This window comes from Panthera pardus, unplaced genomic scaffold, assembly GCF_024362965.1.
Source record: "Panthera pardus isolate Hobbes unplaced genomic scaffold, ASM2436296v1 HiC_scaffold_22, whole genome shotgun sequence".
Taxonomy (NCBI): Eukaryota; Metazoa; Chordata; class Mammalia; order Carnivora; family Felidae; genus Panthera; species Panthera pardus.
Window position 1 is genome coordinate 44,822,880 of NW_026526788.1, and position 121,896 is coordinate 44,944,775.

Sequence of the window (121,896 nt, forward strand, 5' to 3'; positions counted from 1 at the left end):
TGGGAGGTGTGTGTCATGTTATAGGAGAGTGGTCCATGTCCAAAATCTTGAAGCAGATCTGCTAATTCTCAGGAGATTCTCCAAGCACATACTTAATTTTACCCTGTGGCCTCCCTGGGAAAGAAAATTATAAGTTAGCGTATTTAAAACAAGAGCAACCCTTATAACAAATCCTGTTCCATTTTGGCCAAGCCTTGTGTCACCTGGGTTCTGACGGAAAAGCACTTTCTCTGTTCATTCTCGTTGCAACAACCTTGGAGGCTCTTCCAGGACCTAGAAGTCCCTCCCGACTGATCACCTGTGCCTCTCTGGAAGCCTCCTTGCTAACATTCTCCAGCCACACTGCCTCCTGTGGTCTCCAGGGGCCAAATGCCTGCAGCCTCAGGGCCTTTGCTCTTGCTGTGCCCTCTGCCCGGACCACCCATCTTGAGCTGACCTATTTCCCCACAGCATGTCACTCCACACTAACTCATTGACTTCGCCCTTGTTTGTCTTCCCTCTCAGGACTGGGAGCTCCAGGATGACCCAGGACAGGCACCCCGTCTTCTTCAGTTCTGTGTGCCCACCTGGAGAGTCAGGCTCATAGGAAGCCTGCAATTAATATTCGTGAAGGAGTTTATGAAAAGCAGGTCTTCTTAGGCCCATTTCATACATGAGGAAACTGAGGCCCAGGCAGGGAGAGAGCAGCGCAGTTCCAGTCTGTGCCGTGCAGAGCCGGGGTGGGCGTGGGGGAGAGCCGCGTGCAGGGAGGGCGGTGGGGCCCGAGGCGCGGCTCCCGCAGCGGGCGCCTGGGTCTCAGGGCGGCGGGAGCGTCCCCGTGGGCGGTCACCGGCGGCAGACTGGGCGGGCGCGGGAGCGCGGGGTGGCGGAGGAGGGAGCCCAGCTGGCCAGCGGCAGAGCGGCAGGGAGGCTCCGCTCCGCAGGCAGAGAGCGCCAGGGCCGCCGAGCGGGTAGGCGGGCTGGGCCCCGAGACGGGCCCCGCGGGTGCAGGGGCGGGGGCGCCCGGGGCCCAGTGCGAGGGGTCCTCTGGGAAGCCGTGCGCGCTGCTGCATCTGGGAGCCTGGGGAGGGGGCGTCGGTGGGGGGGGGGGGGGCTTCAAGGAGCCCAAGGCTCAGAGACACGCTATCACGGTCACGGGTGGAGGGCGGGGTGGGCAGGGGGGCATCCCCAGCTCCTCGTGTGGCCTTGGGCTCCCGTAGCCTCCGGGTCCTCCCCTGAAACGTTTGTGGCTCTCTGCCTCATCTTGTGGGCTGCGAGGAGGACGGTAAGGGGTGCATGGCAAGTGTCTGGGCGCCTGGGGCATTCGGAGACCAGGAGCTATTGGCTGAAATTTCAGGAAACAAAATAGATGTCCTTTCCATTCTTACTTCCTTAGGAGATTGATAGGATTTATATTAGTTCTTAATTTTTCTCTGAGTGGGGGGGGGGGGGGGACGCAGGCTGCAGGGGAGACCTCCCTCAGGGGTTCAGGTGTTCCCCCCATCCCTCTTGACTAGCCAGCTGCCTGGGAAATACATCTGAAGGCATCATGTTACTGCCATTGCACAATAATCCCCTCCTTCCTCCCAGACTGGCCACCCCCTGCGGCGTACCTGAAGGACATAAGATCTGGTCCTCACTGGGCATCTTTGAGGTACGCAGTGGGAAGTGAGGGACAATCTTTGTATGAGGTCCCATGTGGGGGGGCCCCAGTCTCTCAGAATGGTCTGAAGTGGTCCCTGTGGCCGCTGCTCGCTGCTCAGCAACCCCGGGGAGTGGATGTGATCACCCTGAGGGGGTCATTGCACTGCTGGAGGCTGCAAGGGACGGCATTGGACACCCGGTCACTCGGAAGGGACCGGTACCTGCCCAGTCGTGTCTCCTCCATGGGGAGCTGTTGCTCTCATGGTCTGCCACAGCGAGGTCTCTGAGCCTCCAAATTGTATCAGTAAGGCGGCAACTCTAAGAGAGTCATTGCATTAGAGATTCCAAACCCAGGTCAGCTTGGGGAGGACAAGGGCCTGAAGAGGCTGGGTGGTCTTTGGAGCTGCTGGGGAGGTGGGCGTTCTGAGCCAGCATGCTAGAACCAAAGTCCAAAGCTCTCAGTGTGACCAACGGAGGTCCCTGGGGTACCTTCTTATTTGGCTGAACCGCCGACCGGCACCCCTGGGCGCTCCCTGGGGCCCTGGGCTCCGTCAGGCTTTGTCAGGGATATTCGTCTGCTATGTTTGCAGGTCAACAATGGTTGGATACTGGCACTTTCACATGGTTCAGTCTAGGAATGCCTTCCTCCTCCTCCAGGGCTGTGGTGTGGATCAATGCTCAGTGGAGTATCAGGCACCCGAAGCTCAGTGAAAGCTGATGTCCTTCTGCCCTCTGTCTCCAGGAAAGCGTGTGATCTCCAGAGTGAGGCGAGCCCCCTCCCTCCTTGGGGTCTCTCCTCCAAGACTGGGTTCCCGCACGCCCTCTCCTGCCTGCCCTTCCAAGTCCTCTTCCTGCTCCCCTGGCTGCACCAGCCTCAGATCCTGCCCCTCCCCAGGTGCAGCCTCTTGGGCTGTTTGGGCATCTCCCAGGATGTCCAGGGACCAAACTTGTCCCTCAGCATCCTGGGGCCCTCATCTACAGACAGGTCAGTGCAGGTGAGGCACCGACTCACCTGCATGAGGCCTGTAGTGAGTGTCTCTCAGGCTAGTCACTGGCCTGTGGACAGGGTGGTCTTCTGCTTTGAAATGCACGTGGTGGGAGTGTGGCCCTTTCCAGCCCTGGATAGAGATGGGTACTCGGCTGTGGGGCAGGGTTCAGAGCAGGAGGGCGCTGAAGCAGGGCTCGTGCCCTTTTGAGGCCGGGCACTTGGCAGAGGACTGGAGTAGGGGATTTGTCCCAGCGGTGTGCCCTCCCGCAGGACTTTCTAAAGAGGCTTTGGGTCAGAGCTGGAGCCAGGTGCACTCAGGGGCCTGTGCCTGGGTTCGTAGGATCACTGTGGCCAGTTCTTCTGGTGGAAGGGAGCAGGGCCCCTCCGGTGGGGTTGGCGGGATGTGTGGGAAGAAAAGGCAACTAATGTTCGATGAGCACTGCTCATGCCAGGCTGGTCTTGTTGTAAAATGGGCAGCTCAGCTTCCCAGGAGGTGGCAGAGAGAGCTCCTGACCAGGACCTGGTCCATCGAATTATGTTCTTTGTCCAAGGGACGAGATGGGGACTGAACTGAAAGAGTCTAAGGGAAGGGGAGCTCCAGAGTCCTACCTTTCAGACCCCCCTCTTCCCTATTTCACCCCCTGACTTTGGGGAACCAGGCTGTCCTATAGGTATCACACCCTGCCTCATACAACTGAGGAAACTGAGGCTCAGAAAGGTTCAGCGACTCTCCCAAGGCCACTCTACAGATAGGTGGCAGGGCAAGGAATTTGAACCCAGGACAAGCCTGCAGCCTGCTGGCCTCCCTAGGTTCCTGATAGGTTTCTCTGCTGTTTTCCTAGATGCCTGTGGTGGCTCTATCTGTGCAACAAAGGACACTGTTCTTGGCCCCAGGGGCACTCAGACAACCCAAGAGACAGGGCTACTGCCTGCTCTTGGGTGAACCCCGCTCCCAGCAGCCAGGTGACCCACTGCCCGCAACCAGTGGTTTCACTCTGACCATTCCTAACCCTGAACCCTGAAGTCCCAGTTGGTGGAGCTGTGGCTGGATCTTGACCCCTTTGCACCAGGCCCTGGCGGCATCCAAGTTCAGTCTCCTTCCTTGATTCTGCTCAGGAGCACCTGTCCCGAGGGATCCTCTGTTCCGGGGGGTCCCCACCTCTCAGCAGGTTCTATAGAAGGAATCTGACCTTTCTGCTGACCCGGCTGTTGGATTTGAATTACTGCTACCTTGCCCCTGGAGTGGCTTCTGGAAATCCTCAGTCCGTGCGTGCAGAGGGCCCTTCTGGGGTGGAGGTTCATGGAGTCCTCCCGGCGGGCCCCTCCCAGCCTCTGCAGAAACATGCAAGGGCCTGCTGGCAATTTTGCTCCTTTCTGGGTCCCCCGGCCCCCTGGCCCCCCATGACACTTTCCTGCCTTGCTCTTCTCCCAGTGCCAGCACTTCCCTCCTTTGCCCGGTCCCACAAGCTGCTGGGAAAGGGCTGGTTTGGGTTCAGACATCCATGTGGTCTAGTCAGCAGGGGCTGGTATGGGGTGTCCTGGACCACTGTGACCATCCCTTGTGTTAGCTCTTCACTGGTTCTCTAAGAAGGGGTCTGCAAGCCTGGCAGACCCCCAGTGCCATCTTCTTAGGCCCTCCCTTTCCTCCTGCCCTGGCCCTCGTACTCAGTCTATTCTCTACATCCAAGTGATCTTTCTGGAACGGATTTGGCCTTGCTGGCCAGATTGCATGCCTCTCCCAGCATTCCTGCTCTGGCCCACCTCTCCGGCCTCATGGCTTACCATTGCCTTCCACCAACTTGGGAATCCAGTTGTTCTGAACTGCTCACTGTTCTCTGAGGAGGCTCTGCTCTTTCTTGCCCGCACCGCCCCCCATCTTTGCCCATGCTGTTCCCTGCACCTTGAATTCCCTCCTCTATCTTGCCCATTGGGTTGTTGACTCCTCTTCAACTTTGAGGCCGTGGATCAATGTAACTTTCTCTCTCATCTTCCCGCTTCTTCTCTGATCTCCCCACTCACAGGCATCCCATTCCTGCTGGTTTGGGCCATGGCAATATGGCCTTGAGGTTCACCTGTATTCCTGGTGGTCAGTTCCTGTGGCTGTATATCATCTTGGCCTTTGTTTCTAGCATGGGGCTTGGCACATGTTTATTGAGTGAATGAGTTGAGTGACAGTTTTCTGGAGTTTCCATGAACTCTTCTGTGATCGTGCTGCTTTTGGCCAGTTTGGAGCCGCTGGTATTGCCTCCCACCATTGACTCAGCCCTGGCTGGTGGTTATCCAGAGCCTCGGGTTTGCGTCACATTTGCTGTTTCTGAGCACAGTGTATCCACCACATTTCTATGCAGCTTTGGCTGCTTTTGGAGTTGAATACTGGGCCTTGCATTTGGCCTTGCTATGTTTCATTTTGTCAGGTTCTGTTCCAAATAGCCCTTTCTGCCAGAAGACTGTGGTGTCAGAATAATACTCCTGCCTCTGAGATTCAGTAGTCAAAATAACCAGACTGTAAACTGTTAGTTGAATTCACGACTTGGTCTTATAAATGGCCAAATGTACCTCATCTTTATGAGCCAAATTAAATGCACGGTGAGTGATGTTCGTGAGAGCTGACAAATAGAGTTTACTGCTCTCTGGTTAATTTTGGCCATACTCTATAAAAACTGCCTTTAAATTAGCACTTGATGATGAAGAACATATATATGTTCACAAATGGACATGACCATTATGTAGGACTTAAAGAATATCTGAAATAGGGTCTTCCTCTCTGAATAGTATTTATCAGAATGGGACTCAAGGACGAAGTGCACAAGAATTGCATGGGCCGTATGTTGAAATATATGGACCCCTGGGCGCTATCTTAGACTCACTTAACTGCCTGTCCTGGTGAAGGGCTCTGGAGTCTGCACTTTTGACATGACCCTGGAATGGGTCTGATGCTTTCTGAGGGCTGGGGACTGCCTGAGAGTTTAGTGACAGCCAGAGATCCCATGGAGAAGGTGTATCATGGTGGTGTGTGGAATGATCTGGTGGCTTTCCCTGTCAGAATATCTATCACTGGCATTACCACCTGGAGATTCTGGAGTTGAAATCCCAATGTGGTCTTGGCAGAGGGTCCCTTGTGTTGAGGAGACACCAGGGGAAAAGAGATGGGCTGTGCCAGGGCACAGAGATGTGGACCAGGCTGCTGAGTTTGGAAACTGCAAACTGTTTTGGGTGACTTAAGCATAGGCAGGTCAGTAGGCAACCATAACCTTGGCCCTACCCATGTGTAGCATGATGGGCGTGGGGAGAGAGCCAGTGTGCCGATGACCCAGTATTTTTGTACCTGGCAGTCATCAACTCTGTCATGTGTCACCTGAGAAACAGGGCTGACAGGGCAGGTAGGGGCTGAGACCTGGAGGGTGTACTGTGTTTCGAGCCCTGAGGTTTAGTTCTATTCTCAAGGGCGTGGGGTGCTGTAGAAGGACCTGAGTGCCAAGTGGCATTTACTGCGTTTCTATTTGGATAAGATGTGACAAGAGGATTTCTACCCATACTCCTTAAGCAGTTCTGTCTTTGAACTCTGCTTATGAAAATCTAGTTTCTCTACCATTAAAGCAGACTTGGAAGCCTGAGGTTAGAAGGAATTTGTATAACAACTTCTGGCATCAGACCCGGGTTCGTATCTGAGCCCTGTTACTGATTAGCTGTGTGACTGTGGGCAAGTTGCTTACATCTCTGAGTCTCAGGTCCTCGAGGTCCCAGCAGCCTTGGGTTGGAAGAAGCCATGACCCTCTCTACCTGACCCCCACTTCTCCCTGGGGTCCACGCAGGAGGCATGATCACTGAGTACCATTTGTCTGTTTGCTTTGTAGGCACTGTCACTGAATCTTCTGGAATCTTCTCACCTGCACCATGAACATCTCTCACTTCCTGGCCTTGCTGCTCCCGGGATCCCCACAGGGGCAAAACAGGAGCAGGTCAAGGAGCATTCCATACAACTTCTCTGACCACTGCCAGGATTCTCTGGACCCGATGGTCTTTATTGTTGTCTCTTATAGCATCGAGACTATTGTGGGGGTCCTGGGCAACCTCTGCTTGATATGTGTGACCATTAGGCAGAAAGAGAAGACCAATGTGACCAACCTGCTCATTGCCAACCTGGCTTTCTCTGACTTTCTCATGTGCCTCATCTGCCAACCACTCACGGCCATATACACTATTATGGACTACTGGGTCTTTGGGGAGGCCCTTTGCAAGATGTCAGCATTCATCCAGTGTATGTCAGTGACAGTCTCCATCCTTTCGCTTGTCCTTGTGGCCCTGGAGAGGCATCAGCTCATCATCAACCCAACAGGCTGGAAGCCCAGCATCTCCCAGGCCTACCTGGGGATTGTGGTCATCTGGCTCATCGCCTGCCTTCTCTCCCTGCCCTTCCTGGTCAACAGTGTCCTAGAGAATGTCTTTCACAAGAACCACTCCAAGGCTGTGGAGTTTCTGTTAGATAAGGTGGTCTGTACAGAGTCCTGGCCGCTGTACCACCACCGCATCATCTACACCACCTCCCTGCTGCTCTTCCAGTACTGCATGCCCCTGGCCTTCATCCTGGTCTGCTACGTCCGCATCTACCGGCACCTGCGGAAGAGGAAGCGGGTGTTCCGCAAGGGCACCTACAGCTCGCGGGCTTGGCAGATGAAGAGGATCAATGGCATCCTTGTGGCGATGGTGGTTGCCTTCGCCATGCTCTGGCTGCCGCTGCATGTGTTCAACAGTCTAGAGGACTGGTACCATGAGGCCATCCCCATCTGTTATGGCAACTTAATCTTCTTGGTGTGCCATCTGCTTGCCATGGCCTCTACCTGTGTCAACCCTTTCATTTATGGCTTTCTCAACACCAACTTCAAGAAGGAGATCAAGGCCTTGGTGCTGACATGTCAGCAGAGTGCCCCCGTGGAAGAGTATGAGCATCTGCCCCTATCCACAGTGCACACGGAAGTCTCCAAAGGGTCTCTGAGGCTCAGTGGCAGGTCCAACCCCATTTAGCCAGGTGTAGGCCTTCTCCCTGCCATGGTCATTGTCAAGTTCCTTTACTTAGCCAAGTGGGCCAACTGCATAATTACTGGCATCATTATTGGCATTCTGGTGGACACCATCCTTACGGGCTTTCTGGAGCCCAGAGAGGCTGGAAAGAACCCATTTTTGCAACCATTTGCATTGTGAAGACTGACATTCAGTTGGTTCAGCCATTTGTTCCTGGGAGAATTCTGAGCATGGATTCTGTGGGTCACAGTATGTCATGTAGCCTGAGCAGGTGCCAGAGCCAGAGATGGTCTGCTCGTTGCAGGCAGAGTTCATTCTGGTAATTCAGAAACAGATGCTCAGCCTGGGAGCCCAAGGGTTTCACCTCCTCCAGTGAGACCGTGAGGTCACTGTGGAGTCAGGGAGGGAGCACGGGGGTCAAAGCTCTGGACCTTGGTCAGGCTCTCACCTCTTGGAGAGATGATGTTGGTGGACAGGCTTTGTAAGTGGTAAAGAAGTCTATGAAGGCAAGTTAGCACATCCAGGTGCAGAGAATGGATCATGCTTACCTTGGGTCCTCATGCTCCAATGCAGGAGGAAAGTCAGTCCTGAGCAGCAGGAATCCCATGATTCATATCCTGCTCCGTATTCCTCTTTCACTGCCTCCGCCACCTCATGTGGAAGTGAGCCTGCAAGTATCTCCCCTTGATAAACACCTTGAGGGGGACATCTGCATCACCATAGAGCTTGTCCTCCATGCCTAGGACAGGACCTGGTGCAGTGAGAGGGCTCCAGCAAGGTTTGCCATGGTAGGCTGATGGTGTAAACATGCCCCTGCTGAGGTCCCGGCTGAGCACGGGCGCCCTGTGCCACGGTCCAGCATGGGAAGGGCCAGGTTGCTGCAGCTATGCTCTCTTACCTGCCTTTCCTAGCCTTTAGGACCTTTCTTGCCAGACAAGGAAGCAGGCCAGGGACTCTGTGACCTTCCCCCATGTTGACCCACTGCCAAGGCTGACAGCACTCAAGGTTTTGACTCCGGCCTCTGTTCCACACTCTGACCACTAAGCTGACTTGCTCTAGGTGATGTGCATTGTTGTTCCAAAGCCTCCCCAGGCCTTCAGTAGGGGCAGGGGCAGGGGGTTCGTGAATTTGGCTTAACAGGACACTGGCTGAAAGGAGTAGGAGTCCTCCTTCCTCCAGCCCACCAGGGAAAATGGAGAAATGGCTACAATGAATGTGAATATCTCACCCATGGAGGTCTTGCCCCAGTCTTCTGGCTGCTGAGCCAGATCCAAGGCTTTATCTCTGTGTGGACCAGACAAGTCAAGCTTACCTCTGGGCCACTTTCAATGGGACACCCAGGTCTGGCTCTGCCTGCTCAGTTTCACCTACCCTCTGGCAGAGTGGGCAGTGGCTAGACCCACCATGGCCTCCAGGGGCAGGGTATTCAGGTGCCCAGAGCCCTCAAGTATCTCACTGGGAGGCTGCTAGGACCGCTGTTCACAGGATATGTGGCAGAGGGCCAGGCAACAGAAGATTGAACAATCACGACTGACTGTCTCTCTGACCCTGATCGAGAACTTGTGCAGCTGACACCCAAGACAAGTAATCTGTGAGCCACCAGCCCCCTTCCTGGAGCTGTTTATTTCTTCCCAGGTTTTGGTCATATCTCTCATTCTGTTTCTTTATTGACTTTTACCCTGGCTTTTGGAATAGATTTTGAGCCACTGTATTGGGTGCAGCTTGTGCTTGTCCTCTGGTGCCATCTGCTGCTGGCTGCTCCCGGTAACCACCTGCCAGCAAAGCCCAGACCCTGGGGCCCATCCCAGCAAGATGTCATTGACCAAGCTTCCCAAAGAATGTGGGGGCCTCAGACGCCTCCAGAGCCCATGCAATTGCCTGGGGATTACGCCTCATCACTCGTATCAGTGGTGCCAAGATGCTTGGGGACAAGGATGCTTTAGGGTGCCCACATGACTGAGGACAGGGGGACTGGGTTGGGCATATGGCAGAGGTGCTTGGCATTAGGAATTGGGGTAGTGGGTGAAAGCTTTGTTGAGCATCTTCTATGCTGTCTTCACCTTGCTTGGGTTGACACAACTTACCTGGATGGCTGTCTCCTGCTCCCAGTTCCTAATGACCCTTGGAGTTGTCTGGTTCCCCAGTGTACCCTGGGACCTTGCTGCTCAAAGTATGTTCAGAAGACCAGCAGCCTTAGCAGCACTTAGAACTTGTTAGATATGTGGAATCCCTATTCCCACCTGAGACCTATTGAATCAGAATCTGCATTTGATCAGAACCTCTAAGTTAATGGTGTACATGTTCAAGTTGGAGAAGCTCTGCTCTAGGAAACAGAGTGCCTGGAGCCTGGAGCTGCTCAGTGAGCACCTGTGGACACCCACTCTGGGATCTCGACTAGAGTTCTAGGAATCCTTGTTCTGGAAATAAGGCTTTAAGATGGTATGGCTGAAAAGGTGGGTTATTCCACTGTGGTTGTTTGTCTCTTCTCTGACTGCATGTGGACATATTTCTTGTGAGACCTGCTCATTCCTTAAATAAATATTTGCAAAATGAACAGTTTGTGTAGTTAAATTCTCAGTGAATGTGCCCCTCTGTATTCTGCTCTGTTTCCCTTCAAGCTATATTGTCAACCGTTCTTTATGTTGCTATATATCATTTTTGACAGCTGATTAAGGATTTAGAAAATGTGCCAGTGAAAGCTGGTACCTCCGAGCGATATCTCTCTTTAGCTCCTGGAAGGGCCTTTCTCTGTCCCTGCTAATCGGCATGTCCCTGATTGTAGTGGGGGGACCCTTCTTCAAAGGAGCATCAGGGCTGGAATTGGAGACTCATACTCATGAATACCACCAGGGGACCCTTAGAGGGCACAAAGGATTACTGAACCCTGGTGGTGGGAATGTAGATCCTCCCTCACTCTAACATTTCCTTTTTCCAGAAATGACATTGGCTTGTTTTTTCCCATTATAAAAAGTGAATTATATAAATTCTCAAAAATATGCAAAATATGAAACAAAATGAAAAGGAGATCACATGCCACCACCCAAAATACTCAATGTTTTCATTTTGGGGAATCATTTCTTTAGTTTTTATATAGAGTGTTAGGCTTTTTTTGAAAAACATGGTAGAGATCGTACTGTAAGTATATGCATATTTATCTATAAAGATATTTTTTACAATCTTTTTTGCTTAACATTATAAGAATTTTTTTAAACATAATTTATTGTCAAATTGGCTTACATACAACATCCAGTGCTCATCCCAACAAGTGCCCTCCTCTGCCCATCACCCATTTTCCCCTCCCCCTTTCCTCCCAATAAGCCTCAGTTTGTTCTCTGTATTTAAGAGTCTCTTATGGTTTGCCTCCCTCCCTCTCTGTAACTATTTTTCCCCTCTTCCCTTCCTCCATGGATTCTGTTGGGTTTAAGAAGTTTTATTCATTCATTCAACAGATATGTCAGACACATGGTAGATGCTGGAGATACACCAGCAAGAATAGACATTTTCCCTATTCTTATGGAGTTTGTAGTCCAATGACAAGGTCCATCCTGCATCCTTAATCGTTATCTGTTGTGGCATATTTAGATGTTTCTAGACCTATTGGTTATAATTCTGTGATGAACTTCTATGCAGAGAACTTTTTCTGTATTTGGAATTATTTTCTTAGGAGAGATTTCCAGAAGTGGAATTAGTGGGTCAAAGGGCATGGACGTTTTTCAAGGCTTATGATGTGTACTGCTAAACTGGTTTCCAAAGAGTCTGAAATGGTCTGTGCTCTGTGACTAGTGCCTGTTTTACTGTATCCCGGCCACTGTTGGGGGGTTACCATTAATGAGCAAACCTCCATTGTTCACTAGATCCTGTCCCCACTCACCTCCTGAACGTGACTCCAGCATCCGTCATTTTCTGGGCTCTCCTTTACGTAGAACTCCTCCAAACGCTTGTCTGATCTTGAAGTCTCTGCTTCTTCTCCTTCCATGCTCTTTTGTTCTCACCTGTTCATCCAAATAGCTCTTGCCAGGGTCACTAGTGACCCCCATGTTGCCAGATCCCAGGGTCAATTCTCAGTTTTGTCTTTTGTGACCAATTAGCAGCATTTGGCAATTGATCAATCTCTTCTCCTTGAATCTCTTTCTGTGTGTGGCTTTTTTAGGACACCTCACTCACGGTTCTGCCCTGCCTCGCTGGGCACTCCTTCTCAGGCTCCTTCCTGGACTCTGTCTTCCTGCCCTCAGAGTATTGGTGTGTCCCCAAGGAGACATGGAGGCCCACTTCTGATTCCTTAGGTGGGCTCACTCAGTCTCCTGGCTTTCAACACCAGTGAATGTTTATATGTCTAATGCTCCCAAATGTGAATCTCCAGTCTGGACTTCTCTCTGCTCTTGGATTTGTATATCCAGCCACTGCTTTGTGTTTACTAGATCAAACTTGGCATGTTCAAAAGCAGACTTCCGATTTGCTGTCTTGCCTCTTCTCCCTCAGTTTCCCTCCCACCCTTCATTAAATGGCAACTCTCTCATTTCATTGGCTTGGGTCACCGTCCTGGGATCAACCTTCCGTTCACAGCCCACATCCAATCCACCAGTGAGTTCTGTAAGCTGTGCCTTCAAAATGTATTCAGAATGACCACTTCTCACCTCTGCTGGCTCTGCCACCTGGTCCAAGCCATCACCATCTCTACCAGGGGGACTGTGGTGGCCTTCTGTCTGCTCTCGCTTAGGCAGAGTGATGCTTTCAAGCCGAAGTCAAAACCCTTCCCTGGCTTTCTCTCACTCTCAGAGCCAAATTCAAAATCCATGACCTGTCTAAACTGGCCATCTGCTTGTCTCTGACCTCAATTGTTACGGCTCTTCCCCTCTCCCACCCCCTTCAGGAGTGCTGGCCTCCCTGCTGTCTCTTGAACACTCTAAAATCGCTCCTACCTCAGTCCCTTGTACTTCCTACTCTTGCTGCTGCCCTCTGATATCAACATTTTCACTCCCTTGCTTCCTTCACTTTAAGTGAACCTTTATCAGAAGATTACTTCCTCTACTATGCTAGGAAAATACAACCTCCTCACTCTGTATTCCTACTTTATGCCACAGGACTTAGCACCCTGTGATACGCTTACACACATTTATTGCTTCATTGTTGAATACCTCACTTTCCCTTTAGGATGTAAACCCCATGATGGCAGGGATATTATATATTACATATGATCACATATTATATATTACATATGATCACATATTATATATTACATATTATATATTAATTATATATTACAATAAAATTATATATTATATGTTATATATTATTATATATTATATATTATATATTATATATTCTACCTCTTAATGGTGGAATGCAGGCATTTGATTTTGTAGGATTTTGGTCTCAGGTGTGCTAGCTGACTATGTGACTCTGATAGACCCCCTCTGCATCTTGGTTTCTGATTCTTCACCTGTAATGACACTGGTTGCTGTACATTTAGTGTTCCAAAAGCTGTGCTAGACACTCTACAGGCATTGCTTCTGCTCAACCTTGAGATGGGGTAGATGAAGAAATGGGTATAGGGGTAAAAAACTTCATCCAAGTTTTCAAAAAGAGCCAGATTTGAAACCTGATCTTATGGATTCCAAAGTCCATGACTTGGACTGTTACAGTAGGGAAGAAGGTTGACCAGATGACCTCTGAGCTGCATTCCAGCTTTTAGCTAGAGAGTTTGAACTTTATGGGTAATGGAGAGATCATGAAGGGCTTTAAGCAGAGGAATGGCATGGTCAGGTTATAGTTAGAGAGATCAGTGAGGCCGAATTGGTCTGGGTTCTGCTAAAGCAGAAGCTGAGGCAGAGGCTTATGGGCTTTTCCTTTATTGGAGAATGTAATCCCAGGGAACAAAGTGAGGGACACAGGGAATGAGACAGGAAAGGAGAGAAAGCCAATTTGAAGATGTGTTATTGAATTGGCTATTTTTCAAAGGCAACTAAACACTCGATCTATTGTGTAACTCTCAGGACAATCTGTCTGGAAAGAGAAAAGTAAGAATTTTAACCACTGATCCCTGTTGATTCACTTGTCAGAAGTTTGCCCCATGAAGCTGTGCATTCGTAGACACTGAACACACTCCCATGTGAACAGAACAGCTCCAGGGAGAGGTGGGAGGATGTGCTGCGAGGGTATAAGGTGACGTGGCATCGGGTCACACCTACAGGAAGTCGGTCAGAGCCTTGCAGAGCTGGATGATGCAGTGGCCACTGGACCAAGCAGCAGGCGAAGATGAGAGGAACCGCATAAGCGGTTCCGATGCAGGGCAGAGCTAGAGGTGGGATGGCTGGTGTTATCAGTTGAGTTGTATCCCCCGCTCCCCAATTCACGTGTTGAAGTTTTAGCCCCCAGCACCTTAGAATGTGACCTTATTTGGAAGTGGGGGTATTGCAGACATTAGTTAAGATGAAGCCATGCTGGAGTAGGGTGAACCCCTAATCCAATATGACTGGTGTCCTTATAAAAGGAAGAAATTTGGATACAGAGACACACATACAGGAAGAATACCACGTGAGGATGAAGGCAGATGTCTGGGTGATGCTTCTACAAGACAAGGGAGGTCAGAGATTGCCAGCAAACCATCAGAGGCTAGGAGAGAGGCATGGACACATTATTCCTCACAGCCTTCAAAGGAACCAACTGACACCTTGATTTTGGACTCCCAGCCTCCAGAACATTGAGACAATACATTTCTGTTTTTTCAGTCACCAGTTTGTGATATATTGCTATGGCAACCTAGCAGGCTAATACAGGAGGGTAAGATTGAAGGCAGAGAGATCCATCCACGTGAACTGTTGTGTCAGCCTTGTGTTCAGTTGCTGGAGACAGACCCCAACTCAAGCTGGTTATGCTGAAATAGGGATTTATAGACCCATGTAATGGGGTGGAGTTCTTCCAAAGGAAGTTCTTTGGTTTTAGGCTGCATTCAGGGTTCAAACAATTATATCAGGGCTCTCCTTTCCTTGCCCCTTTGTCTCCACTGCTTTTTCTGATCCCTTAATTCTACTGGTCTCTTCATGGCCCCACACTCTCTACATGTGACAATAAGAGTCTCCATAGCTCCCACCCTTGGTACTCATGAGCCCAGAGAGAAGGAGCATAGCTTCCCCCGTGCCCAGTCAGAAGTCTGGGGAGGATTCCAATGGCTCAGTCCTGAACAGATGGCCATGGCCAAGTTTCTGCACACTTTCTTTAGCCAGGCCTGGGTCCCTTGACCACCCCTGGATCAGGGTGGTGGGGCCAGCCTCACTCGAATCACATGGATGTGATAGGATTACTATAGCAAGGGCTAGAAGTAGTCTCCTAAAGAAAGTGATGCCAGGCAGGCAAAACACACAAGCAGAAGTGGGCTTAGAGATGAGAGATGGAGTGGAAAGATATTTAGGTGTTGAATGGACAGGATGACTTGGGTGTGGGGGAGAGAAAGAAGAGTCCCAGGTTCCACACATGGGCAAGTAGGTGTAAGTTGGCGCATTTAGCAGAATTTGGGGGGGGGGGTAGGTGGGTAGTTTATTTTTGGATATATTGTTTGAGGCACACTTGGACAGGCAGATGGATGGTCAGATACTAGAGTCTGGAGCTCTAGGGAAAGCTTGGGTCAAGGCCTGACCAAGCCATGCAGATAGGCATGAGATTGGGGAGTGGGGCTGATTGGAAGCTGGGCATGGGCCAAAGGAATTCTATTACCTGGAACTGAATCTGGTTGGGGTCCTGGGACATGGAGTAAGGGAGTGCCCAGCAAGGAGGCCCTGGTAGACAGGACAGAGTAAGTCAGATGCAGGAGCTATTTCCCAGAGCTGAGCCCAGAGTTGACATCAGGCAAGTTGTCCTTACCAGGTTAAGTTTTTCTATGGCCTCCCTTTAGGGAATCAAGGACAGCTTCAAGGTCAAGTTTATTGGCTGGAAGTTGGGAATTGTTGCTGTTACTTAGTGCTTTGCAAAGATGCAATAATACCTGAAAAAATGCTGAGAAGATCTGGAAGTTTCTCATAGAAGAAATCTTTGACTTCTACAGCATGTTGAGGGATGGTCTGGTGGTCGAGGAATGAGCACAGCTGTTGTCTCTCTTCAACTGGGTCATGCTAACTTGGGACAGACATCCTTTGGTGACAAAGCTCTTGGTTTGGCCTTGTCTGGTGGTGAGGCTTCCTCCCAGAGTAACTCTTCAAGGTTCTGATACATTTTTACAAGACTGCTGCAAATACAGACATGGACCAGACTGGAGCTCCTGGGTCCTGAGAAGACACTGGAAGGGGTTTGCAGAGCATATTAGGACGCTCTCTTTGCTGAGGAGCAACCAAGTGCTTCCTACCCTGGGCAGCTGAGAAGGCATCAGCAGGGTGAACTTGCCAATGACCCACAGAGCAGGGAGGTTCTTATGAATGTGGCTATGTAATCATGGCCCTTGAGGTTTCTAGTTGTTTAAATGTCACCATTTATTTGAAATTGGTTCCCGTCAGACTTTGAAAAATTTATCAGTGCAATTGTGTGTCAGTACAAAGCTCCCTTAAAATATGTTTCCTTTCATTCATAAACCTGTGTAGGCATTTGATTAGTCTTTCTCTTGACTGCCAAGGAAACCATACTGAAAGTAGGGCACACATTCAGAACAAAGAACCTCAACTCACGGGCGAAAACCCTGTGATAGCCTATCTCCTTCCCCAGATAGTGTGCTTTGCAACAGCCAGCAGCCTGTTGCCACCTTGTAAATGTCGCTTGCAGCCCCTTTATGACTTCAAGGTGCAGGGCGGGGCTACAAAAGATTTACCAAATAGAGACCCCTTTTCCTACTTTTTCTTTTAGCTTCTTCAACACACAGAGCTGGGACATGTGGGAGACTTGTACCTTACCTGGGCAGGTGTGAGCATTGGTCTTTTCCCCAGGTTCCTAGGTACTGTCAGACTGTACTGCCAGTTGGTGGCAAGACGTCAGTCACATCCTGGCGGAAGGAACATTGAGGTCTCTTATCAGTACGTTTAAAAATTCAGAGGTAATGGCCTGCACCACCTCTCCCCCCGCAGTACACAACTTTAAAGCAGTTAAATATAGCATAGTTTATATAAGACGGTGGGTGTTTCACCATCTATGAAATCTGGGGTCTAGGGCTGTAGGCAGGGCAGAGAGGCCTGGAGCCAGAAGTTTGGGGAGAAGCATATGCAGCTGGTGCATTTCATCCCTCTTCATTGGCATCTTCTCTGCAGATGGCACGATTGAGACACTTTCAGACAGGCAGGTAGGAAAACAAGTACCATGTGCAATGATAAATGCATTCATAGAGTCAGGGCACAGGGGATGAGCCCGTCATTCTCCTCGAGGGCATTTGGGAGGATGTGCCTTTAAGTTCACAGTGTGGGCAAGGTGGGAAAAGGCTAACACTGGAGGGAGCAACAGCAGGAGGTAGCAGATCCATCGCATTTAAGGATGGGGGCGCTGGGTGCCAGGCTGGATGGAGAGGTGAGATCCAGTGCTGAAAGCTTGCATCCCAGGCCGAGCGGTTTGATACTATCAGGCTGGTGAGGAGAGGACACTTAGGTTTCTTAGCTGGGGGTACCATGATTAGGTTGAAGGTTGGGAAAGCTGCCTTTGACTGCAGTGAAAAGAAGAGCCGGGAGTGATAACTAATGTACTCAGCACCTTTCTGGTTTAGCATTTCCCGTGGGGCTGGCCTCACACAAAGCTCCAAGGAAGCTGGCTCCAGCTGCACCCTGAAAAAGGCCAATCTTGGTGGAACGCTGCTGTGTCCTAAGCTGGAACCCCACCCTCCCCCATGCAGGAGTGGGGCCGCTGCTCCCCAACCATGCATGCTGAGCTGGAAGAACAGGGCAGATGACCAGAGTTCTGCCATACCATGCTACGATCAGATCCCAAGCCCTGATCCCACCAGAAGAGGGGCTGGTGCTTCCCTAATCATGAAAGCGTAAGGTCTGGGGTCCCTTTCCTGGAGTCTGACATCGGCCAGCTGGATCCCTATGCACTGCCCTGGAAAGGGTCAACACATTTGTTCCTGAGCTTATCTCTGTGGGTTTCCCCCGACTGAACCCTGCTCGGCAGGCCGTGTGTGGGCCGCCAGGTAATTTTCCCTTGTTTGTATAAGGAGTTTGGGCCCTGAGGCCATTTACATAGCCTTTTGGTTCAGCCTGCTAAAGGGAGGCCACTCTCACAAGCGCGGAGTCCCTGATGAACGCAGGCACGGGGGAGGGTGATGCGGCTGTGTAGGGCCTCTTGAGGATGGGGGCGTGTACTTCTGTGATCCCCGACCTCCTCCTCGGCCCTTCTGCCCACTTCCCAGATCCCCTCCCACATCACACCCCCCCAGGCCTGCCCTCCCGCTTAGAAGATATGAGGGCTCTGTGTCCGGTTCCGAACTGCACAGGGTATGATTTGCTGTCCAGAAGTGGTGACTGGATGTCATAGAAGCCTTCTCACATCATGGTAGCCATCTTCTCATTGTGGATTCTGTGTCACCAACTCACTGAGAAAGTTCTGGAAATTGCTAACACTGAGTCTCAGTTTCCATATGAGTTAAACGAAGGGTTTGGACTAGAATATTTTCGGGATTCTGTGCTCTTTTAGAAGAGTCCATTATTTCTCCATCTGTAGCCCTCTGACATCTTCGTGGAATGAAGCAGGAGCCCTCGCCAGGGCCAGCATCAGGACCAATGAATAGAATTCCCAGTACATGGTGGGAGTTGCCCAAATCGTACTAAATTCGTGGTCTCATTTTCATGAGGACTGTCCTTATTTATTTATTTGGCCTGGCATCTGCAGGCCAGAGCTCGATTCCATGGCTCGGTTAGTTAATTTCGTCATTTAAATTAGCATTAGCCATGTCAGAGCTGTGCAGTTGGCCATTAAAAGCCAGACAACAGTATCATCAATCTGAATTATTACTGAGCACTGACTGACACATGGTGCTAGATAGCGAGCCATAAATGTCCAAAATGTTGAGAAAAAATGTGGGATGAGCGGGGTGGGAGACTCCCACATCACACTATTGCCAACTTGCCTTGCCAGTCTCCACACGCAGGCCTGTGTCCAGCATCGCATTCTGTGACACTCTTGGGACTCAGAATGTCAGCGCTTGAGCTTAGCCAGGAGGCTTCTCCATGGGGTCCCAAGCCTTCTCCTCCCCCCACTGCTTGGCCTGAACTGACACGAAGTCTGGCACTGGCAAGTGTCAAAGTATCGGAGCCTGTAAGAGGGTGACAGTTCCAAAGCATGTGAGGATTACTCCTTTTGGGAAAGTTTATTCCAGGATGAATGACATCATAGGTGTCTAGTCTTCCAGCTTAGCACCATCTAAGCCATCCTCATTCTCTTTCTCTATAAGCTCTGTCATTCTGACCTACAATCCTGTGAAGTGTCACATTGGAACAATTCCTCCCAACACTTTGCCAACCCTTTTTTGGACCTTCTTCCTTCCAAAGCCAAGTTCTTCTGAGAGTATTCTATACTCTTTAAAAAAATTTTTTTAATGTTTATTTATTTTGGAGAGAGAGAGAGAGAGAGAGGAGGGGCAGAGAGAGAGAGGGAGGTGCAGAATCTGAAGCAGGCCCCAGGCTCTGAGCTGTCAGCACAGAGCCCGACACGGGCTCGAACTCACAAACCGCGAGATCATGACCTGAGCCAAAGTCGGACGCCCAACCGACTGAGCCACCCAGGCGCCCCGAGTATTCTACACTCTTGACCACCACTTCCTCACCTCCTTGCTTTTCAGCTGATGGGTGTTTTATATCCACAGCTGCTGAAGTTGCTATCCATAAAATCCCAGATGGCATACTAATCGCCACACGTTTGGGTCCTCACCCTACTTGATCTTCGTAACATTTCATTCTTGATCTCACATCCCTGAAATCCCCTCTACTGTTTGCTTCCATGACAGGACTCCACCTCTGTTCTCTTAACTCTGGCTGTTCCTTCTCAGGTTCCTCTGCCCCTCAAATGTCAGGCTTTTTCTGGTTCTGCCTTGACTTTCTTGTCCCACCCAACATGCTTCCCATGAGCAATTGCCTTGTGTTCCTTTGGCTTCAGCTGCTACTTCGAAGATGACAATGCCCAAATTATACCCCCCCCCCCCCCAAACTTCATCTACTTGCTGCTCGACATCCCCCCCACACCTGAAGTGCACATCCAAAGCAAACAAACCCTACTCTTGCATTCCTGCTGGATTTCCCTTCACAGTTACTCCTAACACCAACCATCTGATTGCCTGAACCCCAGCATCGGATTCATTTCTGTTCTTTTGGACTATTGCAGGAACCTCCCTCTATGTATCTAGGAGGCACCTCTAGGTATCTCCATGTCCAGTCTTGCTATCCAGTGGATTAATCTTACTCTAGTCCTTGGAGTTTGACCTTGACTTTATCATGTGGCAGTTCCCACCATCTATAGGATGGAGTCCCAGTGCTTTTACGTGGCCTTTGGCCCATTTGTGGTCCACCTGTAGCTGGCCTTCTCATTTTCTGTTCTGACATCCACCCACCCACCCACCCTCTGCTGTGGTCCACCACACTGCTTCTTTTCTGTTCCTCAAACATGCCACACTTTGCCCAGATTGACATATGTTGAATCCCTACACGCTAAGTTTTCCTTCTTTGAAAACTTTTTCTGTCTCCTTTGTTTCAGTGTCTGTATGCCCAGAATACTTTGCAATGTCTCAGTTGGCCACTTAGTCTTAGAACTGGATGGAAGAAAGAATGTTTCTTTGTCTTTCCACCTGGCTGTAGCCTCCTGAAGCAAAAAAACTAAGCCTTTATCTCCTGGGTACCCAACATACTGCCTGGCCTTGAGTAAATGCCCCATGAAAGGGCAGTATGCTGTTGTCCATCACAAAGAATGGACAAATGAACTTTGAAGCTCGGAGGTGAGCTAGGCCTCAGGGAGGAGACCAGGAAGAAATGGGCTGGCAACCTCTTTTCCCATACAGCGCAGCTAATTGAGATTCGGTCACCTCCAGCTCCAGCATGCACAAGACAACTCTCCATACGGAGCATTTAAACTAGGCTTTGGGGCCCAGGGGCCTGCCTATTTTTTTTTCTTTTTGTATTTAAGTAATCAGGACAGTATAATATAAATTAAATGAGAGATAGATAAAGAGGGAGAAAGACAGAGAGAAGGGAGAGAGGAACCAAGGCAGAGCACTGTTTTCTGTAATTTCTTGGACATGATGGAAGCGGGTTCGGGATCTTGGACTCCGTATTTTATCACCTGATCCTACTTCTTCCACATTTCCTCAGGCACAGCTGTTGATACAGGAATCTACAACATTTGTATGTATCAACAGAGACCAATTCACAAATGCATGCGTTCCTGTGTAAACATGGAAACTTCCTTATGCTGACAGGGGTAAGCGGACATTTGGCCTGGAAATATTTGGTGTTTAGAAATATTTAACGAATTAGAGATTGGCGGATGAGATGTCTGCTGCCCCACTCTCCTCTGGGTGGCCAGGTGCCTAGACTCATTTGGGTTTTCTGGTAAGTGAACTTTTCTTGAAACAAATGCTATATGAATGATTTATATTCATTCATAAACAAAAACCAAATTTGCCTTTGTCTAATTTAAACAAAAATTAGGAAATACAGATAAACCAAAAGAAACCTAAACCACAGATAACGCCCGTTAACATTTTAGTTTATATACATAGTCCCTTTTAAATTCTATTTATTTATTCACACAGATTTTAAAATTAACTTATCCTAGACATTATCCTTTATAACATTCTTCTTTTATTTTATTTTTTAATGTATTTAATTAATTTAATTTTTTTTAAATGGACCTAGAACCTATTATGCTAAGTGAAATAAGACAGACAGAGAAAGACAAATCCCACATGATCTCACTTATATGTGGAATCTAAAAACCAAAACAAATGAACAAACAGCAATAGCAACAACAAAAAAAGAGGAACAATCTCATAAACATAAAGAACCAGTGGTTGCTGAAGGGAAGGCGGGGGGCGGGGGAAGAAGGGACGAAATAGGTGAAGGGGACCAAGAGGCACAAAACTCTAGTGATAAATAAGTCACGGGGATAAAAGTACAGCACAGAGAATATAGTCAATAGTATTGTGCTATCTTGGGTGACAGGTGGTAACTATACTTTATTGTGGTGAGCATTCCATAATGTACATACTTGCTGAATCACCATATTGTACACCTGAAACTAATGTTAAAAGTCAATTAAAAAAATAGACCCACCTGTTTTTATCAGTCTCCCCTTGTGTCGCTGTAAGCATTTCAATGGTCATTGTCAGCTTCCTTGAAGCTAGCACATTCTTTAGTGGGTGTGTCAGAGGCATGTACTCTCTCACTTAACAGTGGAAGGAATCGACTATGGGTGAGTCATCAATGAATGAGGGTCATTCAGCCAACATCGTCAAATGCCTAGGCACATGCCAGGCCCTGGGGCTGAGGAAGGCAGGACTGCAAAGGTGCATAAGGCGGCCTGGAGGAACTCAGAGCTCATAAGGGAAACCTATATTCATGGTAAGATTCATGGACAAAAAGGCCTTTCTGGGTACTGTATCATATATGGGGAACAAATAAATGTCCAACAATCAGAAAAGGCTTAATAACACAGTATGATGGGCTATGGGGCTGCTAGTGAAGACTTTTTTTTTTTTTATTTTTTTTTAATGTTTATTTTTGACAGAGAGAGAGAGAGACAGAGCATGAGCAGGGGGTGGGCAGAGAGAGAGGGAGACACAGAATCCAAAGCAGACTCTAGGCTCCGAGCAGTCATCACAGAGCCTGACGCGGGGCTCGAACTCACAGACCGTGAGATCATGACCTGAGCTGAAGTCGACACTCAACCGACTGAGCCACCCAGGCGCCCCAGTGAAGACTTTTTAGTAGGGTTGAGGATGCTTAAATATTTTATGTTTGTTTATTTTCAGAGAGAGAGAGAGAGAATATGAATGAGGGGCACAGAGAGAGGAAGAGAGGGAATCCCAAACAGGCCCAGCCAGCACTGACAGCACAGAGCCTGATGTGGGGCTCAATCTCATGAACCACAAGATCATGACCTGAGCTGAGATCAAGAGTCAGACGCTTAACCGACTGAGCCACCCAGGTGTCCTGATCTGTGAAATATTTTCAAATCGCGATGTTGATCCATGGAGTATACTCCCCACTATTTGTCAAGTGTGCTTACACGTTCATAGAAAAAACAAACAAACAAACAAACTGTAATCCTGGGGGGAAAGACTACAGTGATTATGACATTGTAGTGATATTTTTGTTTGTTCTCTTTATATTTTTCACATTTTCCAAATTTTCTACGATAAGCAGCCGTTGTATTTGTAATCAGAAAAAGCTATTTTTAAAAGACTTCATGCCTGGCTGTAAAAGACTGTTTATGAAACTTTTAGGGTCTTTCGGGTCTGCTCTTCTATCAGGAAAGCCGTGTTCTAATAATTCGCTTAGGAGAGTTACCTAAAAGTAAAATGAAGGGCAAAGGTTATGCCCATTTCCAAGCTTCTGATATGTCTGCAAAACTACTTTCTAGCAAGGCTGTGCTGATTCACCTTCTCCAACAGCCCCTGTGAGAACTACAAGGTTTTGGAGCAGACACCTTGGTCCTGCGGGGACAGGTGCTTTGTCTGATGACATTTGGTGGCAGGCTCACTTACCTCCCACAAGACACTTGCTGATCTAGCCACCAACACTCCTGCTTATATCCCATCTTGTCTCCAAACATCCAGGCCTGGTTAAGAGATCAGAAATACATGAGTTTTGACAAAAGGCTGGAGCACACTTCAGCTGGCTTCCAGCAGTACTATCTCCTGGAGCAAACTTGTCCTGCTGTTGCTATGGACTTTCCGCTGCCTCAGTCGGAAGTGTCAGGGTCTGCCTGAATGGTCTGTTACCTCTGGAGAGACAACATCAAGTTTGCAGGAGGCTGGATCTGCCAGCTGGGCTGTCTGTCGCTAAGACGGTGCTCAGAATACAGGAGGCAGGAAGCAAAGGGGCAGAGCAGAGACAGCCTGGAGTGGGCGTGAGGCAGCTGTTGACCCCGGGCAGGTGACTGTCCTGTCCTGGGCCACAGCTTCCTCACCTATGTCATGCATTCTAATGTTCTTCCTGCTTAAATATCCAGCCATTCTGCATGCTCTGGTATAAGGAGATGCCAGGTAAATTTTCCAGACAGTGCCCAGATAAGCTCCTCAGTGAGTTTGCTTCGTGTCATTTAAGGGTTCCACTCTGGACCTGAGATCAAGAATTGCTTGAACTCAGAGAGTTAGGGTTGAAATCTGGCTGAGTTAGGACTCTCCAGTTACAGATGAGGAAATTGAGACCTAGAAGGATGGAGAGGCTTGCCTGAAACTCCATGGTCATTTGGAGGCTAGCTGAGAGGACACCCTAGGCTCCCTTGACCGTATGGAGCCCCTCACATCACCTTGCTTCCCTGAAACATCTTGTCTGATCTTGCCCCTCAGGGAGGAGCAGAGCAAGCTAGGACTTTTGAGCATGATTTCCTTGCGCGTTTGCTGACCAGCATGCTGTTCATATGAGGCCGAGGTAGGCACAGTGAAGCAAAATGCTTTCTGTTTCAAAGTGTTTGTGTAGAGGCTGGGGGGTAAAAAGCCACTAAGGAGAAACCCAGGACTGTATCAGAAAGGAAAGAAGGGGACTGTCCCCTCTCAGGCCCTGCCAGACCCTTAGCGGAAGGCCAGGACTATTCACAGCGTGGGGGTTAGGGAGAGAGGGAGGGACAGGAATGGGCTGTGTTCCCTTTGAGCCTGGTTATGGAGGCCGATGACGCCACTATGACGCAGCTCCTGGGGGGGGGGGTGGGTCATAGTGGGGCTGTGGGTAGGGGGAATGGCAGTAGATTTCTCTCCTTAACTTTCTAGCAAGCTGGCCGCCTGAGTGGGAAGGCAGATCCCCCAGCCTTGCCGTCTGTTCTTGAATTGCACTTGAACCACAAAATGGGCTTGGGATGCAACTTGGTATAGTGGAAAGACAGGGCTTTGGACGTGGGCTGAAGGCCCTGCTCTGCTGTGTAACCAGCCCCAGCATCTGTACTTGTCTGCTGTGAAAATGGGGGTGCTCTTGCTTACCCTGAGGCAGTATACCAGACCACTTTGTACCCGTGAGTCTAGCTCTTTCAATACTGGCCAGGGCTGGAGACCTCCCGTGGGGGACAGTGCTGGGCCCCAAACCCCTGCTGTAGACAGTCCCTTTCTCCATGGGAACCCCATACATCACAGCTTGCTCCCAACCCCACCCTAGCCTCTGGACTCTGTTCCCATCTGAGTCCTGGAGAGGCTGGGCTGGAAGGTCCCACCAAATGTCTTGATAGCTTGGGACCCTCTTCTCCATCTCTTCTTGCCTGAGTTTCTGTCTCCCCCACCCCCATTCTGACTCCACGTGGGCCTCTTTCTTCCTTAAACACTCCCTGCTCCCTTCTGCCTCCAGAATTTTAGATACATGGCTCCCTCTGTGCAGAATGTTTTTCATCCCCCGCACCCTCCACATCCCCAACTAACCTGGAATGGTTAGCTTTCATGTCACTCCTTCTGGGACACCCAAGACTGCCTCAAGCCCTCTGTTCCACCCCCTGTGGCTCCTTGAATTTCCTGGCACAGCTATAACCATCTTTCCAGAGTCTCCACACCTTACCCTGCCCTGGTGTCTCAGTGACTGTCCCCAGAGAGGCACTTTATGGATGCAGAGCTTGGCGCCTCAGGCCATGGATATGCCCTTACTGTAGATTCATGGATTTTACATGCTTTAGGGTTGGGTGGTGGGCAGAGGAACAATGTCTTCAGTGATGGGCCATTGACATCAGCTTATGAATATTCATGAGTCTCTTTGTGCCCTGAACTTCTTGTTTTTTCACAAGAGAGGGATTTCAGGGCTGTCAGGCCAAGGATGGGCTAACATGCTTTGTCAACTGGGGCTCTGAGGATAAGACCTCAACTAGCTGCTGAATTCTGCCAGGTGCCTGAGGATTGCGTGACATATCCCTATATCCCCTCCCACCCATATTTTTTTTTATTGTGGTTCTATGTATACACACACACACACACACACACACAGGGAGTCAGGTGGTCTGTCAGTGCCTCATAACATCAGACATGCTTATTCTCTTGCGCATGGCATGTAACACAGCAGGGCCAGCCAGAGGCCATCTTTAGGAACTGAGAATGAATTCTGGAAAAGGGGAGTTCTCTATCCTTCTATATGCACCCTGTGGGCTATGTGAGCTTGGGGCTTCTGCTCACCATCTTGTTGGCTCATGGAGACAGCGTGTCTGAAACTGAAGCCGTGCAGAGGCCTGCAGAGTCTAGAAGTGAAGAATGAAAGTCTGAGGACCTTGCTTGAATTCCTGGGCCCAACCATACCTCAAAATCCTGGTTGTGGACTTCCCAGTTAGGCAAGCCAACAAGGTTGTTTTAAGTAGTGTGCTTTGTGGAAGATTAAGGATGGTCACAAAATCTTTGACAGAGCTCCTCTTGAGAGGTGGGGTGAATCCAGGGTGGTCACCTAAGTCAGAGGACTGTGTGCAAGAATCAGGTGCCCAGGTAGCCCATGGATGGTGCTCCTCCAGGCAACTTGGGAGGAGAGACCAGAGGTCAGAGTCTGAGGAACTGGAGGAGGAGATATTTACTACATCTTGACCTCATTTCATACGCAGGATTCAGAGGTAGGAGCTGATGCTCTTACCCTAAGGTGGAGGCAAAGCTGTGTCAGGTGAAGGCCAAGGCCATCTTGTAAGCAAGTAGACAGATCTAGAGTCCATGCTCACCCCCTCTCCAAGTCAATTTTCCTGATAATCAGTCAGTGACCACTGTGCCCTCATGACCTCCCATTCCTGCCCCCCCCCCCAACTGACTCTTCTATTTTTCTGCTGCACAGATCTCATTACCGCTGGGAGCAGGGAGCGTGGCTCCAGCCTCGCCCACCTCAGCCGCTAATGAGCGCCCTAATTTGATTGGCTCCAAATGAATGTGACCCAGAATTAAAAGATGCCAGAAGACACTGCCATAAATCGAATGAGTTTGCTTCAATTTATTATGTTTCGAATTCAATTAGATTTCTCCTCCAACCCTCTCCGAATATTAATCCAGCTGCTGGCTATAGAACAATAACTAGAAGGGCTATTGTTGAATCCCAGCCCCCACTGTTCAGCTTGGGCTCGGGCAACAGTGGTGGATGGAAAACCTCAGCCTGGGTGTGGGGAGGTCAAGGGAGTTCAAGGCCAGCTGCCAAGCATCCCACCAGCCAGCCAGCATATTTCCTGTTGGGGAAGGGATTCAAAGCAATGTACCCGATTAAAATGGTTTAAAAATTATTTTTAGTGCATAAACACTTCAAAAGACTACATAGAAGGAGTGCTGGAGTCATGGACTTTGTCATGTGACAGGCGACAGGGGACAGGATGACCCAAGGTCTGGGCTTAGCCTGGCCACAAACTGCAACTAGGACTCTGTACAACCGACTTTTCCCAGCCTCGGTTCTCTCATTTGTAAAACCAGGGGGCTGGACTCCAAGAACGGTTTCGATGACCCTGGTTTCTACTCTTCTCCTTTTGTTCCCAGCTGCCCACCCAGAACCTCTTGCTGGTCCATTTGGCTTGGGAACCACACCTCCTCAGGCCGCCTAGGACTCTCTTGCTGGGCATAGGTTGGACTCAGCCAATGGGAGACTTTGGTTGGAGGGTAAAAGGATAGGAAGAGAGAAGGGTCAAGGCTGTGTCTCTCCAACACCCCACTCCAGCCAGCAGCATCCTTTGCATCTCCAGCTTTCATGGCAGCCACGGCACTGTGGCCTCTTTGTCTCTTTAGTCCCATGGGTAGTCACAGTTGCTGCCATGTTCTCTATACCCTTTACTTTTTCTCTGTGCCCTGCCCATCTTTCTTTAGGGAGTATTGCCATTAAAGTCTCAGGATTTGAATCATCTGGGATGAATTCCACTTCATTCCATGACTCTAAATAATGCAGATGAGAAATCCACTTTTGATTGAGGTTTCCCATGGGGAAGGGTCCTCCAAACTGCTGCCCAGATGAAAGTGGGGGGTCCTGGTTTGGGAGTCTGGCATGAAGCCAGGGAAGCCCAGGAGCTTCCAGATGGAGCACAGGAGAGGCTGTCTCCATGGACAGTGTTCACCCTCGGGTGGAGAGCACAGGGTGACCTGGGAGGACCTAGGAGATGGTTGTTTGGGGAAGGTTGTCTCTCCCAGCCCTCGTAGAGCAGATGATGCCTCAGAAGGACAGAGGAAAGAGGGGAAGGCTCCAGGCCCCACTCCATCCCTGACCCAGTTGGATGTGGGGGAGTGAGAGCCCTGGCCTGAAGGCGAAGGGCATGTATCCCCGGGAGGGAGGGAGCTCTGCAAAAGGGCTGATGACAGAGGGTTTGTTTGCTCTGAAATGGGGTTCCCAAGGGCACAGTGACCAGGACTTGGAGTCAGTCATGAGGGAAGAGACTGATGGAGAGGAATCCCAGAGCAGGAGGGAGGGAGAGAGGGAGATGGTGAGTGGCCAGGGGCTTGCCTTTGGGATGGTGACCAAAGATTACAGAGGTAGGATCAACTAGGGTTCTATATGGTGCCCAGCATCAGTGTAAGTAAATGACCTGGGCCCTGGAGGAGGGTGGAGAGTGCCTCTCTGAATGTCTGGTCCAGGAGCCCTGCGTGAGTGAGCAGGGACCCAGAAGGGAGCTGCAAGTCAGTATCACACCTAAGTCATGGTGTATGAGCATCCTAGGGCTGTAGTCTGTCTGCCTCGGGGTCAGCAGGCAGGGCAGGCCAAGTTCTGCCTCAGTGGCTTTCACATCTTGGTCCTAGTGCTACCCTTTGTGTTGAAGGGAAGCTTGGCAGTGATTGTTGAGTTATTTGGAGAAGGAGCCACCACCCGGGAGGGATGGTGTCCTTGTCACTGAAGATACTCAAGACCATCTGGAAGCTTGGAGTTGATGAAGAAGGAATGCAGATAACCTTTGTGACTTAAATGAGCTTGGGGCTTCAGGGAGCTGTGATCTGTGAATCAATAGGAAATTCGGGTTCGAGGAAGCTAGACCTGGATTCTGGGCAAGTGGAGGTGGGGGTCTAGGCTAAGAGTCTGAGCGCCAGGTCAGGCCACAGAGAAACAAAGGCTGTTGGGAGCCTGGCCAGCTGCTCAGGTGGCTTCCGGCCATCCCCTAGGGCCAGAGCCAGTGGGGACTGAGGAATGTACAAGCACGATCAGTGTTCTGGACAGACACTGGAGGCAGATGAGCCACATGGCCTGGGAAGCAGATAAATGGGGAAGGGCAAATCTTCTTGTGAGAACAGAGACATCTTCCTATCTCCTGGAGAGAAGGTGTGGATAAGCAGTCCATTTACTCATCCATTTGTGATAGGTTTTTAAAAATTAAAGTAGGGGAAGGTTTCACACCCCCCTCCAGACTTGGAACATATTTTTTTTATTGACCTGTGATACAACAGGTCAAACTCCTAGAGCTTCAGCCTATTAGATACGAAATTAAGTAGTTTCCCCTCTTAAAAGGCATAAGTCAAATATTAATAAAGATAAGTCCAAATTATATATTTTTTCCTTATGATCTTAAAGTTTCATCTCAAATGGAGTCACCATACTTGATATTGATCAAATCCTTTTCAAAGCTTATGTTGTTGGTCCAAATATTTAAAAATATTTCACTATCACAGTGTGTCTGGTCATTGACGTGATACATACAAATAGGAACAAATCAAACAGGAGGGAAGGGTTTATGATGAGGGAAAGCAGATTCCACCCTCACTCTCCAGTAAACTTCTTTTAAACATTTCCATTTTTAGTACTTCTGGTGGGTACCTCCATAACTCTCAATAGCATGCATATGTACTCTTAGTTCTTGACTTATTCTCTGTAGAAAGTTTATGGATCCCTTATAGTTGAACATGAGAAATTGCTCCCTGTATATGCCTTTTTTTCCTCCCTTCATTATCCCAAGTTTCCTCACAATTATTTTTAGTTCTTCCATTAGTCTAATAACTTTACACTATGTAATTATACCTTAATTCTGTATTTTGTCAACCTCAGTTAGGGTAACGGACCATGGCAAGCGGTTTTGGCCTGTTCCCATATTTACCACCCCACTTTCTTTTGGGAAGGACTCTTCCTTTCCAGGGGTGCGTGGGAACACACTCCCCACTGGCCCATCAAGTGCACACCACCGCCCGTCACCCCCGCCCCGCCCCCGCAGCCATGGGTGGCAACTGCTTGAACCCTGGGCATGTTTCCCAATGCAGGCCATTAAGAATCAAGAATGTATAATGTTAAATGAAATAAGTCAATCAGAGAAAGACAAATACCGTATGATTTCACTAATTTGTGGAATTTAAGAAACAAAACAAACGAAGAAAAAAAGGGAGACAAACCGAGAAACAGACTCTTAACTACAGAGAACAAATTGATGGTTACCAGACGGGAGGTGGGTGGGGCTGTGGGTGAAAGAGGTAAAAGGGATTAAGAGGACATTTGTGACGAGCACTGAGTAATGTATGAAATTGTTGAATCACTATATTGTACATCTGAAAATAATATACCTGTGTATGTTAATTACATTGGAATTAAAAAAGTTAATTAGAAGAAAAGAATCCTCCCTCTTACTTTCATTACTAAAATCTTCTCTGGGATTACCTCCAGCAGGCAAATGGAACATTCTTGCTGGTAGTGTCCCTCTGGACCACTGTGTACAGAGATCCTGCCTGAGAGGACCAATCCAGAGGCCAACAGCAGTGAGAGAGGGAGCTACTGAGAGAGAGATGAGTTTCAATGATGACAAAGACTGGTAGTCCATCTGTCCTGGAGCCTCGTTCACCTCTTGACCTTCACAACTGCATGAGCCTGAACATTTCATTATTAGCTTCAACCAGTTGTATTTGCTTTCAGACTACTACAGCGCTAATCATGGCATAGCAAACACCCCATCGTGTATAAGATGAAATGAGAATCAGCAATTCTGCTTCTAGCATTATTTTCCTATGGCTGCTATAACAAATTACTGCGAACATAGTGGCTTACAACTTTATAAATCTTGCGGTTCTGGAGGTCAGAAATCCGAAATGGGTCTCCCTGGGCTAAAGTCAAGGTGTCTACAGGGCTGTGTTCCTTCTGGAGGCTCTTGGTGGAGAATCTGGTTTTTGCCAGCTTTGGGAGGCTGCCTGCTTCCTTGGTTTGTCGGCTTCTCCCTCCGTGTCCACCAATGGCAATAGTGAGTGGGGTCCTTCTGACCTGGCATCACTCTGACCTCCTCTTCTGCCTCCATCTTCCCCATTCAAAGGCCATCAGGATTACACTGGACCCACCTGGACAACCCAGGATGCTCTTTCTGTTTTAAAGTCAGTTCATTAGCAACCTAATTCCATCTGCTACCCTAATTTCCCTTTGCCGCTGTGATGTTCTTTCTGACACTGCTTCTGACATCCAATGTGTGGTGTATTTTCCAACACCAATCAATTCTCCAATTTTCCAATATCAACCCTAAATCTCTGGTTCTCTGACACCAACTTGGTGCCATTATTCTACCTACCAGACTTCATATTTTAAATGAAATTTCATAGCTCAGCTCCCATTTGGTACACATTTACCTTTCTTTTGTTTTTAAATTTAAACATCTCATGGGGGTATAAAATTGATATACAATAAATGGCACATATTTAATCTGATGAATGTTAGCATACACCCATAAAACCATTGCCACAATCACGAAAATGAACATCGTCCCCCAAAGTGTCCTTGTGCCCATCTGTAATCCATTTCTCCCCCCTTTCCCATCCCTATCGTCAGGGATTTTTTTTAGAAGTTCAAAGACATTTATAAATGGAATCATACCATATGCATGCCTGTTTTTCTGGTCTTTTTGTCTGTTAAGTAAGCATGATTATTTTGAGATTCATTCCATGTTGTTGCACATATTTTTTTTTTTTTTTTTTTTTTTTTTTTTTTTTTTTTTTTTTTTTTTTTTTTATGGCTCAGTAGTGTTCCAGTGTACGGATATAACACAATTTTAAAATTGAGAACGCTCTGAATAAGGTGAATGCTCTTGATAAATGTTGAATTGTTCCAGTTATGTGGACATGTAGTTTCATCTCTCTTGGGAAAATACCTAGGAACAAAATGATAAAATCATGTGATAGGTGTCTATTTGACTTTCTTTTCCTTCATAGATGTTGCCATGGATTTTGCATCGCATGGCATCAGAAGGCACATGATTAACCATTTATTTATTTATTTATTTAAGTTTGTTTTAGTTACAGTCAAATTCACTTTTGGGATGGTTATAGTTCTATGAGATTTAAAGCACCACCATCAGGATGTCGAACACTTTGATTACCCAGAGCTCCCTTGTGCTGCCTTTTTCTCTGCAGAACCTCCCCTGTGAAACTCTTGATCTACTTCCTGTCCCTAGAGTTTTGCCTTTTTAATTTTTATTAAAATTTTTTTTTAATGTTTACTTACTTTTGAAGGAGAGAGAGACAGAGCATGAATGGGAGAGGGGCAGAAAGAGAGGGAGACACGTGATCCAAAGCAGGCTCCAGGCTCTGAGCCGTCAGCACAGAGCCCGATGCGGGGCTTGAACTCACAAGCCTGTGAGATCGTCACCTGAGCCGAAGTCAGATACTTAACCGAGCTACCCAGGTGCCCCTTTATTTTTATTTTTTTAATTTTTTTTTTTTGAGTGGGGGGGAGTGCAGGGGAAGGCAGAGAGAGAGGGAGAGAGAGAATCTTAAGCAGGCTCTGTGCTGTCAATGCAGATCCTGACATGGGGCTGGAGCTCGTGAACTGTGAGATCATGACCTGAGCCGAAATCAAGAGTCAGTTGCTCAACTGACAGAGCCATCCAGGCACCCCAGTTTTGCCCTTTTTAGACTGTCATATAAATGAAAGTATACAGTATGTAACTTTTTGAGACTGGCTTCTTTCATAATGCCTTTGAAATTCATCCATGTCATAACATGTATCAATTTTTTGTTCCTTTTTAACCGGGTAGAATTGCATGTGTAGATGTGGTTCAGCTTATCCACTTCTCTGCTGAAGGACACTGGGCGGGGGGGTTTCCAGCTTTAGGCAATTATGGATCATCCATAATCGTCTTCTCTAATCATCTGTATACAGGGTTTGAATGAAAGAAAATTTTATTTCTCTATGGTGAATACCGAGGAAGGGAATTTCTGGGTATATGGAAGTATATGTTGAATTCTATAAGAAACTGACAAACCATTTTCCAGAATGACCGTACCATTTTGCATTCCTATGTTAGTTGTTAAACTCCTGTGTTAAACGTAGGAGAGCCCCAGTTGCCCTACATGCTTACCATCAACCACGTCAGATTTTTACTTTTTTAAATGTTTATTTATTTATTTTGAGAGGAGGGGGAGGGGCAGAGTAGAGAGAGAGAGAGAAAATCCCAAGCAGGCACCGTACTGGCAGTAAAGAGCCCATCGCGGGGCTCAGTCCCACAAACCGAGAGATCATAACCTGAGCTGAAATCAAGAGTTAGATGCTTAACGACTGAGCCCCTCAGGTGTCCCATAATGTCAGATTTTTAAATTTTAGACATGAAAACCGCATGGTTTTAACTTGCTTTTCCCTAATGACCAATGACATTGAGTATCTTCTCGTGTACTGATTTGCCATCCGTATGCCTTCTCTTCTGTCCAAATCTTTGGTCACTTTTAATTGAGTTGTTTTTTTATTGTTGAGTTTTGAGATTGGTTTTTTGTTGATCCTGTATCCTATAACCTTGCCAAATTTTTAAATTAGTTCTGGGAAGTTCTTTGTTTGTTTGTTTTTATTTGTTTCTTAGGTTCTTTGGTATTTTCTACATAGACAATCATGTCATCTGCAATAGAAACAGTTTTATTTCCTCTTACCAATGTGTATTTCTTTTCTTTCCTGAGTTGTTGCAGTCATAACATTTCTAGTTCTGCCTTGAATACAGTGCTGAGAGTGGACATCTTTGTTTTGTTCCCAGTCTTAGAGGAAAATATTCCATTGGGCCATTAAATATGATGTTAGTTGTAGCTTTTTTTGTAGATGATCTTGGTCAATTCGAGGTAGTACCCCTTCTATTCCTAACTTCCTGAGAGCTTTTATTATGAACGGGTGTTGGATTTTGCCAAATGCTGTTTCTGCATCAATTTGTAGGGTCATAGGGTTTTTCTTCTTAAGCCTGCTAATGTTGTCGATATCCTCGATGGATTTTCAAATGCTGAACTTGCTTGGCATATCTAGAATAAATCCTACCTGGCTGTGGTGTCTAATTCTTTTTCACATGGCTCGGTTGGATTTGCCGACACTTTGTGGAGGACTTTTGGGTGTAAGTTCACAAGAGATATTCATGTGTTGTTTCTTTTTCTGTCTTTGGTTTGTATCTGGGTAATACAGGCCTCACAAGACAAGTTAGGAAGTGTTATCTCTTCTTCTCTTTCTTGGAAAAGCTTGTGTAAAATTGGTGTTAATTCTTCCTTAAATGTTTGATAGAACACTCAAAGGAAACTGTCTCGGCCTGGAGATTTATTTTACTGGAGCTTTTTAATTATTAATAAAATGTCTTTAGTTGTTATAGGGTTAGTCAGATTGTTTCTTAACAAGTTGGCTTGGTTTTTGAAGTTTCTGATTTTTGAGGAATTGGTCTATTTGTTCTAAGTTTCAAATCTATGAATGTCATAAGTTGTTTATATCATTCTTTTATGTCTTTAAAGGGCTGAAGGATCTGTACTGACATCTCCTGTATCATTTTTATTTCCTTCTTTCTGCTTACTGTGGCTTTATTTTTCTCTTCGATGTTCATGAGGTGGGGACTTATGTTGATTTGAAAACTTTCTTCATTTGTAATAAAGTTTAGTGCTATACATTTCCCTCTCTTTACTGTTTAAGACATGTTGTAATCTATGTTTTTTGATATTTTGATATACTGTATTTTAATTTTCTTTCAGTTCTGTATATTTAAAAAATTTCTTTAGAGGCTTCCTCTTTCACTTATGGATTATTTAGAAGTGTGTCGTCCAATCACCAAGTGTTTAAAGATTTTCCTGTTGTCTTTGTTTTTGATTTCTTGTTTGAGTCCATTGCAGTTAAGAGAATACGCTCTAAGATTTTAATTCCTTGAAATTTGTTGAGGTTTGTTTTATATGGCCCAGGATATGGTCTATCTTGGCAAACAGTCCAGGGACACATGAAAAAATTATATTTTTCTATTGTTGGATGGATTGTTCTAGAAGGGCAATTAAATTCTTTTGGTTGGTTGTGGAGTTCTGATCTTCTACATCCTTGCTGATTTTCTGGGTAGCAGTTCTATGGGTTTCTGAGACAGATGTTGAAGTCCCCAAATACAATTTTGGATTTGTGTGCTTTTCCTTCGAGCTTCATCAGTTTTTCCTTCATTTTTTTTGAAGGATTTGTTGTTTGGTGTGTATACATATAGGGTCATTATGTCTTCCCCCTGAATGAATGAATCCTTTTATCATTTTGTAATGCTCCTCTTTGTTTCTGGTAATTTCTTTATTAATATTGATAAAGATATTAATATAGCTGCAACTAATTTTTAAGGTTCATGTGTGCATTGTGTATTTTTTCCCATCATTTTATTTGCAGTCTATCTCTGTCACGGAAGTTGAAGTGAGACTTTTTGTAAGCACGATAGAATTGTTGTTTAAATCCACCCTGCCAGGCTCTGTTCTGCTCGGTGCAGTTAGACCATTGATAGTAGGGCAATTATTGATACGTTAGGGCTTAAATCTGCCATTTTATTATTTGCTTTATGTTTGTTTAGTGTGACTCTTGTTCTTCTGTTGCTTTTTTTTTGGGTCTTCTTGTGGGTTACTTGAACACTGTTTAGGATTTCATCTTGATTTATTTATCATGCTTAAGAGTGTATCTCTTTGTACGGATTTCATGGTGGTTGCTTCGGACATCACAGTACACTTGTATGTCTTATCAAAGTCATACCCAAACTGGATTTTACCACTTTGAGTGAAGTGTTAAAACCCTGTCTGTTCGAAGCCACTGTCAGGCCTGTTGAGTGAAAAGAGCTTCTCCTGCCTCTCCTGGGATCCTTAACAATATATTTGGCACTGCAGACCCTGCCCCCCAATTCTTTCTCTCCACACTTCGTGAACCTTCTGTCTTCCAGAACCGTGTTGCACTCTGTCACTTATTAATGTCCCCCCTCTCCTTTCGCTTCTGCCTTATTTTTGTTATTATTATTATTCCATTTTAAATCTACAAGCTTCGATTTCAGTGATGTCTTCAGAAAAACAGGAGATGAAGGAACAAAGGAATGGAAAACTCCAAGGGCCCTTTTAAAGACATACTGTAGGAAGAGCCTGGACTTGGGCTCTGGGCAAAGCTGGTGAATCAAGAGCTAAGCGCTGCTCACTCACTCCAAGCGTGGCCCACGTGAGTGTGTGATCACACTGAGCCCGCGCGTCCTCCTGGGCGGCACACAGTGGTGCTGGAAGATGAGCGAGTGTGGGGAGTCTGGTTCAGGGCCTGGCACAGAGCAGCTCAGTAAAGGGCCCTTGCTATCTGTGTGCCTGCACGGTGGTCCAAAGCGGGGGGCTGGGAGGGTGCGGCTCGTCTCTGTGGGGCCACCACCGGCCTCTTTCCCTGGCTCCTGAAACGGGGCTGACTTAGCCACTTTTGGTATCAAGGAATGTCTCAGAAAAGGAGGAGTGTCCCCCTTGGAGGGGACAGCGGACTGGTGGCTGACCTGAGAGCAAAGGAGTGGGTTAGGGCCATTTTAAGAAAGTCACTGGCCACTACACACTGTCTGTGGGAGGCCCCCCCAACAAACCACCACATCCAACATCATTAAATGCAGTGTATATATAATGATATAAGTTATATATAACTACTATATATATAGTACACATATATTTTTCAGTAGGCTCCATGCCCAACATGGGGCTTGAACTCACCGCCCTGAGGCTGAGAGTTGTATGTTCTTCCAACTGTGCCAGCCAGGGGACCCAGTATTGAACTACTCTAAAACACGTTCACCAGGTGACATAATGCTGTATATCGTAAGACCTTTCATTAATGAGAAATTTTTTGCAGTTTTATTTGAGTATTTCAGAGGTCCCAATAGTTCCCCACGCCTGAAACATTTTTACAAGCCCTGGAAAAGCCCCAAAGGCTCTCATTCTCAGCTCACAATGAATGAAGCAGCCCTGCACAGTGTTCTCGGGAGGGTGGTGAGGGCCCGGTCCACTGACAGAAGCCTCGGCCGGGACGCTCACCGCACCAGAGGCAGAGCTTTGTGCCACCACGATCAGGTTGCGTAACGCACCTTCAGCAGGACTGATCCCACGGAACCTGCAGCAACTGGCTGGTGAGCAGGGCACAGTAGGAAAGACATCTGGGGGACGAGCAGGTGAAATCCTGGCTCTATTGCCTCCTGGCTGTGTGACTTCAGTCAACTTATTGCCCACTCTGAGCCTCAAATGCTCTAAAGTCCTTCTACCTCTAAAATCTCTAGGACAAGAATGGCCATGAGGTTCTGATTTGTTGGTCGCTGCCCCTTATTTACTCTTTTTCTCAAATATGGGTGGTTGAGTGTACTTAAAAGGGGTATTTCTGTGTACTGTCCTTACGCCGAGACCATGAGGAAACCCACCGTGCAGAAGGAATGGGGGTACTTGCACTCGAAATGCCTTTGTCTTTTTTTTTGTTTTTAATTTTTTAACGTTTATTTTTGAGAGAGACAGACAGAGTGTGAGTGAGAGAGAGGCGGAGAGAGAGGGAGACACAGAATCCAAAGCAGGTCCAGGCTCCGAGGTGTCAGCACAGAGCCTGATGCAGGGCTTGAACTCACAAACTGTGAGATCAGGACCGGAGTTGAAGTTGGACGCCTAACTGACTGAGCCACCCAGGCACCCCTGGAACTGCCTTTGTCTTATTGGCAAATGGAAGGGGAGAGAGGGGATAAGGTGCTGGATTTATAGAGAATGAGGGTCACACCCCTTTTCTTGGAGTAGAGATATCCCTGGCTTCTTTATCTCCCCTGTTGCAACTCCTGAATTGCTAAGGCCTGAAGCTTCCAGGTTGGCCTGACAAATGCTCTCCATGCTGATGGGAGTGAAGGAGACTGAGATATTTCTCGGGCGAAGGGAAAAGAAAGGCCAGTTGAAACGTACCCAGCATCCCACTGTGGGGCTTGAAAAGAGTAGGCACCATCAGCAGGTGCTTCATGAAACCCAGGTGGGCAGCTCAGGTGGGCCTGAAAGCTTCTGCTTGTGTTTGCTCTGGGCCGGCCAAGTCAGGGTTTGGGAGGAGGGCCATGCCCGAGAAGGTGGGGCTGTCTCTGGGAACATACCTAGGCTGCCATTACTCAGTCCAGGAGAAAGGCCAGGCTGGTGCAAGAGCCACAGGCCAGAATCTAGGGTCACAGGATGGCCATGGCCTGGTGCCCTTCCCAGCAAGGGTGGGTCCAAGCCAGGAATTATTTCTCTTCTGACAGTGAAGTCCAGGTATGGGGTCAGGATGGGAGAGGGCGAAACTATTTCAGCTCTTATTGCTGTTATATTATTGCTGGTGTTGGAAACACACGTTGAGCTTCCTTGTGGTGGGCATGGGACATTAAACACGAATGACAAAGTATCTCTCTGATGAGGCTCACATTCCAGGGGGAGACAGACATCCCCTCCCCTAATAATCAGGCAAGTGCAAAATGTAGTACTTCCTGGAGAGAAAAGCCAAGAGATGGAGAGAGAATAATGGTGGTAGGGTTAGGTTAGAGTTCAGAAAAGGAAAGGAGGAGTGGTCTCTGCTGAGGAGTGGGAAGGAGGAAGCTGAGGCTCAGAGAAGTGAAGTTACCCACGGCCACCTGCTGGTCATAGCAGGGCTAGTGGGCTTTCCCTCTCGCTTTGCCCTCCTCAGTATGTCTACCCACTGGGACAGGGTCTGAGCCAGGACAGAAACTATGGCACTAGGGTGTGGAGACGGTGAAGGGCTTCATGCAGGCCGTCAGGCTCAACCTTCAAAGGAATAACTCGGAGTCCAGTGTCCTGTCCCCTTTCCCATTACCCTTGACTTTTCCTGGCTCTGCTCCAGTGGGCTCAGGAGTGAGGCCCACCCTTTGCAACATGTGACTGAGGAGAAGTCAGATTGTAAAGGAGAAGTTGGAGAATTCTAGGATGGAGAAAACAGGTACAGAGGGGGTGAGTGATTTGCCTAAGGTCACACAGCTGACCTGGAGTAGTCTCCCCAGGAGTCCCCTAGTACTCTTCCCACTGCCATGGTTATCTTCCCTCCCAGTGAACTTATAGGGACCCCAAGGAATGCGTCACTAATGATGTAATTTCACGGAATGTGGGAGCGAGGGGTGTGTGTGGCACAGACACAGTGTACTAACAACGTAATGTGAAACTAGCATATGCCTGGCACATGGTAAGCCCTCCATGAGTGATTGCTTCCCTCTCTTTCATCACCTGGTTTGGGACGTGATGTCAGAGCTCAGAACCTTGCACGTGGTTGGCACTCTACTCAAGTTTGCTCATTGACGGCATGAATGCTGAGGTGTGGAGATGGGCTCCTTCCCACTTACTTATACTCAAAGGACGCTATTTATACACCTGCTGGGGGGAAGGTGTAGAGGGAATCAACTTTCATTTCCTCTCCCCCAATTATACGATCCTGCCTGCACCTGTGTACCTGTGCACATGTGTGCATACACACACACGTGCACACACACATACAAGCTTTGGGGATTAGTGAGGAACATAGCCAGGTCTAAGATTATATTTGTTGGCCTCTTTTTTTTTTCTCATGCTTTAGTAGAAAAAGACATTCCTCCAAGCCCACAGCTGCAATCTTCCTGAGCAGTGTTCAGTCTTTAATCATGTTGCAGAGGACAGGATGATCCGTGACTCAGGAATCTGCTTCGTTGATAACTCAATTCGGTGGCTGGGTCACATTTGTAAGCAGTGATAGCACATTCTACGGAAACCCGGAATCCAATTAGGGCTAAGGGCTGCATCATTTCTCATCCCTCACTGTCTTCCACAGCCCCCGGCCGTTCGTCTTTCATGGTTGAAGGCTCCCTGAGGTCTGCAGGGCCAACCTCTGACCCTCCCATCAGGGGCCTTGGCTGCTTTTCTCATCTTCACAGCAGCTGCGAGTATTGGAAGCAAAGCTTGAGGGGACAGGCTCTTCTTGTTCCCTGGGCCTGGGCCTCTCAGGACAATCCCAGGCTTTTGGTGGTTAAAGGTATTTCATTACCTCGATCCCACGTAGTCTTGGAGGTCCTGGGTATTTTCAAAGCCCACTCACCAGAGAGCCATTTGTTTGAGGCTGTGTGCATTAGTTATTGGCAACAAATGTTGAAGCAGAGACCGTTAGAAAATCAGACGTGAGGGTTTTAACAACACAGAAAGCAGACCCCAAATAGGTTTAATTGGTTGCACTCATATAAAAGTGCCAATAGATAAGGGTTACATGACTGGGCCACAGGCCATAACCAGAAGTTTCTGGATTTTTCTGAGATTCATACTCAGCTCCCAGATTCTAGGACTATTGAGGATTTTTTTCCCCCAGAAATTTCTGATGGACTACATTGATCCCATGGTCTCAACCTCCTCATTTTATGAGAACTTCACTTGTTCCACTACATTTCCCCCTCCCTCAGTGTTCATTCAGCCTCTTCATTTAATGAACTATTTAGATAAGTGACAGCAAATAACTTTCAACTTGCATGTCAGCTCCAATAGATCGGTAGTGGCTGCTCTAAAAACTGGGTCTAGAAGATTCTGACCTAACTGAGCACAGAGGGGAAGAATGCCATGTTCAATTAGCAAAGCCCTCCATGCCTGCCAGAGGGTGAGAAATGGCATTGTATGTCACATCATTTGCTATCTTTGCACTGAGCCATTCTAAGCTCTGAGAGGGGCCCTGTTAAATAAGATGAACAGACCTGGCCCTCACCTTGTTCCCAGTGTCTCTCATCTTAGGGATGATTAGCAAGCAAGTGTTCCCAGATCAATCGGTGGTGCCCTGGTCGAGGCAGATGTAAGTATCACTAAGCCATCTTGTCGAAGCACATGGACTTTGGAGTTGGATGTTCCTTAGTACAAATCCTGCTTCTGGCACTTCATGGGCAAGGGGAGGGCAGTGGGCTAGTTATCTAAGTGCTCTGAGCCACTCGCTGTATCTTCAAATGTAAAATGAATACCTATCTCACAAGAGAGTTGTCATTAAATGGCATCAGATTTTGAAGTATAAGGTGCTTACCTTATGTTAATGATTACTATTATAATTATCATTGGTTTGGAAACACAGATAGGTCTCTAAATTTTGTCTTGGGTACAGAGAAGTCTCCACAAAGATGCCTTCTTTTGAATTGCAAGCGGTACACAGGCATCCTTCAGTAGAAGACAGAGACCATTCAAACAGAGGAGGACATTCTGCTTCTTGGTTAGGGAAACCTGAACTATGGAATATAAAAAAACTTTTAGGGTTAAAATTCAAAGCAACTTTCCTGAAATAAAAGAAGACTTGAATTTATTGGCTGAAAGGAAAATTGATATAGAGTCGTCAACACTGAAACAGATGCTAAGAAATGAATGCTTGACTTCAAAGAAAAAAAATTCCAGTGAAAAACCATCCCTTCAAAAACCAGGTAAAAACCCCCACAAAACTCCAAAAGAACAATCACACAAAATCTCAGACCAAGAAAAGCACTTCCAGAGTGGCAGAATAATGACCTCTGAAAATATACATCTTCATAAAAGCAATGAGAACACTAGTGAAAGTTGTCCAAGTCAACTGTTTCAGAGCTCTGGAAATTAACCAAAGGCTTTCAACAATCTGGGTATTATTGAAGAAAAATGGATGAATTGTGGTAAGAATAGCAAGTTTTGTGGTGTTTTAACTTGCCTTACTCCCATCCTCCTTTCAAGGGCCATGGTGCATTTGAAAACCAAAATTCTCACAGCCGTGGTAAGGAGAGCCAGCAGCCTGGCAGCCACTGGAGAGGACAGAATGGGTTTGGAGCTTTCCAAAAAACCCCATTCTCAGAGAATTGTCACTATTTGATCTGACAGCTCCCTGGAAAAGCTCCCTTCTCAGGGATTATCTTTATTTGACATGGATCAGTGCTTACTCTATGCAAACAGCCCTATCCTGAGGGCATTTGTCAAAAACAATCAGCAGCTTGGGGTAGCAATACCAGTTGGGGCTAACAAGGGGCTGATCAAAGCACTAAAAAGGCAAAACTGGAGAATGAAATGTCCATAGGGACTTGGAAAAGCTCTGGCATGTTCCTGGAATTCTAGAAGGCCACATGTGTGTGCTGGTTTGTACATATACCCAAGAAAATCCTGTGTAAGGCTTAACCTATTATTGACCTTGAGGCTCTGAGAAGGCAGGAAATAAAGACTGAGAGTTGGAAGTTGCTTACTGGTGTGTTGAAGACATACCTCAACACACACACACACACACACACACACACACACACACACACACAGTTTCATAGCAAAAGTAGGGAGTCTTAGTGGTTCAGGTACTAGAGGAAATCTCTGTCCAGTCATTAGGTGACCATTAAATTAACCAGTGAGAGACATCAGTAGCCACGTGTGAGAAAGAATATAGAATTTAGATAATTAGTCCAGCAAAATCACGAAACAAACAAACAAACCAACAGAAGACACCAGCAGAACAACAAGAAGAACCCTGGAAGACTTTTGATTTCCAGACTGGCCACATTATATAATTAAAAATGTCCAATATTCAAGAAAAAATTATGAGAGATAAAAAAGAAACAAACAAACAAACCCAGAAACTAATGGTCTATTCACAGAAAAAAAAAAAAAGTAGTCTTTAGAAACTACCACTGGGGAAGCTCTGACATTGGAATTATTGTCAAAGACTTTTTGACCAACTGTTATAAACATCTTTAAAGAACTAAAAGAAACCGTGTCTAAAGAACTAAAAGAAAGTATGGTGATATCTCACCAAACAGAGAATATAATAAACTTTTCTATAGAAATTACAGAAAAGAGCCAAATAGAAATTCTGGAGTTGCAAAGTACAATTAGAAATGAAAAATTCACTAAATGGTCTCAAGACAGATTTAAGCATGAAGAGGAGAGAATTTAGCGAAGGTTAGTCACTTGAAGATAGGTCAATTGAGATTATACATTCTGAGGAACAGAAAAAAGAAAAATGAACCTCAGAGACCTGTGGTACATCGTCAAACATACCAACATATGCATAATGGGAGTCCTAGAAGGAGAAGAGAGACAGATTTAAAAAATGGCAGAGCAAATATTTGAAGAAATAATTGCCATTAGGTTTTCAAATTTGATGAAAAATGTTAATCAACACCCCTTGTACTCCATCTAAGATAAACCCAAAGAGATCCACACCTAGGTACATCAGAGTCAAACTATCAAAAGTTATGACCAAGCAATTCTACTCCTAGTATATACCCAATAATTTGAAAATGTATGTACATGCAAAATCTTTCATCGTATATTCGTAGCAGTTTTATTTATAACAGCCTCGAAGTAGAAACAATCCTAATGTCCATCAGCAGATAAATGGGCAGACAAATGTGGTATTTCCTTCCAGGAGTGGGGAAGGATTGATGAGGAAAACATGGCTGACTCTCTAAGCTCCACTAAAAGGAAGGATCTGAGCTGGCAATTCACAGAAAAACCAATACAAAGGGCTTTTAAATATATAAAAAGCACCATATGTTTAAAACCGTTTGTCATCATAGGAAGATTATGCTTTACCCATCAGATTGACAGTGATCAGATTGTGAAAATTTACTGTGTTAGTGAGAGGATTAGGAAACTGGTTCTTTTCTTTTCTTTTTTAGATGATGCAAATGTCATTTTGGGGGCAATTTGGCAAAATTCCTCTCAATTACAACTCCACATGACCTTTGATCCATGCACTATATTTTAGGAGTCTATTGCCTGACTGCAGGGTAACAAGCCTTACAAGAATATTCATTGGAGTATTATTTCCAATAGCAAAAGCCCCCAAACACCCTAAATAAATGTCCATTGAGCAAAGAATTGCATTTACTGGGTTATTCGGCAATCACATTTCTGGGCATTTCTCAGAGACATTAATGTAAGTCCACCCAAAAATCTGCACACAAGTATTCATAGCAGCTTCACCTATAATATTTGTATCGATGGCTACTTTACATACAATGACATGTACCATTCTTAAGGTTTACAATTCTATATGTTTTGGCAAATTCATACTTGCCTGTAGCCCACCCTTTATGGTATTTAAAACATTTCCAATACCCCCTAAAGTTCTTTTGTGCCCTTTCTATTTCATCTCTGTCCCCTCAACCCACCCTCAAATCTCAGGGCAAGTACTAGCCTGATTTCTTTCACTATAGATCAGTTTTCATATAAATGGAATCATACACTATATGTTCCTTTATGTTGGCTGTATTTGTTCAGGAACATGTATCTGAGATTCTTCTGTGCTGTAATGTGCGTTGATAGCTCACTTCCTTTTCTGAGCCACCCAGGCACCCAGTAAGGCATATGTTTACACTTACGAGAAACGACCACATTTTTTTTTCTAACGCATTGCATCATTTACTTTCTCACCAGCCAAATAGATGGGCCTATTTGAAATTTTTAATGAGCATGCAGTTTTCATGTGCGTGTTGGCCATTTGCATATATTCCTCTGTGGAAGTGTTTGCTCAAGTCTTTCGTCCATTTTTGAATTGGGCTTTTTATTATTGAGTTGTGAAATTTTTTTTTCCTCCAGCTTTATTGAGATGTAATTGGCATATAACACCGTGTAAGTTTAAGGTGAACAATGCGTTGATTTGATACCCTGATATATTGCAAAATGATTGCCACCATAGGACTAGCTAACACCTGCATCTCGCCACGTAGTTACCGTTTCTTTCTTGTGGTGAGAACATTTAACATCCACTATCTTAGCAACTTTCAGGTATATAACAAAGTAGGAATTCTTAAACATTCTGGCATGAAGTCCCTTAGTTGGTATGTTTTGTGAATACTTCCTCCAGTCTTTGACTTGTCTATTTATTTTCTTATCAGCAAAGTTTAAAATTTTTGATAAGGTCTGATTTATCAGTGTTTTTGCATTGTAGTTTCTGCTTTCTGTGTCTTGTCTAAGAAATATTTTCTTTCCCTAAGGTGGTTAAGATATTCTGTTTTATCCTTTAAACTTTTAAGTTTATGTCTTTGCTTTATTTCCGATGTTTGAAAAACCAGATGTGTACGTTACATTTAATATTTAAAAAATAACTAATTAAAGGGAAACATGTAAGAGAGTCAGTGGGAGCTGCACTTGGGTTTTGAAGCCCAAGATGTAACTTGGTTGTGTCCAGCCAGGTGGCCTTGGGCAGATCACTCCCCAGGGAACAAAATGGGCCAAAGAGTATAGCAATGGCCCACTGAGGGTCCGTATAGGTAAGTGGTTTTGAAACCTAATTGGAGAAGGGTGCGGCTCAGCGGTGAGGACACACAGCCCACTAGAGCTGGCGTCCAAGAAAACACAGAACGTCCCCCACATAGTGATGAAGAAGAGGGCCAGGTTTTCCCCTCCACAGTCCCTCAGCCTTCTCTGCTGGGCAGTGGGGGTCAGCTCCTGGCTGACAGTTAGCCTTTCAGCCACAAGAGGGCACTGTGCGAGCAGGTTTCTAGGCCAGCTGGGCGCTGCCTTGCAGCACGGATTCGGTGCTGGGTCCAGATAGCAAAGGTGGTGGTGTATTGGCTTTCCAGCGGCAGCGGGAGGCTTTATAAGTCATGTGTGGTCACACGGAGAGGTGGAGAGGAGGGCAGAGCAGTGCCTTCACCGGTGATGTAGAAGGCCCAGCCAGTGTGTTCCCTCCGAGCTGGAGGCCTCAAGATGGTGCCATATCACAGCCCAAGGGCCAGGAAGGGGCTGGTGGAGGAACGAAGGTAGAGGCCACTGGGCCATCATCAGACAGGGCCCACTTTGGCCCAATACCATGAGGAAACTTGGACACCAACATGGGGCCATGAAAGTCCCTGGACCCTCACTCTGATGCCGAGAGCCACCAAGCTATTTCAGCTGTTAATGTGCTGAAAGGGGAGCTGTGGAAGGTCAGCACTGCTCCTCACCACAGGGTCAAAGATGCAGTGGCCTGGGGCTACATCAACACCATGTAAAAGATTTTCCCACACCGGGACAGAAGGTGGCCAAGGCCAGTCTCCTCCTAAGGAGGTAGCTTCAGGACCACAGGGTACTAGGCTGGGAGGTTGGAGGGAATCACTGTTTGCAGTTGCAGTGGCCACAGCACTGGGCCCGTTCCAGACTCATGCAGGTGAACTCGTCATCTGTGGGGTTGCCAGAAATCGTACCCAAATCCATCCCAGATGCTCCCTTTCCCGATCCCTTAAAAGCTCCCATTGTCCTTTGAGCTTCTCAGTCTGATAGCTTGAGTCCTCCCTGACTTGACTCCTGAAAACACCTTTATCTTTTGACTCTCCCACCTTGGGAGGCCTGAACACACCGTTCCTATAATCTGATGGAGCCCAGATCTGCCCTGCTGTGTTTGCATTCCTCCCTCTGCCTGGAATGTCCTCCTCTATCTTGTCTACCTGATAAGCCTGAGTCATCCTTCAAGACTCTGCTCAAGGGGCACCTGGGTGTCTCAGTCAGTTGAGTGTCCTACTTCAGCCCAGGTCATGATCTCACGGTTCATGGGTTCGAGCCCCACATTGGGCTCTCTCCTGCCAGCACAGAGCCCGTTTCAGATCCTCTGTCCCCCTCTCTCTGCCCTTCCCCTGCATTCACTGTCTCAAAAATAAATACACATTTAAGGGAAAAAAAAAAGATTCTTCTCAGGCATCACCTTTCTTACAAAGCCTTACCTGGTCAGCTCCAACCTGGCTGCAAGTAGAAATCTTGGCCACGGAACAAAAGTACAGGGTGCTGAGCACAAATCTGTTCCCCCCTCTACTCCTTGCCAAGACAATCCTGATTTTGCCCAAGTATTCAGTCCTCAGCAAGGTGACCCTTCCCCTGGTCAAGGATAAACATGGAAGAGGCCAAGTCCAATATGGTTCTGGCCATGTGTGCATGGCCCACTGGACTGGTGGTTGGTGGGTGGGGAGGGCTGAGTGCTTCCAAAGGGACTCAGACAGGGACGGATCCTGCTGGGCTTGTTCGTCATTGCATGCTCAAAATCTGAAGCAGGGCCTGGTGCTAAGCAGGCGCCACAGGAGTTGAGAGAAGCTGTCTTCTCCATCAGATCTTTTAGGACTATTTTCATTAGGGCTGGTGAGTAGGTTTCCCTCCTCCCAGAGTCTAAGAGGCCCAGGGTGTCTTCTTAGACTCAGAGGTGATGAAGGATTAATTCAGGTCCCGTGGCTAATTGGGTCTTCTGTCCCCAAAGCCTGTACTCTTGTTTGTTTTTGTTCATTCAAAAACATTCATCAAATGCCTGCTATATGATAGCCATGGAATATTCAGGAATGGATAAAACCAAGTTCCTGCCCTGCTGGGGCTCCTAGCCTTTTTGAGGGACACACATAAACAGGTAATTATCCTCTGATGCCATAAGGGCATGGATTCTTCAGAACAGAGAGACTTATTAGTTGCTCATAAGAGCATCCACTCTGGACAGTTTAAGCAGAAAAGGAATTTATGAAAAGCCACAGGACAGCTCACGGAATCCTGTGCCAAATGAAAATGATGTCTCAAATCATGCCATGAGACAAACCCGAACTCAGTTTACTAGATCAGGTCCTCCTTCCCTACCAGCTGGTATTACAGAGGAAGAGACCAGGTCTAGCTTCTGAGGATAAGGAAGCTTGGATCTGAGGATTGAGAGGGAGTTTATTAACATATGATTTCCTGTAGAGAGGTACAGATAACAGTTTTCATTATAGAGTTATGGCAAGGCTACAATCAGGGAGTACCTTGCTTCTCCTTTTCCTCCTTTGCTGAACTCAAACCGATCAGACCCCAAAATATTATTTTTTACATTATTTTTTAATTTCAGTTTTTACATTTACATCCAAATTAGTTAGCATATAGTGCAACAATGATTTCAGGAGTAGATTCCTTAATGCCTCTTGCCCATTTAGCCCATCCCCTCCCCCTCAACCCATCCAGCAACCCTGTGTTTGTTCTCTATATTTGAGTCTCTTATGTTTTGTCCCCCTCCCTGTTTTTATATTATTTTTGCTTCTCTTTCCTTATGTTCATCTGTTCTGTGTCTTAAAGTCCTCGTATGAGTGAAGTCATATGGTATTTGTCTTTCTCTGACTGACAGATTTTGCTTAGCATAATACTCTCTAGTTCCATCCACGTAGCTGCAAATGGCAAGACTTCATTCTTTTTGATTGCCGAGTAATACTCCATTATAGATATATCCCACATCTTCTTTATCCATTCATCCATTGATGGACATTTGGGCTCTTTCCATCCTTTGGCTATTGTTGATAGTGCTGCTATAAACATTGGGGTGCATGTGTCTGTTTGAAACAGCACACCTGTATCCCTTGGATAAATGCCTAGTAGTGCAATTGCTGGGTCGTAGGGTGGTTCTATTTTTAATTTTTTGAGGAACCTCTATACTGTTTTTCCGAAGTGGCTTTGCCAGCTTGCATTCCCACCAGCAATGCAAAGAGATCCTCTTTCTCTGCATCCTCGCCAACATCTGTTGTTGCCTGAGTTGTTAATATTAGCCATTCTGACACCAAATTATTTTTAAGAATACAGATGCATTAAAAAGAAAAAGGACAAAAGAAAAAAATCCCAGAGCAACTGTAAAAGTACCTTAGGACTATGTCTGTTTTATCTGAAGTGCCCAAAAAGTTATTCTAGCAAAAATGATTTGGAGGTGCAGAGGACACTTTCAGTGCCCTGGCCATGTCCCCTTTCCCACCTGTGTGCTCAGGTTTGTTTCAGCGCCTCCCCACCCCCATGACAAGCTCTTAAAGATCACATTTCTTTTATGAACGCGGACAAATTAAGTTGGGCCTGGTCTGGCCACTGATAAAAATCCAAAGGCACTTAGATTTGAACGTACAAGTCTTTATTATTCTGAAAAGCACAACCCAGGCATCTCAGCTTTAGCTGCCATTGCCATTTGGTTGGAATGAGAGATGCTCCCTGCTCATGTCAGGGGAGGAAAGAACAGCTTCTTTGATCAAGGATTGGATAAGCCCGGGCCCCTCAGAACACAGCGTCCCTGGGGTGGGACATCGATTTGCAGCTTTCTCTATTAGTTAGACAGCAAGGGAATTTTTATTCTACCTACAGACTCAAGTTGTGAAGAGTTTTTAGAGGAGGCTCATGAATGAATGTGAGGGACCTCCCAGTGGGCCCGAATGTGTGTGTTTCTCTCTCAGCGGCTCACATGCATGGGCTCTGAAACACATGGGTTCCTCTGGCCTCCCTGGTGGCCTTTCAGAGAGGCGTATCAGCTGAGATGCTTATGCAAATTCCATATTCTCTGGTCTTCGCAGATCTTGATTTAGTACACGGGGTGGGGCTGTGTACCTGCGTGACCTGGGCACAGGTGACTCTGGCACAACTTGGGAAGCTCCTTGTGTGGAGGAAGAAACAACCCCTTCACACCAAGGTGTCTGTCAGGCCAGATTATACTCAGGTTGGCAATGTGCTCACATCCAGAACTGACTGGGGGAGGGGGCAGTGGAGGGAGGAGCCCCAGGCAGAGAAGCTGGCTGGAAAGCACTAGAAGCTGGGAGACAGAAAACTGAAAGGCAAGTTGTGCCCCCCCACCCCCACCCCCCCAATCCATGGCCAAGGTTGAGCAGGCAAGACCCTGTGGCTCCGGCTTCGGCCTTTGCCCCACTCTGAGCCTTCAGGAATCACTGCCCACCAGGTTCAGCAGGGCGTTCTTGTAGTCACCACTGGTGTCTCCCTGAGGACAGGAGGGACAAGAGAGTCACAGGGGTATCTGTCAGCTGCGGTTATTACTACAAGTCATGGTCTTCGGGAAGAGACCTGACACATCCCCTGTGGGTTCCCATGACACAGGCCCACGCTATGCCACCCACATTTTCTTGTTTTCCATTTCAGGCTATTTCTTTGTATCTCCTTTGATTCTCTTATGAGTACAGGGGAGCTTAATGTAGAAAATGAATCACAGACACAGTTCTGCTCTGGAGCAAGGAAGGCATTTGGATGGTCCCCTACCCCGTCAGCTGTCCCAGGACTCTTCCCCATGTCAGGACCTGGGCAGGCCCCACCACTCATTTATTTGACATGACCCATCATTTATTCAACACCTCCTACTGCAGATCAGGGAACCGAGGTTGGAAGTAGGGCCCCCAGGGCCGTATACCCATACCCACATACCTAGAGGCAGTGGGGGAGGTGGTGAGAGCCCCGGCTTTGGGTCCACGCAGAACCCAGACGAAAGCTCTGTCACTCACTGACCCTGTGGCTGAGGCAAGTCCTGTCTCCACCCTGAGACTCCCGCTCATCTGTCAGCTGACATTGATGCTGATAATACAAGCATTGCTAAGATGTGCTGAGGAGTGACTAGCAGGGGAAACGTGGGCTTGCCTGCATACCAGGTGGCTCACATAGGGGTGCAGCAGCTGTCTCCCAATAGGATAGACCCCACAAGGCCAATGGCTGAACCCCATATGTGTGGTCTACCAGTCCCCTTTAGCTATGAGGCGGGTCCTGATAGGTCTGGCTGGTCCAGGATCTGCACACAGAGCCAGGGAGAACAGGGGAGGGCATATCACCAACTCCCTTTTTATGCAGTTGAGGAAAAGGGGAGGGTGAGGATATAAGTGATAGGGGTGGGCCAGTTCCCCTTTCCTATGCGCTACAGCAGTTTATGCCTCATGAGAATCACCGAGTCCTTATCGGTTTAGTCAGCTTTGCTTGTGCAATCATTTGGGCGTGAAATTTTCTTGTAGATTTTTAACCACATTTAAAATTTCTTCCTTCCTTCCTTTCTCCCTCCCTCTTGTCCTCCCTCCCTCCCTCCCTCCCTCCGTTCCTTCCTTCCTCCCCCTCCCTCCCTCCCTCCCTCCTGTCCTCCCTCCCTCCCTCCTTCCTACCTTCCTTCCTTCCTTCCTCTTTTACTATTCACAAAACAATTTTTGTAATATAGCATTTTTGTTTCTGTGTTATTTTGCTTTTTTTCAGAAAACTATTCATGGTGTCTATCTTTTTAAATGTGTGGGTATAAAGTTATCCATGGTTTTTTTTTTAATTTTTCTATTAATTTCTATACAGAAGTTTTTAATGCTGGTATCACCATTGGGCATCATTTTTGCTTTGATGACAACTACAGAGAGTGGTCTATATTAAAAAGAAAATATTTGGCAATTCCAAGTAAATTTTCGTAAGTGACAACAGTAGGCAAAACCTAACGAGGGCGGGCTTTCTTGTATGTCTAGACGGGGGACTAGATCATCGATGATATTTTTCAGGCGCTAATTAGCCTGCTAAGTCTCCATCATGAAGTCTATACACTGGATGCATCAAAGTGATCATTTTCGCTCAGTGTTTCTGTTCCTCTGAAGTCTGCCTGTGGCTCAATCTAACTGTGATGGTGAGAAGGTAGAGACATTTCCCCGATGCCATAGAAACCATGTATGGTTGAAAATTTTCCTAACACTCTCCTGGGACTGGAGGCTGGGAAAGCCATTGCTGCAGGTGACACGTCAGGAGCCAGGGGTGGGTTTTGGGCAGCCCTCCTGTCTTTTGACAACACTGGCTGGAAAGCCAAAAACAAAACAAAGAATAATCCCGTGGTCCTTCACCCCCACCTACCCACTGGCCCATCCTGAGACATTTTAAAGTAGAAATGTCTTTTTACCATACTGTGAGCTATGTGTTTCTTGGAAAGAGTGGCTGACAACAGATATTTGTAGAATAACTAGAGATTTGACTTGACCCAATGGAGACTTAGGGGTGTACTTCTCGAGGTTTGACTTCTGTTCATGAAACTGTCAAGACCTCATTTGCATTAATAACTAGAAGAGCTATTACAAAATTACAGCGGTGTGATTATCACTGCATTTTCTCAGGTCCAGAAGGTTTACTGACCAGCATCTGGTTTGGTAGTGTGCTGGAGCCCATCTGACTTATCTCCTTAAAATCATGCTGCTAGGATTAGATGTGAAGTCTAGATTTGAAAGCTACTGCCTCAACTCCTACCAAACTATATACTGTCATTGACATTCGGACATGGCTTCCTCCCTCTGAAATGATTCAGTGTGTCATTTTCAAAGGGATGACCATAGCTCGAACGCAAAGTCAACTCCGGGTGTGATGTACACGGGCCTCCATGATCTGGTCAGTGTGCACCTGCCCAAGTTCCCTCCCAGCCCTAGCCACACTCACCCCCTTGCCAATCCCTGTACACACTGCGTGGCAATGAATGCTCGAGTGTGACACCCACTGGGAAAGGATGGACACATGTGACTTAGGACTTTGGTCACAGCATCCAGGCCTCCCAGTAATGCCTCCGTTTCAAACTAGTGGTAGAATCAGGAACTCATGGCTTACCATGATCATGCTGCTGAGGGTCTTGCCGTACATCTTCGTGAACTGACACTTGATAAGATTTAAGTCAATTTCACTTCTTGAAACGATGTTTCTTATCAGGGTTCCATCACGCGTCCCTGCTCCCTGGACAAGACGCAGCAATCAACAATCACTGCTGGCCCTTCTGGTCCATCTCTGTGATGAGGGACACATCTGTGCTTTGGGTGCAGGGGGTCTTACGGGGGGACGGAGATGCAGGAATGAGCCTCTGCTTCATTGGGTGAAGCACTGAGAGGGGTACTTTCGTAGCTCAGGATCTCCATTCCCTCAATCTCTTCTCCCTCACTGGCCCACGTATCAGCCCCTATTGGGAGCCAAATGTCCCAAAGTGCACTGTGTGTTGGCTTTGCCACATCAGATTCTAGGCACAGAATACTCACCACTAAAGGAATACGACGTCTTCCTAGGGTAGCGACATCATGAAGCTCGGCTCAACTGGCCAAGTCACAAGCAGGACCTTCCTGCTTACTTTCATCTTTGACTAGTCTCATGTCAGATGGCCAAGGGAACCCCATGCCCTCTCTCACTTCCTGGCCATAGAACTTAGGACTCTAATTGCAGGTGGTACCAACAAGCACAGATCAGAGAAGGTGGCCACTGACTTCAGTCTCAGGGAATCACTTTGAATGTCTATCTTCCAGTTTGGTTCCAGGTGCCGGAAACTTCACCCAATACAAGTGGCTTGGATGTCTGTTTGAATGGCTAGTGCAGCCTCTTGGACAACAGACAAACCCAGATTGGCATATCTGGGATGCACACGAAAGTTGAGTGCTGCGTGTGACAATCTCCCTCTGAACTTCCATTCAAAGGGCGCCTTGACTTCCTGCTCTCTCCAGGAGGTCACATGGTGGGATAAAACGGACAGGTGGACTGGCTTGGGTTCAAATCAAGGCTCTGCCACTTACCAGCTGTGTGACCTTGACCACAAGCCCTACTTTCACCATCTCTAGGATGGCAGCTATGACACAGGTCTCACAGGATTGTGATAGAAGGTCAGTGCAATGAACACCTGCAAAAACACCTGCTCAGATTCACCCTCACGAGGTGTGGATTCCCTTCTCTGGACTCAGCTTGCCCTTTGAGAGCTACAGCATTCTGATCACAAGAGGTTGGAATAAGAGAAGACACAGGGTTGAAGACGGTAGTGGCTCTGAACACCTTGGCTTTGTAGTTGGTGCCGAGTAGGGCTGACAATAAAGGGCACAAAAGGCAGAATAGTTACCTTCAAGGCATAGTAAAGTCGCTCCGCAAAGTAGCTGTGGAGGTTCTGGGTGCATTTCACTGACAAACAAGAAAGCTCTGTTAACACTAGAGGTTGTAGGTGGCATTGTGTACATGTTTATTTATTTACGTCCTGCCTTGGGTCTTAAGGGCCAGCATTATGCAATTCTTGGCCTATTTATTTATGCTTTGCCTCGTTCAAAAACAAGAGGCTTTGCGTTGGGTGGGGTGGGACAGGGAAGGAAGCCTGGGGCACTGGGCACAGGTCTGAAGGCACAGAGCAAGCAGGCAAAGCATGAGGTGTAAATGCACTGGGGTCCACAGGGCTGGCCCGTGGGAGCCTGGCTCTGTCCAGGGCAGCCCCTAGGCTCTTACACTCCAGAGCCAGCTTTGCCAAGAATCTGGCCACTCAGCTCCACAGAAGAGCCATGGTTATAGTGACCACCGGCCTCGGAATGTCCACTTTACCTGTCGCTTATCAGTAAGGTCCCTGCATTTGAATTTCCATGTGACAGATGGGGCCCAGCCCCAGAGCACTAAGGGCATCAGAGGGTGGGCCCCACACTCGCTTTCATAGATGCTGCTACAGAGACTCGGCATCTGGGTCAGGGAGGTTGGCACTCTAGCCCAGGGCAGCAGAAAGAGTGTGGGCTTTGCTTGAAGTAAGCCGGTGTTCAACAGCCTGCTGATGGCCTGGCATGACTTCATTGTCTGACCTGCCTGCCTTACCCAGTCCTCATCTGCGAGGGGGATGATGGGAGTCTTCAAGGAGAATAGGAAGTGGCCAGCACAGGAGGGAACTGCACACCCTGCTTTTCCCTGTCTGAAGATTTACCAGGAGGTCGTTCAAACTCCATGCAGGGGCTGACTGACTGAGATTGGAGCGGGGGGTATGCTGAGATGCTCCAACATAGACGGGTTTTTATCACAGCAGTCAAAGCCTGCTGAGGAGTGTCAGATGCCCCGGGCCACCCTGCAAGACCCAGGCACACCGTGGAGCTCCCCTGACTGCCCAGCACCGGACGGGGACAGCCTGGTGTGGAGGTGAGTGTCCTAGCCCCGGGGCCCTGACCTTGGCTCCATCAGGGCAGGGAGGAGAGGACAAGTCCCTCTGCCCCTGGGCCTCAGCTCTTTGCTGTGCCACGGTTCCCCTCCCTGTGATTTCAGTTCTGGCCCCCAAGATGTGGTCAAGCTTTAGGGAAGGTTCTCAGTGCTCCCCAGCATCAGCCCATCAATCACTCAGTTTGGACTCCAACTATGCGTCATCATTTCTTCGATGAGCAACCAAGGAAGAGACCAGGCTGCTGGCTCAGGTCTAGACAGGTGGCTTTCTTCAGGGCTTCACAGCCAGAACCAGAATATTCCCTGTGTGGCTGTTGGAGGGGAGCACAGGCCCTGGGTCTGACATAATCCTGCAAACGCACACACACATTCACACACTCACTTATTCTCACATGCCTCCTGCTCACACTAGCACTCACACTCACACTCGCACTCACATAGCACAGGGATTACGTGGGCAGTACTGAGAATAGTCCTTGGTGGGACACGCCACACGGAAGACACGGGGGGTAGAATAATTCCAGTGTCCTGGGCTGAAGGGTACATGTGTGTGGCCTGGCGGTGGCCAGCGGTGGTCCCTTGAAGGTGGACATAGGGACCCAGTTGCTTGCTATTGCCACCCCGGGCACAGCCCCACTGCCGAGCCCCGTGACTGTGGACGCACGCGTGTCTGAGCACCGAGCCCCATCTCTTACCCACTGTGAGCATGGCCTCCTCCAGGGAGCCGTGGGTCTCACTCTTGATGCTGTCCTCAATGCTCTTGCTGGCGATTTTCTCATATTCCTCAAACACTGTAGAGAAACACCCTTTCTTAAGGGATATGCGGTCTCAGTGCGACACCCCCGGCGTCTCAGATCAGAGACTGCATACCCATGTGCCATCCCTGACCTCCACCTGTTTACCGGGGAAAGGGTCCCTTTCCCTGGCTCTCACCCCAGCTGCATGACTAGACAAGGATGCACACTGGATAGTCAGCGTGAAGGGAGAGGCCCTGTGGCCAGGCCGCCCTGCGCCGCCTTACATTGCCTCCTTCCTTCCTCGGTACCTCTCATCAGGTGCGTGGCACTGCGTGTGCACAGGATGGTGATGAATTTCATCTCGTCAGTCCCGTGAATCTTCTCGCCCGCGGTGTACAGATCCTAGCATTGGGACAGCCGCAACAAGCCAGTGAAGGGGAGCAAGGAGGTGAGGTCTCCCCCCGACCCACCCACCAGGTCGGTTAAAATCCCTTCTGGATACCGGGCCAGAAGCCACCCTGCCAGCTCCCCTGCCTCCCCCTGGGGCTTTGCTCTGCCTCTGGGCATCTCCAAGCACTCTGCCAGCAGGCAGAACTATGGCAATCTGAATGTGCCCAGTGGGTCCTCAGAGGCCTAGAGTCCCCAGGTTGGGCTGTTCCAGGACAGAGCTCCAGTGGACCCCTCCCAAGTCACTCCCCTTCTTGCTTTCTGAGTGTCTCCGACAACCTCACTTTCCTCCCGGGACACCAAGGAGATAAAGGTCTGCAGAGAGCGGGGCGGGGTCCCCGCCTAGCTTAGTGCCAAAGAGAACCCGGATGGGCAGAGGGGCTGAGTGAGGCTTCCAGGCATCAGCCCCAGGAGTCTAGATGGCAGAGGGTGGGGCAGGAGGCCTGCAGGGCAGAAGCAGCTGAGGGTGTATGTAGCCTCACCTGTGCATCTTGGACGGCCAGTCCTGGGTCCACAAAGCCGCTCACGTCATCCCTGCTGCCCTAGGAACAGAAAAGGTGACGATGTAAGGCAGGCTAGCCCAGCAGAGCAGCTGAGGCAGAGGGGAGAGCTGGGCAGGAGGGAAGGCAGGGCTCTACAGCTTTCTGGCCATGGGCACTTCAGCAGGCCAGTTACCCTGTCCGGGGCCAGGTTTTCTCATCTGTAAAATAAGAGTAGTAATGGCTGCCTCCGAGGGAGCTGGGGGAATCAGTGAGCTAAGGTAAGCAAAGTGCCTGGCAAGGGCTGTGTGTGTGAAGCACCCCCTAGGGGACAGGGCACTTTCCTCCCAGTTCTACGGCGCCCCCATGTGGCTGTCAGGGAGGTGCAGGTGTGAGAATCCTCCAACCACGCAGGGAGGTAGGTACCCAATGAGCCCAGGCCGCTGGGGAGGTACCTCGGCCCTTGCTCCACCCCACCCCAGCAGCTCTGCCCAAGAACTGCTCCCTGGGGCCCAGCTGATGCGGTCCTCCAGGCAAGGGGCTCCCAGCAGCCTGGGCTGTGATACCTGCAGGAGGCACACCAGGATCCTCTCCAGGTAGCCGCTGGTGTCTGCCTGGATGTCTTCCTCCAGGCTGGCCCCATAGTCTGCAGGGGAGACAGGACCGTGAGGCACAGACCCGCTTTCCTCCTCCCAGCCCCATTCCCTGCGCTTCCCCCAGTTAAAGCCTTCTGGTAAGAACAAGTCACGTGGAGTGGACATACTCCCCAGGTGCCTGAATGGCAGAGGCCCCACCTCCTGGTGGTCACTCAGAATGAGGAAGCAACACAGACTGCCAGCCCAGCTCCGATCGCAAAGGTGGGTCAGGCCAGAGAGCCCCTCCAGGGGCTGCCTCCTGAGCTCTGCTTCATGTGCAGTTTGGCAAAGCCAGAGCCTTCAGGCACATTGCCCACCGGGCAGACCACGGGGAGGACATGCTGGCCTCCGTTTGCCTTGCATCCTGAAGACTCCATGATAGCTGGCCTGTGGTCTACACCCCCCATTGCAATGGGGCCCCCGCACGGTCCCCAGGGTCAGCCTGTGTCCAGCCAGGAAGGAGCCAGCCCCATCCAGCGCAGACACAGCCCGGGGCCCACCGCACTGCCATGCCCTCAAGGGGCAGAGAGTTTAGGATGCGTGCCCCTCTCCCCCAGCAGCCCGTGGGCTTCAGGAGGCTTAGAGACCATCAGGCACAGGACTGGGCATACAGTAGGTGCTTAGCACCCATGTGTGGAAAGGCCCAGAAAGGGTCTCTTCCAGTGTGGCTCAGTGCACTGCTTGTCCCTCATCCCCTGCCAGGCTGCCAAAGCCTGTGGCCATTTCCAAGTGAGCCTCGATCTCAGGCCTTGCACCTTCCCTCACCTTCCTCGTAAGCCTTCATTATCTCCTGCAGCTGGTTCTTGGTCCGAGAAGCCAGGATTTCGATGATGACGCCCTCTTTGGTTCCCAAGCCCTGTGGATAAAAACCTCTGTCTGCTGGAGAGCTCTGCCCGTGCCCTCCTGCTCTGTCCACACCCTCCTAACTAGAGGCAGAACCGGTCACTGCTCTGCCCCCTCCGATGGGGGGCCTTCACTGGGGGGTGTTTCTGGAGGAAGTCGCACGTGTTTGTCTCCAGTGGTGGATCCTGTGGGCAGGTGAGGCGATGGGAAAGTTCTGTTTTGGCTCCGCCCTCCATGCTGGTTGGTCTCCAGCCAGGTCTCTCCACCTCTCTGAGCCTAAGGCTTCTCTCCTCGGGATCAAAAGTTGCCCGCCCCGAAGGAGGATTAGAGATAACAGATGTCAAATGCTGGGGCCGCACACCCAGTGAGTGTCCTTTCTATGGAGATGATTCTTCTAGCCGGACCCTGATTCCCTCCTTGATCATCTGCCAGGGCGGAAGGAGCAGTGGGAGTAATAGGAAATCCGAGAGACCAGGCAGAGACCGCAGACGTAGCTCTCTAATTCTTGCACACCTGGTCTGGCGCTGTCCTGAGAAGTGCTGAGTTTGGCTTCCTTGTGGTGGGGGGACGGCAGAGGCCAGCCAGTCTGGGTGTGGGGGCAGTCAGGGCAGCAGGCTGCAGGCTCAGCCGGCCCGGTCATTTCAAAAGGTGGCTCAAGGGGAGCTCGGAGCTCCCAGTGCCAGGCTCTCTTGGGAAAGGTGTCCCAGGCAGAGCCCCCACCCAGTCCTCCTAGGTGTTTCTGCCCCTCCCCCACCCCACCTGCTTAGTTACCTTCATGGCATCGTGCAGCTCCTTGGCTTCGTATCTGTATGGTGGGTACATGAGGGCCACGATGAGCCTCTCAAACTTGCCACTCAGCTCCGACTTCAAGGTCTCGGTGAGATCCTAATGCAAGAGAAGGAAGGACAATGTTCTGGGTGTCCTGCCCACCTGAGTGTGGACAGCAGGGTGTGCCAGCCAGTCCTGGGGGCTCTGGCTGGACTCCCCTGTGGGCTCTGCCACGCGCTGGTGCTGGCTGGGGTTTCTTGGGCCAACCACTTTGCCTCTCTGAGCATCATCATCCTTACCTGTGAAATGGAGACAGAGATGCTCCTGCTTTATACCATTGCTTAGGGGACTGGCCGAGAGATGTGTGTGGCTCGACTCAGCTCTCAGTGCGGTGCTGGGCCGAAATACACATTTATCATTGCTCATCATCAAATCCCATCATAGCCCATGGGCACTGAATAGATGCATGATTGAATTAAGGAATCTATCTCATGTGTGTCTCCTTCTAGGGACACTGGTCTCCAGAAGAAGCCACAAGACCACACCCAGCTGATCTGCACGACACAGCAAAGGACCAAGGACCTTGTCAGACCTGGATTTAAATCCCAACCTTGTTGCCTGTAGGCTCTGGGATCTTGGGTAACTTATTCCACCTCTTAAAACATCAGTTTCCCCTAATGCTGAATGCAGAGAATAATGCCAGTTGTGAAGATTAAGAGAAAGAAATTTAAAAAAAAAGTTAAAAAGGACACTGGTGCCCCCTGGAATATTTAGACTTCATCATTCACTTTCCGGCATCAAATCTTCCAACTCATGACATGCGTTGGTGGAGGTTTCCTCCAGCCATGGCTATGTGTGCCTTTGTTCCTGTGTTTGGCTAGTGCCCCAGTGCCTGGCTCTGACCCAAGCTGGTGGAAGGAAAGGGGAGAGAAGAAGGGTCCAGCCTGTGTGCTCCCTGGAGCTCCCTTGAGGCAGAGAGAGGAGGCACAGGGCACAAGAAGCTCCAAAATGAAGGGAGAGTCCTGTGCCATAGAACGGAGCGGAGCTTGGCCTGCACCTCTGTGCGTGGGCAAGAGAAGGGCATTCCAGGCTGTGGGAACAGGGTGAGCAAGGTACAGAGGCCGGGAAACAGCTCAAGGACAGGGCTGTGGAGCCAATGTCAAGGAGCTCGGTGAGAGAGACGGAGGTGGAGAGGAGGAGGCGGGCAGGCTGGACTGTAGAATGTCTGACACCAAGCCAGGGGTGTGAGGAGCCATAGGTAAGTTTTCCCAATAAAACGCAGGATGGCTAGTGAAATTCTAACTTCAGATAAGCAATTAATAATATTTTTGGTGTAAGCGTGCCCTATCCGCCCCATGGTTCTAGAAGTTGGCCTCAGACAAGGGCCTCACCCAGAAGAGAGCTGCCCCCCCGCAGGCTGTCTCCGGCCACAGCAGTGCCCGCCCACCCCCACCCCGAGGAAACCGGACTCCCGTCCCACCCTTACCTTGCCAAACTTCGCCTTGAAGGACTTGGCGATCTGTTGCCGCTGTGCGTTGCTTCTCTTCGTGAGCACATCAATGATGGCCTGCTCGTTGGTCCCTGCAGGGGGGCACAGTGTGAGCACCCCCACTGCTCCCAGGGAGGCTGGGGGCTGAGCAGGAAGGAGGGAAGCTGCCTGGTGGCCAAGAAGTGGGCACACACCTCCTAGATAGCTCCAAAACCTGACGATTTCATGGTGTCGATAAGACACCTAGGCCGGAAATCCTTCTGTCCTTTCCCCACCTCCTACCCACACAGTGTTGGGGTGCTGCCTGGGGCCAGTCTCAGGGTGATAGAATCTGAGGACCCTCTGGTCATCTGGTCTGCTCTGGACGTCGCCTGGGGCCTTTGGAGCTTGGACAGTGAGACCTCCCATCCTGTCTTCTCTTGTGCTAATGGCAGTGGGGGGAAATAGGACCGAGCGCCCAGCAAACTGGTTCTTAGTCCCATTCCAGCAGCCTGTGGGCAAGCAGCCTCATCTCCCCGAGCATCCCTTTCCTCCTTTGGGAAGTGGAGATGACAGCAGAGATCTCACAGGAAGAAGAGGTCATGAGCATGCTGTCAAGGTTCACCTAGAAACGGCGCTTCCAGGCCCTGGCTGGATTCAGGAATGCGCACACCGGAGATAAGGAAGGAGGCCCCCTGTGCCCAGCCCAAGCAGAGGAGGGAAGCTGAGTGTCCCAGTTCAGCCCTACAGAACCTTCAGCTTCATCCCTTCCAAAACTTACAGTGACAGGCGGGTCCAGAGTTCCTGAGGCCATTCTGTGAGAAGCCTCAGACCGAGCTCGGTAAAGTTGCCCACCCAGGGACGCATAGGCATGCACAGCAGATGGCCTCCTCTTCCCGCCCAGGGAGGCGCAACCACCCTTCCCCTTCTCCTGCCTTGGGGGGTGGGGGTGCACGTAGACCAGGGCTGGGGGAGGGGGCCTGTGTGCTTCTCTGGGTGCCGGGAGTCAGTCCCAGACTCCCAGGCTGTCCCCTGACATCCCCTTTGCAGAGCCGTGAGTGCAGCGGTCTTGAGCAGAGTGGGCAGGCGCTCCTGAGGGAAGGCGGAGGACGTCCACTCACCAATCCCCTTCATGGCTTTGTAGAGGGTCTCCGCGTCGGGGTCTGGGTTAAAGTGGGGACTGCCCTTGACGGTAACACCCTCCTGTTCAATCTGTAAAAGAACCCAGGCCTGTTCAAAGTGGGAAGGCAGGGAAGGCAGAGCAGACTGCCAGCCCACCTCGCAGGCTGCCCCTGCAGGGCGAGCACACAGTTCAGCCTCTGTGGGCCACTGGTGGAGGATCTCAGCTTTCGGTGCCAGCGCCAGCCCTGGGGAGTTGGGGGACGCAGACTCGTGAAGGTGGCTGGCACTGTGGCCACTTTCAGAGCCGCCGCCCAGCCTCTGGTGTCGGGAGGAGGGAAGAACCAGAAGGAGGCCCTAGGATGGGGGGCTGGCCTGAGAAAGGAGCAGCAGGGGCTTGGGGGGACCTCCTTCAGAGTCCAGCAATGGTTCTATCGGGATGACAAAGGCAATTAACCACGACGTGCTCCTGCCCACCTGGCTGCCTTCGGAAGAGGCTTACAGTTTCCCTGCCTCAATGTTCTCACCAGACCTGTTTTTGGATCTTCTGTGAGAAGAATCCTGAGGCTGGGGAGGAGGTTTACCTGAGGTGATGGGAGCTTGGGAGGAGAAGGGGGGGCCCTGCAGGGTGTGTGTACAAAGGAACACGAATGGCAGTATATCCTATGAAGTGTAGCTTGGGGTTAGACCTCCTGGGGGGTCTCTGACTCAGGCCAGCCGCCCAGGAGTCAGCTGTGTGGGGAAGCTACTATTAAGTGAGGGTTCCCTGAGAGACCACAGCCTGCCTGGCCTGGTTGTGAGGGGTCAGTGGTTCTCCTCTGGGCTCTGTGGGACTGCCAGATCACCTCCACAGAACCGCTCTTTGGTTAATAGGCTGGCACCACCCAGAACCACAGCTAGTGGGAGGGAGCCACATAACCTCTCCTGCCCCTGCCCCTGCCCTGGGGTGTGGGCTCCGATCAGGCCAGGCCTCTCCCAGCTAGTGCCATCTGAGGGCAGGGAGCAGGCCCCACCCACCACACCCCCCAGCTCCCTCCAGCATGGTTGACAGGCAGTGGGAAAGGACAACGCACCCCAAACCACAAGGACAATGAGCAAGCAAGGACAGGCTTCATGGAGTTGAACGCGCTACCTGGAGAGTGGGCAGACAAGGCTGGGAAGAGAGGCATGGTCTGAGCTCAAGCTGCCTCCTTTCTGAGAAGTGGGTACTTAGAAGAAGGTAGAGAGTCAGGGCACCCAGCTGAGCATCCTGACAGCTTAGGGCCTTTGCAAGTCCCCAGGCTCATGGAGGACAGAAGGTTAGGTTTAGAAAGAGCTGCATGGTGCTCTGAAAATTGTGATATAAACAAGATAACCAAAGTACTTGGGCCCTTGACCTGGGCCAAATCTTTAATTCAGGGCTTGCCCGAAGGCTCTTTAGATTTGTGCCCTGTAGAATTTCACAGATGCAAATGAATGATCTTTTTTAAGTATGTGTTTGTGGGAAAGGGATAGTAGAGGAGTGAAGGGAGATTGGACATTGGAATCTGAAGAAGACTCAAGAGATCCTTCAACGGAAAGGAGTTTAGTCCCATTGTGTTTGGTCTCTCGTGCACTTATACACCTACTTCTTCTATCTGCCCCTCATCCACTCATCTACTTTCCCACCTACCCACCCACCAGCCCACTCATTCATTCATCTATTCATCCATTCTCCACCCATTCAACAGCCACATCCACTCATCCATCCACCCATCCATCCACCCATTTAATCACCACATCCATCCTTCCTTCCTTCCTCCCTCCCTCCTTTCCTTTCCTTTCCTTTCCTTTCCTTTCCTTTCCTTTCCTTTCCTTTCCTTTCCTTTCCTTTCCTCTCCTCTCCTCTCCTCTCCTCTCCTCTCCTCTCCTCTCCTCTCCTTTCCTTTCCTTTCCTTTCCTTTCCTTTCCTTTCCTTTCCTTTCCTTTCCTTCCTTCCTTGTCCTGATTAGATACAGGGCAGATTGCCATCTGTGGGGTATATATGAGGATATTCCTTTTGAGTAAGTGGTAAAAAGGCTTTCTATACCCTTTGGTTGAATTTCCAATGTCTGGTAACAAATTTTCCTATCTCATTTCTTAGCACCATGCACAAGAAACATTTCCTTGCTCAAAGTCCATCCAGAAGAGCCTGTGTAGTCCCAGAGGTTGCCCAATTGTGTGCATGAATACATTGTATCCCTTGTTTGTGGAGTCTGAGCTGCTGTTACTACCTGTAGCCATTTGATCATCTCCTTTGGGCCAGGCCCTCTGTGCAAGATGCTGTAGGTGTTGTAAGTGCAATGCTGCACAACTCCTTGACTTCTCCAATAGTTGCACTAGGTAGGTATGAATGCCCCATTTTACAGGACAGGGAGTTGGGCTCAGAGCACTTGGCAAGGTGACACAGCTAGTAAGTGGTGGTGTCGGCACTGGTCCCAGAATCTGACTCAGAAGTTGAGCTCTGTGTACTTCCCTCTTTCGATGATGACTATTGATGACTCCACCTTTTCGAGACAGTGAACTTCCCTAGAACCCTTCACTGAAGGAAGCCTTGCCCACAGGGTGTCTGGGGGCTCGAGCTCTGGGTGCCACCCGTGAGGGGCTTTCTCCCTGCCCCCAAACTGGCAGTAAACGTGCAGTGACCGAGTCACTGGGGAGCAGCCCACTCAGCAAGTCTGAGTTCAGCTCGGGCGGTGGTGTTAGTCAGCCGCTCCCGGGGGGCGGGGGTGGTGATTTTGCTGCATTAAGAAGCCTCAGCCTCTCTGCCCACTCCGAGGTTTTAGGGGATAAAAAGTACAATTATCTGGAATCAGACCCCCGAATATTAGCAGGGAGGATAGAACTCCAGATCTTCCTATCTGAAACACTGCCCTGTTGGAGGAAGAGTCTGTCTGGGCCCCCTGCCTGGAGTGAGCTTGTTCAGACAGGAACATTTTCACCGAAAGGATGACCACCCTGCCTGAGACTCTATCTGTAAGAGCTCTGTTCAGGGAAGCCGCCACACCTTTACCCTCCCTCGTCATGAGGCTGCCCTGGGAGACAGGACTTCATCTCAGTGAGACAGGCACAGACAGGCGCCCTCTAGCTGATCTTTCACAAGCCACCCCCCACCCCCACCCCCACTCCAGTCCTGGGCCTGGTCCTCGCTGGCAGCTCAAGCTGTCCCAGGTGGGGTCTACCCGCGATCTTGCTGACCCAAACCAGTTCCCCCCACTGGTTTTGGGGCAGCCAAGGTCCACCGTTTGGGCTCTGGAAATGGGTTTCTCAGAGTCTAACCCAGACTCTAGCACTTACTAGCATGGCCACCTTGGGTACCCGCTGAGCCTCCCGTGCCTCAGTTTCTTCATCTGTGGATAAGGACACTGGCATCTACATTGTAGAGGTGGGACGAGGCTCAAGGGAGATATTGAATGTGAGATGCTTAGAGGGATGTCTGGCACACGATAGGTGCTCAGCGAAGGTCATCATTATCCTGCCAGGTTGGCAGGTCCCCACAAGGAGGCTTCACCCACCTGGGGTTCCTGCCACACTGAGAGCAAGGCCCAGAGCCAGGCAGGCTAGGCCAGCAGCTGACAGTGGAAAAGTGCCCAACACCGGGCTCTCCCTGCCACGTCTGCGTCAGGCCAGGCCAGGCCAGGACAAAACTGGAGGCCACTGTAGCCCCTTGACCTGTCCCGGCTACTTCGCCGGGACCCAGACAACTGCCCCACCATTGCCACTAGCTTCCTCTCTGTCCAGGCCTGGTTTGTCTGAACCCAACAACTCCTGGGTTGAGACATTTGTGGCAAAGAGATTTCCTGAAGCAGGATAAGCCTGGGTCACCCACTGCCCCTCACAGACAGCTTGGGGACGGGGTGGAGAGAGACCTGAATTCTAGCTAGATCCCTGCCTGCTAGCTGTGGGACTAAGCAAGTCACCCAGTGTCTCTGAGACTCAGTTTTCTCATCTGTAAAATGGAAAGAGCAGCCCTGATGTCCTGGGGTGCCTGGGGATGAAATGCAGGAGTCGTGCCTGGGCACAATGTCACCTGCAGGTGTCATCTGCCTGTCCTCTTTGTCCCTGTCTTGTGTTTTCAACTCCTTTGCATGAGATGGCCTCAGACTCAAAGCCAGGTGAAACACTCCCAAGAATCTGTTAATTCAGCTGGGACGCAGGAGACTTGGGGACAGGCTGTGCTGTCTTCCCCACCTCAGTCCTCCATGACTCTATAAAGCATGGATTTTAGCCACTCAAGGCCCCTGTGGGCCAGGTCCTCCTGCCCTCTCTTCTCTTTCTTCAATCTTGACGAATAAACACCACTGATCGCCGGAGGACTCCCTGCCCTCCCATGCCCTAAGGTGTAGGCATTGATGGGTCCTCCAACATCAGCCAATTTGATCGTGTTGCTCATCATCTCAAGGGTCTTCAGTGGCTCCCCATTACTCTTAAGGTAAAGCCCAAGCCCCTTGGCCTGCCATGCGAGGCCTTTTAGGACCTGCCCTGCCTGCTTCTTTAGGTCTCTCTGCCCCCATTCCTCTCTCCTCTCACCCAGGACCCTCTCTGGAGCCACTTCTCTCCAAAGCCAAGCTGCCCACCCTTCTGGGCTTTTGCGTGTGTGTTCCCTCTGCAAGGAACCATCTGCTTGATTCTCCTCAAACACACGGATGTGCACACATACCACACGCATGCACATATGACTCACACATGATAACCCGTAGCTTCGAGCAGCCTCACCCCTCCCTGCCGGGGCTTGTCCTCTGGGCTTCCCCAGCCTCTCAGTTCCCCTCAGTGCATTTCAGGGTTCCTTTATCTGTCTGCCCCCCGCCCCCCACTACACACACACAACTTCTCTCCTAACTGTGAGCACCTCCAGGCCTGGGACAGTCTCTTCTCTCTTGCCTCCTCAATGGGCAGTCTGGTGCATGGCCGGCAGGCAGCGTGATTGTTGACTGAGCTGTCTTCTGTCTACCGACACCCTGCAGGCACCCAACCTTCCACCTCTGCTTGCTCTGCACTTACCCAGGCTTTCCACCAGGCCATCTTGTTCGCCTCTCGATCGTCCTTCCCCAGGGAGACGAAGTAGGACCGGTCCACCTTCCCTCCGCTCCGAGAGGCACAGGACTGGCCCTCCAGAGGAGGGGCCGGGTTGCTTGGGGTTGGGTGTGGTGGTGCAAGCAGGCCCCAGGCCCCACCCTGAGCCGCCCCCGCCCCCCTCCCTTTCCCTCTGGGCTCTGCCTGGCTCTGGGTCCCTCCTGTGGCTCCCAGGCCGCACCCAGGCACCGCCCCGGCCTGCCGGTGGAATTTTGCCACTCGCTGCCAGACGTCTGGGCTGTGGCTGTTATGCAGACTGGAAAGTCTGAGTCCCGACCTTTGAAGTCCCCACTTAGTAAACATCTTTACTAGATCCGATCTATATAAAAAAAAGAAGGAAACCACCTCTCCCTTTCTTTTATGGCGCAGTTTCTATGCCATTAACAGGGCAGTGGGGAGCCCGGCAAAGGACATGGGCATTGGCGGCCTCCATTTGTTGGGGTGTCTCTAAGTCTGGACACCTCTTTAATCACTGCGTGCATTCTGTCCCCCTTATTCTTTGCCTCAACCCCAAAAGCAGGTGTGGGCACCATGTGCTACAGTGAGAAAGAGGTTCCAGTGTTCAGATCCTTTGCACAAATCCTGCTTCTTGAGCTGTCATCCACCAGGTCTCTCTGACTTGTTCTGCGCCTGCTCTGTGCTGGGCCTCGTAGGATGCCAGCCGAGGGAGGGAGCCAGCTCCCTAGGGAAGAGGTTCATTTTTTCCTCTCTGGAGCTTGGCTTCCCTGGGTCCCCTGACTAGAATGTTCCGCAGCACACTCTTTCTACCCAACTCTTAACCCGCCCTTCAGGGTAAACACAGTGGCTCAGGGTTACGGCGAGGCCCCTCCATCCTGGGGAGGCTCTCCCAGGGCTTCCAGAACCCCTGAGCGAAAAATAGCCCCACAGTGGTGTGATTGTTTCATGTTTAGTGAAACCTCTCAGGGTAACAGATAAGAGTGATCCCTTGATGCAAAAATCCTCTGGTTTCCTGACCCTGAGTCCAATACTCTTTGCTCCACACGCACGGTGTCCCAGGCTGTTCTTTCTGGAAGTGTGGGCTGGGGTGGGTGGGGACAGAGCTGGATGCAGAGGCTGAGGGAGGCAGCCACCACCCAGAGCTGCCTGAAGACTGGGCATCACTATTGCATAGCGCTGTGCGGTGCCATCAGAAAGTCACATGGACTTTGGAGGCCAACACTCCCAGGCTCCTTGGGAGCCCTTTGGGTCAGAAGCGAGGTGCCCTCAATGGTGGGGCTTCTCAGGACTTCAGCTGCCCATGCCCATGTGCATGTGGGGGCGTGCCCATGCTGTGGCATGAGTATGAGTGTCTAGTGAGTGCGTCCCCTCCAGGAGGCTACGGTTGAAGTCTAGTTATGAGGATGACCTTAGACAGGCCTAGTGTGATGGGCCCTGGCAGAGCCCAGAGAGTAATGCTGGACCCTGAGACCAGGACAGGCCACAGAGTTTGGTACAGACACGATCTGGCCCTCTGAGGGGCCATCCTTCTTAGTCTCTTTATTACTACCCTAACTGACCCCTGGGTCTCCTTCCTGGGCCCTCTGTTCTTCCCCCTCCTCATCAGAGGTTCTGAACCTTGGCCGTCCTTTGGGATTGCTTGGTCACCTCCTACTCCAGGGACAAAAGCCCTGAGCCTTCCCCGTCTCCCATCCCCCCTCCTGCAGGGTCCCTTGACTCAGTAGCCCCATCCCTGGATCATCCATTGGGCCCCACATTCCTGTGGGCCTCTGACATCATGTGTTGTCACCATGTCCATTCTGGAGTCTCTCACTTGCCCCCTTGTGCCCACGTTCTGCCCTTGTGCCTATTTCTTCCTCCTGATGGCCTTTCCTCACTTTTGGGTGGATGTGGGCAGCTTGCTGGCCTTGGCTATAGTCCTCCACCCCATCTGGAGTGACACTTTGTCCCTGGATTACTGGGTCACTGAGTCAGGCAGGCAGAAGTTGCCTGAGGCCACGTTGAGTGCCTGAGCACAGTGCCTGCGCCCTGCTGAGTGAGCTCTGGCCCAGGTGTCAGACAGAACAGATAGCTGGCCACCTCTGGGGTGCCTGTCTGAACACTTTGTGTAGGCTCGTCATGGGGGAAATCACTGCAGTCTGTCCTTCCCACAGCTCAGGCAGATAGTGTGAGGGCCACACCCAACAACAAGGCTGGCAGAACCTGGCCCAGGGCCTGGGGGTGCTCAGTACCTACCCAGGCTAAGCTAGACTTCTCATGAGCAGTGTTAGGAGCTTCCTGTGGGGTGCCAAGATCTCCAGCCACACGTGTCACTCATGGCACAAAGAATGATGGATGCTGCTGTGTTCCTGACACCCAGCTGTGCGGGGGAGTGGGAGGGTGCTGGAGAGCAGTGGGTGCCATGGAGCAATGCGGTTGGTATGAAGGCAACACGAGCAGAGAGTGGCCTTACCAGGAAGGCCGTGTGGGCCAAGGAAGGCGTTTTTAAGGCAGGAGGGCATTGAGCATGTTTAAGTGCTCTTGGAATGTCGAGAAGGAGAAGTGAAGACATAGGAGAGAGAAAACAGAACAGTGACACCAGTTCCCTAAGAAGTGGGAGCCAGGGCACAGCCAGAGACTTTGACATTAGTTAGGAAGGAAAACCCCAACCCCAACCCCAACCCCAACCCCAACCCCAACCCTCTTTGTCGTGATCTGTAAAGGAGATGGGCAGAGAATGAGGGCATGTCAGTAAAGAGAAGGCATTCCTTCCAAGTGTTCTCAGGTTGTTTTAGTCTGTTTAGCAGGAGGTGATAGAAAATGCCGAGTGTGGGGTGAAGTAGTGAGGTCGGAGGTTGGCCGAGGTTTGAAATTGTCATTGTGGTAAAAAATGAACCTACGGCGGATATCCAACTTGAATATTGGTCATAGACTTTGAATCACCCTGACGTGCCAAGCCTGAGTGAAGACCTCCCTGGTCCATGTGAACATGGGACTTGTTTTAACCAACTGTGTACAGACCCAGGAACCCGTTCTGTCCCATCCAGAGAGCTAGTTCTGCCTCCTTGATCAGCCCCACGAGCCCTTCTAGAGCCTTCTGGAGAGTCTGCTGCCTCTCCCTCTCAGCAGACCTCTCAGTGGGTTTCTCTGTGGTGTTGGCTCTCTGGCCTGGTGAGTCAGCAAACGTGGATTTGTTCCTTTGTGTGTTTGAGTTCCAGGGCCTTTGTTTTATCCTTTGATCACTGGGGATGAAAGAATGAGCTGCTATGGCTGTAGTGTCTCATTCTCTCCTCATTTATTAATTTCCCTTTTCTGGTTTCCATCTCAGGGAAAAAACAGGGACAGCATCTGCAGATCCATCTCTCAAATTCTTCCATTTTTTTTTTCTCTTCAATTATGTCTAGTCGTAGTAAATTTCTAAGTTAATGCCATTTTAAAACTTTGATCTTTGATAAGCTCTGGCATTTTCATAATTAGTTGTTCTTGTCTTACAGTCTTTCTTTCTTTCTTTCTTTCTTTCTTTCTTTCTTTCTTTTGTTTGAACCTTTCACACAATCCTATTTTAATGTCCCGTTTAGATTTCTCTATTATCTCTACTTTCTGGGCCCTGAGTCTTATCGTTTCTTTTATCTGCTGGCTCTCTTTGGTTAGACACCTAGAATTTTTTCCCCTTGAGCTCCTTTTCAGCAGCAAATGTTCTCCAAGAGACCCCTATGCCCTGGATGGGGAAGGCATCTCCAGAGGGAGAGGGTCATGGTTGGTTTTGCTGAAACCTGGTAGATTCTGTTAGGTCCAGAAGGACTTTAACGCTAGGTTTCAGCTCATATTTTCCACACCCTCTCATACCACACTGGGGACTTAGGGCCCTAATTTCCCCTCATCTGGGCACTGGCTTGGGCTGGGGTTGAGGATTCTGGTTCTGTTTTATGGGGACCATTACCCTCTGCAGCTCTGACCTAAAAGGGAGTAGATCCAATCTCTACGTGCCTGAGGGCTGAGGCTTCACCTCTCAACGCATCTGGCCAGAGGGCCTTTGCTCTGACCAGATGTAAATATCGTGCTCAAGTCTTCAAGGCCTAATAGCCACACACCGTTGTGAATCGACTTAACTTCAAGTTTCTTCCTCCTCCTCCTCCTCTTCTTCTTCTTAAATTTCTGGCAATTAGAAAATGGCCTCTCTTGGGGCGCCTGGGTGACTCAGTTGGTTAAGCGTCCCGCTTCGGCTCGGGTCACGATCTCGCGGTCCGTGAGTTCGAGCCCCGCGTCGGGCGCTGTGCTGACAGCTCAGAGCCTGGATCCTGTTTCAGATTCTGTGTCTCCCTCTCTCTCTGACCCTCCCCCATTCATGCTCTGTCTTTCTCTGTCTCAAAAATAAATAAACGTTAAAAAAAATTAAAAAAAAAAAAAAAGAAAATGACCTCTCTTATGTTTAGCCAGAACTTGTGTTGAAAGTTGTGTTCAGCACTGAGGCCTCAGTGGCATAGGTTTCCCCCAGTAGTATTCAGTAGCCCAGGGCAGGCACAGAAAAGGCAAAGAACTGGTTCCATCCATGTGAATCAGAAGTTTTACGCTGAGCGTGTGACACAAAGAAATGGGACCAGAGAAGTGCATCATATTGGAGTGAGGTTGGTCTAGATGCTGGGCCCTGGGGCCTGTGCTGTAAAGAGAAGGGGAATGACTATGGATGGGCCGTCCTGACAGGGTTAAAAAGCAATGGGGTGGGAGGAACGAGTCAGTAAATTGGGAGCATACATGGTGTTGGTGAGAGGGAGAGGTCTGAATTGTGCAGTTAAGGGATTACGGGGCTCAGGGTGCATTCAGGGGTAGGGAGATGGAAGTTCAGTGCAGGAAGGTGGCCAAGAGGTCAAGGATTAAGAGGTCACGGCATTGGATGGGACATGCCACGAGTGTTGAGGTTCCCTGGGATAACAGCATGCGTCGGACTGCATGGCTGTGTCAGCCAGGTGCCCACGTGTGCAGTCAAAGGAGAGGAGATGGGCGACTGGGGGGAGAAGGTAAGAGGGTGGCACAGCAGAGTGGGTCTTCCCTGAGCCTTGGCAGTGTGCAGAGCCCATGCACTTGGGCACACTGGGCTGGGGTACAGAGGCTGGAGTGGGCCCCCTGGCACAGATCTAGCCGCCCCTGCCATGAGTCTGCTGTTAAACAGGAGGCTATCTGTTTGGTGAGAGGCCTGTGGGTTGGAAAAGTGTGTGCTGAGGGTTTAGGGCATTTCAGGCCCCCCCAGCCCTGCCAATACTCTCCCATTTCTCCAGGTTTTAAAGACATATCTACTGTCTCCAGAAAAAGGAAAAATATGTGTGACGCATAATGGACGCGCAGTTAACTAAGTGGCGAGACAGAAGCCTCCATCATGTTTGTTCCATGGCTCTGTTTAACACGGACATTTTAAAATGGATCTTTAAGTTGGGCTAGTAAATGAATGTAAGCTCTGAGCGCCATCTCCTGGAACGATCTATCACATCATACTGGCCTCCGGTCATCCTCATCCCATCCCTAATGAGGCACCTGGGTACCTACTGCCCGAGGTTACAGGCAGGAAGGCTCCTGGGCTGGGGACATGGGGGAATACTACAGGAGATGCCCATCCATCTCTGCCTTCTGCCTCCTGACCCCCAGGGAACTTCTGCTGATTTAGCCCCGTCCCATCTCGGCCCAGCTCCTGGCCCTGGCTCACCTAAAGCAGGGCCCCTGCTCTTATCCTCCTTCCCCTTTATGGCCTCCTGTCTGTGTGGCAAACACCTTTCGCCACCAGCCATCTGCTGTCTGAGCCAGAATTTGCTTCCCAGGGATGTCCACCACCCATGGGTAGAGGAAAAGAAAACAGAAAGGTTCAGGGTTTCCAGTTACAAGGAACTGCACTTTTGGGTTTGAGCGTCCCAGCTCACCTTTGGGCTTAAGGACTGCAATGCTGGGCATTCTGTATGTCATTGGAGCCCCAGAACTTCTGCAAGGATCATGGACACGGGACCGTGGCCCCCAGAATGATGAGGCACCAACACTCTCGTTTTCAGCTCCTCATTCGTCAAAGGAGGTGATGAGCCCCCAAGGTCCCTTCCCTATCTTGCAGTCTGACCTGAGCAGGTGGGTCCTGACCCAGCATCGCCTCAAATTCCCAAGAGAGCGTCACAGGATCTGCCACTTCGGAGCCCCCACTCTGTGTGTGAGGTCAGGGAGCTTTGCACATCAGCACACTCAATCCTCACATGGCTGTAGTCTCTACAGAGGCAAGAGTCACCTGTCTGTGCTCCCCCAGCTTGTCCTTAACCATGGAGCTTTTTCACAGGACCTCCCCCATCTCCCCCAGAACCCCCACTTCAAAAAGTATCAGCTGATAAATAGCTATTAGGGGCTGAACTGTGTCCTCCCCAAATTAATCTGTTGACGTCCTCATCCCCTAGTACCTCAGAATGTGACTATTTGGAGATGGGGTCGTTAAAGTAATAATAAAATTAACTGCGGTCATTAGGGCGGGCCCTATTCCAATATGACCACTGTCCTGAATGGAGAGGTTAGGACACGGATACACATAGAGCAGACACCTGTGAGGACACAGGGAGGAGATGGCCATTTATTTACAAACCAAGGAGAGAGGCCTCAGAAGGAATGAAACCTGCAGACACCTTGACCTTGGAATTAAGAAAATAAATTTATTTTTTTAAAGATTTAAAAAAATGTTTATTTATTTATTTGAGAGAGAGAGAGAGAGAGAGAGAGAGAGGCAGAGATAGAGGGAGACAGAGAATCCCAAGCAGCCTCCACACTGACGTAGGCTTGAACACATAAACAGCAATATCATGACCTGAGCCAGACGCTCAGCGGACCGAGCCACCCAGGCACCCCAAGAAAATAAATTTCTTTTTTTAAAATTTTAAAAAAAATTTTTTTAATCTCACTGACATCAGGTTCTGCCATGTAAATTCCTTTTTTGCTGATTAAAGGTGAGTGTGTAATATGTGACCCCTCTGAACAAACGTTTTTTGTTTTTAATTTTTTTTCTGTTTATTTATGTTTGAGAGACAGAACGTGAGCTGGGGAGGGCCAGAGAGAGGGAGACACAGGATCCGAAACAAGCTCCAGGCTCTGAGCTGTCAGCACAGAGCCCGATGCGGGGCTCGAACCCACAGACCGTGAGATCATGACCTGAGCCGAAGCCGGCTGCTCAACTGACTGAGCCCCCCAGGTGCCCCCCAGGTGCCCCAAGAAAGTAAATCTCTAGAAAAAAAAAAGAAAAGAAGTTTCTGCTGTTTTATGGCCCCGAGACTCTGCTACATTGTTCCGGTAACCCATGCAAACAAGTGCCACTGGATATGCATACACTGCATGTACTATTTGCTGTTAACTGAGCCCGGACTGCACATAAGGGACCAGACTTCTCTCTCCTCACACTTGCCCAAGCCCTTCTCTCCCAGCTGGCACGGGCCCAGTCTGTAGGTTGGAGGCAGCAGGCAGGTGTGGGACACTGGTAGAAGGGGCAGGTGCTGGGGGCAGGTGAGAGCAGATACTGAGGGGCTCTTACGTGCTCACACGGCTTCCTGGGGCATCAGGAAGACAAAGTAGGTGGGAGAAATGAGTGGGAGTGAAGGGGGTGGGGCGACCAGGGCCACTCGTGGAGGGACAGATGGGTCAGGCTCCTCAGCGTGTTGCAGACCACACTGGAGGCACCTGCTCAGCCTGCAGTCACACAGTCAACACTGTTCCCACACCCCAAGCTGGGACTGACAGCAGCCATGTGCCCAGGTGGATGTCTTTCCCCCATCAGTGTGGCACTGGGGAGCAGCCAGTCAACCTGAGCAGCGGACCAGCAACCGGGGGCTGTGGGGGGCTGGGCAGCTAAGTGCACAGGGAGGCGGAGATGGGGGTGAAAGAAGCAGATGCAGAGAGAGGGGGACGGACAGAGGCCACATGGCCCGGAGAGCAGGAGAGCCTGAAACAGAAAGCCAAGCATTGTTCCATGGGCTTTCCAGTGCTGCTGGGGCCTGGCTGCCTGTCTGACCCCAGGTCAGGACCTACAACCACTGTTGTTCTGTCCTTCTGGCGTCTGCCGTGGGCTCTGCCTCTGTACCGCCCGGAGGCAGGGTCGGGTCGGGTCGGGCTGGGCTCTCCTGTCTGGAGAACTCTGATGGCAGGATTTCTTAAACTTTTCCATGGAAATTCCTCAACTGACGGAAGGCGTGAACAAGGTGGGGGTACATCCTGAAGCGGTATGTGAAACTTTTGCGAGCTTCGTGGTTCGTCTGAAAGATTCATGATTTAACAATGCAACTCTTCAAATTTCAGAATGTAGTTTTCATGTGCTCATTCCTCGTCCATTCTACCCCCTCGTTCTGAGATGCTAAAGCACTGCCCCCGAGAAGCTTCAGTCTTGACACAAGGTGGGAGGCAGGTGGCCTTCAGACCACTTGTCTCCCACTGAGACCAACCAGGCAACATCCAGGGCCTGGGTGCCTACTTGGAATGTGGAATGGAAAGCAGAGAGAGCGAGCGGAACTGAATGGACATTTCCGCAGATTGCTTCACCATGTGAGCAGATCGCCGAGCGCAGCGCAGTTGGAACACCAGGCAGTGTCCGAGACAGTACCCTTCTTCCACCCTGACCTCGTCTACTTCCTGGGCCTGCTCTGGGAGTCCTGGTGCATGACAAGGAGGTGGGGGAACTGTTAAGGCCACAGCTTTAAGTGTGCATGCTCCAATATGGCGGTGGGTGTGCGTGGGTTTCTTTTTGCGTGCTTGTGAAGGAGGTTTGTGTCTGAGCCGGGTGGGGTCTGAGGGAGAATCCTGGCTTCCAGAAGCACAGGCTTTGGCCCAGGCTTGGAGGTCTGCTGTGAGTCCACGTGGGCTGCTTCACAAGACACCAACAGGCCTTCAGAAAATGTCTAAAATGAGGAAGAAGCATTGCCCAGCGTATTCTGTTTTGTAGACATGTCAGCTTGGGACGGCTCAGATGTCAGACTTGTTATAAAGATAGCTTGCCCCAGGTAGGAGGGGGAGGTGGGAGACCAAAGGCAGCCCACCTCTGAGTCAGCTGTGAGCAGCGGGCTATGCCCCTTTCTCTCTTCACTAAGGTGAGGAGCCCCCTGCTTATGACAAGCCAGAGGCTCTGCTGAGCTAGAACTGGGGAAGGCAGGGCAGGAGCCTGGGCCCAAGGAGGGATCCCCAATGAAATTCCCTTTTGCTGCTACCTCCTGATACCGTCACTCCTGGAAGCGAGGCCAGGGTCGGTGGCTGCGGATGGCCAAAGGCAGGCCGATGTTCCTCTAAGATGTCCACATCTATCTCCCTCTTCAGCTCAGGGATGAACAAGGTGTGATGAGACTTAGTTATTATCGGCTAAAAATAAGAAGGCTCTCGAGGTCCATTAATGAACAGATTTCATTCGCAGTCACATTAAGCCCTTTTATTGAATCACAGATACATTTCTCCATATAGGGTCACAGAGGCTGCGAGACGGGCCTGCACTGTCTTACAGTCATACTTGGATATGATGCAGAGGCACAGAGCTACTTTCAGAAAAGTGTCCTTGAACCTCTCAGGCCAGGACACTGCTTTCACACCAGTTACAGACAAAACAAAATATTCTACTTCTTGAGAAGAGATCAAAATCTCTCTCTACACTTTCATGCTGTTTCATTCTCTTTCTTTCCAATAAAAAAAAATGTTTCACACAGTTTTCTTGGTATTATAAGTACAGTAAACATTTTCCCCCTAGATTCTCAAAAGACCCATGGTCTTAGCCACCTTTTTAAAACTGGATGTGGCTGTTCTTGGCTCATTTGTATATGACCCATAAGTAACTGCAGCTCAGTGGAGGCAGTCTAGAACCAGTGGGACCCATCCCGCACTACACAGGCATCTGAGACCCACCGGATGCCAGCCCTGTGGGGCCAGCCCTGTGTCACCTGCCAGCCTTGTTAACATGCTCTGTGCTTATACAGCTGGTGATTTTCACTCTTGCAACTCTAAACCAAAGCAGAACATTGGCTGAGGCCTCACAGTCCATGAAGGACCTCAGGAAGTGAGGCATGGAGGGGTTGCTTGTGGTCTTCAAGCACCTATCACTCACTGCTCTGGAATGAGTCGCTGAATGGAGTCCCAGTGAAACTACTGAGTCCCATGCCACAGGGGCTAAGCCCCCTCCTCTATTTCCTCCGTCTTGAGTTGGCTTATTTCTCTGAGACACCCCGTGCCTGGCATTTCGTGCCAGGAAAAGGCTTCCCATAAATAGCTTGCAAGACAGATGTACTGGCAGAGGTAGAAAAGGCCCACCATGCGGGTGGACATGTTCTCTGTCACCGTTCCTGTCCTGGCAGGACACTGATCTGCGGCCCAGGCTGGGACAGGGCAGATAAGTGGGGAAGGGTCCACAAGAAAGAGCAACTCCAGGTAAAAAGGCTTTGGAGAGTTACCCTGCAAACACTTTCCACATCCATAGCCATTCCAGGAAAACCGTTATTTATTTGTTTATTTATTTATTTATTTATTTATTTATTTATTTATTTATTTATTTTAACGTTTATTATGAGAGACAGAGAGACACAGAGCGTGAGCAGGGGAGGGGTAAAGAGAGGGGGAAACACAGAATCCGAAGCAGGCTCCAGGCTCTGAGCTGTCAGCACAGAGACCAACGCGGGGCTTGAACTCACAAACTGCAAGATCATGATCCGAGCCGAAGTTGGTCGCTTAACCAACTGAGTCACCCAGGCGCCCCCAGGAAAACCTTTTCTTTTTCTTCCTTTCTTCCTTCCTTTCTTTCTTTCTTTCTTTCTTTCTTTCTTTCTTTCTTTTCTTTCTTTCTTTCTTTCTTTCTTTCTTTCTTTTTCTTTCTTTCTTTCTTTCTCTTTCTTTTCTTTCTTTCTTTCTTTCTTTCTTTCTTTCTTTCTTTCTTTCTCTTTCTTTCTTTTAATTATGGGCATCGCTATGCAGCCATTTTAATCAATACAGACTAAGAAACCAAACCTGATGTATTTTTTTTACCTATACTTGTCTTACAGAAATTCTACTGAAACGCATAATTATGACATTCAAGGACATGAGGCTGAGGGTGCAGAGTACTTTAATTTACTATCGACATGGGTTAGAGATAACTGGTTGTGGTCTTGCAAATGGCAAATGACAAATAGGGGAGGTTTACATTCCCTAGGGAAACAGAGAGGATTCTCTAAAATTCTTCTGGGCCTGGGGACGGTTTGGGGTATCTGGAAAGAGAAGTTACCCTGGCAGCTGGTGACCTTGGGGGAGGCTTGTCTCTTTCTAGGACACATTCAGAGTGTGGGTAGTGAAAAAAATGAAAACCAAGAACATGGAGTGAAGGAGGGTGAGAAACTCAAGTCTTTCTCTCTACACAAAATTAGGGAAGGAGACACAGGATTGGATTCCTATTTCAAAGACATGTTGGGCTTTTTTCAAAGAGCGGAATTTGGCTAAAATCCCAGGTGTCCCAGCCCTTGGTGACAGATGAAGAGTGGGCCGTGGGGACTGGGGCACATCCATGTCTGCATCCACAGGACACCAGGGTGCTTTGTCCTGGAAGGAAGCAGTATAGATCGTCTCATACAGTGGAGCAAAGCCTACCAAATTCTCTTGCTGATCAGCAACTAATTCCAACTCCCTTTGACTGTAAACCAAGACTCAAAACGTATGTCTAATTCAGTGCACAAAGGGCTCTTAATAACCTTGGGGTTTTGGTGCGATGGAGGCTGGGCTATGGGGGTGGGAGTGACAGAGTGGTTCCGCAGAGTGCCCGGGAAGAGGGGGCCATCAGTGGCAGCATCCTGGAGGGAAGCCGGGAACACTTGCGTGATGGGCATTGGCAGCATGAGTAGCAGTTGCTGATGGGGAAGCACTCCTGGCTGGGTGGAAAGCAGATCTTTGGGGTGCAGGGTAGAAGGCAGATCTTTGGGGTACAGGGATACTTCATGCAGGGGGGCCTCAATCGGGCAAAGTTGAGGCACCTCCTCTGTAGGGAAGAGAAGAGAGAGAAGGTCACTGAGAAACCAGTGGAATTGGGTCCAGAAAGCTGTGGTTTCTCTGGCTGCTGGGGCCTGTCGAGCTCCTTCTCTAATCACACCTGTGCTCTTCCTACTGCCCAGATCCCCAGTGATCCCCTGCTGAATCTGTCTGGGCCTGTCGGTCCCCAGAAGGTCCCACCAGTCCCCACAGGTGCTCCATGTAGTGGGCAAACTTTGGGCTTCTGTGAACCCATCATTCCCTCATAGTGTTATGCCTGAGTGCCTGAGAGTGACAAAGGGTACTGACCACTGCTTTCTTTTACTGAGACTTTCATTGTCATCACCCTACTGTTAAAAATCCTTACTAACCCTTTCGAATAATCTTGGTTTTCCCTCCTAACAGTAGCCACATTAGAAAAACAACACACCTAAAACCCCTTGAATTTATAAGTATGTTATTAATGAATCTGGGACACTTAGAGGCAGACCTTGTCCTTTCCCATATCCACAAGGATATTGATCCAATGAAAAGTTCAAGAAAGACACACACCCTTGGGGACCTGCATGCCTGTGTGCAGAGTGGAGCCAAGCCCACAGATGGGTAGGGATTCCTCGCTGTGACTTTCCCTAGCAGGACAGCAAGACTGACATACTTTGTAAAATGTCACTTTCTAGGCAACTTTCTATGTAATATCACCTTAGGCTTTATCAAGTTAATATTATTACCTTTTACAGATAAACATTTCTGCTTCTCTTGATCATAACAGAGATATTGTAGAGAGCCCAGACAATACAGACATGCACGAGGAAACAAAAGTTGTTTATTTCCCAATCCCATTCTCTAATGCCGCCTTTGCACAACCACATTCCAGGGCCGAATAGGGGACCCTCTGGTCCATAGCCCAGAGCACTGCAGCTGGGTCTCTTCTCAATACCATAGACTGTTTTGGGCCCATGGGCAGAGTCTCGGTCATCTGGCAGGACGTTCACCATCCCTGCCCCAGGATCACATCAAAAACTCCCAAACTATACTCAACTGTAATTTTTTTCAATTCATCCTTAAATCAGTTTGATCAAATTCCCTAAGCATGTTCATTACAATTACACTAAAGCAGAGCTAAGCGCATGATTCCTCTGGGAAAAGCTGACGATGTGGTCTAGGTTTTCACATATTCAAATCTTCTGTTATAGCAGTGAGTGAAGGTTTGTGGTTTCATTATAAGTCAGTACACTTGTGTTACACGTGTGCATGGGTGTGCTGCTACTGAGAACAGATCGGAATCTTTATCTTTATTTCAGGCTCCTTTATTTCTGCTTATTTACTCCTGAGCATAAACAGATTATCTAGACCTAGCAACCGCTGTGGGATCTCTCTGATTTCATCAAGGGATGACTGTGGGGCACCTGTGCGGAGGCCCGTCCTGTCTCCCACGCCTGAGTCCATCTCCGGGAGCTGCAGGCTGCATCTTCCCATGGACTGCTGGGAGAAAAGAGGGGCCCCACGTGGCAGGGGGAATGCGGAGGGCCAGAGAGACCCTGAGACTGTGTTGCAAGTGTCATGGGCTGAGTGGAGGGGTCTGGGGGTGGAGGCGAGTCTCCTTCCTCTCTGCCTTCCTACCATTTGATGACCTAAGGCAGTGACCAATTACTGTTTACATCAGTTCAGTGCTGCACAGTGAAGGGACTAACCTTGGATCCACTGGCAAATGGGTGACTGTTAGCCCGAATCTCCATGCTTTGGGGCATGGGCTCCATTACCTCGTTTCCTGCTACTTCATGGGGAATGTGTGCATGTGTCAGCATGTCCGTGCACATGCTTGGGTTGCCTCTATGTGTGAGTGTGTGTGTGTGTTTGAGTTTCGGGTCAGGGGGAGGAGAGGGTTGCAGAACCCAGGAGAGCCAGTTGCATCACAACCCCAAGGTTATGATCTGAGATCTTCTCAAAGTTCACTGGCTTGACAGACAGCTATCAAGTTCAGTCTTCCTGGAGAGGGGAAACTACGTCCCAGCTTTGTCACACCCCCCTCCCTGATGGAGCTCCCTCCGTGCCATGGGCAAGGACAGAGGACTCAGGAGCTCCTTGGCATGAATACATCATAAGGCCGATCTGTATCCAGGTTCTAATTGTTCCATGGAAGAACACTTTCCCAGCAGACATACATGAGCTCATATTTAGAAGGAGGTCTGTTATCAGCATACCATCAAAATAACATAGTGACATTCACAATTGTTTGCATATATAACACACTGTGCTGTGGACAGATGGACTCTGTGGACTCTGTGGACAGAGTCCAGATGTTTCCCTATGACCCTGGCAGCAGGATATGGGTGTTGGAGCCTAGACTTGTACGTGAACCTTCCGGGGGTCATCACCTGCCCTGCCGCACCTCTCCACAGCCCCGTCACATTGAGTCCATCACTAAAATTCAGGCGCTCAGTTTCCACAGCTGTGACATGCAGAGAAGTGACCACCTTGCTAGAAGAGAAGGAGCCAGGCTGGCAGTGAGGCGTCAGCTCCTGATGCGGGCCCTAGGGCTTCTGGGCAGGAGACTTCACTGTGCGGGGCCTCGGCTTTCTCCCCATGGAATTGTGGGGGGATGAAAGAGTTAGTTGTATTAAACACTTAGAACAATGTCTGGCCTCGGGAAGCTCTGTGTCACTGGCAGGTGTGGTCCCTGCGGGGTGGCTGTGAGGAGGAAAGGAGACACTGTGCACAGGGCGTTGTGTGGGGGACATGCAGGGTATGTGCACTGGGACACAGCTCTGTGACCGTGCATCACGTGCAGTTGGGGAGGGTAACGTTGGCCACTGTTGGCCCGATTTCCTGGCGGACCTGGCAGTGGTCCAGTCGGTGAGCTAAAGGGCTTCCCTGGGATAAAGCAACAAAGGAAGAGAATCAGGACCTTGGATGGAAGCCAGGGTTTGACTCAAGATTAAGAAAGTAGACTGAGTCTTGTTGGGTCATTCTGTATATGTGCGTAGGGAGAGACGGTCTTGAAGAAAACAGCCACACTCGGGTCTCCAGGAGGATGGTCAGAGGGACAAAGTCACATGGGAGGGACCCAGGAGTGGGAAGGGAGCCCACACCCAAAGGGCCTACTTATGGGCTCCCAGCTCTGCTCAGGATGAGGGGGGTTACTTTAGATGGCCCTGGGTGTTGCCACTTGCTCTCTGGGTGGCCTCTGTGACTTTGCTGGCCTCTCAGGACTGTTTTCCCATCAGCAAACAAACAGGGTCACTGTCATTCCCAGCTTGAAGGAATACTGGGCTGACTCCAGAGCTAGCATGGTAGGGGCCTGGCAGAGCGCTGGGCAGCTGCAAGTGCCCCACAATCCATGACACTCCCAGTAGGGTCTTGGGAAAGGGACCATATCAGAGGGTGCCCAGTGCCCCTGCCCTCCCCTCGATGGGGTAGGATGGCCCTTTCTGGTATCTCTCCCTTGTCCTCCCTCTGGTCTTGGGCCTCCCTCCATGTCTTGCTCTGTCCCTCTGCCCGGAGTGGACGTGGCTGGGTGGGTTCAGGGCACAAGGCCGGTGTGGTGCTAGCGACCATAATGGGGCTGTGGCCCTGGAAGAGGCTCCAGGAGATCCAGACGCAGAATGGGCGTCTGTGCAAACATGGCTGGGACCGCGAGTTCTGTTCAGACCCAGAGCCAGGAGCCCAGTGGTCTCCTGAGGAGCCTTGAAACCTCTGACAGCAGACATGGCCCTGCTGGGTGTCAGCACACATCCATGAGTCTCCTCAGCAGGGTCCCCACCCCCAGGTGTGCCCAGGACTCCTAATGCTCACCTGGCCACCAGGGACAGTCATGCTTGCCTGAACCAAGCAAATGACTAATGCAGCCCTCACTATAGATACTGGGGACACCACGTCCTCCAGGCACCTGGCCCAGTCTGAGGTTCTGATCATGGGGAAGCTTAGGCACATGAGTCCCAGGCAAGCCAGGAGCATGCTCTTCATGGGCCCTAATTCTGAGCCCTGCATTGGTTTTGGGGAAACCATTATGGTTTCATGAGTGCTGACCTGATGGGGGGAGGGCAGTGAGAAGGGTGGTGGCAGGCCCTGGGGTTCAAGTCCAGCTCTGCCACTCCTAGGCTCTGTGACCTGGGGCACGTTGCTTGATTTCTGTGTGCCTTGGTCCCTCCTTGGTAAAACTGGCATATTAGTAGTACCTGCACGTACAGTTACTGGCAGGATTGAATGTGAAATTATGGAAAGTTCTTAGACTGGCAGCTGGCATAGGAGGAACTCTAACAATTAGCCGTCACAACTAATAAATTCCAAGGGGGACACCTGTAACATGCAGGCTTCTCCCCATTGTCACAGGCAGTGGCACGTGGAGGGACTCTACTAGCTGGCAAAAGCACGCAATGTTGGTCAACAACATGGGGATGTCACCATGCCCTCCAGCATTCCTGGCACATGAGGGAGCCGCCCAGGAGAGTCTCAGAGGATGAGGGTGTGGATCCAGCAGATACAGGTTGGGGAGCTCGGTGGGGAGGGATGATGGCTGGGGGTCAGGAGAACTTGCTGGCCTGCCTCCTTCTCCAGCCTCTTTCACTTAAGTTTGGAGGCACCGGGTAAAACTCTCCCCAAGAAAGCTTCTTGTCCTTCTGATGGGGACCAGCAAGGAAATGCAGGCGCCCCACCCAGAATCCACACGGGAGGCTCATGAGCACCGCGTCTCCTCGTCTGGGGCATCCTCCCGGCCGATGCCTGGACAGGGCTCTCTGACCCATAGTCCCTGAGCTCAGCTGCCAAGGCCAAAGAGAAAAGGGCGCCTGCCCAGGGAACATCCCTGTGCCCCTGCTTACCGCGTTCCTGGGCTGACACCACATCAATGGGATCTGGTTGCAGCTTTGCACAAAGTCACACAAGGTGTCCAGTTTGCCCTGAAAAGCAGATGTGGCTGTGAGGAAGCTCCAGGGCCTGGCCGTCACCTCCAGAGGGGTAGAGGCCCCTCTGCCTGAGATGGCTCCAGAGGGCTCTGTCCCCAGGAACACACCGAGGCCGCCCTGTAGTCTCCGCCTGGGGCAGGGGCCTGGTGGCCTTGTGTGTTTCAGGGCAGGCAGTGTCACTGTAGGTCACAGATTGTTTTGGAACCCGAAATGAGTTTGTATTTCTGGTGTAGGAGGAGAAGGCAGGGGCTACTTTGAGAGGAAGGGTCCAAGGTGGGGGACATGCAGGGTCACAAGGAGAGGTCTTGCAGGGGAACGTGATGTGGGCATCAGGGAGCTGGGCAGGAGCTGGGAGAAGGGGACAAGGGCCTGCACTGGGGCACACCAGGAGCAGGTGGGGACGAGGGCTGATTCTGGGGCTGCTCTGGAGAGAGGAGGGGAGGACACCAGTGAGAGGCCCTGGACCCAGGGGCAGGTGGCCTCCTGACTTTAGGACCTGCAGTTCAGGCCTCTCTGGGCCCTACTGAGGGGGCAGGTGGGGCTGTGCCTTGTGAGCAGGAACAAGCCCCAGGCCATGACCTTTGCCCTGTCTGGAGGCGGTTTGGCTTCTTTGAGCACCCAGGCTGAATGTCCACAGGCTTTCCAGCTGCCATCTGAGGTTCCTTGAGGGGTCAACAGGGAGACAGCCGGACTAGGACTAATGTGCCCGGGCCCTGGTACAGTGGTTCCAACTGGTGCATCACCTCAGATGCAGGACCATGAGGAGGCCAAAGCTCACGAAGGAAGATTATGGGGTTCTTCCTTCCTCAACCAGGGCCACCTGGGGCTTCCCCACCCTGTCTTCATGCCCCCCTGCAGGGATGGGAGCTCCCACCCAGGGTGTGGCCCTAGCACTTCCTGTGAGGATATTTCCTCACAGCCTCCTCCTCCTTGAGGCCCTTGTCCCCATGTCAGTGTGTCCAAGGACAACGTAGTTAGCTTAGTCCCTCAGTTTGCTGAGCTGACTCATGGAACAAACTTTGCTCAGAATTTTCCTTAAAGGATTCTTTTTCTGACTTGTGGGAGACAGTTTGTGATTGAGCTTGTGTTTTACCCCTCTGCCTGCTGGCCAGGAAAATGGAAGCCATTGTTGGAGCCGCTGAAAACCTCAGACAGCCTGGGACTGGCGGGCTGTGGCCAGCCACCAACATCTGCAAACCTGGGCCCCTTCCAAGCCTGGTGCTGGGCTCCAAGTGGTGTTGGTGATGGCAAGAGCCCTCACAGTCTTGCCCTCTCCTGGGGCCCAGGATCGGGATGGCTTCTGCAGTTTTTCCTGTGCCCAGTGATCGATGTAGTGCCCACAAAGCTCATCTCCACCCAAGCCACGGTTCATGTAGGGCCATGGACTGGCTGCCCTCCCTTGTCCCTCAGCCCCACCTAAAGGCCCTTCTCACCTCTATCCGTCTTATCCCACCTCCTCGGCACCTACAAGGGACCACCACTGGGCGGGGCTGTATACATTCCCTCACGGGTGCCTAGGAAGAGAAAGTACAGTTTGCTTCCTGGTCTGACAGCTCCCGGGTGCAGACACATGACATCTGTCTGTTGCCCCAGCAGCTGTCAAGCACTGGCCACTCGACAAGGGGAATTTGGAGATACCAAGGACAAATGAGGAGCACTCTGTACTGTGACAGTGTCCTCCTTGTGAAAACAAGCAAACTCCTTTGGTTTGCAGATATGGCTTTTCCCCAAAAGGCCAACAAACTCTGTCCTGTCCCTCTGTGCCCTGGTGCCGCCCTTGGTGGAGAAGCCTGGTCCTGCGGCTATCAGTGGATAGGAGGGCCATCAGGGTAAAGAATTGGTGGAGGACAGGGCTGCATTCACCTGACCCTGGCACATCCAGTCTCCTCAGGTGACAATGTAACCTGCTACTGTACAGCCCCAGACACTGAGGGCTGTTTCCTACCAGCTCTCAGGCTCAGGTCTCCCTGTTTGGACACTGTGTCCCTGCCACTGAGTGAGCCATACCCGCTCCCCAGATCCCTGCTCTCTGTGCTAACCCGGCATGGGCCTTACTCACACTCCATGCCAGGGAAGACCCCTTCCAACCTTCCCAGCTCTGCACTCCCCACAGTACCAGCCCGGTCAAGCCTCTTGCCTGCCAGGTGACAAGGATAAAGATCAGTGAAATTCAGCCCGATATTCATTAGAGCCTGAAGGAGGCGACCTGGTCCTGAGACCTGAAGCTCTTTTTCCAAGAACTCACGTGAGACCGGGTGAAGGTACAGCTATGAACTGTCCTTTGGGAACTGGCAGAAGTTCCAATATTTTTGGGTCTACAGCCGTTGCTGAAATAGGCTACCCCAAGTTGCTAACTGAGTGGCACAGCTCTTGATCAGGCTGAGTTGCACACTCGGGAAAGGTGTTTTGAGTCCTAAGTCCTCCGAGGGCCCTCCCTGCCCTTCCATCACCCTCTTCTTTCGGCCAGCTCTCTCTGCCCAGGTAGGTGAGAGGTGGTGGGGTAGGGGGTAGAAATATCCCACAGGCAGCAGGACCCCTTGTGTGAAGGTCAGCGTGGGCACCAGGCACACTGACATGAGGACAAAAATCAGGACTTACCATTACTATCTTCTGCACTGGTGGCTCCTTGCAGGGCTAGAATGTTAAAGAGACATGAACATAGGCTGGAGGAGCATGAGGGCACTGGCTCGGCCATGCAGACAGAAGGGGACCCTACTCAGCAGCAGTGGGACAGAACGTGGGCTTTGGGTGTCAGTCTGCGAGCCCACTGTCTATGGGATGTGGCCAATCGGCTCCAGCATCCCGAGGCTCAGGCTCCTGGGTTATCAAAGGGATATCGGACCTCCCTGGCGGTGGACAGGGAGACAGCCAGACTAGGGTGCCTGGTCCCTGGCGGAGGTGTCCACACAGTAGTTTTCATTAGGAGCCCTTCCATGACATGAAGACAAGAGAACACATCCAATTCCCTTCCTCCTCTCCCCTCACCTCCCACAGCCCGCAGCCTTCCCTAGACCCCACTCTGTGCTGACAGCCCCCACTCCCGCTTTCTGTCCTCACAGCTCCCCCTCCACAGCAATCTGGCCTGCTTCTGTCTTGCTGCTTTGCTCTGTCCTTTCCCACCTCTGTGGTTTCCTCTTCCTTCACCCAGCTCTGTCCCGGGTCCTTGCAAACCCAGCAGCCAGTACGTCTGCCCTTCTCCCTCCCCGGAGGCCAGTGTCTCTCCTTTGCTAGGGCCCTGATGCCACAGCCTATGAGGCTGACATTTTACCCGCCACCCCCAGGTACCAATACCAGAGCAGACACCAGACTGTGAGCTCCTGTGTGCAAGATGGTGGCAGCTCCTTTCCCATCCCTGTGTGCCAAGTATGGGGCCCATCATGTCCTGGCTCTTAGTAATGACTGAGAAAGGAAGGAAGGCACACTGGCTGTGCGCAGAGATCTGGTTTCCAAAGCTCAGCTGCCCCAGAGTCTAGGAATCATCCCAACCATCAGGATTGTCCCTCGGGGCCCCCAATGCCTCCTGTGACCCACTTTCTTCCCTCAGCAGCAGAGGCCTCTTCTGGTGCTTGGTCTCCCTGAGTTCTCCAGAAGCCTGGCTGCTGTGATGCCTCCCTTGTCACTGGGTACCGGGGTGGCTTATCCCCAGAGGACAGGGCAGCTCATAGGATGCCTCTGGAAACAAGCATGAAGCAGGGGGTCCCTGAGATGCAGGCTGAGTTTCTGCCCAGGAATGGTAGACACAGTCTGTGCCTTTGTTTACTCATCTCATGGCCTGGGAGTTTATGGGAACCCGCCCAGAGGCAGGATCATGGGGCAGGGGTAGGGGCTGTATCCCTCAAGTTGTTGGCATGGGCCTGGGGAATGGTACTATGTTCAAGATATCACTTACCTTTTTGCAACAGCATAGCCAGAAGCAGCAGGAAAGACACAGGACTGTGAGCACGGCTGCGAGGAGCACAACCAAGTAGATAGGTTGGATAGGTGGCATAAATGATGCCAGGTTTTCCGGGGGAGTCATGACTTCTGGAGAAGGAGGAGCTGCAGAGGGTGGTTCATCACCTTCTGATGGCATATTCTGCAGAAAGCACACGTCAAAAGTCTAGGGGAGATCTGGATGGTCCTCACTGGGTGCCTCCCCCCAGCACACTACACCTGCACATCGCCTGTTCCCACTCACCTCAGATTTCCCCACCTCCAGGGAGCACTGAAGGCCTGGAGGACAAGACTGCACTCAAAGAGCCGCTGCGGAGCCCTGGGCCACAGAGCCCACCACTGGCTTCGTTCCGAGGCTCTGGCCCAGAGCCCTGACAAGGACCGGAATCCCCATGTGTGACATGCCAGCCCTCACTGCACGCCTCAGCCGCACGCGGTGCAGTCCTGCCCTAAACCAAATGCTCGGCTTTCCCTGACGCAGGGGAGCTACAGGGGACAGAGTCTGTGCCCAGGAGGGCGAAGCAGGGTGGGGGCCCATGAACTCAGTCTCCTCCTGAGTTCTTTCCTAAATGTGCCTGCTGAGGGCGGCCTGTCAGTTAGGCTCCTGAGGGACAAATGGCTAAGTGTGGTCTGCTGGTCGGTGAGTGCCTGTCCTGGCACAAGTGAACACACAGTCGGAGGACTGTCCGTGCTGCTGGAACCCTCCCAGCTGGGACTGGACACTAGGCTGGTGGCAATCATGCACGGGCATCGCTCCTCCCAGGCAGCCCTCTTCCTGTGCCTAACGTGCTCTGTCGCCCATGTCATGCTGCCCCGCCCCAGGTGCCCGGGTGACGTGGAGCTCCGAGAAGTGGGCACCTGGGAGCAGCACCCTCTTTCCCACGTGCCCGTCCCTGAGCTGAGTCCCAGGCCCTCCCCACAGCCCTGGCAGCTTCCCACCAAGTGCCGGAGAGCAAGGTCCAGCAGAGGTCAGAGAGTTAGCAGAGATGGAGCACGAGAAAGCAGCAGAGGCAGAGGGGAGGCTGATGCCCTCTGCAAAATGACAGGGGTGTTCCCCAAGTGGGCTTGGGCTTGCGGGCAGTGATGGGCGTGTGTGGGTTCAGCTGTGTCAGCAACTGCTGAAACACCCTGACTGCACAGGGCCACAGTGGGTCCCGCTCTCCAGATCCCCTGTGTCTGGGGCCTGGGTTTGGAGCACCCCGCTGCCCCAGAGGTCCTGGACTCGGGCTCCTAACACTTGCCTCCAAGCCTCTCCCACTTGCCCAGCTGGAATGCAGGATGGAGCCCCGAGCTCCCCACCACTATTCTTGGGCCAGCAGAGGTGGCAAGGGGCGAGGCGGGGTGGCAGAGCCCCAGCACCATTTCTGGACTCTGCTTAGAGCTCTAACTGTTCCCTTTCCTGTGCCTTCAGGGACACCTGGTTCCCAGAGAGAGAGAGCAGAGGTTCTGCAGGACCTGGACAGAAGGCTACATGGCAGGTGCTCTTGTGGAAGCACTCCCAGGGCATCTCACAAGCCCCATGTGCGGGCAGCTTGCCAATGAAGGGCTGAGGGCCCCAAACTGGCTCTGAGAAGTCATCCCAGCCCCCTGTCTGCACAAGCTACTTTCTTGGGCCATTGGCACTGTGTCCCTTCTCCTGCCTCCCAGGGCATGTGCTCCTTAAGTGTAAGTGCTCTGGACAGCCCCAGGAGGGAACCTGCCACCTTACCCTGGCACTCATACAGTTGTCGCTGGTGATGTTAGCATCACTCTTGATGAAGCTGATGGCATTATTCAGGCTAACTTCCACATGGACCAACCTGCAGCATAGAAATTGTGGATAGACAGAAATAGCCCCAACAGACATAGTTCTTGCATGTGGATCAAACCACATCCCCCATTTCTTCTCATTGTAACTGATCATCAGGGATTGGGGCCACCAGTGAGCACATGGCATGGGTAAGGAGAGCTCACACCAAGCCCTTGAGATCAATCTCTGCAGTGAAGACTGACCAGGCATGAGGAGTCCTGCCTGGGGTCAGATGCCCTCCTGGCCATGGGCTAGGTTTCCAAGGAGGGTGGATGGGTGTCACCATCCTGACTTTTCTCAATTTGCAGAGTATGTTGGCTTAGCTCTGATGGCTACCTGGAGCAAAGACTTTCCCTGGGAACATCATCTCCAGTAGTCTCCCTCCTTGGCAGAGACTGGGCTATAGCATATCCCTGAGCATCTCAGGTGACCACCAACAAGGAGAAGTGGAGAGTATGCCCTGAGACTTTGGGAGATACACATGTGCTGCCCCAGCAGAGGTGACATCCCACAACCTATATACTTCATAGTGGCAAAAACTGCACCTGTGGCCCTTGACCTGGGCACTTACTGGTCTGGTTTTTGTATCATTACTCCTGAGCATGTTATGGTGTTATCATCCACAGTGGTGGCTTTTTTATCTAGGAGAAAACCACAAGAGAATAATGTCAAGGAGCATGTCCATCCATCCATCTCCCCTCAGCTGGTCCTTGGCAAGCAGACTAACACTGGCAGATGCCAGCTTCTCTTTGCTGCCTTCCTCTGAGCCCCTGCCATGCACCAGGCCCTGTGCAATGCCTGGTTGGAATGGAAAAGGTTGAGTCCCTGCTCTCAAGGGCCCTACATTTGAGGGATGGGAGGGAGACAATGAAATAACAAAGAAGAAAATAAATGTGGAGAGGGACACTTCTTGAGACCACAATAAACAACAGAAGGCACAGCGAATAGAGGGGAAGGGACAGCTGCTTAGGAATGTGGGGCCTGTCCTGTTCCTAAGAGACACCATTTCCCTTAAGGGACTGAAACATTTACCGTGTAATGTTGTGATGTCTGGAGGTAGCTCTGGATTTACCAGATGGCCCTGCAGTAAGACATCACTGCACATAATCTCAGGTCCAATGAATGCACTGGGGGCTCAGTGGGAGATAGTCCTACTGTACCACCCTGCTCTCTGGGGAGGATCACACCCATCTCAGTGTGGGGGCACATCTATGTGCTTCTACTGGCCACTCACCCATCATGGAGGAATACCTGATGCCTGAGTATTTCCTTACATTATAGGCTTACATAGGTGATATGGTTTAGCTCGACTATCATATTGGCTTCATTTTGCAGTAGAGGAAAAAGAAGCTGAGAATAGAACCCTCATTTGGTCAAGGTCAGACAAGTAATGTGTGCCTGTGCCAGGATTCCTGGGCCTGGGCCTGGAAGCTGGCATCCTGTCTCAATCCCAGATGCACACATTCTCCTGTGAAGCTCCCAGTGTGCCTGGTCCAGGGCTGCCTGTGTTTCTCGCCAGCAGACTCAACAGATTCGGGTCCTTGTCTCTCAAGGCTAGTGAGAGCTGAGCCAAGGGAGGGGGAATACAGCTCTGGGGCACACCCAGCACACCACAGCCATTCCTGGCAAGGGTTAAAGCCCTGCTAGGAGAGGCTCTTGTGGTTGATGACTTCCCAGCTTTGAGGTATAGGTCAACAGGCTTCCCAGCCAGGTCTCTCCTTTTACTTGATCTATCCTCACAGGACCCACAGTGAATGGTAAGCAAGGGCTCTGAAAACTTGGCTGGCTGAGGGGAAGGCAGCCTGTTGTAGGGAGTTTGTCACTTGGAGGCACCAAGAGAGCTACTTACCTAAGAATTTATCATCGCTGAAGTGGAATCTACAAATAACTTCCTCCTTGTTTATTGCATTATTAAATCCTTTTCCAGAAATCATAATTTCATAGTCTTCTGCAAAGCAACATTCAAAGGTCTGTGTAAGGTGGGGCTGAGGGCTGCCTTCCCTCTGTCTTACAAGGCATGTCCCCCCACAAAATGGAATTCTCAGGAAGCAAACATGTTGAAACAAACAAGGCTGACCTCTGGAGGCCAGATCCTCACCCAGTGTAATGGAGGGTCCACTCTGAGTAACAGGGGAGATTTAGGCTGTAGGGGGGCCTCTCATCTTCACCCCGATACTTGGAGTCCAAAAAGGGATCCAACCTCATCCTCTGTATATGCTAAGATTCTGGGACCCTGCACAAAGAATCCCCCATGGAAGAAATCCTGTCTTAGCTGTGGTTCTGGAAGTCTCACATGATTGCTCTTCCCCTGCCTTTGCCTGAGGCTTCGTGGACTACACATAACCCACCTGGGGTTCAGCAAGCACTTCCTCTTTGAGTGTGGAGACACTGATATGTGAGGTGCAGGTCTAGACCCTAGACCTTCACCAGGCTGCTGAGCCTCCCCTGAAGCAAACACTAGGGGATACAGAAGACAGCTGGTAGACTGGATCCCTAAGGATTTAGCCAGGATAACATGTGGGTCTTTAACTGCAAGCCCAAGGTCATTAGCCTCCATCACTGCCTCCTGTCCCAGACTGGGTCATTCCAATCCTGGAAGCTTGGTTTGCCCTAGCTCAATTTATTTATTTACACAACCTTTATTATAGCACAACCTTGGACCTGGCTGCCCTTATTTCTCCTGCTTCAGGTCTCCCTGCAGCTCCCATTGATCAGGGCAGTGTTTGCAAATTCTCTGCTTTGAAGAAAATAGATTCTGGGCCTGTGGCTCAATGTTGGCTGCTGTTGTGGTTTGTTAGGCATTCAAGTGTCTTCCAAAAATGGGTATCAACACTTAAAGCCTTCACATTTTCCCTAATAACCCAGATCACTAGCATTCTTCAAAAATGGGACCACCTGGAAATGGTGGGTTCATACTTCTTCATGACAACCATTGGCTGGGCCCTGTTCACATCAGGGGAGCTCCTCAGGGGCCAGCGCCTGCCTTACTGCACTACACCCCACATGCAATCAACCATCCTTGGCTTGGCCTGACACATGCCTCCTGCTCACGGCACCAGCCTGGCCCCCGAGGGCACTGATGGCAGTGGTCCACCCAGCGGAGGCTTGATGTCTGTAAGTGACACGTCCTCTCCCACACACAGTAACCAACAGTACAATGCTGCTTTGAACTCAGTTGTGCCAGGCTGCCTGCTCAAGGCTCACACTTCATAAGGACCCTTCCCACCATGACACAGGGCTCTGTGATTGGCCAGGAAGGAGCAGTTGGGCTTATCTCCTGTGCACCCTTTCGCCAGCCTGGCTAGGGCCACCCTGAGCAGAGCTTTGGCTCTCAGTCTCAAGGAAGTGTCATCTGCAATTTATATTCCAGGATTTTTTATTGCAAAGAAGCATTTCCTTGCAAGACAGAACTGTAAATTGACAGCCCACACTGTAATTAGATACAGGCAGAGAAGGGAACAGTCAGCTGGCTGCATGTGGACAGATCAGGCTCCAGAGGAGCCAAAAATAGTGAGTAGAGCCTTCCTGCCACAAGCACACAGGCAGAAGGAACCAGAAGTGGGCAAATCTGTGCCAGGCCAAGCCATGTAACACCGGTGTTCATCCAAAATGACACTCCTCACTAACTGAGCGTATACTATGGGCCGATCTACACTTTCCTTAACCTCTAATACCCGTGAGCTAGGCATTCCTACCCAAGCTTACAGAGAGGGAACCTGAGGCTAAGAGAGGGCAGGTGGCCTCCTCCAGACCCCTGGCAGGTACAGGGCCAGGACCTGACTTCAAGTACCCATTCCAGGACCCACTTCTGCCCCCTTTGCTCTTGTCTTAGTTCTGAGTAGCTATCATGAGGCTGCTTCAGAGGGATGGCCCCATAGTGCCTGCACTTCTCAGGAAGAGCACGTGCTGTTCATATGCCTGTGACCCCCTTCCCAAAGTGTGCACCCTGCAGCCTTCAGGCCCTGCTCAGTCACCACTTCTCCGCAGCAGCACCCTCTGTGTCCCCAAGGCACTGCCCCTTTAGAGGGTCTTATCACTCTGGCAAGTCTCGGTAAGTGGAAGGCAGGGTGATGGTGTCAGACTTTCGAGCAGAAGAGATGTGGACTTAAAGGATTTTGCTTTGTCTAGTAGCTGCTCCTTGGTTCCAACACCCTTCACCCAATTCCTCCAACAGTAACACACACAGGAGGAGAATGAAGCCAAGGATGGATGAACATTGGCTTGCAGGGAGCTATGTCTCTTAGGTAGAGTCCCACTGTGTACCTGCTCTCGGGTGGCACGGGGACCATCCAGTCCCTGGCAGGGAGACCAATCCTTCTTTATGAGAACTTTCTTTCTGGAGGAAGAGTTCTACATCAGGCCTCCTGGGGCTCCAGAGAGAGGAGCTGGGAAGGCAGGCAGCCCACTGACAAGGTCAGGAGGAAGCCAAGCAGTGAGGAAGGACAACCAACCAACCATGAGACTGACAAGGGCACCAGGTGGAAGTGACCTGTCCTGGGAGGGTTGGGCTCTGGGAACACCATCTGTTGCCCAGCACAGGCTCTTTGGGAGAAATTCGACTCTACTGACCAACGTTTAAGCTGTGTGTCCTCTTAATGCCACAATTCTACTTCTGGAATTGATCCGGGGAATCCTGACCCATGCCCACAGAGAGGTGAGCCTCAGGGTGTGCACAGCCTGCTGTAGCCACAATATCGACCAGGGGAGACTAATGAAAGAAATTTCCCCCATCCGTGTAATGGAGTATGTGCAGATGGCTGGAAAATGTTATGAACTGCATGATCCCATTAATGTAAAAATACCTTGAAAAGCTTATGTAAATATCTATTTGAATCTATATGATCAATTATATATGGTAGCTATTTCTGGGAGGCAGTAGTAGTAGAAAAAGGGGAACCTCATTGTAGAGGGACAGTAGCTATCCAAGCTGGTAGCAATGGTGTCTTTGCACTGCTTTTGCCTTCTGGGTCCTACTGCCCCACAGTCTGCCTTGCCTTCTGCACACAGTGAGTCTCCTGGCCACCCTGCAGGACCTGTCCATAAGCTCTCAGAGAAAAGCCCGCCTCTGCCCTGTGTCCTACTATGTGCCACCACTGATGTGCCATGGTTGTTGGGCTTTGTAGACACTCGCTCTGGGCCAGCCACACACAGGAAAAAGAATGAGAAGGTGCCACCTCTAGCTGTCCTCCCAGACACAAAAATCCAAGTATACCCAACAAACATACAGGAGTGATGATTCTCCAAACCACTGTGCCAAGAGTACCTGGCCAAACAGAATGTTTAAATACAATTTTCATATTACATGAGTCTACTGAGAAGAGATTTTAAAGGATTAAACAGCCTATGGAGGAAAAACTGAGAAGAATTGCCTTCAGGGGTTAGGGACAAGGATTGTCTGGCAAGTGATCTGAGGGGATTTTCCAGGGACAATGGTAAATTCTGTCTTCCTGGAGTGTGCATTTTTCAGAAGTTGTCAAAAAATACACTGAAGTTTGCTGAAATTTAAGGAGAGCTCTTAAGTAATATTTCTATAAATAAAGATATGCAGAATGATGGGCTTTAGAAGTGAGGTAGCCTGATGTCTGTAATTGACTTGAAACACATAAAAAAATAAGATGCACTGTGTGTGGTTGTGTGTGTGTGTGTGTGCGTGTGTGTGTGTGTGTGTGTGTGTGAGAGAGAGAGAGCGAGAGAGCACTGATTAGATAAATGTTAAAGAAATATGGTGAGATATTAAATATTAACTGCAAAATCCAGGTAGTGGAGACAGGGGTGTTCATTGCACAGTTGTTTCCACTTTGTTGTACATTTGAAAATTTCCTTCATAAAAGGTTGGTAACACATCAAAGAACTGAATGAGAAGAATCAACCGTGACACAGCCAAGCAGAAGTCATGGCACATTCAAGGTGAGAAGCGACTAATGAGAAGGACAGACCAAGGGCTGTGGGAATCCAGAGGGGCCAGTGAACCAAGAAAGGGACAAGGATGAACCTCCTGTGAGTGTGGCGTCAAAGGATGGATGGGCTGGACCCTGTAAAGTGGGGGGAAGTAGGGTCTTGTAGGAAGCCTAGTGACACCCCCAGCCTGAGAGCTGAGGGAAGACCTGACTGGCCCTGCTGTGGGGCCAGGGGCCTCAGACTTCCAGGCCAGGCTGGGGTTAGGGAAGGGGCTTTCTCAGTGCCCTGAGGTCCTGTGCGGAGCACAGGCCTAGAGGCAGGAAGGCCAGCAGAGGCCTCTCTGCCTCATCCTGGAGAGCACCCTGAGAGACTGAAGAGGTCAGGAGTGTCGTGCTCATGCCCTGTCTGCTTCCCAAGGCACCCTGACCCACTGATTTATTTCAAATGACAGCCTGATGAAATGGCTCTTTCTATTTCATTTGGGGTCCAGGTTCCTGCCTTGAGCTTTGCCTCCAAGTGACTGTCATGTCGTGTGGCAGCTTTCGTCAAGAGGGCGACAATCTTAAAGGTCAGAGCAGGAAATGCTGAGTTGAGCTGTCAGCGGGTGTGTGGCAGGCACCTGTAACCCTGGCCAGGCCGCCATGGGGGATGGACAACGACTGATGTCTGCACCTGCAGTTTGACATGCTGCTCAGACGCCATGACCTGCGTGTGTGCAGGGGACATAATCAGAGGAATGAAGCTGTCAGGTCGGCTGCACGGCGGGGTGCTTTAAAGCAGAAGCAGGGCAAGAGCCTACTTGTGTGGGAGTCTCCTGCCCGCCTCCAACCTCTCACTGCGAGTTGGTTAAGAAGACAGGAAGAGTCGGAGAGCTGCTGCCAACAGCTGGCTCAGCGGGAGACGCTTTCATACTGGTGATTTTATGCCCTCCCCCCCCCCCCCCCCCCCGCCCATGAGCTCAGCCTTGGGGTGGAGGTGTCAAGGATGGTGGGGCTATTAGTACCACTACTATTGGTTAGGGCTTCCCAGCTTCTAGATCCTGTGCCGGTCCCTGTAAGATCGCGCGGCCTTACGTCTTACGAGAGATGTGCTAGTGGGTGTTGTTGGAGACGAAAGGGGAGCTCACAGATATTTGGTAATTTGCTCCAGGTTGCAGCAGAGCCAGATCTGAACACAGCTGTGTCTGACCCCATGGTCTACTGCACGATAGCCTTACAGTTAAGAGCACAGAGGCCGACCCGGTCTCTGGGTCTGCGTTTGGCCAGATCCAGCTGTGTGTGCTGTTACCAGGGGAGTAAGTGTGCTTATCCACCCTCCTCAGTACCAGTCTCCATGATGAGACATATAAGCCTGTACACACAGAGCTCATCGCAGGGAGGGGGCTTCTATCACAAAAGTCACTGCACAGGATGTCCTCACCAGACTGACTCAGGGACCTTTGTAGGGGGGGAGAGGGCACGCTTGTGAAGTTCCAGATGTCGGGGAGAGGCGTTCCCCACAGAACAAGGTGTGTTGTTTGCTGTATTTGTGTGGATACCTTTTGTCGGACTATGTTTCTAGTATGATGCTGGCCATTGAACTGTTCCAATTCTTTTATTCGTCCTTTGAGATAATCATGTTTTTCTTTCTTCATGTTGCTGATGTGGTAAGTTACACTGATATTTCAAATACTGAATTGACTTGCATTGCTGGTGTGATACCTAATTATTATTGATGGACTCTTCTTTTTACATGTTGTCAGATTCAGATTCCATTTGCTGGCATTTTGTTGAGGGCTTTCAAAATATACTTTTTCTTATTTCTTAATTAAACTTTTGGTTCTGATATTTTAAAAAGTTATAACAGGGGGCACCTGGGTGGCTCAGTCAGTTAAGCGTCCGACTTCAGCTCAGGTCATGATCTCGCGGTCCGTGAGTTCGAGCCCCGCGTTGGGCTCTGTGCTGACAGCTCAGAGCCTGGAGCCCGTTTCAGATTCTGTGTCTCCCTCCCTCTCTGCCCCTTCCCTGTTCATGCTCTGTTTCTCTCTGTCTCAAAAATAAATAAAAGTTAAAAAAAAAGTTATAACACTAAACGTATTGTGGTACTCATTTTGCAATATGTGTATGTGAAATCATGGTATATTTTAAACTTATACAGAAAGATATATACAAATTATGTCAAAAACAAAAACAAAAGAATTACACACATACCCACTTATCATTCCTGGCATGAACACCTTACAAAATGATACAGTTGCTTACATATCCAATGCACACGTCTATACAACTACGCATGCATACACACACCACACACTGAAACTGCATGCTCACATCACACCCACCACACACACAACACATACTCACAACATACATCCCTGTGTTTACAACAGTGACTCTAGCTCTTACCTCCTGCACACAAATGCAAAGGCTCTACTTTTGTAATTTCAATACACGCCTTACTTGTGAGCTGGAATAGAAAGAGGGGTGGCAGGTCAGGGACAGTGTACAGGAGGTTGTGGTGAGATGTCACCCCATCCCCTTTCTCACATCCCTTACTCACTGGTTCTACGATGCTTCTCAGTTCCTTAAATCCATTGTCCACTCCAATCATGTGTTCTGGGCTGTCTGCAATTTCCAACAGCTACAAGGGAGAGGAGGTGACTTGGGCGCATAGGTAGGGGATTAGGACCCAGAAGTCCCCATTCCAGGAGGCAGTCTCTTGGCTCATGCCACGTTAGACTCTGAGGGCCAGACCCTGGCCTTGGCCAGCAGCCCACCATTAGGGAAGGGAAAGCCCTTAGTTTACTTTACTCCGCACTTTGGGTGTGGAGATTTGACACGATACTTGTTATTCATTTCTTCCTTGTTAGCCATTATTCTCCTCTACCGAGAAGCATCCTTGGGCAACCCTGGGAAAGCCGTCTTTGAAAGTTCCTCATCTAGGATTATAGGTGGCACCTGGTTACCTGTTTGGAATTACCTGGTCTTTCCTATAGTCTTTTACACCAATGGCATAAATGGTTGACCCCATTTTCCGAGCCTTTGCAGCCTAAGAGAAGGAAAGTGGTAAGTATAAATCACTAACTATGTGGAACAAAATACTGGTAATGATGGACTGGACTCACTTCGTACTTAGTCTCATCAAAGGACTCTGGTAGCAGTGTTCCCTCTGTCAAGGAGATAATCATGGAAGGAACTTTGTTTTCTGCAGAAAAAGCAAGTGGCCTGGTCAGTAAAGGCACCCAAGTGACACTCTGTAGGCTGCTGGGTCCACAGCACTGTTCCTCACACCTCCTCCTCCAGAGGACAGGCACCCGACCTTAGCACCCAGTATCAGAAGTGCCTGGAGGACTAGAAGCCCAGTCCTGGAAGGAGGAGGGGACTTAGACAGGACCCACATTACAGATGGCACTGAGCCCTGCTCCAGCCCTTCCTACTACGGTCACTATGACCAGACTCACAACCTTTGCCCTGAAAGGCAATTCCATTGGCTTCACTGGACAAGCGTCAGCCTTTTAGATGAGCAAAGGGAGTGACAGCCAGACTCGACTGTACAAGGTGTCTCGCAGCTCGGTGGAAGGCGGGACTCTGGCTCAGGCAAGCACGTGCAGAAAGACCTGCTGTATCCACAGGCCCAGGGATCCAGAAGGTGAGGTCAGAGGCTCTCGGGCTGAGGATGCTGTGCCCAGCTCAGTGCCTTTCCCCACCAGGCCCATGCTTCTTTCCTGGCAAGAGCTGGAGCCCTAACCTAGATGAACATGGTTCTGGGCAGAGCACAGCCGTTTCCAGTGTTGGAGGCACAGTCACAGGATGACATCAACCAAAGGGAAGGAACCGCAGGGAAAAGGCACCAGGGCCAGAGATGTGATGGAGACAAAGTGTGGGCAAAGGGGAAATCCAGCTCTTTTTTTCTGAAAACAGAATCCTGTCTGCTCCTGGTTCCCTTGGCTTTTCTTGTTCAGGCAGCCCAAGTGTTGGTCAAGCACCTCGCAGTTACCAAGAGCCTAGATGGTACACACATGATCCCATGTGGTTCTGAGACTCATCACTGGGGGTGGTTTTCATCCTCACTGCACAGAGGAGGAACCTGTGGCACAGAGAGGGCAAGCACCTTGCTCTAAGAATCAGTGCTAGGAAGGGGCCAAGGAGGGTCTGCACCTCGTTGAGGTCCAGGACTGGCTCTGTCCCCACACCTGCCTGTAATGAAGTCACCAGGAAGCTTACCTCCAGAGTTTGCTTTTTCAATCTGCTCATTTGCCTGCAAGGAAATGAAGGAGTGTTGGAGTCCTGGGTGGGAGGACCCAGGATACTCTAAGAACTCCATAAAGCATCTCTGCTCTAGATTCGGTACCTTTTTAAATCCTTCATGCATGTTTGTGGCTCCAGTAGGCACTGTATTCTGAAGTTTATTAAGACCATCACTTATTTCATTTCTGAAAAAAAAAATCAGAAAAGGGATTGTGGTGGTATGAGGTATTGACTATTAAAAAGAGCCCAAAGCTAACCTTTGTGCACTGCTGGTGGGAATGCAAACTGGTGCAGCCACTGTGGGTAAAATTATGGAGGTTCCTCAAAAAATTAAAAATGGAAATGCCATATGATCCAGTACTGGGTATTTACCCAAAGAAAATGAAAATGCTAATTTGAAAAGATACAGGCACCCCTACGTTCATTGCAGCAATATTTACAATGACCAAGGTCTGGAAGCAACTCGTGTCCAATGATAGATGAATGGATACAGAAGATGTGGTGTATATATTCAATGGAACATTAGCCAGCCATGAAAATTAACAGATCTTGCCATTTCCAACAACATGGATGGATCTAGACGACGTTATGTCGAATGATTAAGTCAGACAGAACGATAAAATACTATATGATTTCGCTTATATGTGAAATCCAAAAAACAAAACAAAGAAGAAAACAGACAAAAATCAGAAACAGACTCATAAATACAGAGCACTATCTGATGGTTGCAGAGGGGAGGGGAGGGTGGGGACGGGCAGAATGGATGAAGGGCAGTGGGAGATACAGGCTTCCAGTTATGGAATGAAAAAGTCACATGAATGAAAGCTACAGCAAAGGGAATATAGTCAAGGATGTTGTAATAATGTCGTAGGTGACAAATGGTAACTACACTTGTGGTGAGCACAGCTAATGTATAGAAGAGTCAAGTCACTATGTTACACGCCTAAAACTAATGTAAAACTAATGTGTGTCAGCTATATTTCAATAAAACGAAAAAACAAAACATCTCCAAGCCATCCTGGAGCCACTGTGCACTGTGCAGACCTGTCTAGTCGGGACAGAATACAAATCAAGTAGCCTGGTCATGACCTTATGCTCTGTGTCCTTGATATGAACAGGCCTTGCTCAGGCCTCCTCTGTCCCCCATCTGGTGAGCATGGGGTGGGGGGAGGCTGCTCTGCTGCTCCCATGGGTATGGCCTGGCTTTTTCTGCACTCACCATTGTCTCAGGCACACTACCTGGGGGACCCTCAAGAGCCCTGCCTTGATCATCCATGGTGAATGTGGGGCACACCCATGGATGTGCCACTGTGAATCTGTACTCGCAGTGTAACTGGCAGGGCTTCTAGCACCTACTGGGTCCCTTGGGAAGGCACACTCTTCCTTCAGCAGGTAAGGCTGAGTTTGGAAAAGGTCATCCTGCTGATAGCCCTGCCCTGTCCCATCTTACCCTATCACAGAATCCTGAGGTTGGCTCGTTGCCCTCCCACCACCCCAAAAAAGCCACTTCCCCTTCTGGATTGACACCAAAGGAAGAAGCAAGCTGCTTAATGAGAGAACTAGGGCTCCTGGGTTCACGTACTCCTGAAGAAAAAGGCCAAAAGCTGGGGAAGTGCCTCGAGGGCTGCCCATGCAGGTGGAGGGGCAGTGCTCCCCTTGCTGCCATGGGTATGTGGCCAGGCGGCTGCTGTTAAGGGGGATTTCACAGGTGGGACTGGGGCCCTAGGTTCAGGATAATCCCATGTGACAGGCCGAGCTGGCACAGCAAGGCTAGGAGAGCTGGGACCCTGAGAGGGCTTCTCACTGTGGGAAGTGGAGATGTTGCTGTGGGGTGAGATCTGAGAGCCCCAGGTCCAGTCCCACCCAGCCCAGGAGGTGAGGCCTGGCACCCATGGACAGTGGAGGCCAAACCAGGTGCTGTTCCACTCAGCAGAAGCCCTCTCCCTCCTCACCACATACCAGAAGATTTTCTTCCACCCCTTCCCAGTGTCTAGCCTAGGAGCCCCCAGGCTTTTTCTTGCCCAAGCAGGCTCTCCCCAGGGAGTGTTGCTCCTCTAACTTTGCTCCCAGCTATGTCCACGGAGGGGATACCAGCTCCTTGTCTCCTAGAGTCCTTCTTACTCTTTAACATCTGTCTCAACCCCTTGGATCCCCTCCATCTCTTCCCTGTTGTCACCCTCCTCACCATCAACCCTGGGGGCTTCCTAGGCTCTGGGCCCCTGGCTTTTCTAGTACCCAGAACAAACCCCCTTTCAACTCTGTCTCCTCAGCCTACTCTCTCCTAGCAGAAAGGGCTCAGAAAGCATTAAGCAGGGTCCCATCCCTGCTCCCACATTCTCTGCAGACCCTCCAGAATCACACCTATATCAGGCTCTAGTGTCCCCTCCTGGATTCTCTCTGCATGAGGTCCTTCCCAGGCTCCCTGCCAAAGGCCTCCTCAACTCCTAGGCAGTGGAGCATGTTTAGGAAGGCCAATCCCAGGCTGAGCCCAGCTCCAGTCAAGGTCCTGTGGGGGTTTGGGAGCTGGCAGCTTTAGGGCCCTGATCTGAGTGTGAGTTGTCTTCCCAAATGCACATCTTGCCCCTTCCCACCAATTTCACACCATTTCCACTCCCCTAGGCCCCACTCCCACTCCTGAACCCTGGCTTGGGGAAGATGTTACTTTGTTCACTCTCCAGAGATGACCATGGAGACCCTACCTGCCCCCCCCCCCCCACAGCTTCTCACATCTGGGCCCTGAGCCCCCCACCTTGGAGGAGGCAGAGGTCTTACCCTCCCCAGTGGGCAGCTCTTCCTCCAGAGCCCCCTGCCCAGCAGCCCTGTATCTCTCTGCCACCTGCCAGCGTCTCTCTTAATGGACTTGCTTCCTTCCACCTCAACCCCACTCAGGTCTCTCTGTCCTAATGCAAAACCCCACCTATGCACAAATTTGTGCCTCCACTAGTGCTTGGAGCAGTCAGCCCTCTCTTCCTGCTTGTCCTGGAGTCAGGCAGGAGAGTGCTGTCTCCATGCACTGACACCACCACACCCCTCCCCTGCAGGTTGGCTGTTCACTCTGTTGCTCTTGGCTTCTTCCCATGGTCCTGAATGCGGTTCTGTGCCACAAATACTGGGGCCCATCTAGTCCTGAGGGTGCTCAACCTCTCCTTGATGCTTAACTTTCTCTGAATTGGGCTCCAGTCATTTGTGCTTTTGAGAATCTTAACCTCCTTACCCAGCTACTCAAAGCTCCATAATTCCCAGTTTACAGACTTTGGGAAAACTGCTGGTCCCACCATGGCCAACCTAGGATGGTGGTCATGACTTTCTCAAGCACCCTCTCCCAGCCTGATGCTTAGGACCCCACTCTTGGGGTCCCATGTCTCAGACCCACTTAAGGAACAAGATCCCTTCACTGAGACCATCAAAACTTTGATGCTGCTCAACCCTTCCTCCCTGGTTATGACTTTTTCTCACTGGAATCCCCACTGGCCCAAGGTAGAGAGTGACACACAACAGCAGGTTCTTAATGCAGGTCACCATTTATAAAGAAAACATACACCTGCTCCAAAAAATTCTGGGAGTCCTCACAGCCAGCCTGTTCTAAGAACAGGGAACAATGAAGATAGAAGGACTCAGGCAGGTGAAAGGCAAAGCTTAGAGGGGGTGGAGATAGTCAAGCTGCACAGGGTTGGCCATTGTCAGAGCAGCCGGGGGTCTGAGAGGGCAGGGGAGCTAGACCTGGGCATCAGGGTATACAGTGGAGTCCAGGCCTGCCCAGTAGTCTTCACAGCAGTGGGCTCCCCACTGTGATCTCAGGGAACCCATTTTCCCCCTGGCTGTTTCATCAGTCTCACCCACTGGGCCTGTCTTGGGGATCAATGTGGCACTTACTTATCTGAGGTGAGTTTCATGAGGGTGTGGCCCTCTGTGGAGTAGGTGATGAAGGATATCCGCAGTTTCGGGCTGGGGAGAAAGCACATGCTTGTGAGAAGTCACCAACACAGGTTGCAAATGATGAACGAGCAGCCAGGGAGAGGTGCATGACAGTTTCCCTGCCCCATCCCAATTCTTCTGCTTTGGGGTCCATTTCCCAAACCCCAGAGCTTCCTATAACCTTAGTAAGGAATTCTGAGGTCTGTAAGATGTGTGGCCTTCTGGGAAGGGAGGAGTGTCCATCCTTACACTCACAACACCCCAATAGTGTTTGTCTGTTTGCCTGTTTGTCTCTCTCTCTCATGTGCGCATGCATGTGCACGCACACACACAGGCACTCACACAGATAGTTGCTCACACAGACAGCTGCATGCAAAAGGAGATAGACATCTACACACTCCTGCAGGAGGGACTTCCACTTGGCCTCTCTTCTGTAACATTTTTTGGAGCTTCACTGCCCTTCTTTCATTGCCTGTCTTCCCCAGCTCAACTCTTCTCATCTCAAAGAAATTATCTTCCCCCTTGCCAGCCATTCATATACATCCCTCTCTTTCCTGCTCCTGTCCACTGTCTTCTGGTTTGTTGACCCTCATTATCCCTTGGCTAAATTGGTACCATAGATCCCCAGCTGAATTCCCTACTGCTTTTAGCTCTTGTTCCCATTCATTTTACCCACTTTTGCCAAACTTTTCTTCTTAACGCACTACCTTACTCATGTCAGACCTCTAATCATGAATCATCTGTTGCTCCCTATTGTTCACAGCAGGAGATCTAGGTCCTGTGTGCTGGCACTATGAGCTGCTATGGCCATGGCCCCAAGCTGACATGCGCAGCCTCATCTCCCAGCCCTACCTTGAGTTAAACCTACTCTGCTGCCAAACAGACTACTCACTCCACAAGAAGTCTCCCTGATGGTTCCTGTTACCCTGTCTTTCCCATCCATCAAAGCCTAGTTAATATTGCCACATCTTCTGGAAGCTATCCTTGAATTAAAATTCTTGCTTTTTCCTTAAGCTCATCATATAAGCCCTTTGCCTTTTCTTTTGACCCCTGACACCTTTAAACCAGGTGTTTAATTATTATGTTACTGGTTTGCCTGTTTCTTAATCTATTAGGTCCTCAAAGGCAGACTGTGTCCTCAGTCATATAGCTTCTCAGGCAGGAGCCAAGTAAAGCTGTTGGGGCCCTTGGAATCACTGCGATTTGTCTTTTCCTCACTGTGGGCTCTGTGCTCCTGCATGAAGGGACTCCAATTCTCACTGAGTCCAAACAGCTCTGTGCTGGGTTTAGCAGAGGAAATCACACTATTAACACAGAGAAGCCATACTTTTCGAACTTTTTGACAAAATCTTCCACAAGGTTGTAAATGTCCATCCAGTTGTTGTTCACACTGCCTGACCTGAAAATGAAGAAACATGAGTGAGAGGGATGAGTTACATCTGTCGTGTAGGAATAGTTTCTGCCTTCTCTGCCCTCCTGCAGGCTCTTCAGCAACCTCCTCATCCCTACTCTCTTCCACATAGCTAAAGTCTGCCACACACCTTCAGTGACTTCAACGGGTCACCCTGGTGGTGACTTTCATCAGTGTGAATTATGGGAGACCTGTGTGCTTGGGACTGAGGGACCTCTGAGGTTGCCACCTCTGGTGGCAAACCAGGATATTTGGTCATGCTAGGTGAGACTGTTGGACAAGAAACAAGGGGGATGCATTGGTTGGCAAAGCCTCCACCAGTTCTGATCTGTTGGCTCTCCTGGTTGCCATTGTCTCCCAGATGAATGCTCCTTCCCTGCCCCTTGAAGGTGTGGGTGGTTTGGTGTGAGGCAGAGCTCTTTGGCACCACATCCCTACAAAGTACTCTTGGCTTTTCCTTTCCATTATTCCTTCCACCTCTTCTAGGCTATATCTAAAACTGCCAGTAGATGATGAGGAAACTAAGGATAGACGTTCCTGATGATGTCAGGATTATTATTCATGGACACATACATACCAGACACTTTACATGCATGATTTCCAATTCCAGAGCAACTCTATGATATCAGCATTATTCCCATTTTACACATGAGATTCACAGGTCATGACATTTGCCACATTTCCATATTTAGCATGGATCTGAACCCAGATCTAGCTTCAAAACCCATGCTCTACCCATCGTACTAGGCAGATCAGGGTGAGTTAGACAATTGCTGGGTAGCAAATTACTAGACTCTGACAACCAACCTATGACGCAGACTTTATCTCAGAAGCTTCCATGCTAAAGTGCAGGACAACTTCCTTAATTAATGGTAACCCTTTCCATGCTCCTTCTTATTACTTTTCTTTCCTGTTTTCCCCCTGTGTGAAAAGGATCTTCCAAAGAAGATTTATAGGAAACAAGAGTCTACAACTCACCTACTTACTCTGGGGAAGTTTCCAGTTTGTGATGATTTTGAAGAAAGATTTAGACTCTAGAACATAGACAAACATGAGTATTCATTGGCCATAGAAGATACCACAGGACTTATAGATCCCTAGGAAGGAGGCAGTATGGAAAACAACCATGTGGGCTTCTAGTACAAAGAGCTCCAGTCATGTTCTAGTGACTCACTCTTAAATGAGAATGGAGATGATTAGCAGATATTTGAAGATATTGCTATCATTGAAGCTTGCGGCCAAAACACCTAGTGATACAACTATGCTGGGAGAATGGAAAGGATGGGTAAAAATCAGATAGGGGAGCTGAGCTATAAGAAAGCTTAATTCCCTTTCCTCATAATAAGAAGTCAATAGAGAATGAGTAAATCTCGAACAGCAAAAAGCAGCATCAGTACTAACATGTTATTAGAAACAGGGTCATATTACCAGAAGAAAAATCTGCAAAATGATGGACAAAAACACAAGTCCCAACTAATTGCTTCCTGCCAGAGACTCATTAAGCTTTAAAGACACATGTAGGTTCAATGTGAAGGAACTCAAGATATTCCATCCAAGTGAAACCAAAAGAAATTAGATAGTTATACTTATATCAGACAAAATAGACTTTAAGCCAAAAATGGTAACAAGAGTCAAAGAAAGTTACTACATAATGATAAAATGGTCAATACATCAAGAAGATATAACAATCATAAATACATATGTACTCAACATCTGAGCACCTAAATATATTAAGCAATACTAACAAATCTGGAGAAAAGATAACAATACAATAATAACAGGCAACTTCAATGCCCCAGTTTCAGCAATGGATAGATCATCTAGGCAGAAAATCAACAAGGAAACATTGGAATTGAACCATATCATGGTCAAATGGACTTAATAGACATATATAGAATATTTCATCCAACTTTTGCAGAATGCACATTCTTTTCTGGTCCACACAGATTATTCTCCAGGATAGATCATATGACAGGACACAAAACAAATTTTAGCAAATTTAAAAATACTTAAATCATACCAGCTATCTTTTCCAACTACATGGAATAAAAAAACAAGAGGAAGGAGCACCTGGGTTGCTCTGTTGGTTGAGCATCCAACTCTTGGTTTCAGCTCAGGTCATGGTGTCATGGTTAATGAGATCAAGTCCTGCATCGGGCTCTGCACTGACAGCACAGAGCTTACTTGGGATTCTCTCTTTCTCTCTCTCTGTCTCTCTGCCCCTTCCCTGCATGTGCTCTCTCTCAAAATAAATAAACAAACATTTAAAAAGCAAGAGGAAATATGTAAAGTCTACATTTATGTGAAAATTGAGCAACATACTTTTGAACAACCAATGCATGAAAGAAAAAAACCAAATGGGAAAATAAAACCTTAAAAGTAATGGAAATGGAAACAAATAGCAAAACCTACAGAATGTTGCAAGCGCAGTTCTGAGAGGAAAATTTATAGTGATAAATGTATATATTAGGGATATAGCAAAATATAAAAAAAACCCTTACTTTACATGTCAAGGAACTGGAAAAAAAAGGGAACAGACTAAGTCCAAAGTTAGCACAAGAAACAAAATAACAAAGGTGCTGAAATACATAAATTTAACTTAAATTAGAAATAGAAGAGGAGACATTGCAACTGACACTATAGAAATACAGGATCATAAGAAACTACTCTGAATAATTACATACCAACAAGTTAGAAAATCTAGAACAAATGGATAAATTCCTAGAAACACACAAACCTGCCAAAACTGAAACATGAAGAAATATAAAATTTGAATAGACCTATGTCTAGTAAAGAGATTGAATCAGAAAACACAAATCTTCCCAAAGAGAAAAGCCTGGGACCAGATGGTTTTGTAGGTTACTGTCACCAAACATTTAATGAAGAGTTAACACCAATCCCTTCCAAATTCTTTCAAAAAATGGAGAAGAGGGAACACTTCCAAACTCATTCACTGAGGCCTGAATTACCTTGATATCAAAGCCTGACAAATACTACAAGTACAGACCAATATCCTATAGGAATATGGATGCAAAAATCTTCAACAGCAACAAAAATCTAGCAAACTGAATTTAGCAACATATTAGAAGATTTTTATTCCATGACCAAGTAGGATTTATTTACACAATGGAAACAGGGTTCAACATGCAAACATCAAACAATGTAATTAACAGAATAGAAGAGAATTAGCAGAATAGATTGGAAAAAAAAACCAACTACATGATCATTTCAATTGATGTAGAAAAAGGATTTGATAAAATCCAACATACTTCCTTCACAAAAATACTCCCACTAGGAATAGAGAAATGTTGTATGACAAACATAATAAGGGCCATATATGAAAAACCCACAGTTAACATATTGATGGTGAAAGACCAGAGCTTTTCCCAAGATCAAAAGTAATACAAAAATGCCCAGTTTCATAATTTCAATTCATTGTAGTATTGGAAGTCTAGCCAGATCAATTAGGCAAGGGGAAAAAAAGGCATCCAAATTTAAAAGGAAGATGTAAAATGATCTCTTCTTAGATATGATCTTACTTGTAAAAAACCCCATAGATTCCACACACAAAAAACTATTTGAGCTAATAAAAGAATTCAGCAAAATTTCAGGATACAAAATTAACATATAAAAATCAGTTGCATTTCGATATACACTAACAATGAACATTCCAAAAAGGAAATCAAGAAAATAAATCCATTTATAATATTATCAAACAGAACAAAATATTTATGAATAAATTTAACCAGAGGCAGAAGACTAGTACACTGAAAACTACAACATATGGCTGAAGGAACTTTATATTTGTTTAATGTTTATTTATTTTGAGAGAGAGAGAGAGAGAGAGAGTGGGGAAGGGGCAGAGAGAGAGGGGGAGAGAGAGAATCCCAAGTAGGCTTCACACTCAGCACAAAGCCCGACATGGGGCTTGATCTCACGACAATGAGACCATGTTTGGAGCTGAAATCAAGAGTCAGATGCTCCACTGACTGAGCCACCCCTTAGACCCTATGGCTGAAAGAAATTTAAAAGACACAAATCACTGGAAGAACATCACATATTCATGGACTAGAAGAGCTAATATCCTAAAGCTGGCAATACTAGCCAAGGCTATCTACAGGTTCAATGCAATCTTTATTAAAATGTCAATGACGGGGTGCCTGGTGTCCAACTTTGGCTCAGGTCATGATCTTGCAGTCTGTGAGTTTGAGCCCCACGTTGGGCTCTGTGTTGACAGCTCAGAGCCTGAAGCCTGATTCAGATTCTGTGTCTCCCCCTCTCTTTGTCCCTGCCCTTCTCATGCTCTGTCTGTCTGTCTCTCTCTCAAAAATAAAGATTAAAAAAATTTTTTTAAAAGTCAATGACTTTTTTCTTGCAGAAACTGAACAATCCATCCCAAAATTCATATTGAATCTTAAGAGACCTTAAATAGTTTTAAAAAATCTTGAATAAGAGCAAAGGTTGTGGACTCACATTTTCTGGTTTCAAAATTTATTGCAAAGCTACAATAATCGAAATAGTGTAGTACGGGCATAAAGACAGACATATAGACTAATGGAATAGAATAAAGAGCACAGAAATAACCCCTCATATATATGTTCAGTTGATTTTTGACAAGGACGCCAAGGCCATTCAATGTGGGAAAGGACAATATTTTCAACAAATGGCGCTAGGAAAACTGGATGTTCACATGCAAAACAATGTAGTTAGGCTCTTATGTCATCCACAAAAATTAATTCAAATGAATCAAAACCAAATGTAAGAACTAAAAATATTAAACTTTTTAGAAGAAAATATAGGGGAAACCTTCATGCTGTTGGATTTGGTAATGGTATTTTGGATATGGCAACAAAAGCACAGGTAATAAAAGAAAAAACAGATCAAACTACATCAAAATTAAAAACTATTGCATGATTCCACTTATATGAGTTACCTAGAATAGGCAAATTCATAGATATAGAAAATAAAATAGAGGTTCCCACGGTTTGGGGAAGGATGAAAGGGGAAATAGTGTTTAATGTATACAGATTCCAATGACTTCTGTCCTCATCAAAGCACATAAGCCATGGCTAGCTTGAGGGGTTGTGAGGGGTCCTGAGAAGGAAAAAATAAAAGGCATGGGATAGTTCACCAAAAGTGGTACACAGATCAACAGACTGTCCCTGCATAGTCCTGTTCTGTTCACCTGAGCTGAGGGAGAAGCTGTGAGAACACAAACATGCTGAGTACGGATGCTCTTTCAAGGATGCTCCTTCAGCTGTCATCCCCTCTAAGATCCTTTAACCTGCAGAGTTGCCTTACCTAAGAGCATGCCTTTCCTGAGGTTCCCACCTGAAGTGACTGATGGCCCAATCGTTTGGCCCAACTTGGCACAGCCCTGAAGGCACCTTTTAGCTCCAAAGCTCCCCATGAATCAGGTGAGGCTGTCATGTCTGCATTGAAGCTCCACTGAATCCTATTTTTGCCTGTTCCCTTGCACAGATATTAATGTCAAGGCATCCCCTAATGAGCATCCTGCACAGGCTTCGTCCTTGGTTTGGATGGGTCTTGAAGCTCTCCCTCTCTCCTCTATGGAAACCCCTCTTCCTCCACCAGTGCCACACATGTGGGTGCTCCCTAAATTCTGTCTGCCCTTTCTCCTCTCAGTAGACACACCTGTTCTGAGCTTCTAATTTTTTCTCCAGCCTCACAGTCCTCCTGGGACCTTCTAGGCCCTTCCCCTTTCCACTCCAGCCATGCTATCATCCTTCCCCCTTCCAATCTATCCTTCCCAAGGCAGCCAAGAGGTATTTTTGAAAACACAGGTCTGATCCTTCTCTCTTTTGATAAAAGTGATTCTTTAAATAATGTCCATATGCCCTTGAAGTGAAAAACACACCTCTACATGTGCGCAAGGCCTCACTACTGGCCTGTGCCCTTCCCTTCTCCCCCTTCTCCCCCCGCCCACAGGATCCTCTGAGGGCCTCACTTCTCAGGCCTTTGCACTGGCCACTCCCTCAGCCTGGAGCTCCCTGGCCCACCACCTCCCTGGTGCCTGAGAAAATAGTGCAGGCACACAGCAGGGCTCACTAATTTTCATCCAATTCAATCTAGTGTATGACCAAATAAATAATGAATCTAATGAATAAGGTTGGAGTGAACCACTCAAGGCTTTCCTGCAGGTGACAGACTATGTTTGCTTCCAAAACCACCGCAGGGACCCACTCAGCCTCAGGGACTTTGGAATGGGCTTTGGAGGGAGACATTCCAGAGTTTCAACTCCTGTTCCATGTCTTCCCATCTGAGGGCTTTAGGGGGTCATTCCTTGGCCCTGCGTGGCTTCCTTCCCTCATCTGTGAAATAGGGGTAATAACATTTACCTACAGAAGACTCAGTGATGAAGCTGCTTCCCCCTTTACCCTTGTCCCCAGTCCAGAGAAATGCCCCAGTCATGAGCAACTCCCTCATTCAATATGTATAGATTCTTCAAAATAGATCCAGAATCTGTCCACTCAGCACCTCCACCCCTACCCTACTGGTCCATACTCCCATTATCTCCTCCCTGAATCCCTGCATTAGCCTACCCCCCGACTCACCACCACCACCACCACACTGGTCTGCCCTTGGGCCCTTCATTTGTGATCTTTTCAGCCAAGACCCAATGGCATGCCCTCTCTGCTCAAAAACACCTTCTTATCCCCCTTCGCTTTCTAGTCTGTCAGCCCCACCTTCCCAGACCACCTCTTCAGAACAGGCCCTCCCTCAGCACTTCCCATCTTTCTGCCCTGATTCCGGCCCCCACCTCCAGCCTGTGCTAATCCCATCTGACACACTACTTCCTCTTCTCTTTTATTTATTTCCTCTCTCCTCATGGAAACTCCAGGAAGTGTTTGATGCCTTATCCCCATGCCCAAACAGTGACTAACATACTCAGTTGATCAGTCATTATTTGTGAGTGGACGAATTGTTAAGGGAATGAATGAACAAATAGAACTGCTCATCACATGGGTGAGAGGTCCCAGAGAGCCTTGGGAGAGTCAACAAGCAGAGGCATTTGACCTCTACCCTGGCACCCCAAAGGGCAGTTCAGAAGAGAGCTGATCCAGGGAGGAGAGGGGGGCCCTGCAGTTCTGGGGAGTTCCCAGCCCCAGTGTGCATGACTCTGCCTTCTCTAGTAACATTTTATACTCATCTTCCACAATTGTATCTGCTGCTGTGCTGGGAAAACTGCCTCCAAACTTGCCTTCATCCTCATCACAACCTGGTGAGGTGGGTATGAAGATCCCCATCATACATACGGGGACCCTGAGGCACAGAGAGGTGAAGCAGTTTGTTCAGGGGTTCGTGACTGGTGAGTGCCGTCTGCCTGACTTGCACACTTGGGGCTGCCCCCTCAGTGGTCATTACTCCCCTTTCCCCAAGAGCCGCAGGGAGAAGTGCCTGAGGGAGTCTGTCCTCACCCTCCAGGAATCTCTCATCAAGCTGGCCCTCAAAGGAAGTGTAAAGCCTTCTTCAACCAGACTGGGTGTGCGCAGGTCCTGGGGAGATGGTGTTATTTCCCTGGGGCTGAGGAGTTTGCTATGGTTTCAGACAAGCCTGGCCTGGTAAACCACAGGCAGGATCTAGCTGGACTCCTCACTGATGACCTGGGGCTGGGAAGGGGGTGTGTAAGGGCTCTTTCATGGTCACCCTCAGTTCCTCTCCAATCCACACAATCCAGCAGGATTCAGTCCTGACACTTGTTATTCTGGCTTGTCAAACTGAATGACCCAGAGAAAGGCTGTCAACCCCCTTACTGCCTTTCTACCCCCAGCCCTAATGCCTAAGAGAGAAACCTCCATCCCCCTTGGCCGTGCCAAGTATCACTGAGGCAAGACCTGCCCAAGGCAACTCAGAAGTCCCTCCACAGGACAGTGAGGAAGGACTTATTCCAGTGGGCAGGGTGGCTCCCATCTCTGCAGGCTTTGCTTAGAAGCTGGTGGCTGGACACACATCCCCCTAGTCATCAGCCTCCATGGAGAATAGAAGGACACACAGGAAGCTGAGTCTTGCCACGCCCATCAGCTTTGGGGCTACTTCATCTAGCCTTTAAATGCCATCCCCTTTCCATGAGATCACAGATGCAAATGCCTCTCTACTCTACATTCCACGGTGGTTTTGTGGATGACAGAAGTGCAGTGGAAGGGCTTTGGAGACCAAAATGTGCTTCAACAGTATTATCGACAATCATATCACTGATAGTATTGACTCACTAAAGTTCATTCTCAATCCAACAGACAAGTTGCAAATGGAACCAAGGCAATGTCTCCAATCTCTCCAAGCATGAAGATCCGTCCCCTTTTGAGGATCACAAGGTGCCCTGCTTCCCAGGACAATACCAGGTCAGACATAACTGTTCTCAAAGTGCAAACAAACTGTAACTAGTCTCCAAGCAGTCGAAGAAGAAAGCAAAACCGTTGGCAGGAAAACAAAGGGCTTTCTTTTCTTTTCTTTTCTTTTCTTTTCTTTTCTTTTCTTTGCCTTTTCTTTCTTTCTTTCTTTCTTTCTTTCTTTCTTTCTTTCTTTCTCTTTAAAGTTTATTTATTTATTTTGATGGGGTTGGGGCAGAAAGAGAGAAGGAGAAAGAATTCCAAGCAGGCTCCTGGCTGTCAGGGCAGAGCCCGCTGAGGTGCTTGATCACTGTGAGATGGTGACCTAAGCCAAAATCGAGAGTCAGTCGCTTGGGGCGCCTAGGTGGCTCAGTCGGTTAAGCATTTGACTTCAGCTCAGGTCATGAGCTCATGGTTTGTGAGTTCGAGACCCACTCAAGCCCCACTCGAGCCCCACTCAAGCTCCACGTCAGGCTCTGTGCTGACAGCTCAGAGCCTGCTGCCTGCTTCAGATTCTGTGTCTCCCTCTCTCTCTCTCTCTCAAAAATAAACAAATAATAAAACATTAAAAAAAGGAGAGAGATGCATGACTGAACCACCCAGGTGCCCCGGGAAAACAAAGGAATTTCCAAACTGTGACACTATGAGAATGCCCAGTGGAAGCAACACATAATCTCTCTGGGGCCAGTAAAAATAAAACTTTCCACTCACTTGGGTGGAAAACAACATAAGCAAAACACCTCACAAAGTAGAAACTGAAACCCAGCGAGCTTCTAACAACTGCTGAGAAGGAGCTCCTAGCAATCACTTGCCTATCCAGCTATTTAAGGGGCATGCAGGCCATAGATCCAGTCCATGCTGGTGGGAGGACTTAGAGCCATTCAGAAACCTTATGGTGGCCTTTTATTCTCTCAAAAAGGAAAAGTCCCAGAGAACAAATTTTGGGGGCATTCCTTCTCCCTCAGGAACAAGGGGAGACATACAGGTTCCTTGGCTCTGACCAAGGTTACTCCCTGGCCCCTCCACTCACAGAAGCTGGCATCCCCTTTGGCCATCACCTGCCCATATTGACTTCAGGGACCACACCACCCTGGGGCGCTGGGTAGGGCAGGAGGACCACTCACTTATCCAAGATGAAGTAAAGGTCATATGCGCTCTGGCAGGATTGCCTTGTATCTTTTTCCGGGTTATCCCAGGAATAGTGGCTGCGGAGGTGGTGGACATTTCCCCCCTTTGGACGGAGGTAGTTATGGAGGCTTTTCCCACTTAGAACGAGGCCATGCAGGTCTCTGGAGCCCCGGACGCTGTGCTGCCAACTTCCGGCTTTCAGCAGTGGAGGCCGCAGCACAAGCAGCAGAAAGAGCACGGGGCCCGGCACACCCAGGCCGTGGTTCCCCATTTTCCTGGCCACCTTCTTGGAGCTGCTGGCTGCTGGCCGCTTCAGGTCACCTCAGGCGGCTGCCTCCGGAGACTCCACCTGTGCCCTGGGGCTTTGGCTCCCGCCAGCACTTTCCCAAGGCGCACTTCAAGCCTGCACCTGCTATCTGCCCTTTGGGCGGAAGAGGGAAACAGCTGGCTCTGGGGCGATGGGCCCAGTACCTGCTGGCCCTTCCCCCACGCAGCTGGGGCAGAAGGCCTTGTTATGATGGACAGGGGGGTTGGCATGGTGACTTTGTGACCTACAGCTCTGCTCAGTGTCCTGCCTGTTGACAACCCCAGGCAGGAGTCATGGTATCTTTAGATGGGGGGTAAGATGAGGCCTCCATTTGTCTCTTATCCTAAACCCTCACAGGTGGCCATTAAAATCTCCCAAGACTCTTTTTTTTATAATTCAAAGAAGGCAGCTGAGGTGGCTTAGATGAGGACATCCCTGTGAGTGTTCACGAGGTCAAGGAACTGGGAGACTAGAGTACAGTAATTAATGGTTATTGGTGAATACTGAAGTCACCTGTGGACATGGAAGGATCTAGAAGGAGAAGAAGGCAGTGCAGTGTTACCATAGTCCTTTGTGAATGAGGGACATTCCTGTTACCTACTCCTGTGTAACAAACTACCCCCAAATTAATGACATAAAACATTTTATATGTGCACAGTTTCTGTGGATCAGAAATGCAAAGAGGGCTGAATAGGGATGGTTTGTCTCTGCTTCGTGGAAAAACATGGAAAACCCATTTGGTCTTTCATATAAATTTTAGAAGCAGCACATCCTCAGTGCTCCCCCAATCTTCTTAATGCTTGATTACAGTAACATTAAATATATAGATACACTTGGATGGATTTGAATCTGCCCTCTAGACTCCCCTATCAGTGAACCTGGCAATGTTCTCATTTATCTACTCCTTTTCCAGCACCTTAAATAAACTTCCCTATGAAGATCTTCACTTTTTTTCTCAAGTGCCTTCCCTAAATATCTTATATATTTGCTGTTATTGTAAATGGCATTTAAAAAATAAAGCTTTTAAACTGTTTATTGGTGTTGTGGACAAATGTATTAATTTCTTGATTATTCACACAGCTTGTTAAGCTTCTTTATTCTAAAATATATCTGTAGAGTGGTTTTGGTTTTTCTATAAAATCAAAACCCAAAAAACATTGCTCTGACGAGTTCTCCAATGACATGTTGCTGGAAGGTGTGATGGAGGTATTATTGATTTTAAAGAGAATACTTCTGGGGAAGAGCAAAGATGGCAGAACAGCATGGATGTTTTTTGTGTGTCTCGCGTCCAAGAGATACAGCCAGACCAACACTAAACCATCCTGCACACCCAGAAAACTGATCTGAGGATTAACACAACAATCTGCACAAACTGAACCACAGAACTCAGCAGGTACACAGTGTGGAGAGGTGAACTTGGGGAGAGAGAAGCCACGGAGGACAGGGAGCCGTTTTGCATGCGGAGAGAGGACAGAGATGGGGGGAGGGGAGAATATGGGAAAAGCACCCCCCTGCCCCAAAAGCAGCTGGAGAGAAAGTGGGAAAGTGGAAATAGCCACAGGGACTGAACTAAAAAAGGATAAAGGAGAAAGGAGAGGGTTTAAATTCCATTAAGACTATAAACAGGGGAGCTCAGAGACTGAAACTCTGAAGCTTGATACCTGGAGGAGCTCTGGTGGGAAGGGTGAATCCCCAGGAGCAGAGTGGAGTCTGGGGTTCTTCAGGCCACATGGGGAGAGGTGGTTCCCTTGCTGAGAGGACACCTGAGAGGACACTGTGGGTTTCCCATAGGCAAGGCCCCAGTGTACCTAGGAGAACAACCACATTCGCTGGTGCTGGAACAAGGTCGTTAAGGGTGAAGCCTGGTGCCAGATGTGTATTGTGATTTTCCCTAATCCCTGAAACGCTGCTGGTACACTATTTCGCGAACTTTTTCTGGGGTGGGCTGGCACCCAGCCACAGTTTCTGGGTACTGGCAGCAGCATGGTTCTGCAAATGTTCCTGGGTGCAGCCGGCACCCAGCCATTGCTTTGTGAGACCCTCCACAGAAGGGCAGAATGGGTCAAAGCCGCTGTCCCTCAGAAGTAAGGAGTCGGGAAAAACAGCCACATATCAGACAAAACTCAGGAGGGAAGTGCTTCCTGGGACTTGGTCACAACAGTGTAAAAGTGGGGAGTGGATGAAAGCTGAAGACAAAGGATGGGTGTGCGATTGTTGATTGGGGAGAAGAGAGTTCTGATACTAGAGACTGGGTAGTTGGGTGATGCCATTTTCACCACTCCTGCTCATGCGCATATGCACCTACAAGTGCCATAACAATCCACCCCAGTAAGCTAAGCAGCACTATCTAGTGGAGAATGGAGCTGTTACACTAAGCCCCACCCAAATGGGCCAACCTTGCTCTTCAGGATTACAAGTCTCTCCTCCTGCTTAGTTTATGGACTATAAAGCACTTCATAGTTTGACTTCTAGGGGAAAATGAAGTAATTTCAGACATATTTCAGTGTGTTCACTGGTCCATCTAAAAACTTTCTTTTTTTCTTTTTTCTTTTTCTTTTTTTTCCTTTTTCATTTCTTTTCTTTTTCTTGAATACAGAAAGAGAAGAAATTCATTTTTATTTTCAATTTTTATTAAATATGTTTCTTTAATTTTTTTCTACTGTATTTTTTACTTTTGTGTAAATTTTTTCAAATTCTATTTTACTTCCATCATTTCATTTTAGTCTCCTTCTGTGTATTCATTTTCTCAAATTTTCAAACGATTTCCTTTTTTTTTCTTTCCCCTTTTTTCTCTAATCTACAAAGCTCCTTTCAACACCCAGACCAAAACACACCTCGGATCATTTATTCGATTTTTTTGTGTGAATGTGTTTATTTTTATTTTTTTTTAATTTTAATATTTTTAAAATTTTAATATTTTTTAAATTTTAATTTGTTTTACCCCATTAATTCCTTTTCTTCCTTCAAAATGATGAAATGAAGAAATTCACCCCAAAAGAAAGATCAGGAAGAAACAACAGCCAGGACATAACCAACACAGATACAAGCAAGATGTCTGAACCAGAATTTAGAATCAGGATAATAAGAATACTAGCTGGAGTTGAAAATAGATTAGAATCCTTTTCTGCAGAGATAAAAGAAGTAAAAGCTAGTCAGGATGAAATAAAAAATGCTATAACTGAGCTGCAATCTCAAATGGATGCCATGGTGACAAGGATGGATGAGGCAGAGCAGAGAATCAGTGATATAGAGGACAAACTTATGGAGAATAAGGAAGCAGAAAAAAAGAGGGAGATTAAGGCAAAAGAGCAGGATATAAGAATTAAAGAAATCAGTGACTCATTAAAAAGGAACAGCATCAGAATCATAGGGGTCCCAAAAGAGGAAGAGAGAGAAATAGGGGTAGAAGGGTTATGTGAGCAAATCATAGTGGAAAACTTTCCTAACCTGGGGAAAGACATAGACATCAAAATCCAGGAAGCACAGAGGACTCCCAGTAGATTTCAACAAAAACGGACCATCAACAAGACATATCACAGTCAAAGTCACAAAATACTCAGGCAAGGAGAGAATCATGAAAGCAGTAAGAGAAAAAAAGTCCTTAGTCTACAAGGGAAGACAGATCAGGTTTGCAGCAGACCTATCCACAGAAACTTGGCAGGTCAGAAAGGAGTGACAGGATATATTCAATGTGCTGAATCAGAGAAATATGCAGCCAAGATTCTTTATCCAGCAAGGCTGTCATTCAAAATAGAAGGAGAGATAAAAAGTTTCCCAGACAAACAAAAATTAAAGGAGTTTGTGACCACTAAACCAGCCCTGCAAGGAATTTTAAGGGGGACTTCCTGAGGGGAGAGAAGATGAAAAAGAAAACCCAAATAAATAAAGACCAAAAGCAACAAAGACTAGAAAGGGCCAGAGAACACCACCAGAAACTCCAACTCTACAAGAAACACAAAGGCAATAAATTCATATCTTTCAGTACTCACTCTAAATGTCAATGGACTAAATGCCCCAATCAAAAGACATAGGGTAACAGAATGGATAAGAAAACAAGACCCATCTATATGCTGTTTACAAGAGATCCACTTTAGACCTAAAGATACCTTCAGATTGAAAGTAAAGGGATGGAGAACAATCCAGCATGCTAATGGTCAACAAAAGAAAGCCGGAGTAGCTATACTTATATCAGAAAATCTAGACTTTAAAATAAAGACTGTATCAAGAGATGAAGAAGGGCGTTAAATCATAATTAAGGGGTCTATCCACGAAGAAGACCTAACAATTGTAAACATTTATGCGCCAAATGTGAGAACACCCAAACATATAAATCAATTAATCACAAACATAAATAAACTCACTGATAGTAATACCATAATAGTAGGGGACTTCAACACCTCACTCACAGCAATGGACAGATCATCTAATCAAAATATCAGCAAGAGGGGCGCCTGGGTGGCTCAGTCGGTTAGACGTCTGACTTCGGCCCAGGTCACGATCTCACGGTCCGTGAGTTCGAGCCCCGCGTCGGGCTCTGGGCTGATGGCTCAGAGCCTGGAGCCTGCTTCTGATCTGTGTCTCCCTCTCTCTCTGCCCCTCCCCCGTTCATGCTCTGTCTCTCTCTGTCTCAAAAATAAATAAACGTTAAAAAAAAATATATCAGCAAGAAAAACAATGGCTTTGAATGACACATTAGACCAGATGGACTTAACAGGTATATTCAGAACATTTCATCCTAAAGCAGCAGAATATACATTCTTCTCCAGTGCACATAGAATGTTCTCCAGAATAGACCACATACTGGGATACAAATCAGCCCTAAGCAAGTACAAAAAGATTGAGGTCATACCGTGCATATTTTCAGATCACAACGCTATGAAACTCGAAATCAACCACAAGAAAAAATCTGGAAAAGTAACAAATACTTGGAGACGAAAGAAAATCCTACTAAATAATGAATGGGCTAACCAAGAAGTTAAAGGAGAAATTAAAAAGTTCATGGAAGCCAATGAAAATGATAACACCACAACCCAAAACCTCTGGGATGCAGCAAAGACAATCGTAAGAGGAAAGTATATAGCAATCCAGGCCTTCCTAAAGAAGGAAGAAAGATCTCAGATACACAACCTAACCTTATTCCTTAAAGAGCTGGAAAAAGAACAGCAAATAAAACCCCAAACCAGCAGAAGACAGGAAATAATAAAGATTAGAGCAGAAATTAATGCTATCAAACCAAGAAAACAGTAGAACAGATCAGTGAAACCAGAAGCTGGTTCTTTGAAAGAATTGACCAAATTGATACCCCCTAGCCAGTTTGATCAACAAGAAAAAGGAAAGGATCCAAATAAATAAAATCAAGAATGGAAGAGGAGAGATCACAACCAACACAGCAAAAATAAAAACAATAATAAGAGAAAATTATGAGCAATTTTAGGCCAATAAAATGGGCAGTGTGGGAGAAATAGATAAATTCCTAGAAACATATACACTCCCAAAACTGAAACAGGAAGAAATAGGAAATTTGAACAGACCCATAACCAGTAAGGAAATTGAATTAGTAGTCAAAAATCTGCCAAAAAACAAGAGTCCAGGGCCAGATGGTTTTCCAGGGGAATTATACCAAACATTTAAGAAAGTGTTAACACCTATTTTCTTGAAGCTGTTCCAAAAAATAAAAATGGAAGGAAAACTTCCAAACTCTTTCTATGAGGCCAGCATTACTGACCAGCATTATCTGACCTGCCAATTACCTTGATTCCAAAACCAGACACAGACCTCACTAAAAAGGAGAACTATAGACTAATTTCTATGATGAACATGTATGCAAAATCCTCAACAAGGTACTAGCCAACCAGATCCAACAATACATTAAAAAAATTATTCACCACGACCAAGTGGGATTTATACCTGGGATTCAGGGCTCGTTCAATACCCGAAAAACAATCAATGTGATTCTTCACATCAATAAAAGAAAGGACAAGAACCATACGATCCTCTCAATAGATGCAGAGAAAGCATTTGACAAAATTCAGCATCCTTTCTTGACAAAAACCCTCAAGAAAGTAGGGATAGAAGGAGCATACCTCAAGATCATAAAAGCCATATATGACCCAACGCTAATATCATCCTCAATGGGGAAAAACTGAGAACTTTCCCCCTGAGGTCAGGAATAAGACAGGGATGTCCACTCTTGCCACTGTTATTCAACATAGTATTGGAAGTCTTAGCCTCTGCAATCAGACAACGCAAGGAAATAAAAGGCATCCAAATCGGCCAGGAGGGAGTCAAACTTTCACTCTTCGTAGATGACATGATACTCTATATGGAAAATCCAAAAGGTTCCACAAAAAAACTGCTATGACTGATTCATGAGTTCAGCAAAGTGGCAGGATGTAAAATCAATGCACAGAAATCAGTTGCATTCCTATACACCAACAATGAAGCGACAGACAGAGAAATCAAGGAATTGATCCCATTTACAATTGCGCCCAAAACCATAAAATACCTAGGATTAAATCTAACCAAAGAGGTGAAAAATCTATACACTGAAAACTATAGAAAGCTTATGAAAGAAATTGAATAAGACGCAAAAAAAAAAAAAATGGAAAAAGATTCCATGCTCCTGCATAGGAAGAACAAATATTGCTAAAATGTCGATACTACCCAAAGCAATCTACATATTCAATGAAATTCCTATCAAAATAACACCAGCATTCTTCAGAGAGCTAGAACAAATAATCCTAAAATTTGTATGGAACCAGAAAGGACCCCGAATAGCCAAAGCCGTCTTGAGAAAGAAAACCAAAGCAGGAGGCATCACAATCCCACACTTCAAGCTGTACTACAAAGCTGCAATCATCAAGACAATATGGCACAAAAACAGACACTCAGTTCAATGGAACAGAATAGAGAACCCAGAAATGGATCCACAAACGTATGGCCAACTAATCTTTGACAAAGCAGGAAAGAATATCCAATGGAATAAAGATAGTCTCTTCAACAAGTGGTGCTGGGAAATCTGTACAGCGACATGCAGAAAAATGAACCTGGGCCACTTTCTTACACCATACAAAAAAATAAACTCAAAATTGATGAAAGACCTAAATGTAAGACAGGAAGCCATCAAAATCCTCAAGGAGGAATCAGGCAAAAACCTCTTTGATCTTGGCTGCAGCAACTTCTTACTCAACATGTCTCCGGAGGCAAGGGAAACAAAAGCAAAAATGAACTACTGGGACCTCATCAAAATAAGAAGCTTTTGCACAGCGAAGGAAACAATCAGCAAAACTAAAAGGCAACCAACAGAATGGGAGAAGATATTTGCAAACGAAATATCAGATAAAGGGTTAGTATCCAAAATCTATAAAGACCTTATCAAACTCAACACCCAAAAAACAAATAATCCAGTAAAGAAATGAGAAAAAGAAGGACTAGTTACTTCTCCAAAGAAGACATCCAACTGGCCAGCCGACACATGAAAAAATGCTCAACATCACTCATCAACAGAGAAATACAAATCAAAACCACAATGAGATACCACCTCACACCTGTCAGAATGGATAAGATTAACAACTCAGGCAACCACAGATGTTGGCGAGGATGCAGAGAAAGAGGATCTCTTTTGCACTGCTGGTGGGAATGCAAACTGGTGCAACCACTCTGGAAAACACTATGGACGTTCCTCAAAAAATTAAAAATAGAACTACTCTATGACCCAGCAATTGCACTACTAGGTATTTATCCAAGGGATATAGGTATGCTGTTTTGAAGGGACACATGCACCCACATGTTTATAGCAGTACTATCAACAATAGCAACAATAGCCAAAGTATGGAAAGAGCTCAAATATCCATCGATGGATGAATGGATAAAGAAGAAGTGGTATATATATACAATGGAGTATTACTAGGCAATCAAAAAATGAAATCTTGCCATTTGCAACTATGTGGATGGAACTAGAGGGTATTATGCTAAGCGAAATAAGTCAGTCAGAGAAAGACAAATACCATATGACTTCACTCATATGAGGAATTTAAGATACAAAACAGATGAACATATGGGAAGGGAAGCAAAAATAATATAAAAACAGGGAGGGGGACAAAACATAAGAGACTCTTAAATATGGAG

At 48.8% G+C, this 121,896-nt stretch overlaps 3 protein-coding genes across 3 annotated transcripts; 1 reads left to right on the plus strand and 2 right to left on the minus strand.

Moving 5' to 3' along the window:
- Positions 1-1,439: 1,439 nt before the first annotated feature.
- NPY4R2 (neuropeptide Y receptor Y4-2) lies at positions 1,440-10,184 on the plus strand. Its single transcript, XM_053909677.1, has 2 exons — positions 1,440-1,840; positions 6,466-10,184. Exon 2 carries the CDS (start codon positions 6,506-6,508, stop codon positions 7,631-7,633), a length of 1,128 nt encoding a protein of 375 aa, XP_053765652.1. The 5' UTR covers positions 1,440-1,840; positions 6,466-6,505; the 3' UTR covers positions 7,634-10,184.
- Positions 10,185-48,638: 38,454 nt separating this feature from the next.
- On the minus strand, positions 48,639-66,075 carry LOC109264537 (annexin A8). Its single transcript, XM_019444845.2, has 12 exons — positions 65,941-66,075; positions 60,945-61,035; positions 59,842-59,936; positions 58,359-58,472; positions 57,510-57,600; positions 56,676-56,755; positions 56,113-56,172; positions 55,492-55,585; positions 55,142-55,237; positions 53,386-53,444; positions 52,125-52,247; positions 48,639-49,512 (listed from the first exon to the last, which is right to left on the minus strand). The coding sequence occupies exons 1-12, from the start codon at positions 65,959-65,961 to the stop codon at positions 49,453-49,455; spliced, it is 984 nt and encodes a 327-aa protein (XP_019300390.2). The 5' UTR covers positions 65,962-66,075; the 3' UTR covers positions 48,639-49,452.
- Positions 66,076-77,607: 11,532 nt separating this feature from the next.
- Positions 77,608-113,934, minus strand: ANTXRL (ANTXR like). Its single transcript, XM_019444846.2, has 17 exons — positions 113,459-113,934; positions 103,903-103,974; positions 102,534-102,605; positions 98,764-98,845; positions 98,637-98,670; positions 97,538-97,617; positions 97,393-97,461; positions 96,973-97,053; positions 96,819-96,879; positions 90,386-90,484; positions 89,108-89,177; positions 88,456-88,546; positions 86,704-86,889; positions 85,413-85,448; positions 84,248-84,328; positions 82,731-82,808; positions 77,608-77,923 (listed from the first exon to the last, which is right to left on the minus strand). Exons 1-17 carry the CDS (start codon positions 113,731-113,733, stop codon positions 77,669-77,671), a joined length of 1,722 nt encoding a protein of 573 aa, XP_019300391.2. The 5' UTR covers positions 113,734-113,934; the 3' UTR covers positions 77,608-77,668.
- Between the last annotated feature and the right edge of the window lie 7,962 nt (positions 113,935-121,896).

What these genes read in the sequence shown, in the direction of transcription:
- NPY4R2 (XM_053909677.1), top strand. Translation starts at nt 6,506, where the DNA reads ATGAACATCTCTCACTTCCTGGCCTTGCTGCTCCCGGGATCCCCACAG.
- LOC109264537 (XM_019444845.2), bottom strand. Translation starts at nt 65,961, where the DNA reads ATGGCCTGGTGGAAAGCCTGG. An exon ending in AATGAAGGCTTACGAGGAAG is followed by an intron (nt 56,756 to 57,509) that starts GTGAGGGAAGGT and finishes TCTCCCCTGCAG; the next exon opens with ACTATGGGGCCAGCCTGGAG. An exon ending in CCCTCAGCAGCATGATCATG is followed by an intron (nt 49,513 to 52,124) that starts GTAAGCCATGAG and finishes TCCTGTCCTCAG; the next exon opens with GGAGACACCAGTGGTGACTA.
- ANTXRL (XM_019444846.2), bottom strand. Translation starts at nt 113,733, where the DNA reads ATGGGGAACCACGGCCTGGGTGTGCCGGGCCCCGTGCTCTTTCTGCTG. An exon ending in TGCATGAAGGATTTAAAAAG is followed by an intron (nt 98,671 to 98,763) that starts GTACCGAATCTA and finishes ATTTCCTTGCAG; the next exon opens with GCAAATGAGCAGATTGAAAA. An exon ending in ACAACTGTATGAGTGCCAGG is followed by an intron (nt 86,890 to 88,455) that starts GTAAGGTGGCAG and finishes TGCTTTCTGCAG; the next exon opens with AATATGCCATCAGAAGGTGA.